Here is a 144,179-nt window from a genome sequence, read left to right as displayed (position 1 = left end):
GCATTGTGTACGTACAGCGCCAAACCTCCGCCTCTGCTCTTACCCGAAGCTGCAGACCTGTCCGCCCGATACAGAGAGCGCCCTGCTAGCTCCACCACTGCGTCCGGGATGTTATCGTCCAGCCAGGTCTCTGTGACAACGGTCACACAGCTGTCCATCCGACGAGAGACAGTCCTTAGACCTTGTCGATTTTGTTGGCGAGAGACCTGGCGTTAGTGAGGAAGAGACTGGGGAGCGCCGGTCTGTGAGGTTTAGCTTGTAGCCTAGCACGCAAGCCAGCTCTCTTGCCCCTCTTTTGTTTACGGTGCCTCCTCCGTCTCCTAGGCAGCAGTGGGGGGATGGTGGTGGGCTCTGGAGTCCGTAGCAGCTCCGGTGGAATAAAGTCCAGTTTATGGGGTGTGTGGAGTCTGAACTGTACCCCAAAGTTCCACAGTTCGGACCTGCTGTACTGTGTGAGAGCTTCCAGAAGAGTGGTGAACGTAGAAATGAGTAAAAACAAACAAACAAAAACGTAAACACGGGAGCCACGAGCCGCTGCGTCTGCACGCGCCGCCATCTTGCTTATATAAGAGCAAGATGGCGGAGAGTCTAAGAGTCTCAGTCTCTCTTTGGTGGCAGATTGACTCAAACAAAAACTCACATGGAAAAACATGGAGGAAAGGTCTTGGAGTTCTTGCAGACTGGGGTCTGCTGGGTTCATGATGGTCAGTTTGTACTGTTGAAACTGGGTCATGGACTAACAGGGTTGAACCCAAATGCAGACCAAACGACAGTACTGGTGCAAGCAGTTAACTAAGATGACTTCTGATGGCTGCAACTGCTGCCACACAGCTTGCATGAATGTTGGTACCCCTTCTACACTCACCTTAGTTCTCAGTACATTTAATTATTCATTTAGTTGACCTCACAATTGCACATGGAGACAGCAAACACAAAGGATGACACACACCTTTTGTTTTCATACAACATACACATTTTTGGTTTGCATACATTGACAGTACAGCACTTTGTGTGCAGCTTGTGGGGTAAGTTTAGTTTTTGTTAAGTTCATTTTTGTCTTTAGTCAGTTCAGTTACATTCTGTTTAAGTTATAATAGCCTGAGTTAAGTTCTGTCTAGTTGATCTCTTTTATGGGCCCAGAAATTTTATGTATTGACTAAGTTTTGTGCAAATAAATCTCTTTTTGTGAAAATACACCTGGACTCCTCATGCCTATCTGCTCAGTCCCTCACATGACTGAACAAGCTATCAAGCAAGGTGGCAAGTGGGGATGAAAACCACAGTAAAGAGTTCATTTAGGCAAATAAATTCAAAAAAGGAGCATGAGTCCAACAAATGGGAAAATAAACCCAGTAAAAGTCCAGTTAAAAAAATAAAATAAAAAAATCCAAAGAGGCAACAAAATCCAAATAAAGGGGGTCTTGTAACAAAGTCCAAGGAAACTAAAGCAAAGTACAAAATCACTGAATCACAGTGAAAAACTCACACTGACAGGAATGCATCACACCAGAAGGAACAGTGACCAACTGAAAAAGACTGAGGGAAACATGAACTTAAATACAATGGGCAGGGGGAACTAATCAGACACAGGTGAAAACAATCATACAATTGCAGAGGCAGGAAAACACAGGAAGTAACATCAAAATGTGACACATATGGAAAACCTTCAAAATAAAACAGGAAATAAAAAAATAAACAAACCAGATCATGACAACAGTGTTTTATTTTGGTAACCTTCCCTCATGTGTCTTAGTTTTCTTTTCTTCCTGTATGTTTCCCACCTTTGTGATTGTGATTGTGATTGTGTCCACCTGAGTATGTTTAGTTCCCTGTCAATTTCAGTCTGTGTCTTTCTGGGATCATCCCCTTATGTGTGGTTTTGCTTGTTCCCTGTGATACTAACTAAGTAATTCTGGTCTGGTCCTTGTTTTCCTATTTGGTTAATGGATTGGTTTTTGCTCGACCACAAATCATAACAGAATGATCCGACCATTATTGAACCCAGCAGACCTTTTGTCCTGGCTGAAGGAGGTAAAGGATCTTGATACACTTGATACACTATTTGATTCATTGTGGTGGGGGTGGTACCCTGGACACTCAGAGAAGGCTGGTGGCTTTAACCTCGGTGGAGACCCTTATTTATGGCAAAGTCTGGTTCTGGAATCTGCCTAACATACCAGAGGTGTTGTGCTTAATAGACACCATTAGAACTGAGCTGGAGAGGCAGTGAGTTGGTGATTCAACGGTCTCAGCCATCAGACCCCCGGCCTGCTAGCCTCCCACCACACTCTAAAAAGTAATTCAGTGGCTTTGTATATATCACAGTAAGAAACAACTATACTACCTTAATAAAATCTCTGAAACACATTCAGTTGATTGTTTGAGTTGGATATACCAAATTAAATGCCTAAAAATTTAACAGGTAATTTTATCTTAACTTTACATTCATTATTTTAAGTTTATTTCATTGAAATAAATTAGCATTTGGTTAACAAACTATATTGGAAATATCCTTAATTTGTTGGGTAAATTTCATTCAGATTATTTGGAAAGGACTAATTATACTGATCAGTTTCAGTAACTGCAGTTATTACTCATTCAAAATCAATTTCCTTAATCTTCTTAAGCAGTGGCGCCGCCAGGATTCAATTTCACAGTACACACAGACACAAACAATTAAAAAAAACCCTTTAAAATATTTTTTTTTTCACACCTTCAAAAAAAATTGTATGCACAGTGCGTACAGGATTCAGCGCCACTGTTCTTAAGTGACTTATTACTTTAAGTAAGTTTCACTTGAATATGAACACTTCAGTCGTGCGCAAAGAGCGTGGCCTCACAGGATACCTGACTTTGTATCTGCCCACTTTTTCAACAGGAGACCTGCTGGAAAGTTCGCTTCTGTGATGCTAAGAGCAACTGGAAGACCTGCTCTCAAAGCACGGTAAGTAGCAAGCTAGCAAGCCTTATTACTGGTATCAAGTTATTAATAATTACTCTGTCTTTTTGCATACATAACTTATAGGGTGTAATTTCTGAATGCTGTTGCAGCCTGCTGGCATAAGTTAGCTAGTTAGCTTAACTTCTTCTGCACAATTGACATGACTGTATGTAGTCTATTTATTCAGACCACCGAACTGTTCTGGGTAATGCTTGGTTTATACGACGATGTAAAATCATGTGCAAAATGTTATGCTTATTATTTTAGAACATGATGCGCAACAACCTTTCCCTCCCAAACGGATTTAGGTGGGAGGGGGTAGAGCTGGAGCTTAGTGAGGGTCTGTGTCGGTGTTCGCCCGGTGTTCTTTGTTATCTTTGTTATGTACCCTGATTTTATCAGAAGTCCTGTTAATTCTAGTAGTGCTTAAATTAAATTAAGTACAAGTAAGTAAATGATGTGTCTGTGCTGTATTTACTTCTGTACTGTCCTGTGTGAATTTAGCGCTCACACTCTCACTTGTACAGATAACAGAGACAAATCAAATTCAGGTTTAATACAAAACAAATTGAAAAGCAGCTGGCAAAAAGTTTAATGTTAATAGATGTTATTTTGCGTGGACTCAGGCTACATCCACACGAAGCCAAAACGCTTATAGTTCCAAAAACGTTCTTTATAAAGCCGGAGCTGTTTCAGTAAATGTGTCCGTCCACACGAATTCACTTGATGCGCCTGAAAACAATGTAAAACACTTGCCAGGCCTGTTGGTGGCACTATGACGCTGTAACTGCGAAAACTGGCGGCAGGACTTTAAGCATATGCAGAAATCTATACGATGTAAACATAGAACATGGCTGCGGCAAGTAAACTAAATAAACTAATAAACTAATGGCGATAATAGGGTGGCTAGCTTCAGCAGGACGCACCAACACTGTACGGCACCATTGTTGTTGTCATTTTTTGAGGTTGGCGCATTTATTAAGAGGTGGAGCCATGACGCAAAAGTATCAGAAAAAGAAGCGGACAGGGCGTAACAATGGTGCCACGGAAACAGCATTTTCAGATCTTTGCACTCTGGGGCCTAGGTTAAGAAATGATCGTTTTCAGACCCCCAAAATGCCGGCTTAGTGTGGATGATACACAGGTTTGATGAACTATTTGTGCATTTAGGCCTGGGCTCATGTTCCTGTGGATGGGGCTTAAGTTGTCATTTCTGAGACTGTAACTGTTTTGTTGTGTGGACTAAGTCATCAATCAATCAATCAATATCCTTTATTTAACCAGGTAAAAGACTCATTGAGATTAAAATCTCTTTTTCAAGAGCGACCTGGCCAAGAGGGCAGCGAAGACAAAGTTACAACAATACATACAACAACAACAGCAATCACACACTATAGTTAGAAGCAGAAAGTACGTACAACATTGACACAAGAGCACGCGACAGGTCAAAATAATTTAAGATGTTTCAGCAGTAAAACAATTTAGAAACAAGTACATTGCCCAATAGAACTGGCTTCTCTGTCCTTTAAAATGGACTGAAGTTCCCCCAAAGTGATCAGTTCAGGTAACCTCAGATCCTTCTGTAAGTCATTCCATGACCAGGGGGCAGCATATCTGAAGGCTTTTTACCAAGATCTGTGTTGGCTCTAGGAACCAACATGCGGAGGATGTCCTGTGAGCGAAGGCTGTACCGACTAAAATCTCTACACATATAAGAACACAAATAGGTGGGAACCAGCCCGAGTAGAGATTTATATATAAAAACCATCTATCGAGAGAATCTGCGGACAGACAAAGATGGACAGTTTGCCGTTGCATACAAAGTGCAGTGGTGGACAAGATTGCCACAACCAGTCATAAAACGTAAAGCGCAGTGATATACAGTATCCAGTTTTTTCATGTAAGTGTCAGGTGCATTCACAAAAAGTAAGTCTCCATAATCTAGAAAAGCAATGAAAGTTGTCAGGATCAAGCGTTTTCTAACTTGTAGGGAAAAACAGGACTTGTTTCTAAAGAAAAAACCCAATTTGATTTTAAGTTTAGACACAAGTTTTTCTATGTGTGATTTAAAAGACAAGTTCTTATAGTTCTGCAATTAAAAAAAATATTAATTTACCTATTTCAAATAAAAAAAAAAATAGATATAAATAGTGGTTGTTGCTGCGGCCATTGTATGGGAAACAATGTTATACAACATTCAGCCAAAACCTTAAACATGGTACCTGGTTTTAATGTTGTGATGTATATTCAATCTAGATATTAAGTTAAACAGCTTGGCACAATATGGTGATACAAATGTCTGTAACTAACTACCTTTTCTTACGAAACTAATGATTTATTATTATTGTTCTAATAAGGAGTTATATATTTTATTTTTGAGTGTTCTACTTGCTAAAGGTCTTACCATATTTTGGGGTGAATACTTTGATGATGGCTAGAACATGTAATGTTGCACATTCACCTAACAATTTTTTCAAAATGAAAGTCTCTGCTGTCTTATCGTCTTTACATGTGTATGTGTGCCACTTCTAGTCCATTGATGTGATAGTGATGGTGAAGAGTGCTGCATCCATTTGAGGCCAGTGTAAATATCTACCAAGTGCAGAAGGTGAAAGCATTTAAGGTCACTCTGACTGGTTGATTGTGGTCTGATTTGATGCTGCGTTCAGTGATGGGAATTTGATTTGCATGTGGTCTTAAGTTAAGATAGTGACTGTCCAGTATTGTGTTAATTTCAGTAAACATAATTTTTTTGATGATATGATCATTCTGCAACTTTCTGTTGTCCAAATGAATGATACCTCTATCAATATAATTATGACATCAGTCATTTTCAGAAAGTCCCATTGTTGAAGTGTTTGGGGCAAAGTTGTCTTGTAAAGCATGTTAAATATTTTTTACTCTATTTACAGCACCAACACTGCTAAGGGAGAGAATAAAGACAACAAAGAGAGAAATGTCACACATTTATTATTGTGTCCCAGGACCATTAAATGTGTAAACATTGAAACAAGGATCCCAATGTATTGCATAGTTTAGTTTATACAAGTTCAGGAAAGCAACAAGTAAGCAAATGAGTTGCACCTTTTGATTTCGACCATGTTTGACTGCATTGGTCAGGGAGTATTAATTGGAAACACAAACTGTAAAGATAAAATGTCTAGGATATAGTAGTATTAATTGTTACCAACTATATCCACCATTGGGTCATTGATACGATATTATGCATTTACAGTACCTCTGTCGGGCTGCAGATAACAACTGTTTTGATAGTTGATTAATCTAACAATTGATGAAACAATTAATCAGCTAATCGGATTATACAAACATCGCAAAATTACTAAATGGCACTAACTCAGTCTTTCAATTTAGCTTGAGGCTGTTTTAGGGACGTTTTGGTGCGTCATTTGATTTGTTTGTTTGGTGAGATTTAGGTATGGCTCAGCAGGGTTGCACATATTTCTTCTCTCAGTTGAAGGTCTATATATCCACTGCAATTGTAGTTGGCTAACCAGAACTGACTGCGGTCCTGAGAGTGTGGTCCAGACCAGCAGCTACCACTACTCATTTGTATTGTTATGTCTTTGTGTCTGCCGCAGCCATTTTGAAATGTTTTTTTTTTTTTTTAACCGTCAGTTCCTGGTTGCTCTTACATATGCGCTACTGTCAGACATAATAAGGAGGTGAGATGGTTAACTCCTTAGTTACTTCCATCGTCACCTCTGGGAAAACTGTTTAGTTCAGACAAACTAACACAAATATGTGCATAGGTTAGTTAGTTGTAACCAACTAATAATTGACAATTAAATATTTAGGCAGCTAATTTTGTCACTGATTATTGTCAACTATGTTTATTAGTTGTTGCACCCCTAAACCTCTGCATTGTCTATTGCCATTGCAAATCTGGGCGATGAATGCAACAACTCTGTGGGTGCTAGAGAAAGAAGCCTATTGATGTTGTTGGCCACATGATTTCTTCTGGTGCAATCATCATGCCAGTTTGCGAATACAGCAACTTTTTACTGTTGGATTAAGCATGTTTCCCTAGTGTTTTTTTCACACATTTGCGTGATTAATCATATTAGTCCCAAAAAATACATAGATTAATAGAAGTAGCAATGAAATTACTCTGTTTGCTTCCTATGGTAACACTATTTATCATTACTTTTTCAGGTGTCAACTTATGGATGGCAGTGTAAGCTCTGCACATTTGTGGCTTCATCCAAAGGGGCACTTTTGAAGCATTATCGAGTGAGTCATGGTACTTTTGGCCGTGGATATTCAGTACCCTGTCTTCATTTAAACTGTCCTTGCTCCTTCAAGACATGGGGTGGCTTGCGCACACATTTATATAGATCTCACAGTTTGCACGAAACTGAAGAATGTGAAGTTGTCAAATTTGTGACTCATCCCATCCTAATACAAAAGACTATTTCCAACATATTAATTTTCACTTGAAAAAACATGAAACAGTAGAATGTGCTTTTGAGGGGTGTGATTTCAAGACAAACATATGGGACTTACGCAACACACAGAAGTCGAAAACACAAATGCCATTCATGTAAAGATTACAAGGCTAATGTGATAGCAAAACATCCAGTTGTTACTGAAAATGAAAATAACTTTCCTTTGTTGGAAGTAGATGCTCATGTGGATATAGATAATGCCTCAGAGTTGGGTTAGGTTTGGGTTTGGGTCGGTTGGTTGCATTAGCTTCCTCCTGTTCTTCTGCATGACACACCAATTTTTTTCTACACCTTGTTTTTATTCTTATCTACTTGTCTCCCCAAATACCAGCATTCTGTAAGGCTGATGATAAGGCTGATGTTTCATTTGTCTAATGTCAATTCCTTTGAAGTTGGTAGAATAAAGCAAAATTAAACTTGAACGCGTGGAATAATGTTAGATGTATAAAGACTTTCTGTTTTGCAGGCTGGAATCCCCATTCAGCAAACAGGAGAGGTCATCATCCGATGTCTCATTGATCATCTGGGAGAAGATGCAAGTGCCTTGATAAAGGATTTTGGGGTAAGTACATTAAATACAGTAGCAACAAAATGTATGAATCCCTTGCAATTACATGGTTTTCTAGATTAATTAGTTTTGAAATACGAAACTTTATCAAATAAAAAGTATAGACAAGTTAGTAACACAAATAATCATAATCTTTTGTGTCTTTATTGAACACATCCATTAAATATTCACAATACTGGTGGAAAAAGCAAGTTACACTGAGGAAATTAACTGACCTACACCTTAAATGTTTCAGTGTTTTACTTTTCAGTATGGACATGAACAATGCAATGCTTTGTGTGGTAATAAAGTAGATTGTGTTTGTTCATTATGGAACTTAGATGAAGATCTGGACATATGTTAAAGCAATCCTGAGGTTTTGTTTAATAAGTGAGCAATGAGGGATCACTTTTGTGTCCCATGAAGACTTAAAATGAGTTGTAACCAGTTATCTTTATGTCTGCAGGATGCTGCTTTTACACCTGTCAGTGTACAAGAGGAGATGAAGTGATGAAGATTTATGTGCTGTGCAACCAAGATGGGTCAGTTGATGAACCTGCTGATGTAGGGATTGTAATTGAGGGTGTCACTGTCCTCAGAAGCCTTGGCGATCTTAGCAGAGCTTGCTGTTATCTACTGGGACTAACCTATATCTTGGATCTGAGCTACCCCAAGAAGCTCAGATGTAGTTTTGAGGTATTTCAAAAAGTACTGATGGGGCTTGATCCAGGAAATCTGTCGACTAAAGTTCAGAGATTGAAAAATTACCTGTGTACCTAGATTACTGTACTCTGACTACTGTTCAACAATATGCCCTGATATCATGTGACTTTTTCATTTGCAAGGTAAGCCAATAAAAAGATTTCATTCTGGACTGTTGCTATATTGCTTGCAGTTCAACCGTATGCAGAGTTCAGTTGGCAAGAAAAAACTGGTTGAAAGTTGATATATAAAAGGCTGGACAGTTTTACAATTGTATAATCAAAACTTTTCTTGATACTTTGTGTTGACTTTTATCTGAGTGCAATTTTTTGCTATTGTTCCCATTGTTCTTATGCATTTAACAAATGTGTTAATGACAAAAATTTCACTGTGGACGGTTATTGTTCGATGATGTGTGACTTAAAGACCAATATGTATCTCTGACTTGTAGCATTTAAAATGAGTACTGCAATCCAAATTCAGACAGTGGAGAGAGCTGTCTCTGCTTGCCTCCTGGTCCCCAGACCTGAAGCTCATGCAGGTCAGGAACACTGAAGCTTCAGGAGCAAGGCTAAAACTATAAAACTACTAAATGTCAAGTCCTGCACATTGAGTTGATAAGCTACTGTATAGGATATGTTTTCTTTTTTGGTCGGGTAGAAGCAGTTATATCTCAACCAGTTCACTGGCCGCTTACATAACTCCAACACCTTTCACATCAGGCTGTGGAAATGCACCACATAGTGCCTTAACAATGCATATCTGCTCCTTACCTGCTCTGGTCAAAATAAAAATGGTACATTATGGATCAGAATGGAAATTTAGAAGGAGGACATACTGGCTATTGCATGTCAGAGAAGTCTGGATCTCAACATAGCATGTTTCCTTAATCTCTGATGATATATTAAGATCATTTTATGATTTAGTACAGTAGAAATTACATATTGGTCCTATAACTTTTAAGTGTAACTTTTCAGTCTGCAGAGCAATTCTGCCTGTTGGTCTCACATTGTCATTGGCAAGAAAAAAACTTTTGGCTTTTCTTGATAGTTTGTGGTGACTATGTTTGATTGAAGTGCCCATTGTTCTTGATGCATTTATACAGAGTTAGTTTTTGTAGCATTGGCATTGTAAACCAGGTTAAATTTTGGTTTAATAAATGCTTTCTTAAAATGTTACTATGTGTAAATTTTTTTTAAAATTAGCAATTGATTCCATTAAAGCATTCCTGGAGCAAAACGTACAATACAATTTTAAAATTAAGTAAGTACAACCTTATTATTTCGATAATTAATCATCACAACATTTAGTAAAATTAGCACGTGTTTGGTTAAATAGCAGTCTAATTTTCAGTTACATCTGCTTTGCATTTGTAATTTTATGTACTTATTTTTTTTTGTGGTTTTTGACTTATGAGGCACAATTGCATCGATTCAGGATTTTTATTATATCTACTCAATTGTTTCACGTCATGGTACTAAATGTAGTTCGTTAGATATACTTAATATTTTTACCTAGATTTACCAAGATCATAAAGTATATTTATAAAATTTCGCCACTTTTTAATTTACTCAATATTTGTAAGTGTAAAAATGTTTCACCAAAGAAACTGAGTAGAGCACAGTAAAAGTTTTTAGAGTGCAGAGTGCAGCTCCAGTTCCTGAGTCGGCTGATCCCAGTCCAGCTAGCCTCCCACCAGCTCCAGTTCCTGAGTCGGCTGGCCCCATTCCAGCTAGCCTCCCACCAGCTCCAGTCCCTGAGTCGGCTGGCCCTAGTCCAGCTAGCCTCCCACCAGCTCCAGTCCCTGAGTCGACTGGCCCCAGTCCAGCTAGCCGCCGGTCTGCTAGCTCCCAGCCTGTTCCTGTCCGAGAGTCAGCTAGTCACTGGCCTGCTAGCTCCCTGTCAGCCCCAGTCCTCGAGTCGGCTAACCACAAGCCTGTTAGCAGCCTGACAGTTCCAGTCCATGAGTCAGTTAGCCAGCGGCCCACTAGCTCCCTGCCAGCGCAAGTCCATAAGTCAGCCAGCCCCAGGCCTATTAGCGGCCTACTGACTACAGCCAGGAAGTTAGCTAGCCAACAGCTTTCCCCCCTCCACCCATGTTCTGTTCTGGAGTTGGCAAGCTTCCTGCCTGAGGACGAGAGGTCTGCATTCTGGGGGACACAGCTGGCCATCAAGATGACCCCCACAGCAAGGAAAGGGGTCTGTAGACATCAGGCCACGAACCAGCCCAAGCTTCAGTCTCAGCCTCAGCCTCAGCTCCGGGTTCCCAGCTACCAGCCCAAGCCCTAGCCCAACCCCAAACTTCAGCCCCAGGTTCCCAGCTACCAGCCCAAGCCCAAGCCTGAGCCCCAGGTTCCCAGCTACCAGCCCAAGCCCAAGCCTGAGCCCCAGGTTCCCAGCTACCAGCCCAAGCCTCAGCTTGAGGTTCCCAGCTACCAGCCCAAGCCTCAGCCTCAGCCCCAGGTTGCCAGCTGCCAGCCCAAGCCTCAGCCTCAGCCCCAGGTTGCCAGGTGCCAGCCCAAGCTTCAGCTTCAGTCCCAGGCTCCCAGCTACCAGCCCAAGCCCAAGCCTCAGCCCCAGGTTCCCAGCTACCAGCCCAAGCCTCAGCCTCAGCCCCAGGTTCCCAGCTACCAGCCCAAGCCACAGCCTCAGCCCCAGGTTCCCAGCTACCAGCCCAAGCCCAAGCCTGAGCCCCAGGTTCCCAGCTACCAGCCCAAGCCCAAGCCTCAGCTTGAGGTTCCCAGCTACCAGCCCAAGCCTCAGCCTCAGCCCCAGGTTGCCAGCTGCCAGCCCAAGCCTCAGCCTCAGCCCCAGGTTGCCAGGTGCCAGCCCAAGCTTCAGCTTCAGCCCCAGGCTCCCAGCTACCAGCCCAAGCCCAAGCCTCAGCCCCAGGTTCCCAGCTACCAGCCCAACTCAGAGCCACAGCCCAAGCTTGAGCCAGAGCCACAGCCAGAGCCACAACCCACGTTTGTCTTTTGAGTAGTTATTTGGATATAGAAGTACTGTATCTTGTTAGATTTTAGGTCACAAACACAAATCTTTTGTGTTTTCATTACACCTTAACAGTAGTAATGTAAAAATTGCAACTATTTGATATATAAAGCAGGAAATTTATATTTGCAATATTATACAGTTGTATGAACAAGTTTGGGCACCCCTGACAATTTCCATTATTTTCATTTATAAATCACTGGATGTTTGTATCAGCAACTTCATTTTTATCTATCAAATATGGACACAGTCATATTTCAGCAGTGAAATGAGGTTTATTGGATTAACAGAAAATGTGCAATATGCATCAAAACCAAATTAGACAAGTGCATACATTTGGGTAGAGCCTCCTTTTGCAAAAATAACGGCCACTAGATGCTTCCTATAGCCTCTAATGAGTGTCTGGATTCTGGATGAAGGCATTTTGGACCATTCTTCCTTACAAAACATCTCCAGTTCAGTGAGGTTTGATGGTTTTCAAGCATGGACAGCCCGCTTCAAATCATCTCACAGATTTTCAATGATGTTCAAGTCTGGGGACTGGGATGGCCATTCCAGAACATTGTACCTGTTCCTCTGCATGAATACCTGAGTACATTTTGAGCAGTGTTTTGGGTCGTTGTCTTGTTGAAATATCCAGCCCCGGCATAACTTCAACTTTGTGACAGATTCTTGAACATTATTCTCAAGAATTTGCTGATACTGAGTGGAATCCATGCGACCTTCAACTTCAAAAGATTCCCAGTACCGGCACTGGCCACAGCATGATGGAACCTCCACCAAATTTTACTGTGGATAGCAAGTGTTTTTCTTGGAATGCTGTGTTATGCCCAAATAACTCAATCTTTGTTTCATCAGCCACAGCATCTTATTCCAAAATGAAGTTGGCTTGTCCAGATGTGCTTTTGCATACCTCAACCGACTCTGTTTGTGGGGTGTGCTCAGAAAAGGCTTATTCCGCATCACTCTCCCGTACAGCTTTTCCTTGTGCAAAGTGCGCTGAATTGTTGAAGGATGCACACTGACACCATCTGCTGCAAGATGATCTTGTAGGTCTTTGGGGGTGGTCTGTGGGTTGTTTTTGACCATTCTGAATCAGTCAGAATCAGAAAAAGCTTTATTGTCAAGTATGGTTTTACACATACGAAGAATTTGTTGTGGTGAAGTTGGTGTATGACACATCTACTAAAAATAAGAGTAGGACAAAATATAACAATATAAATATATATACACAAGTCTGTTTTTTGTTTGTTTGTTTTTTCCGGAAACACAGTATATTTTTTCAGAAGGAAGTCAGAGCTGAGCGTTAATGTAACGCATAGAGTTGTATCTATGTCAATGTAACAAGATTGAGAGTGTGAAGAGTGTCGGGGGGGGGGGGGGGGGGGGGGGTTCCGGGCCTTGTTGATAAGGCTGACAGCAGATTGGAAAAAACTGTTCGTGTGGCGTGAGGTTTTTTGGACCGCAGCCTCCTGCCAGAGGGGAGTGACTCAAAGAGTTTGTGTCCGGGGTGAGAGGGATCAGCCACAATCTTTTCTGCACGCCTCAGGGTCCTGGAGGTGTACAGGTCCTGGAGAGATGGGAGATTGCAGCCAATCACCTTCTCTGCAGACCGAATGACACGCTGCAGTCTGTCCTTGTCTCACCATCCCTCACCTTTACCTCTCCGATATTTTTCTTGGCCTTAACAAGAACTGTGCCTTCCATTTCCTCACTATGTTCCTCACAGTGGAAACTACAGCTGAAATCTCTGAGATTGCTTTTTGTAGCCTTCCCCTAAACCATAATGCTCAACAATCTTTGTGTTCAGGTCATTTGAGAGTTGTTTTGAGGCCTCCATGTCGCCACTCTTCAGAGGAGAGTCAAAGAGAAGAACAACTAGAAATTGGCCACCTTAAATACCTTTTCTCATGATTGGATGCACCTGTCTATGAAGTTCAATGCTTAATGGGCTCATCAAACCAAATTTATGTCCAATTAATCAGTGTTAAGTAGTTAGAGCTATTCAAATCAACAAATGACAAGGGTGCTCAAATTTTTGCACAGCCTATTTTTAACATCTGATTTAATTTCATACAACTTAATATTGCTACACTAAAAGTCTTTGTCTGGAAAACACCCCAGTACTCAGCTTTTATTAGAAATTGAATGACATGTCACTGTGATCATTTTCTGTGAAGACAGAGTAAATTATGATGCAGCCTCAGAAAGGTGCCCAAACTTTTTCATACGACTGTATCATGAAAGTAGGGCATTTAAGTAGAAGCATGCAACGGTGATTTCCTCATCTCAAACAATTTATTGAAACAAAAGCCAACAACAGTGGTGGGTATACCACAACAAAAAATGTCAGTGTCTCAACTTGTCATGTGCACTTGAGCATCAATAACAGCTTGGCAACAACATCTCATGCTGTTCACAAGTCGCCTTATTGTCTGCTGAGGCATGGCATCCCACTCTTCTTGAAGGGCGGCCCTCAGGTCATTGAGGTTCTGTGGTGCAGAGTTATGAGCCTCTACACAGTGACTCAGATGATCCCATAGGTTTTCTAAGAGATTCAGGTCTGGAGAAAGTGCAGGCCACTCCATTTGAGGTACCCCAGTCTCCAGCAGCCATTCCCTAATGATGCGACCTCGATGAGCTGGAGCATTGTCGTCCATGAAGACAATGACTGGATTAATAATGTTATTCAGGTAGTATGTGCTTGTCACTGAACCATTCACAAAGTGTAGGGCAGTTCTGTATTGACTAGACACACCTGCCCACACTGTAACACCACCACTACTAAAGGCTCGTCTGGTAACAACAGTGGCTGATGCATAGCACTCTCCTTGACGTCTCCAACATCGTTGGCGGCATTCATTTCTGCTCAATGTGAATCGACTTTCATCAGAGAACAGCACTGAGACCCACTGGTTCCTCATCCAGCGTAAATGCTCCCTGGCCCATGCAAGACGATGATGCCTACACCTGGTGGTGTGGTCAGGTACCATTTTAAATGGTCTGATGTGACACTTTGGTGCCTCTCACCTCCCTTAAATGTGCCTGGAGTTGAATGGCATTCATCATCTGCTTCCGCAGGACACTGTTCACAATGAAGCGGTCATCAGTGTGGGGTGTGGCCAAAGCATGTCCACTTCTATGCCTTTCTGTGACTCTTCCAGTCTCTCTGTATCTGTGTTGCAACCTGCTGACAACACTCTAAGCACAGTGGCCACTTCCCTCTGAGAACATCCTGTTTGAAGCCTCGCAGTGGCAAGGTACTGTTGATCAATTGTTAGTGTCATCCTGGTCTCATGATGTCAAAATGTTTAAATACCAATTCTAATTGAAACAGGAATGTATTCATTGATTCATGGATGAAACACCTGTTGTGAATTTTGCCATTCAGCTCCTTGTTAGAGAACAGGAAGTTGTGCAAAAAGTACTGAAACATTGAACAGTTGGACATGTGAATTCATAAGTTTAGAGAGGGTCAAATTAAGTTCACCTGTAAAGGATATAGTGCATGATAGGTTAATCCTGAAATTTTACCCGAAAGCTGAATATTCCTAACTTTTTGTGAGTCGTGTATGTTTATGCTTGAAACAAGAGAAGTTCTATAAAAGAAGTAATGTACTGTAATGATACAACGATTTGGTCTTTTCAAGTGATTTTATGTGTTCTCATCCTGTGATCTTTCATTGCATTTGTGTAATCCAAGAATGTCCTTGTACCATCCAGAGTTGTAAGATAACATGACTGGTGAGAGGCTGTTTTGATAACAGAGGGCTAGATGACACTTTTCTCTTCTCTTGTCTGTTCGTGATGTCTGTTGCATTTAGATACAGGCCTAAACAACACACACACACCCACCCACACACACACACACACACACACACACACAGATTGTTTATTACATGTCAAGGATAAGGCACGAACAAAGCATGGTAAGTCCACTTCATGGGAACTGGCCAATTACATTTTGTAACGTGTGTCTGTTTATTGTACGGGGTTTGGTCAAACCCAACAAGATAAATGTAAACTTTTGTCTGAAATCTGTGCTCATTGCTTTATATGTGACCTCAATAAATACATAGACATAATACATAAAAATAAATAGAACTTTCCTTGAACTGAAGATTGCTTCGGACCGTTCTTGGGTTTCCAACAAAAGAACCTTAGCTCCACCCCTACTGTGTGCTTTCTTTTCTACCACATCGGGATAATGCAAACGATATGTTCGATTCAACTTTGGATATTCCCACAGCACTAAACTCACAATTTGTATGGTATCAATGCTTCTATCAAACTATGATCCTAATTCTCTTACACATTTTTGCTTTTTTGTTTCTACCATGGAACCATATTGCCATCTAGAGACTAGTAGGGGTTAGGTTTCAGATACGTCTTCAGATGATGAGACTGATCTACCATTAATTCATTAATTATTATTAAAACAGCATTAAAAGAAAAGAATAAATAAACTCCTTCTGAGCTGAGGAAGGTTGGTTCCCCTTTTTATACGAGTGCAAACATTAAACCCAAAGGTTTAATGACCTGATTCCCCTACAATGTAAAGCACTTTATAACCTGTGTTTAAAAAGGTGCTACAAAGCTTTATTTACTATATAAATGTTGGTTGTACATAAAATGATTAAGTTATGAAACATAATTTATTAACATGGTAATTCTATATTATATAAGTGTTATGGGAGAAGACAACAAGTTGTAAAACCGGTTACATCACAACGTAAAGAAAAGGAAAAGAAAAGCAAACACAGAGCTGGCTGGTAAACAGAGGTACTCTACTAGTCCCAGTTTTCCACATCAGTAATATTGTCGAAGTACGTCAGAAAAGGCATCCAAACCTTGTTAATTTGTCCTTATTACCTCTCAGAGTGAATTTGATCTTCTCCATCTTAAGATGAAACATAATGTCTCTGAGTAAGTAGGACAAGTAAGGTAGTGAAGGCCACAACATTGTACATATTTAATGACCAGACACAGTCCCCAGGTCTAACACTAAATAAAGCTATCAAAGGATGTGAATCAATAGCCATACTAGAAAAGTCACTCAAGGAGTTAAATATTGCAACCCAGTGGGACATGTCCAAAACATATGCAATAAGGTTGCTGGTGCATGTTTGCACCGGTCACATGTAGGATCGGTCCTGGGGTAAATCTTAGCCAGTTTGGCCTTGGTTATGTGAACACGGTGAACAATTTTAAATTGTATAAGGCCATGTCTACTACATGAGGAAGACGAGTGTACTTGCTCTAAAACTGACTTCCACAGATCATCTGAGAGAGGTGTGCTGAGATCTTCCTCCCAGAGAGTCCTGAAATTGGCAGTGGGCTGAGGATTTATGTTGGTTAATGTGTCATAGATCCTTGTGATGGCACTCTTATGATTAGCCTTTGTGGCTAGAAGAGTATCTAGGGGTGTCTCTAGGGTGGTAGCCCTTTTGGACAAAGCCCCTAATCTGAAAATAACGGAAGTGATGTGACTGGGATAGGCCATATTTTCCTGCCAGTTGAGCGAATGATGCAAATACCCCCTCAATATACAGATCTTTAACAACTCGTAGTCTGTTCCCGTGCCATGCACGAAAAGACAGATCTAGCTGGGCTGATGTAAAGAGGTGGTTTGACATGATGGGTGCCATTACGGAGGCTTTTAGCAGGCTGAATTGCTTCCTAAACTGTGACCAAGTTTTAAGTGTGTGAGTAATGACCGGATTGATGTATGGTGTACGAATTGCCAGAGGTAATGGGGAAGTAACTAAAGAGTGAAAAGGAAGGCCTTGTGCTTCTGTCTTTACCCATTCAGGTGCATGCTCAAGAGGATTGCTTTGGACATGTGTGATAACTTTCTGAATGTTGCTAGCCCAGTAATAATAGAGAAGGTTGGGCATGGACATCCCAACCGATGTTTTGGGTCTTTATAAAAAGGCCTTACTAATCCGAGGCTGCCTGCCATCCCAGATGAAATTAGAGAACATCCTATCAAGAGAACTAAACTTCTTTTTGGAAATGAATACAGGAGGGAAATTCTGGAAAAGATATAAAAATTTAGGAATTATATTCATTTTGAGCAAGTTAATACACCCGGCCAATGGTAATGGTAGCATGAGCCAACGTTCCAAGTCTCGTTTGCATCTGTCAATTAGAGGAGTGAAATTAAGTTTGTATAATAGCTGAAAAGAGCAAGGGACAGTAATCCCCAGGTATTTAAAGTAGGATGTCACTCTCTTGAAGGGGAACATAGGGGCAGGGATATTAAGAGCAGTGGGGTTCAAAGGGAAAACTTCAGATTTTTGCATATTGACCTTGTAGCCGGAGAGCTTCCCAAACTCTTCTAGCCTAGATAGAATGGATGGAAGGGACATTGCAGGGTTAGTAATATATAGGAGAAGGTCGTCCGCATACAGTAACACCTTGTGCACCCTGTCACCACAGATTATCCACTCAAAGGAGCAATAGTGTCTTAAGGAAACTGCAAGTGGCTCAATCACTAAGTCAAAAAGCAGCAGAGATAAGGGACATCCCTGTCTTGTTCCCCGGTACACGGGGATGTAGCTTGACTGTACCTCATTTGTTCGAACCGAGGCTAAGGGGCTGCTGTAAAGTAATTTGACCCAGGAAGTAAAAGTGGGTCCAAAGCCGAATCTTGAAAGGGTGTCGAAAAGGAAGCCCCACTCCACCCGATCAAAAGCCTTTTCTGCGTCTAAGGCAACAATAATTTCAGGTGAACAAGACTCTGACTGGGTGTATATTATGTCAAGGAGCCTCTGGGTATTTGAGAAAGAGTGTCATCCCTGAATAAATCCTTTTGATCAGGTGAAATGAGGGCTGGAAGAACCCTTTCAAGGTGCTTGGCTAGGCACTTCGCTAAAATCTTGCAATCCACATTCAGTAGACTAATTGGGCGGTAGGGTTAGGGTTGGGCGGACTCACAGCAAAGGGGGTCTTTGTCTTTTTTGGGAATTCGACATATTGAGGCTTGCCTCAATATTTGTGGCAGCTGGCCATGCAAAAGGGCTTCATTGTACATATTCAAAAGTAATGGGGAAAGCTCGCTAGAGAACCTCTTAAAAAATTCCACTGTGAACCCATCGGGCACAGGTGTTTTCCTAGACTGCATGCAGTTAATGGCTTCCCGAACTTCCTCAGCTGTTAATGAGTTATCCAGAGTAGACCGCCAAGTATCGTCCAATCTAGGTAGATTCAGTTCCTGATAGAAAGAGTCTGCTTCCCCAGAGCCGGTGTTGCACTCAGATGTATATAATTTAAGATAGTACTCAACAAATGTGTTACTGATTTGTTTGTGCTCAGTAACCATGGAACTTGAAGTGGTCTGTATTTGAGTTATTTGACGCGACATGAATGACTGTCGTGCTTGATGAGCCAACAGTCTGCCTTTGTCCCTAAACTCATACACAGTATGTCTGGCCCTTAGAAGCAGGTGCTCAGTCTTAGCAGTTGAGGCTAAATCAAACTCAGTCAGAAGATGGATCCTCTTCTGATAAAGTTCAGGAGTGGGTGAAGTTGCAAACTGTGCATCTAACTGGACTATATTATCACTGAGTTCCTTTAATTTAGAGATATTTTCTTTTTTATTGTGTGAGGTGAAACTAAAGATTTGGCCACGCAGGAAGGCTTTCAAAGTCTCCCAGAGAATGCCATGAGAGATATCTGGTGTAGAGTTTGTTTCAATAAAGAACTTTATCTGGGTACTCACAAATTTAATAAACGTATAGTCTGAGAGTAAAAGAGAGTTCAAGCGCCATGCTCTGTGTGCAGCAGGTTGCTCGGGGAAAGACAATTTAAAAGAGAGTGGGGCGTGATTGGAGATGACAATACTATGATATGTGATGTGATCAGTAATGGGAATAAGCCAGGTATCAAGCAGAAAATAATCAATTCAAGAGTAGATACTATGAACTGGCGTAAAAAAAAAAAAAAAGAAAAAAAAAAGAGAAAATGCTCTTCCGGTTGGGAAATTAAACCTCCAGGGTTCGAACAGCCCATATTGTTCTATGTAATTATGAATGACTTTGGCTGTCTTGGATAGCTGTCCAGGTCTGGCAGTGGAACCGTCTAGCTCAGGACTGAGGGTGCAATTAAAGTCCCCACCAATGATTTAATTATGAACATTGGGTAGGGCTGAAAAAAATGATTTATCATCATCCCAGTTCGGCCCGTATATGTTTGATAAAATTACAGGTTTATTTAGGAGTTTACCAATGACTATCACATATCTACCGCTTGAGTTGGCCACAATTTTCTCAGTTACAAATGAAATATCTTTGTGAATATGTATAGCAGTACCCCTGGCCTTAGAATTGAATCTTGAGTGAAAAACCTCCCCAACCCAACATAGGATTCTATTAACATCAGCATTGCGAAAGTGTTTCCTGTAGAAACGCTATGCCCACGTGCAGCTGAGAGAGGTGAGCCAGTACTCTATTCCTTTTTACTGGGTGGTTTAAACCCTTTACATTCCAAGAGATCAAAATGAGCTTTCGACTCCTGTCCCCAGTCATTGGCCATCGGTATAAGTTAAATGCAGGAAAGGACAGGTATTTTGATCAACAGGAAAACAATACAGGTGTAGCTGGTGTTATAATGGTGAAAAATTTAGAAGGTGCAAAGCAAGAGAACATGAAAAAAAAGGAAAAAAAAACAAATGAGAGGATGTGGCCCCCACCCCTCCTCCCCCACAGCACTTACCCAAACCAAGTGCGACACATGCATCTCAGCACTCCAAACTCCAAAGTTGGAAGTGACAACTTATATCATCTTGAAGTCAACAACCCCATATCAGCTGTTTGCTAAGCAGTGACATACATAAATAAATAAATGAAGAAAGAAAGAAAGAAAGAAATAACATCATTGTTACTGCTAGCATCATCGCCACACACATTGGGTCCGGGATATGAACAGACAGAGTAGGGAGGCTATAATGAAGCTAATGTAATTAGCGACCTTATTGGCCAAACAGCTAGTTAACAACTCATAAATAGAAGTGTTGGGGTTTCAGGTGGGGTTAACGGCTTGTTGGCCTGGAATAAGGAACACAGCACATACTCAAAGTGGTAGCCTTAGGTTGTTGTTTTTTCAACACACAAAAACGAGTGTTTTTGTTTTTTAGACTGGTCACTGTCTAAAACTTAATTATAATATCACAGCAGTTAGACACAGACAGTGAACACAGCAGCACTTACAGACTGTGATCAGAGGGGATATTCTCCAGTAGCGCACACTGTGCTCTGCAGCCAAATGAGGAAACCAGCCAGTTAGTCCTACAATACGGGCAAATTGTCACTCCCTGTGACCACCGGTGCTTCGCGTGTCTTCTCAATATTTGCTTTGACAAAGGCAGATGCATTCTGTGGTGACTTGAACTCATGTTTGGACCCATTATGTGTGAACCGGAGTGATGCAGGATAGATGAGCGAGCATTTCACACCAGCCACCTGAAGTTGTTTCTTTACTGGGTTGAAAGCAGCTCTCCTTCGAACCAGGTCAATGCTGAGGTCCGGGTAAAAGCTCATATTCTGCCCCTGGTATATCAGCTGCCCAGCCTGCTCCCAAGATAATTGTAGAATCAATTCTTTTGTCTGGTAATGATGCAGATGTGCAATCATGGTTCGCGGGGGCCCGTTTTGCTGTGGCAGTCTGAGCACGCGGTGAGTGTGGTCAACTGCGGGTTTACGAGGGAAGCTGTCCTCCCCGAAGACCTCCACCAGGAAAGTTTCCATGAAGGTGGTAGGATTGCCGCCTTCAGTTTTTTCTGGGAGACCGACAACTCTGATGTTCTGCCTTTGTGATCTGTTTTCCTGGTCATCCACATAAGCATGTAGTTTTTCACTCTCAGCCTTCGGATCAGCATGTGAGCGCTCCAGTGAGGTGACCCTGCCATCCACATTGTTTAAACCTCCTTCCCCCTCCTGGATTTTTACGACATGAGATGAGACTGTGGACTGCAGTGTGGCAACCGTGCAACGAAGCTCCGATAGGATTTCATCTTTCATATTGTCGAGCATCTCCTTCAAATCTTCACAGGTGAGTTGCAGGTTAGGGCTGGTGTTAGCTTTAGCTTCTGTAGCTTTGCTGGAATGGCTATTGCTGGCTGTGTTCTTGTTTGAATTGGCTGCTCTCATGACGGGCTTTCCGCTCATTATGAGGTCCTGCTGTTTGCCAAGTTTTGCAGCAAAATCTTACACACAAGAAAATGTGTATCGTTCAGATAACTTGATGATTTAAGTGAGTACATTTCAAAATAAGTGAGGATGACTTCAGGCTGTAGATATTCTAAATGCTGGCTAAGATTGACTAGCATTCCTGAGTTGGGTAAGCAAGCAGATACCAGTTATGGGGGTTCGGGACCATCCGGCCCCCCATCAGGCTCGCTAATCTTTGCAGTTGCTACAAGACACACAGGGCTTTCATCATCTCGCTCGCTGTAAGGTTTGAGCAGATTTATGTGACACAACCTTATTTTCTGTCTATGCTCTGGGGTGCTGACAACATAGTTGGACTCAACCAACTTAGACGGATTCTTGGGCAACAATACCAGAACTTGATCACCTTCTGCAAATGTGTGCTGTATTGCGTTCTTGTCATATTGTTGTTTCATTTTTCTCTGTGCTACCTGCAGATTCTGCCTAGCCACTGCACAAGCTGACTGTAGTCTGCTCTTAAATGTCGCTACATACTGTAATGTGTCATTCTGAGATGTTGAAAGGAGTAACCTTTCCTTCATCATCTTGAGTGGGCCATGGACCTCATGTCCATACACTAACTCAAATGGACTGAAACCTGTTGACTCATTTGTGGCATCCCTAATGGCAAATAACAAAAAAGGCATAGCCATATCCCAGTCCTCAGGGCACTCCATGGAATAGGTTTTTTATCAATGTCTTGAGCGTCTGATGACACCGCTCTATTGCGCCTTGGGACTGTGGGCGATAGGCAGACAACATCACCTGTTTAATGCCCAACTGACACACAACATCCTGAAACAGGTTTGATGTGAAATTTGTGCCTCGATCATGCGGGTGGTCTCAGTAGAGGCAAGCCACCTGCCGGACACGAGCTCCTGTCTTTTAGCTAATTCAAGGAAAGATTAGTCAATTTTCGTTTTCAGGTAAATGAACTGCTGGAGGTATGCTTCTGGAACTAGCTCGTATGCTGCTCATCCATTTTTCTTTACCACATCATAATCTTTACTTTGAGTGGCATCTAAAGCAGCATACGCTTCCTGAGCTTTTCCTTCCAAACTCCCCTGAATCAACAAGGTCCACTTCTCCCGTGGCCGTTTCATCTCCTCTGCAATCCTTTCAAAGGCTTCAAAGAAAACACCAACTTCAGTTACATTAAACTTTGGTATTAATCATAGGCAGCTATTTGGGTCAAAGAGGTTTTCTGAGGCTGGCTGCAAAGTAGGGTTCTGAGACAGAACTTTGTCTCTTTCTAATGCCAAGCGGGCTTGCTTGGTCTTTTGCTCCTCCTCTTTTAATTTTTTTACTTTTACTTTTTACTTTATTTATTTATATGGCACTTTTCATACTTAAAAAGCAACACAAAGTGCCTCACAGAGGCCAAAAACAACAGAGAAGAAAACCCAGCCCTCCCGCCCCCATAACTACATACAGAAACACACACACAGACACACACGCACACGCACCCATACGGATAAGATAAGTAGTAAGCCACCTTTGGGGGCCATCCACACTGAGAGGGCCCCCGGCTCATGACCGGGGGGCGCCGCCCGAGACCACCCCGACCCAGGCAGACAGAAGGCCCCACACCAAGGTGCGGAGGCCTCCAGCCATCCAGGCCAGAGCCGTCCCCTCAGCAGCGCCCCCATCAGTAGGCCAGAAGCAGTTCCCAGTGAGGGGGGCCCCCATGAGGAAACGCTTGACCTAAAAACCAAGGACCCCCATGAGGAAGCACTGGAGCTAAAAACCAAGGGACTAAGACATAAACATAAAATTAAATAAAATGAGTAAATGAAATAAATAGCAATTAAACATGTCGTCAAAACATGCAACTAAAATAACAAAGATAAACATGCTAAGAAGCATGATTAAAGGAATAAGATAAATCAAACAAATCAATTGAAAGCCTGATTAAAAAGGTGGGTCTTGAGCCTCTTTTTAAAAACATCAACAGTCTCTGCGGCACTGAGGCTCTCCGGCAGGCTGTTCCACAATCGGGGTCCATAATAACTAAAGGCCGCCTCCCCGTGTGTTTTAGTTCTTACTTTTGGTATGGTTAAGAGGCCAGTACCGGAGGACCTCAGGGTCCGCGAGGGTTGGTAGGGTAAAAGTAGGTCAGATAAATAAGAAGGTGCAAGACCATTAAGACATTTAAAAACTAATAAAAGAACCTTAAAATCTATCCTGAAATGCACGGGGAGCCAATGCAGCGATATTAAAACTGGCGTAATGTGCTCCCGCCCTCTGGTCCTCGTCAGCACTTGTGCGGCTGAATTCTGTAGCAATTGAAGGTTGGAGATACTCTTTTTGGGAAGACCAGAGAGCAGGGCATTACAGTAATCTAAGCGACAGGAGATAAAAGCATGCATCAGCACCTCCATGCTGGCCTGAGAGAGAAACGGGCGGACTCTGGCTATATTCTTGAGATGGTAAAAACCTATCTTTGTTATGTTTTTGAGGTGTGGAATAAAAGTAAGCTCAGAGTCAAAAATCACACCCAGATTTTTTACAGAATGTGTTGGTTTAAGATCTTGTAGTTTTGGTAAAAGTTTCTCTCTCTGGCCTTCAGGACCAATGACTAAGACCTCTGTTTTGTCCTGGTTGAGCTGTAGGAAATTCCCTGCCATCCATGACTTTATGTCTAAAATGCAGTTAAAAAGGGCATCAATTGGCCCTGTGTCATCAGGAGACACGGCAATGTACAGTTGCGTATCATCAGCATACCTATGGAAACTGATGCCGTGCCTCCTGATGACGTCCCCGAGGTGTAGCATGTACAGATTAAAAAGAGTTGGACCTAAAATTGACCCCTGGGGAACCCCACACTTGATCTCATGGGTTCCTGAGGAACATGTATCCCAACTTACAAAGAAGTGTCGGTCAGTGAGGTATGAGACGAACCAGTTAAAAGCAGTACCTGAGAAGCCGACCAGGTGCCTCAGCCTGTCTAATAAAATGCGATGGCGCCTGTATCGAAGGCGGCGGTTAGATCCAGTAGTACCAAGACTGTGAGCTTGTGGTTATCCAAGTTGGACCTGATATCGTTTAAAATCTTTAAAAGGGCTGTCTCGGTACTGTGGTTCATCCTAAAACCAGACTGATGCCTTTCTAAAATGTTATTTTTGTTTAAAAAGTCATTTACTTGGTTAAAAACAAGTTTTTCTGAAATTTTACTTAAAAAAGGTAAGTTGGATACAGGTCGGTAGTTATTTAAAATGTTGGGGTCTAAATTGCTCTTCTTCAGATGGGGCTTCACCACCGCTGTTTTAAAGGAGGTGGGGAAGACACCTGTCTGAAGAGAGCAATTCACCATGTATAACAGCTGTTCCTCAAAGAATCCATAGAGTGTTTTAAAAAACGGTGTGGGAATTGGATCTAAAAGGCAGGTTGTAGGGTTTACCTGGGAGAAAACTCGACCAAGTGTCCTTGCATCAACCAGGGCAAAACTCTCCAGTGTTTCCTCAGGTAAAACCTGTGATCCAGACGTGTTGGTGGTTAAAACCTGTTGAGATAAAAGACTGGATCTGATGTTATCAATTTTGTACCTAAAGTGGTCTGCAAAGTCTTCGCACAGGGTATTTGTTATTGTCATATGAGATCTGTTACAATTACTGTTTGTTAAAAGATCTATGGTGGAGAAGAGAAATTTGGGATTATTTTTGTGGTCGGAGATTAGTTTTGCGAAGTGAGAGATTCTTGCCTGTTTAATAGTGCTATTGTAAGTTTTGAGGTGTTGACGTAAAACTTCATAGTGGACTGTCAGTTTTGATTTTCTCCATTTCCTTTCAGCACTCCTGCAGTTTCTTTTCAGTTGCTTAATTTCCTCATTTCTCCACGGAGGTATAGGTTTTTTCTTAATTGTTTTTGTTAAAAGAGGAGCCACTGAGTCCAGCGTTGACTTCAAATTACTGTTAAAATTGTCAACGATAAAATCACAGGGTGCTGGTAAAATCTCTGCAGGAGTGCTCTGTAAAATCTGGATAAAATTTGCAGCCACTTCAGGAGTTAGGTAGCATTTCCTCACTGTTCTCACTGGAGCCTCCCGCTGATTAAAACTGGTGATGTTAAAAAACACACAATAGTGGTCAGACACAGCCAGATCGACAACAGAGGACACACCCACAGACAGGCCATAAGTTATGACCAGGTCCAGGGTGTGGCCCCTGTCATGGGTTGGCTGCGTAACGTGCTGTTTAAAATCCAGACAGTTTAAGAGGTTTAAAAATTCTCTGGATACTGGGTCCGAGCTGTTGTCTATGTGTAGATTAAAATCACCAGTTATTAAAATCCTGTTGTAGGTGGTGTGAATGATTGATAAGAATTCGGAGAAATCGCTGATAAAAGAGGATGAATACTTGGGTGGCCTGTAGACCATTATGCAGAGAATAGGAGGCATGGTGCTCAAATGATGTAAAACTGTCAAAAGAGACTGCATTTGCAGACATTGTAATTCTTGTGATGGATGCAGTTCCGCCTCCTTTTTCGACCCCCCTAGTAGAGAATAAAAAGTTAAAATTTGGTGGGGAAGCCTCAGTGAGAACAACAGGTGCATCGGTGCCAAGCCATGTCTCTGTAAGGAGAATACCATCTAGCTTTTTGTCTAAAATTAAATCATTTATGATAAAAGATTTGTTTAAAAGAGAGCGCACATTCAGCACAGCTAATTTAATATCTGTGCTGAATGTGCGCTTATCATGGTGTTTTAAAGGACTATTAAAAACAGTGCTGGATCTAAAAACATTCCCGGGTTTTAACTGTCTGTGAGAAGTGATGGTCCTAATGGAGTGAATGTCCTGAGTTTTTGGTGGTTGAGAGGTGGTTACTGATGTAAAGGTGTGTATGGTGTGGGTGAAACATGTGGTGGGCGAGGGCCCGTGTGCGTGAGTCGTACCATTTAGTCAGGAGTTGGCTCCAGGGTGGCAGAAGGTCCGGCCGCCGAGCACTGCCACGTGCCTGACCATGGAGGTCCCCACCACCAGCACCGGGGGGGGGGGTGTGCTGCATCACTGGCTCCCTGGAGGTGCGGCGGGGGCGAGATGGAGCCTGCTGGTGTCGTGACGTGGTTGCTCCTGGCCGAGCTGGAGGGGAGGGACCATGCTGGACTGGCGGATCCCACTTCCTGGACTGGTGAGAGCCATGGACAGCTGGGTGGACAGGTCCTGGCGGCGAGCTGGATCGGGCACCAACGGGAGGGAAATCCTGCAGGCTCAAGATGTCGAACCTGTTGTCCAGTGGCAGCTCCGGAGGTGGTGGAGGAGGAGATGGCTGAGCTCCAGCGCCCCCGGTGCACCACCGAGAATTCAGTCTCCGTAAAATTTCTTTTTCTTTTCTCTGCCATGATCGAACGTAAAATGCCATTGATCAGCAGGCATATTTATATGCAAAGAAATTCATGAGGTACTTTGCATTGACCATTCATGGTCAAATGTGGGTGTGTCTGGGGCGGGATGTGAGGTGAATCCACCTGCGCAATCTTCCAGGTGGAGTGTGATTTATAAAGGGAAAATTGCGTGCAGGTGTGAGTACGCACGGTTTTATAAATCCGAATATTTTTTGGCGTACGCCATTTTCAGCTTTTGGGCGTACGCACACTTTTAGTATGGATTCTACGCAATGTTTTATAAATGAGGCCCCTGAACCGTATCTCCACGGATCACCTGCCTGTCTTAAGCAGCCTGGCAGCACGAGCATGCTGCCAGATTGTCTGCGCTTGCATGCCACGACTTTCCAGCCATTTCTCATGCTCTTGTCTTGTGTGATAGTTTCTGTATTCTGCTAGTCTTGATTCCTTGTTTCGGGTAGTTACGTGCATTGTTAGTTTGTTTAGTCTACTTCTTGTTCTAATCTCTCCTACCCGCTCGCCACGGAGTAGTGATTTTTTTTTCTGCTGGGCTGATCTTGTGTTTTAGTTATTCCGAGGTTATTTTGGTTGTGACAGCTGTAGTTTGTTGTTTCCTCGTATTTTGTTTTGTATCTTAGTCAAGTGTTATTTCCTACTCGCTCGCCACGGAGTAGTGATAGTTTTGTTCTCGGCTGATTTTGTGTTGTTGTATTTCTTGTGCCCTCGGTAATAAAACGTTGTTGTTTCACGGCTCCTAGTCTCCAGCTGATGGTCCGCATCTTTGGTCCAGTAAAAGCTCTGATTCCTCGGAATCGTAACAGCAAGGGAAGCAAAATAAAGCACCTGCCTCACTGCATCCAGTTAGCCAAGACGTCTTCTCATACCAGCTCCGTGAAAAAGAGTGAGTAAATCTCCTCCCTCTGTCTTCGGACTGCTGTCTAATTAAGACGTCTGGCTGGTCAGGTCCGAGCTCCTTCACTCTTAGTTTCTCCTCTCGAACGGCGTTGTTTTCAGTGACTTCACTGAATTTTCTCTCTTCAGTTTCTCCTTTTTCGACTAGCTAATAATCTTGTTTGCTAATTACTCCGACACTCTGCGCTCAATGTCACTCACTTGGCAGTTTTAATTACAGGCTCGCTCTCTGCTGCCACCCCATGGCCGGTGGTGTGTATAGCGATCAGAGGGAGGTAGTGGGGCGCAGTCAGGCTGCGCCCCGGTGTCTCCTATCTCTTGTATTGAAGAGAAACGAACTGCGCATGTCAAAGATATAACGGGAGTCAATGGGGAAAGATGTGTGCGCCCGTGGCTGGATATATGTCAGCTGTTAGTAACTGTAGACAACGTAGGACATTTCTAATCTGACTATTTAGTGCAGATTTTACATTTTAGTAACTCACTTCAGACTATATTATTCATTTTACCTTTTTAAAACATAGAATATACTTGTAAAAGTCATTTTAAAAAAAACGTTTTATTAAAGGAAGGGCTGTGTGATTCTACATGATGTGAGACAGAGGGGGTGGCGCCCTAGCGCCCTCTATCGGCCAGCCACCCCTGGTGGTAACTGTAGCACAGACACTCGGCATGCAGTCATTTCTTGTACTAAACTATTGTTTTCCCACTTACATGCATTTTTTATGCACCCTCGTCAAATAACTAATCTACTGGAACTCTTCAGGCAATAAAAAGAATGCATAGTTACTAATGTTTTTTCTGTGTTTTACAAAAAGATGAATATGATCATTTTAAGTTATTGTGATATTAAGCAACAACACGCAAAGTTTAAGTAAAATGATCACATGACAGCAGTCTCTTCATTCACATAGTAGACATTTGTGCTGCATGACCAGGTTATACTTACTTTGGGTTACATTCACTCCTATCATATAGCATTCTAAATGAGTGAAAAAATAAACTGCAGTCAGCAGTTTCAACTAATGACATCCACACTGAAAGAAAGTGTCAGTGAGTGAGTTAATTCCTGAGTTTAGTTCCTGGGAGTATTTGATCAAAACTGATTATCATTTACTTTCAAAGACAAAGTTGCAAAAAAAACCATAATGGATGGTGTATATCAGGACAGTTTGTTAAAGGATAATTCAAGTCATTCACATAGTAGACATAGCAATAAAAACTTACCTTATTTTCTGGTGAAATGTCCATCCTGGCATTAAAATATGATTATGTGATGCATTGTGTTGCAGCCATGTTTCTGTTTTAAAAATTTCCTGTAGAAATGTGAGACATCCACCACACCTGTAGGTCTGCAGGTCTGACCAAGTTTCATTCTCACAAGGAGCTTGGACTCCATTAATACCTTCTTGGAGGTCTAGTTTGATGTGTTGTTTGTCTTTCCAGAAGACATCTGTCCGACAATTTGACAATAACAAAGAGTAACACAAATTAATCTAAAATATTTGTAAATGGAATGGAAATTCTCCAAGTGTCATATAAAAATTCTTAGGATGTTGTAGAAGAAATGTAAACTGGAAAAAACATGAACATATTGGACTTGTATACAAGAGATCCATTTAATATTGTGGGAAAATACAAGTGATGCTGTAGATATTTTTTGTTACAGAAGAGGGGGTAATGCTTAAGCCAATGCTAATCACACCTCTTTGATATCTGTGGGAAATAAGGGGAGAAAATCTATAACATTTCCTACAAGAAAAACATGATTGAACTGTCTCTATTCATTTAATCCAATAAACAGTGTCCAACAGAATAAACTCACTCCTATAACTCAAACTGTCAAACTGTCATATCAATGTAAGGTCAAAACAGGCTAAATGTCTGGGAAAGACAGAGAGATGAAGCAGAGTAGGAAAGAGAGGGTGGCTTTCTTAACACCCCAAATAAAGAAACACACACACACACACACACACACACACACACACACAGATGATGATCTGAGAATAAATCCATGTTGGGACATGTTTTTAAGTTAAGCAGGATCCTGCCATTTTGTGGAAAAGAAATACTTCTTTTTTTTTTTTTTTTTTTTTAACTCTGTAGTGACATCCTGAGATCAAACTTTTTAAGCTCCACTGCCCCACTGCTGTGTTTTTTCCATTCAAAATTTGAATCTTGCAGCCCATACTGAAGGGTTTGTTGTTGTTTTTTTTGTCTTCCTTTTGAGTTTCTAATAATTTATAAACCCTCAACACTAACTTAATGAGCCATGAATGCATCTCATTAATGGTAACTCCTGTTTGTGATTTTTAGATTATCTGGAATTTCAGTGTAAAAGGTACATCAGCTTTTGCTAATTACCACTTCTTTATTTGAGAACATTATCTACATGCTGAACAATTTTATCCTGAATAAGACAAACAGAAAAAATTGAACCATAATCTAAAATGAAAACAATATACAGACACAGAACAAGATAAAATACAATCTTTACATTTGTGTTTATTTGTGGTGCTCTTTTATTACATGTCTTTCTGTGATGGAAAAGTGAGGGTTCACAATTGAGAAAGAACTTAAAAATGTCGGCTTGCTTTTTGCAAGGGGAAAGGGGAGTGCCATGAAGAAGATGATGAAACAGTGAAATAACTACAAGTTGGGAGGACTGTACAGAATATTGGGTACTAAAAAAGAATCATTTTTGAAAATGGACAAAATATAAATGACAGATGCAATACTGAATATGTATCTGATTTGAATGTGTAGTGTGCACTAAGGAGGAATTTCAACTTTGTTCAACTTTGGCCTCCTAGACTTATATATTGTTATAATATTAACAATATAATGTTTGAGTGTTTGCATGCACTATGCCAATTTTCAGGTTAAGGTGATAGTTTGAATGATGGTATGCCTGCTTCATACATTAACAAATTAGAATGGTAATTGCCTGGATAGTCTTCAACACTGTGCTGTACTTGTTATTGATCTATTGAACGCATTTTACTCTGCTAAATAATTACTTACAGCAGAAAATATATTTCAGATTTAAATAAATATTATCTTAAGATAATATTGGTGACCCACATGGGTTTATCCTGGGTCTTCTTCTGTTCACTATTTGTAAAAATTATATAATGTCCTCGACCCCACATATTAATGTACATTTCTATACTAATGATTATGTTGTATATGTCGCATGCTTATCTCTTAACTAGTTTTCAATATTTGCTTAAAGTTAAAGAGTCTTATTACATTTGTGGACAAAAGTATCTTCATGAGAACTTAATGTGACTGTTTAATTGATGGGTTAACTAACGAACCACTAAAACAATAACCTTGCTACCTCAATTTATAGAATTTGGATAAAACGTACTGGCACCACAAAAATGAAAAGCAAAATGGAGGGTATTTCTGTTTCTGCATTGACAAAATCTTTTAGCTGTAACCTTGAAAATCTTTCCATTATCACTAACTATGCTGCGGTTTATGCAGCCATTATTTTGACTGTATAAACTTTGCGCTGCATGACCAGGTTATACTTACTTTGGGTTACATTCACTCCTATCATATAGCATTCTAAATGAGTGAAAAAATAAACTGCAGTCAGCAGTTTCAACTAATGACATCCACACTGAAAGAAAGTGTCAGTGAGTGAGTTAATTCCTGAGTTTAGTTCCTGGGAGTATTTGATCAAAACTGATTATCATTTACTTTCAAAGACAAAGTTGCAAAAAAAACCCATTATGGATGGTGTATATCAGGACATTTTGTTAAAGGATAATTCAAGTTTATTACAACTTGGGTCATCGTGTTGGCCATTCCTAAACACTCAGCAGGATTGGGTTTCACAAACTATTCAGATATGCATCTCTAAGTTTGTGTACACCTACTAGATAGTTTTGAATGATTTACTTAATCAGATTGCACCATTAAAACTTCAGGAATATCATAGCTGTTAAAGACTGTAGAATTTTTAAATAGTTTGTCAGGAACCATCAGTCCTATCCAGTCAAAAACTATGTAAATAGAAAGTCACTGTAGCGTCATAAGTTTGAACACAACTTCTACATATAAATGTTTTACAGGGCTAAAAACTACTTTAAACTCAACTGAAAGTACATGCTTCAGCACTCCAAGTAATTATGTATTTTAGAGTTTGCAGAAAATATCTGATTACATCACCTTACCAATGATAATTGATCCTTACATCAAACGGTATTGGCATCATGTTTGTCAATTTATTGTATCATGCATTATTTTGTGAAATGCAATATAAAAGTAAAGCAGCAAGCAGTGATGAATGGGCCTTCGCATCCCATACGCCAGCCACAGACACATTTTTGGACACTGACTGGTTCACATGGATCTGAATTTTAATGTGTTTTGGACACTGAACAAAGGAGTTCAGTGTCACCTCCTGTGCCCGCTATGTAGCAATAGAGAACAGCCACTAATTTTGTTGTTACGTTCTCGTATATCAAGTGTACACGGCATGATAAAAATTTTCATTTAAATTGAATGATGTCCTCAGTCTAGGACTTAAATCAATTTTGTGAAATTTGGGCCTAATTGGTACAAGTACACTCAAGACATGTGGTCACTATGCAAGGAGTACATCAAAGAATAAAAATGTCATTTCATGTGGCCGATAAGTGCCACAGGGAGCATAAATCGGTGTTGGCATGGAGAGATCATCAGGCTAGGACTCTCATCAAACAAGTTTGGTAAAGCTTTGACCATATGCAGTAGAATTACAATCCATTTCCTGATTCATCGTGATATAGGTCAATTCTACACCTTGCCATGGATACGCCGTTTGACATAAACTCAAAAGCTCCCTAACCCTGACCAAGTTTGAGATGGACTGGATTACATTCTTAGAGGCTTTTGAAGTATGACCAATGGCAAAAGCTGTGTAAAATTTGTACAGTAAACTCAAAATTGCTGACTTCCTGTTGGGTTGAAGGTATGGCTCCAAGAGCCTTTTTCTGTAAGTTTGGACACCATACGTGTGCCTACTGAATTTGACACATCAAGGTGAGTATTTTGTTGAAATTTTGAGGGGCGCTATCGAACCATTTTGGCACGTATATGTGAAAATAATAAATAATTCAAAATGCAATTCACTTTGGCATTGAATAATACATGCCAAAACTTGCAGCGGTCAGTGCTCAGGCCCTAATAATAATAATAATAAGAAATAATTGCATTACAATAGGGCCTTCACTCCAGTCAGTGTTTAGACCCTAATAAGACCCAAGTTAAACTGGAATTATCCTTAATATTCTGTGAAGACATGTAATTTCTCTTGCTTGCTGTATGTTAGGAACTGGTGTAATTATTGAGTGTAATTAAAAACTTTAACCAGAAAGACTTTTAAATGCGTTGACGTCCAAATAATTGGAATATTGCTTTAAATCAGATTCTAATAAAATTACAAACATAAATGTTAAGACTGATATAGCAAGATCCATGTAAATCAAAGCATTTGCAGTTTAATGAGGCATCATCCTGTGCTCATCTCTTCACTTTTGAACTGCTTCAACAACAATCAAGCAGATGGTACACTTTGATTCCAGTTAACCTCGGCCATGTTTGACTTCAGTGTCATTTGAATTTCCATTTCTGGATGACTACACAGTCTACATTTGGTAGAAAAGTATAAACGTGAAACACATGCAGAAATACTGGATGTTGATGTAGAAATTAGTAAAATTGTATCTGATGATTGGAATGCTCTCAATACAAAATTAGGAAGAGACATACAAGTGCACTGAGTAGATGTAAAAGGCAAAACACACAAAAAGAAGATGGGGTAATAAATAAAGGAAAGGTAATTTCAGTACACTGCTGCCTCCTTGGTCCTGATAAAAACTCCATTCCAGTGACACAAGCACTACAAAAACAAGGAAAATTAAAACAACCAAAAATGTGAATATCATTCAACAAATAATTAAATCATAACTGTAAATAAGATGAAAGGAGTAATTGCCCCTATGGTTTGATAAAATCAATCTTTTTTATACATATATTGAAAAAATATTTTTTCACATTGAGGGGTAAATAAAATATTTACTGTACAAAAAATGACACCAAACTCATGCTCAGATTTGAGAGGCATCCTCATTTCCCGATGTGTACAATCCCACAAAAAAAAAATCACCCAAAATCCCTTTGTTAATGCTGTTTGGAACAAACTGTTAAAAAACACTTGATCTCCAAGTTATTGATAACCAATTCTGATGGTAAGAAAAGCTGTAGAAAAATAAAGTACCAGTAATCTCAACATTAAAAGACCAAATGCCCTTGAAATTTTTTAAAAATCTCCAGACAAATAGGAGATCAGTAAATCCACAAATGCTATACTTCATTTTCTTCTTTTCTCTTTAAAAAAGATATTTTTGATCAGTCCAGTGATTGATATATTGGCAGAAAGTAGAACAAGGGGGGACTGCAGGGAATACTGGGAGGGTTCTTCGGAATTTTCTGGTGACTCCGTCTCCTTCGGGGTAAACTCCAGGTTCATGGAGGTTAAAGTTCTTAGTTCAACGTTGAACTTGTTCCTTCTGATGTGGTCTGGTGGTTCAGTGTCTCATGTGCAGTTAGGTGTGATGGCTGCGGTAAAATGGTGTGATGGAGACACAAGTAAGAGGGAAGAGTGGGAGCAGCTGACAGATCTAAGATATGGTTTGAGGACTGGTAGATTGAAAGAGAGATGAATAGATGGCCAGAGAAAAAACAGAAAGATATCTTTAGTGAATTTTAACAGCCAAATTTCAGTACTTAAGATGTCAACACATGAATACCCCTGCAATATCAGATTTGTGAGCACAGAAGGAAAAACAACAGTGATACCCAGAGTGAAACTAAGCATGTTTACCCTACATATAAGGTTGCATATAATGTTACATATAAGGAGAAAGTTGATCAAGGAAATTTGATATTTGAATAATAATAGTGTAAATTACTATAATGATGGTTGGAGTAAATTCTTGAATAAAATCAGGTATTTACTTAATGGTAAGTCTTAAATAGAAGGCAGCGATATGGACAGCTCAATGACCAAGCAAAAAACTTAAGCCACAGTGGAATCGCTTGTGCTATAAATGTTCACATGGTAATTTCAGTATAATGGACATTTCCACACCACTAATTCAAACAGCACAATGAAATAATCATGTCACAATTACCACTAGGAATATTGTTTAATTCACAAAATATCTCCAATTGCTTCCACTTTTTTTATTTCAACCACTGTTAAGATAGTCTTAATGAAACTCAGCTCTTGCATATTACACTGAACAAAAATATAAACCCAACACTTTGGTTTTTGCTCCCATTTTTCATGAGCTGAACTCAGAGATCTAGAACATTTTCTATATACCCCAAAAAAACAAATTCTCTCAAATATTGTTCACAAATCTGTCTAAATGTTAGTGAGCACTTCTCCTTTGCTGAGACAACCCATCCCACCTTACAGGTCTGGTTAGACAGCATGAATATTGCACAGGTGTGCCTTAGGCTGGCCACAATAAAAGGCCACAAAGGAAATTAGTCCCATCTTTAATATAAGACTGCTCTGAATACAGGGCTGGTTCTCTCTACACTTGAGGTCTGCCACTAACTGAGAAGTTACGGCATCTGGAAATGAACAGTTCAAAAATGTAAGGTCAAATTGAAATTGATTCACTCAATAGTTCTGTGATATAATGAGCGCATATCACGGCCTGTCGTGATGTATTGCTTAAGCGACACAAAGGATGAAGAGTTCAATGGATTCAGTGATGTGGAATGAGATCGGTGAACTTGCCTGTTGGACTCGCTGGCCTGTTATGTTAATTTAGCCTGTTCAGCCTCCCAGGTATGTTCTTTATGCTATTGTGTAGCTGAATAACTGTTGAAATGTTACGTTAACATACCGGACACCTATTCAGCCTGTTGTTTTGTGTGCTACTGTGTAGTTGAATAACTGTTAATGTGTTACGTTAACATACCGGACACCTATTCAGCCTGTTGTTCTGAGTGCTATTGTCTAGTTGAATAACTTGCCTTTTCCAGATTAAATGTCTGTTCTTGGTCTTGGATTTTGTAAAATAAATTTCTAAATAAATGCGACTTATAGTTCAGTGCATTTTATATATGTTTTTTTCCTCTTCATGACGCAGTTTTTGACTGATGCGACTTATACTCTAGAGCTACTTACAGTCCAGAAAATACGGTAATAAACATGTCTGTCCCAGAGCAGTGGAGTATAGATGACTTCAATTCTGATTAAAAAAACAAACAAAAAAAAACTGAGCCACATTCCTTGTATGTGTACACATCCGTGGCCAAAAATTCTGATTCTGAGAAAAGATGTGATGGTTATAGCAGGGAGATGAGGCTGTTCTCAGGATTCAGCCCGATGTAAACACACTGAAGTTGACTGAATATTCCAATTACATAGAAAGGTACATGGGATTGTTGAAGCCCTCAGTGGTGTCTCACAGTCTAAATAGACTCCTCCCAGACAGGATAGAGTGCTTTGCTAAGCTAATACTCTTAACAAAGTTCTTCTCAGAAGAATAATGTAGAGAAGTTGGCAGTACACCTGAGGAAGTCTACTTTAATTATAACCCAAATGTTTCTCAAAACAAACATACAAAAGCTGGATGATTGAACATCAACAAAGAGTTATGCTCTGGACATGCTGAGTAATTACACTGTCTGTGTTCAAATTGTATTCAAATCAAATCAAACTTTATTTATATAGCACTTTTCATACATAGTGCAAAACAAAGTGCTTTACAAGAGTTAAAAACAATATAAATAAAAACAGAATAACACGAAAAACCCAACCCTCCCACCCCCCCTAAGTACTAACACACACCCTCAACCACATGCATACACACACACAGAAACACACACACACACACACACACAATCTCACCACAGCCAGTAGCAGGAGTAATGAGACATGCAAGGCACTGAGGATTGAGGAGAATGCCACCTTTGGGGCCGTCCACACCGAGAGGAGTCATCACGGGCTATGAGCACAGGGGGCACCGGCACCTGGGCCCCACCGGCCCTGACGTACCGGCGAGTCCCCACACCAAGGTAGGGAGCCCCCCCACCAGCCGGGCCGATGGGGCCCGAGGACAGCACCCCCGGAGCAGACCAGACACAACTCTCAGTGTGGAGGACCCCCCAGAGGAAACACTGGAATTAAAGTAAAAAATAAAAAATAAATTAAACAGTTAAAAGAAGAGAATTTCATAAGATAATAAATAAAGTAGATAAAATAGGGTAAAATAATGCAAAATATAGGACATCAGAATAAAAGACATCAACATAAGATAATTGATAAAAACATAAGAAGAATTTGAAGTCAGTTAAAAGCCTGATTAAAAAGGTGTGTCTTTAACCTTTTTTTAAAAATGTCAACAGTCTCTGCAGTCCTGAGGCCCTCCGGCAGGCTGTTCCACAGGCGTGGGGCATAGTGGCTAAATGCCGCCTCACCATGTGTTTTTGTTCTGGCTTTTGGTATGGATAAAAGGCCGGTGTCGGAGGACCTCAGGGTCCGCGAGGGTTGATATGGTAAAAGCAGGTCAGATAAGTAAGAGGGCGCAAGCCCGTTAAGACATTTAAAAACTAGTAAAAGAACCTTAAAATCGATCCTGAAGCGGACAGGGAGCCAATGCAGCGACTGTAAAACTGGTGTAATGTGGGCCTGCCCTCTGGTCTTTGTCAGCACGCGTGCGGCTGAGTTTTGCAGCAATTGGAGGTATGAAATACTCTTTTTAGGAAGACCAGAGAGCAGGGCATTACAGTAATCTAAACGACAGGAAATAAAAGCATGCATTAGCACCTCTGTGCTGGCCTGAGAGAGAAACGGGCGGACTCTGGCTATGTTCTTAAGATGATAAAAGCCTATCTTTGTTATATTTTTGATATGTGGGATAAAAGTCAGCTCAGAGTCAAAATTCACGCCCAGGTTTTTTACAGATTGGGTTGGTTTAAAATCTTGTAGTTTTGGTAAAAGTTTCTCAGTCTGGCCTTCAGGACCTATAACTAAAACCTCTGTTCTGTCCTGGTTGAGCTGTAGGAAATTCCCTGCCATCCATGACTTGATATCTAAAATGCAGTTAAAAAGGGCATCAATTGGCCCTGTATCATCAGGAGACACGGCAATGTACAGCTGTGTGTCATCAGCATAGCTATGGAAACTGATGCCGTGTCTCCTAATGACGTCTCCGAGAGGAAGCATATAAAGATTAAAAAGAATTGGACCTAAAATTGAGCCTTGGGGAACCCCACACCTAATTTCATGGGTTCCTGAGGAACAACTATCCATACTTACATAAAAACATCGGTCTGTGAGATAAGAGTGGAACCAGTTAAAAACAGTGCCAGAGAGGCCGACCAGGTGTCTGAGTCTATTTAATAAAATGTGATGGTCTACTGTATCAAAGGCGGCGCTTAGATCCAGTAGAACCAAGACTGTGAGTTTCTTGTTATCTAAGTTCCACCTGATGTCATTTAAAATTTTTAAAAGTGCTGTCTCGGTACTGTGGTTTATCCTAAAACCAGACTGATGTCTCTCTAAGATGTTGTTTCTGTTTAAAAAGTCAGTGACTTGGTTAAAAACCAGTTTTTCTAAAATTTTACTTAAAAAGGGTAAGTTGGATACAGGACGGTAGTTATTAAAAACGTTGGGATCTAAAGTGCTCTTCTTCAGAAGGGGCTTCACCACAGCTGTTTTAAAAGCGGTGGGGAAGACACCCGTCTGAAGGGAGCAATTCATAATGTTTAAAAACTGTTCCTCGAAGAATCCATAAAATGCTTTTAAAAGTGAAGTGGGAATTGGATCTAAAAGGCAGGTTGTTGGGTTTACTTGGGAGAAAACTCGACCAAGTGTCCTCGCATCAACCAGGGCGAAAGTCTCCAGTGTTTCCTCGGTCAAAGACAGCAAGTTAGGTGTGTTAACAGATAAAACTTGTTGGGATAAAAGGCTGCATCTGATGTCCTTGATTTTAGTTCTGAAGTGGTCTGCAAAGTTCTCACAGAGAGCGTCTGATGGCATGTTAAGAACTTTATTAAAATTTGTGTTTGTTAAAATATCAAAGGTGGAGAAGAGGAACCGGGGGTTGTTTTTGTGGTCTATGATAAGTTGTGAGAAATGAGAAATTCTTGCCTGTTTAACTGCGTTATTGTAGCTTTTGAGTTGTTGCCGTAGAGTCTCGAGGTGGACTGATATTTTAGTTTTCCTCCATCTCCTCTCGGTACTCCTGCATTGTCTTTTCAGTTTTTTTATTTCATTGTTGTTTCTCCACGAGGGTATTGGTTTTCTTGTGATTGTTTTAGTTAAAAGTGGAGCTACTGAGTCGAGAGTTGATGTCAGCTTGCTGTTAAAACTATCAACAATAAAATCACATGGTGCAGGTAAAATTTCAGCAGGAGTGCTCTGTAAAATCTTGATAAAATTTGCAGCCACTTCAGAAGTTAGGTAGCGCCTCCTCACTGTTCTCACCGGGGCATTCCGCTGGTTAAAACTGGTGATATTAAAAAACACACAGTAGTGGTCAGACACAGCCAGGTCGACAACAGAGGGCACACCAATGGACAGGCCATGGGTTATGACCAGGTCCAGGGTGTGTCCTCTGTTGTGAGTTGGCTGCGTGACGTGCTGCTTAAAATCTAGACAGTTTAAAAGATTTAAAAATTCTCTGGATATTGGATCCGAGGTGTCATCAACATGTAGGTTAAAATCACCAGTTATTAAAATTCTGTTGTAAGAAGTGTGAATGATTGATAAAAGATCTGAAAATTCACTGATAAAAGAGCTAGAGTGATGGAGTGGTCTATATACAGTAATGCAGAGAATTGGAGGGCTGCTAAAAACAAAGGTGTGGTGCTCAAATGATGAGAAACTGTTAAAAGACACTGCAGTAGAAGTCAGTGTGTTATTTACTACTGATGCAGTTCCACCTCCTTTTCTACCCCCTCTAGTAGAAAATAAAAAGTTAAAATTTGGTGGGGAAGCCTCAGTGAGAGCAACAGGTGCGTCAGTGCCAAGCCATGTCTCGGTTAAAAGAAGGCAGTCTAACTTATGATCTAAAATCACATCATTCATTAAAAAGGTCTTGTTTAAAAGAGAGCGCACGTTCAGCACTGCCACGTTAATATTCGTGCTGAACGTGCGCTCATCGTAGTGAAATGGTTGGATGATGGTCAGTGTGCGTGGTCTGAAAACATTCCTCGGTTTGTGTGTTCTGTGTGAGATGATAGTTGTAATGGTGTGGACGGTGCTGTCCGGTAGTTCTGTGGGCAGACTGGGGGTGTGGGGTGTGTGTGTGTGACGTGCAGGCAGTCAATCACATGGGTTTGATTGTATCGCGGACAGATCAGCTGGTACTGGTGTGGGGAGATTGGCATGCTGCACACCATATGCCAGGTTAGTGGACAGCATGCGGGCACCTGCTACGTTCAGGTGGAGACCGTCTCGACCAAAGAGATGCCGTCTCTCCCAAAAGACATCAAAATTGTCGATGAAGCCGACACGGTGAGAATTACAGGCAGAGGAGAGCCAGGTGTTGAGGCTGAGCAGCCTGCTGAAGCTGCCTATCCCTCTGTCACAGGTGGGGGTAGGGCCGGAGATAAAAACGCTCACCTGGGACTGTGCCACGGTGTTAAAAAGGTGGGTGAAGTCCCGCTTTAAAAGTTCGGACTGCTGCCTGGCGATGTCGTTCGCTCCTGCGTGGATGATAATCCTTTTCGCCTGCGGATGCGAGGTCAGGATATCCGCAATTTTCCCCGTTATATCCATAACGGTGGCGCCGGGGAAGGACAGGGTGGACGCCCCCCTCATGCGGACGTGCCGCACGATGGAGTCCCCGATGACGAGGGTTGTGGGAGCGTCCGCTCGATCTTCAGGGGGGCAAGCCAGCTCAGCCACCCTGCCACCCACACCAGGGCCCCGGGTGTGATCCCTCGCCAGGTGGGGGGAACGTGAGGAGTGCCAGCGCACCGCGTCCTTGACCAGCCGCCTGCGCTGAGAAGAGGATGAGGAGCGGGATGGTGGAGGTGAGCAGCCCCTTGTTGGACACCCACCTGATGCAGGACACCCCTCTGCTGGAGGGCAGCTAGCCGTGAGTGGAGGAAAGGCTACGGTGTCCGTCAACGGGGGCATGATGGTAGGGGCCACAGAGACAGGTGCAGTCTTCTGGTGCTGGTCACGGCCCACCGGCTTCTCGCTCACCGACAAGGCCGCATATTTATTGGAGAGCGGCAGGTTCGGGGGAGAAAGAGCCCTGTCATGGGTCCCGCTCGGAGCCCTTTTCCGCCTTCGGACGACCACGTCAGTCCAGGGGGTCGTATTGCTTGGAGTGGAGCAGACGGGTCGATGACAGGAGGAGGACGGTTCCCAGAGAATTGTGTGGCCGAGAGCAGAGGTTCCGTTTTTTGACTCTAGCCAGCTGGTCACCGCCGGGAGACGAGACCTGAGGGTGGACAGCATGGAATCCTTCCTCATCAGCTCGTCCAATATTCGGTTCTTGTCCTCAGTAAGGTCAGCGATCTTTTTGTTTGCTATTTTTAGCAGTTCTTCCAGCTCTCCAGGTGACACAGCAGCGCCCGGTGAAGGCATGGCGGCTCGCGTGCCCGAAAAAGTTCTCTTGATTGGCCCAACGCTAAAAGCAGTTAAAATGCCGGAGACTTAAAAACTGAAGAGCTAAGAAAGGCTAAAACTCCAACTCATAGAACTAAGTTAAAAGGCTAAAAGACCAAGTGTTAAGACACAGACTGAGAGCAGAAACACGGAAACGGAACCGGAACCGGAAGTTCATGAGATTATGCTCAGTCAGTCATACCCATTCTGGTGCAAAATTATTTTAATAAATTTCACCAGCCTGTGCTTACTTTACAGAAGCTCTGGCTTACTAACCGCAACTGCAATAAGTAATGTTACCGAGTTTGTTCTGCAAAATAAAAGGGAATCACAATACAGAGTATGTGCAGTTGGAAGTCTCATTTCTGGGATTTTGGAATTGGCATGCTGAACTTCAGACGAAGATTACTAGTTAACATAAGATTAGGTAAAATAAGATAAGCCATTATCAATCCTGTTGCAGGGCAATTTGCAGTGTTACAGCAGCAAAGGGGATAGTGTATTAGTAAGAAGCAGTATGAGCAGCGTTGATTATAAAGTCTTACAGCAGCGTGGAGGCCAGACCTACAATATCTCTCCTTCACACAGAGCAGGTAACGCAGCCTGTTACTGAAGGTACTGCACAGTAATGTCAGAGTGCCCTGCATGAGGTGGGGCATGTTCTCCATCAGGGATGATAGCTTAGCCATTATTCCTGTTAGCAGTGGAGATACCACGGCCCTGCAGACCGCTCCATTGAAGATGACTGGTGCCATCACAGAGCCAAAAAAGGACCCCGAGAGTGCACCCTACACTACAATACAGCAGATGCAGTACTTGAACTCTAAAGGGTTAACTGCCAAAAAAAAAAAAAAAAAAAAAAACAGTTGTAGAAGAAGAATTATAACGGTAGTTTGGCTCATGTCCTTCCAACATCACTGCTGGTTGTTGAGAAAGGATTGCAGGGATACTTATTTTAAAACACAATTCAGTTCCCAAAACATTCTGGAAAAAATGTGCAGAGCAAGAATCCTTCTGTTATTGGACTGTTCTTGGATAAATGTGGACGTAACTGACACATGACATTACACAAGTCCACAAGAACAGACAGAAGAAAGAAAAACTGACACAGCTGCCTACCATGCCAAGTCAAGCCAGTCTACTCAGTGACACTGATGCAAGATCCTACCAACAGACGGAGCTAATCACCTGCTTACAGTTACTGGAAAAGGACAAAGCCATTGACTGACCACTGTATTACCATCTTTTCCCCCGGGACAGCCACTCCTTGCATTTATGGATGCCCCAAGATACACAAGGAAGGTGCCCCACTCAGACCCATCATCAGCAACATCAACTCATTTTCCTACGTCATTGCCAAATATCTAGCAAACATCCTCACTTCGTTGGTCAGCAACACTCCACACCACATCAAAAACTCCCAGGATTTTGCCGACAATGTGAGACATCTAAAACTTTACTCAGATGAAACCATGGTATCTTATGATGTCACCCCACTCTTCACATGCATTCCCACTGTGGAAGCAGTGAAGACTGTAAGGAAACGACTGCTACAGGACAGCACAGAACCAACCGCACCCCAGATCACATTTGGGCCCTGCTAGAGCTCTGCCAACCTACCTATTTCCAGTACAACCAGGGTTTCTACAGACAGAGGCATGGCTGTGCCATGGGGTCACTGGTCTCCCCTATGGTGGTTAATCTCTATTTGGAAGAAGGAGAGAGCAGAGCCCTGATCTCCTTCATGAGAACTCCCACAGCCATTGGTTTAAATAAGTGGATGACACCTGGCTCAAAATTAGAACACAGGAAGTGGAAGTGTTAGGCAGTGCTCAGTCTCCTCCTTTCCCCTTTTGCTTTCCCTGTGTTTCCTTGTCCCCTTGTGGTCTTGTCTGTCTTTCCCTGTCTGTTCAGGTCCGTGCTGTGGGCTGCACCTGCCTGCCCAGCTCCTGCAGCCCTGCCTTGTTTCACACCTGCAAGTCATCACCTCATCTACAACCTAATCAACAGTTGTATTTAATCCCGGCTCAGTCCACCAGTATTCGTCGGATCGTCTGCTTGTCTCTGTGGTACACCTGTTCGTTCCTCTTCCTGTTTTCCGCTCTCCTGTGTTTTGTGCCCGTGCTGACTCAGTCTCTTATTTTTTCAGGAGCTTCCACCTGTCGGTAAGCCCTCAGCCCAGCCCAGCCTTGCCTGTGAGAGGAGTTTGTTTGCAACCAGCCTAGAGCGTTTCTATGCTCTCGCCTTTTGTTTCAAGTTTTTGTGGACACTCTCTGTTAAATCATATTTTGTTTGCAACCAGCCTAGAGTGTTTTTTGCTCTCGCCTTTTGTTTCCTTGTTTTTGTGGACACCTTTGGTTAATAAACCTTTTGCTTTTTTCGACCTGCCTGTTCTCCTGTGTTCTCTCTGAAGTCCATCACTGTGAGTTGCCCTCCTCGGGTCTGAGTGTGTTTGCACACATAACAGGAAGCTTTCATTGATTACATCAATGCAGTGGACAGAAACATCAAGTGCCCTCAGGATGATGTCAAAGGAGACAATCTGCCCTTTTTGGATTGGGCAGTGCGCAGTGGTGACCACAAACTAACAACAAACTTTTTGATCAATCACTGTTCAATGACCATGATCATTTTTGGAGAAATTTTGAGATTATAATGGGTGTGTATTGCATGGAATGTTCGCGTTAGAGTGGGTGACGTCATCAGTCAGAGTGGGAGAGAGCTGAAAAAAAATTCAGATTTTTTCTCTTTCCACACTCTTCCCAGCCACAATTTACACTCTACACACATGATTTTTTTCCAAATTTGTAGACAAATTTGTTTTGTCTCTCGCAATGTGCTCAAAAATAGACTTACAGAATTTGAATTAGCAGCCTCTAAGTGCGGCCACATCTGTCTCTGCTCCTCATTGACTCCAATACAAAGATTTTCTGAGAGAAGCAGACTCCTGTTTTAAACTCGCAAGTGTCTACAAAATATTGTCTGTAGAAACACCAAACTCACACCAAATCGTTCAGGAAGCCCTTAGAGTGATGATGGTCTGTGTTTTTTTCTCGTAGGAGCTACTGTTTTGTCAGCATAAGCCCAAATGTGAGACCAGCGCAGAGGCAGAAAATCGCCCTGTTTCTCCGTCTGAATGCGTGTGTGTCTGTTGCACCGAGAGCGTGCGCGTGCGTGTGCACCTGTGCCAGTGTGTGTGTGTGTGTGTGTGTGGTCGTTCATTGAATGATAGTTCATGAACTCCTTCATATTTTGGCCGAATGTGAACTGAACGTACTGTATTACTGCCTGATGAACGTTACTATGAACTCGTTCATTCTGGTGTCTGAACGTGAACGGCACGCTCTCTCAGTTTGACTTTGTTCAATAGGGTGCCAGATTTCTATAGAGCCTTCCAGGCGACAACCTGGCAAAAACACACCGTAAACAAGCCTTAATGTGTAGTGAACTCCCTATCTGGCAACACCAGCTACCAGCGTCGCAGCACCGCATGCATCATCAAAACAAAAACCAGCATAGAGCCGACAGCAGCATGTAGCCGACAAAGCAGCAAGGAGGCGTCGTATGATCATTTAAACGAGTTTTATGACAAGGTCGGTGAGTATGGGAAAAATCTTACATTTCTGTGCAAACTTTGCCCACCGGCTTTCAAAAAGAAAATCCGCCCTAGGGTGAAAAGCTGCAGCTGTTACTAGTGTGGACTGAATGGACAGCAACACAGCATTACAGCAGCAATGGGGAAATGCTGTCCCCTCAGTGCTAATGTAAACCATGGTTGGATAAGAATTCAAAATTGGATATGAAGATGAAATCTGACGCACAGTTACAGTGTTAAAAGTGATGAAATAATTGCTGTCTGTGGTTCTACATGGGCTGTGTCAGTAATTTTGAAAAATAATGGCCCGCAGCAACATATGGAAAAAAAGAACTATGAACTAGTTCATTTTTAGAATGGTGAACTTAGTTCAAAATTTTGAATTACGAACTATGAACTGAAGTAGTTCATTTTAAAATTTGTGAACTGAACTTTGAACTAGTTCATGTAGAAAGTGAACTTTCCCAACACTGGCTCCTTGTATCATAATGTTACTAGTATTAATTGTTTGAAATGTCTGAAGAATCTCATCATAATGTACACACTCCGGCAGTAGCCCCTGTGGCCCTTTCAAAATTTCCCCAGAGGAAATTTTCTAGTTGAATCTTTAATACTAATTTGTTATTGGCCAAAACACATAAAATGATGTTGCAATGGAGGATGTTCTCCCGATCCAATCGACTTTCAGAATATAATTGCGTTGGTCCAATGATCATTTCCAAATTTTATCTTCAATTCTCTATCACTGTATTGTCCTGAGTGTGACAAACTGGAGTTAAAGCTGTGATTCACACAGAAGCATGTTTGAAAAGATATGATATTACGCAAATTGCAAACTACTTGTAAACATGTCACTAAAAAAACAAACAAACAAACAAACAAAACCCAGAACAGAACCCAACTTTACTTTTTTCAGTGAAGTAAGCTGTATTTACATAACACTTCTCTAGTCTGACGAACACTCAAAGTCTGCATTCACCCACTCACATTAATACAATGGTGGCTACGCAACCTGCTCGTTATGAGCTTAAACTATTCACACGCCAATGGCACAGCATCAGGAGCATATTAGGGTTCAGTGTCTTGCTCAAGGATACTTCGACATGTAGACTGCTGAGGCCAGGGATTAAACCAATGGACGACCACTCTACCTTCTCTTCTTTTCTTCTACTTCTCTCTTGCTTTTGGAAGACTGGACAACAACAGATATCACAGCAGCTATGAAGATAATCTGCTTCATGTTAAGTGAATGGAACATTCCACTGAACTGACTTTTTTTTTTTTTTAAGTAATCACAGATTTCCATGTTGCTTTTCCTTTTAATCAGAGGGTGTCGTGTAAAATTTACACTCTAATGTTCTGGGTGCTGCGTCGCACATTGTTGGGCTGACAAGCTTCTAGTGACACACCATGCAAACACAGTTCATCCAGAGTTTACAGTGATTGGATGTGTCTTTCCCTCTCATTCAACTTCTTTTTTATATTAATCATTTTTGTTGTATTGTCAATAACAACATGATATTTTGTCTTTATGAAAGATGGGGATGAACTTTGGCTGGACTACCTTCCCTTGTTGTATGCAGAGTTCGCATGCTAGTTGGATTATTGCTAAAAAATACTCATCATTAATCAGGGGTTGCATGAATTTTATCAAGATGGTGAGTGCTGGTCCTGAAGATTTCCCCACGCATACCAGTCTTTATCAGGAAACTCTGCTGGATCAGTTGTTGTAATTTTTCCTTCGGGGCAATATATGAGGGAACCAGTTCTTAAATTTCCTGAAGATTGCCCATTATATTCAACATTAGTGAACATGTAACATTAATCAAATTTGTTTGTGGCCTAAAGTCAAAGTGCAAGAGTTTCAATTATCTGCCCAATCACCGATCTCCACCATCCATTAATGACAATTCTAATAACTTTAGTATTTTAGCACTAGTGTTAGCTAGTATCTGATGACTGGCAGTGCGTATGTATTGATAACCCGGACCTCGCTCTTTCCATTCAGCCGACTCTTCAGGACCTGCCTTATTTGTTGTAGGTATTTGGCTGTGGCTGACTTCCTCCACTTTCTCCACAGCCCCATTGAGTTCTTGAGGAAGGCTCTAGTGTCCTGTTGATGTTGATGAATCACAAGCATTCCAGGATCCATGTGTGTGGCATTGAGTCATAGGCTTTCTTGTCATCAATCCAGGTAGTGCACTTGCAGTCTTGCAGTCTTGAGTGACTGCTCTATCAATCAGTAGCTGGTGCTTGGCTCCCCTGGTATTGATACCAATCCTTTTCTGGACCCCGCTCCTAGCAAGCTGTTTGTTTGTGCCTCTTTATCAGATCCAGCTTTCTGGACATGGTATGACCAGGGCCTTCGAACAATAGGAATTTTTACAGCAATGATTTTCCTGGTCTGGTTGAAATGATTTAGTCTTCTCTTAACAGTTGCATGTTCTCCAACTCTTTTGAATTAGATATTTCATCCAAAATTACAAATGCCACCAAGTTCTGCCATTGACTCCTCGCTCTTATTAAACCTAAATCAAAAATAGTAGGGTGGAGTAGGGAGGTTAGAGGATACATATTCCTTTTGTGAGACAATGCTGGCTTAAGATTCACTTTTTGTAGTTCCAATTTTCTGAATGGTGCTATTTTCTCCTTATTCTGGACTTTAGGCCTTGGTATATTATCCTTTTACGGTAAGGGATCTTCATATTAACTGCATCAGCAGTTAATACCAATACTCCAACATTCCAGTTCCAGTCAGACCAGAGAATGGTTAGGGGTGGTTGACAGTGCATTCAGGTTGGACACTCACCTCCCAAAGGATCAGTCTGTCTTATTCTGGAGTGATCTCTGTTTCCTGGTGCACAACCACTTTGGTAACAGACATGTCTGGGTGCTGCTCTTTTGCCTCTTTAATGGCCTGAGCCAAAGCCTGAAGAGTGAATGAAGGACAACAATCCAGGCTTGTTAAGTAGACCATAATCAATGACCTTCATGCTGAACAAATTTCAACACAATTGATATATGAGGCAAATTAAGAATACAAATAACTCCAGCTTCACCTATCAGGTACATAATGCATTTCAGGCAGGAATCTGTGGGAACACTATTAAACCATGTGCTTACTGCAGAGCTTTGAGAATAACAACGCTATCACAAAATAAAAAAAAATAAAATTTTGTGCATCAGAAACTCTTCTTCCGCCATTTTCTCACCTTATCATGATCAATTTCAGTGTCTCCAGTGATGACAATTCTCTTCTCAATGCGAGTCTCAGAGATCCCTCCTTTCACCGTCTATGACAGAAACATGAAACAAGCTAATATACAAGCTAGGGAAAACATGCATAACCAAATTCATCACCCTGTAAGACAAGTTTGGTGTCACTTCCTTGGAGTATGATGCAATAGAACATGGAGGTATGCAAGACATGCATAAACTGCATTGCATCTTATTTCAGAATTTGCAAGCGTACATGCATTTAAATAAAAACAACTAGGTAGACTGGCAGCATGTCATGTGATGATTCCACTGACAAGATTAGTACACAGGTACATGGGTTGTAATTATGCCTTATATATCATCCAATTTGGTATGTTTTGGCATATTCATAAGTAGAACAACAATAGTGCATAATAGCTCTGTTTATTTTTATCCATCTTTGTTCAGCTTTGTTGTCCCTGTTTTTAGCTCTATGCCTATGTCTATCTTCCTGCAATTGTTCTTGGAACTGCGAGAGCTATGAAAACAGGAGTCAAATCCCTTGTATGGTTTCACATATGTGAATATATAATGAATGACAACCCCCATCCCTAAACTATTAGTTAGTTTCTGCCTGTCTATTGATGTAAATGAACTGAAATACCAAGATCTGTGTACAGTTGTTAACATGTGAAGAGCAGTAGCAGATAATCAGATCAGATTGTGCAATTGAGACCAGTGGAACAAAGACTAGCCAGGTAGAGTGGGCACAACTTTGGCATTCGGTTGATGTCAGAGAGAGACAAAAGATTGTTTTTTGCCGTTTACAGTCTCCTTAGTCACTCTTCAGCAGGCACTTAAATAGTATGTTGTGAAAGATAAATAAAAGTGGCACAAGTGACTGAAAGTAGGCATCCATGACAGTATGGTAATTAACTTTTGTATTGATTTGTATTCATTGACTCTGGGGATGTTGGTAAAGTGAGCAGACCTTTGTGATCTGGGTGGTGGTGGTGGTGCTGATGGTCTCGGAAGTGATGGTCTGGGCACTCAGCAGCACTCCTGAGTCCCTCTCTGCTAGGCTGTCCACCGGCTGTAGGAGAGACACCTTTAAAATGTTACACAAGAACCTCAAATGAATCCATTTAAACATACTCAATTATCTCTTATAATTTAAATTTTCTGATTAAATTCAAAAGTTTGCAACTATAGGCCATTTTATGCAGATTAATTTCTTGTGTTTACACTTCTAGAATATTAGAAGAAATTTGGCTTTTGCAGAAAAACATGTTTATATTTCTCAAAGTAATGTATCAAAAAAAGTACTTTTTGGGTAATGGCACTCAGGTACTGTATTGGTATTAGTATTGAAAAGTTAATGGGGAATTAGATTGAAATAGCAACTGGGCAAATAGGGCAAGTGAGCTAGTCTCCTGAACTTCAGGACACCCAAAGGCTCTAGGCTTACTGTAAATGGTAAAATGGTAAATGGCTTCATTTATATACCACATTTATCCAAAGCATTTTACAATTTGCCCCTCATTCACCCATTCACACTCACACACCAATGGCAGTGAGCTACAATTTGAGGTGCAATTTGTGGTTCAGTGTCTTGACGAAATACACTTTGACATGAATAGGAGGAGTGGGGGCCAAACCCAACACTTAGTGGATCACCTACTCTACCCTCTGAGCAACAGCCACCAACAGTGTTCTAACTACAGCCTCAGGGCCCTCGAATGGGTTAATCTTTGGACATGCTATATGACCATTTATACCAATTTGAAATGTGGCATGGATGAAAAAAGTGCAATGTCCTTGCCTTGTGAGCTTAGCCTGATTTCAACAAATTGAGAGAGGTCAGACAAGGGCTAAAATATCAAGTTGGACCAGTCCTCTATGGTGAAAATACCTTGTATGTCAACATACACTACTCACAAAAAGTTAGGGATATTGGGAATTCAGATAAAATTTATGGAAAATGTAAAAAGCTCATGCTACAGTGATATTATATCATGAAAGAACGCATTTAAGTAGAAGCATGCAATGGTGATTTCCTCATCTCAAACATTTTATTGAAACAAAAGCCAACAACAGTGGTGGGTACACCACAACAAAAAATGTCAATGTCTCAATAACTTGTCATGTGCACTTGAGCATCAATTACAGCTTGGCACAACGTCTCATGTTGTTCACAAGTTGACTTATTGTCTGCTGAGGCATGGCATCCCACACTTCTTGAAGGGTGGCCCTAAGGTCATTGAGGTTCTGGGGTACAGCCTCTAAACAGCGACTCAGCTGATCCCATAGGTTTTCTATGGGATTCAGGTCTGGAGAAATTGCAGGTCACTCCATTTGAGGTACCCCAGTCTAGAGCAGTCATTCCGTAATGATGCGCCCTCGATGAGCTGGAGCATTGTCATCCATGAAGATGAAATTAGGCTTGTGTTGTTCATACAGGGGCACAATGACTGGATTAATGATGTTATTCAGGTAGCATGGGCTTGTCACTGTACCATTCACAAAGTGTAGAGCAGTTCTGTCTTGACTAGACACACCCGCCCACACTGTAACACCACCACCACCAAAGGCTCGTCTGATGACAACAGTGGCTGATGCATAGCGCTCTCCTTGACGTCTCCAACATCATTGGTGGCCATAATTTCTGCTCAACGTGAATTGACTTTCATCAGAGAAGAGCACTGAGGCCCACTGGTTCCTCATCCAGCGTAAATGCTCCCTGGCCCATGCAAGATGATAATGTACCTCAAGTTGAGTGGCATTCATCATCCAGTTCCGCAGGGTACTGTTCACAATGAAGCAGTCATCAGTGTGGGATGTGGCCAAAGCTGTCCACTTCTATGCCTTTCTGTGACTCTTCCAGTCTCTCTGTATCTCTGTTGCAACCTGCTGATGACACTCTGTGATACTCTTAAGCTCAGTGGCCACTTCCCTCTGAGAACATCCTGTTTGAAGCCTTGCAATGGCGAGGTACTGTTGATCAATTGTTCGGTGTCGTCTTGGTCTCATGATGTCAAAATGTGAACAGCATGATGAAGAGGACTGTATAACTACCAATTCTAATTGAACCAGGAAATTTATTGGTTGATTCATGGATGCAACACCCGTTGAATTTTGCCATTCAGCTCCTTGTTAGAGAACAGCAAGTTGTGCAAAAACTACTGGACGTGCATTCAACAGTTGGACATGTGCATTCAAAAGTTTAGAGAAGGTCATATTAAGTTCACCTGTAAAGGTTATAGTGCATTTTAAGTTCATCCTGAAATTTCACCCAAAAGCTGAATATCCCTAACTTTTTGTGAGTAGTGTATGTACTAGTCTAGCTTTAAAAATATCCCATTGCATACAAGGTGAGACAATTAAGACCCATAATTGTATTTTATCAAGACCTACAGATACTTCATGAAATGTTCTTTTTTGTGTGCAGTTCCCAGAATTTCCCTCACCTGTGCTGACTCGTATGTGATGGTCTTGGTCTCAGTGTGAACTAAAGGTATGTCCTTGTAGGTCACACTTCCTCTCAGGGAGTTTGTGACATCGGAGATGGTGATTGTCTGGGTCTTTAGCACGGGAGACTGGAGGGATCAGATCAACAGTCAGCAACAAACTCTTTGAAGACTCTATCAATGCAAAACAACTGTCATGTATTAACTATCAAACCACTCAACAGCAAGAAATTGAAACACATTGATCCATTGCAACCATTAAGGAGTAAGGTTGGCTTGAGGTCCTGCAGTTGACATTGTAGCATCTAATTGTCACCATACTTCTAGACTGAAAACATACTACTCCGTGACCTGCAAGAATGTAAATGTATTCATACTGACTGCTACTGTACTTTGCTTTTCTTAAAAAGGGCATAATGTTTGTCGGGGGAACATAGAATACTCATGAAATAACCTCCATAGCTTTAGTTCTTTGATGGACTACATAGAATGAGTTACAGTTTATGTCACGCACAGATCCTTTTCAAGTGTGTTTATACTGAACAGTCAGTTTGATTATTATGATCATCATCATGTTATGTTCATATGAAGCCATTAGCATGAAGAGGTGTTTGCTGTAATCTTCATTGTGTCAGCTAAATAAGAAACAGAGAGGGCTTGTTGCATGGGATTAATCATGATCTGGTATTGATAGAGGGAGGTGCGCATATCAGTAGCCACTCATTATATTCATGACGTACCATTACCAGGGCATAGGGTAAAGTCAGGGGTAGGTTGCTAGGGCTGTAACAAGCTGTCCTCAGTTCAGCTGAGGTTTTACTGAGGAGCATCAGTATAAGCATCACATACACGTAATTTTCTTATTTTTTTCTATCTGTAGCTCTTCGGTGTTCAGGTGAGACAGGTGGTCAGAGGCTGAAAACCAGTCCCATTTTATAACTCCTGCATAAAACAAACAACACTAGAGGGCAACATTACCTCATTTCCTGAAACTACCAACTCAGCCTGAAACTGTCCTACTGGACAGCTTTTGACACGAGGGCTGTTTTCAAATTCATCTGCTGGAGAAGGTTGAAGGAAATTTACCTTAAATCTGAGCTCAAGGCATGTATGTATGATGTATTTTTGAGATATCACAACTGGTGTGGAAGCCAGTCTTGGTACAGTGTGCAACTTACAAAAGTGTGATGTGGAACATACACTGAGAACATACTTTTCAGTGAAGTAGGAGGCATCTTGTGTCTAGCAGTTAAACTTTTGAAAAAACAATATTTGTATGCTCATAGAATCTGTGTTGTTCAGTGATGGAGAGAAGAGGTTTTAATAGATTTTTCAAATAATTTGACATTTTATTGAAAAAAAACTCAAACAGATAAGATATTTTTATGACTTACAGCACGTCTGAAAGGGAACTTTAACAATTTCAGTTAAATGATAGTAAAGCCTTTTCCATTCAAGATGAAGTTGACAAGTTATGGTTGTGCCTAGATCACAGCGTGGCAAGATGCTGACAGCATCTTCATGCAGGGAAAGTATTCTACACTGAATCTGCACATCTGCATGGTATATTTATATTTATATAGTGGCTGGATAGCTCAGTGGCAAAAATTGAAACTGCACATCTGCATGGTCCCTACTAGGACAATTACAGAAACCAATCAGCTGATGTATACTATAAGTTTGCATGTGTAAGATGTAAGATGAACAGCATGAACAGCCACGAGGAGAAGGAGGCTAGAGGCCAAGATCAAGGCAACATTGACAGAAATTAGTCAACACTCTGGGAAAGAAAGGGAAGTACCACCAACTCTCCTCACCAAAGCTGAGACTAAACTAGGTACTGGAAGAACATATGGGAAAAAGAGACATCACATAACACTGATGGGCAGTAGACAGTGGATCTAAGAGCAGACCACAGCAATCTCCCAGAATGAGAACCAGTAACCATCACAATGGCAGACAGAGTGTCAGGTATGAAGAGCTGGACAGCACCGGGCCTGGACATGATTGACACCAACTGGCTAAAGAAGCAAAATGCATTCCATGAGTGCCTGGCAGCACAGGTGAATCAACCACTGATGGATGGACCCGCCCAAAATGGTTGACCCAAGGGCGGACAGTCCTGATCTTGAAGGACCATTAAACTTCCCCGGTACAACATGGAAGCTCCTCTCAGGCATCATAGCAGTCAAGATGAATAGGCACATGGCCCAATACATGAGCGGGGTGCAGAAAGGAATTGGTATCAATACCAGGGGAGCCAAGCACCAGCTACTGATTGATAGAGCAGTCACCCAAGACTGCAAGTGCACTGCCTGGATTGACGACAAGAAAGCCAATGACTCAATGCCACACACATGGATCCTGGAATGCTTGTGATTCACCAACATCAACAGGACACTAGAGCCTTCATCAAGAACTCAATGGGGCTGTGGAGAGAGTGGAGGAAGTCAGCCACAGCCAGATACCTACAACAAATAAGGCAGGTCCTGAAGAGTCGGCTGAATGGAAAGAGCAAGGTCCGGGTTATCAATACATACACACTGCCAGTCATCAGATACGCTGGTATGATCAGCTGGCCAGAGAAGGAGATAGAAAACCACTGATATCAAGACAAGGAAGCTTCTCACAATGCATGGAGGGTTTCATCCCAAGTCCAGCACCCTGAAACTGTAAACTAAGTGGACCAAGCCGCAGCTATTGCTAGCTGCTGCCAGCTGCAAGCTGCTACTATAGCACCATCCATCCATTCATCCATTTTCTGTATCGACTATCCCTGAACCGGTCACCAGTCGATTGCAGGGCAACACTATAGCACCAATATTTAAAAATTTTTAGTGCCACCTACAGGTGAAATTTAATCATATTCTACAGACCTTTTTCGGGATCCCCATCTGTAGTACCTTGTTGAATTTTGTTACCATGAAATATACATGAAAGCGATACAGAAGCCAATAAGTAGCAAGTTGCTGTTTTCGTAATGGCCACATGCTTCAATATATCAGGTACCTCCTCATGAAGAACTTGTTTACCAAGTTTCATTCAGTTATTCCTCCAGTGGACTTTGCATTATAAATTTTACTACTGTTAAAAATGATATAAAATTATGGAAACATGTTAGCGTAAAGCAAAGGAACAGCATACATCTCTTGAAGAAGATATATGTTTTGTCATTGAATAGAAGCTTCTACAACAAACAGGAGAGAAGTGAAGAGACCAAAAAGAGGCAGAATAGTAATAATAAAAATATCTGTAGAAGAGCATAATACTAATACTATTACTAATAATAATGACTAATGAGCAATGAAAACAGTATGATATTCCTGTGTCATTGTTTTCAGCCTGTGGTCCTGCCTTGTGGTCATTCTGCCAGAAAGTCAGATGATATAGTATAAAGAGCAACACAGTCCACATGGGGAGAAGGTTGTGGTGGATGAATTGGTCAAATGCAGGACTTTCACCTAAGAGACCAGGATTTGTGTTCTGTGTGAAACCAAGTCAGTGTTGACCTATTATAATTAGACTTAGTTAGGGTTAGGGTTAGACTTAATATTGTTTGTTTAGTTCAGGATGTTTTAAGCTGCTGAGTGCACATGCACACATGTACACAAACTTTAACAGAATAGCTAAATTGGGCCATTCATGGCTGCTTGTATTCACAATCTCATTCTTTTGATACTTTCACAAAAATCATGATCATGGGTGAACTTTGTGGAACATAGATCAAGCAGTAAACCAGTTAAATCTCCTTCAGGAATTGCTGCCTTGCTTACCATAACTACTTTACTGCTGCACCAATGGGCCTGTCAATGTCATGTTCCATCTTACCTCACTTGTGAACAATATCCCAGAACAGTCGAACTCCTAATCCCAGAAACCACAAGGAAGATGATGCAAGGGCCAATTTTTACTATTTTTACCAATGTTGCTATCTGAGTTCCATTGATTCTAAACTTGTACCCCAGCAGTGATACAGTTTCAGAAACAATTTTCAGAGAACATCAGCTTTGAAGTTTGATAATCCAATCTGCACTTTGGTAAAGTTGGAAAAATATTCATGTAGTAGTGTGATGTTGTTGCACTGGCTTTTAAGCAGAAACTATTATCTTGATCTGCACTACTAGGCATGCAAAGGTCTCTTATTTTGAAGGAGTGGAGTGGACAAACCAGCCGGTTTATTTGTGTGGGTAACTTTCTGTTGTTTGTACTAATTTCTTACAAGGCATTGTGTTATTTAAGGGCCAAAAATACATTTTGGAAGTCATTACAAAGGAAATAGAATTTGTTGATTATATTTCAAAAGTGATATTTAGTGTTAGGAATAATTCATGGTAATGGACTCTTCCGTTGTGAGCGGAAGTTCTGCAACGCTAGTTTGCGCTCCTTCTGTTTCTGGACTTGAGAGAGAAGGTATGCATTTCAGTGTTCTATTATTTTTTTGGCTAACTACTATGTAAACAGTATTCTTCACTTACCATTGATGGTACTGGTGATAACTGTAATTAGTTTATGTTTTGCGCTGCAATTCTCATGTATTTTGTTCATTTTTGTGCATCAAACTTTAACAAAAACATGAAAAGAACTTGCTGCACTTGTTGTTGCCCAGGCATTCTATACAATGAGAGGGTGTTCTGTTTTTTACCTCGAGATTTTCCCAATTGTCATGTATTGAGAGTGGTATTGTTGGTGATTAACAGATGCTGTAGAGCATATTCATGAGAGAAACCTATATATTTATAATTGTTCTACTGCTATTCCAATACAGCTATGTTGGGTTTGTATGATTTAAAATTTATTTTAAAGGAGAATTGCACCCTATTATTTTGAGTGGATTTTGTATAGATTTATTCTAGTGAAAAAAGCACCTGTAATATGAATATGTTGTTGTCACACTCACTGTGTGAGTGTACACAAACCAATTCTACTTCTGGACTTGAGAAGGTGCTGTACAGCATATTTATTAGAGAGACCTGCATATTCATCATTTTTCTACTACCATTGCAAAACAGACGCAGGCTGGTGTCAATAAATATGCTGACGTCTATCCAGTCATCGTAGTGTCTTCATACAAATCACACCACGCAGAGTGAACCACACTACATTCACATATTCAAACTTTTCAAATCAGTAGCTGTGACATTCTCACCCAGAATGCACAGTGGTTGTTTGGTCGTCCTGTTCCTTCTGAAATCAATCACCATTTCCTTGGTCTTGGCCACGTTAAGCAGCAGGTGATTTCTACCACACCATTCCACAAAATCGTCCACCACTGCTCTGTATTTCTCTTCTCGTCCATCCTTTATACACCCCACCACCTTTGAGTCGTCTGAGAGCTTCTGTAGGAGGCACAATGAGGAGTTGTACTGGAAGTCTGAGGTGTACAAGGTGAAGAGAAAAGGAGACAAAACAGTCCCAGTCACAGTTACAGCTACGCCTCCTGCCATGGCCCTGCCTGACATCCACTGCAACTGCTACTACTATAATTACATCCACTGTCATTGTTACTTTGATTGTATTTCTGTCTGTCTCTCTCTGTCTGTTTCTTTCTCTCTCTCTTGCTCTCTCTCTCTCCCTCTCTGATTGCATTTCTGCCTCGGTCAAGGCAGATGGTCGCCCACCCAGAGCCTGGTTCTGCCTAAGGTTTCTGCCTGTTAAAAGGAAGTTTTTTCTTGCCACTGTCACCATGTGCTTGCTCATGAGGGAATTGTTGGGTCTCTGTAGGTAAAAGAGCTTGGCCTGTACCAAGTCTATATGGAAAGTGTCCTGAGACAACTTCTGTTGTGATTTGGCGCTATACAAATAAAACTGATTTGTGTAGCAGAACTGACCTGTAACTGACCTTCTCAAAATTAAGAGATTAAGATTAAGATCTTTGCTTTATTAATCACCACACAACATGCACATGCTTTTTGGTGAACACAACAGCAACACACAACATGCATATGCCATGCTTTTTGGCGAAATTGCTCCTCTGCATTTGACCCATCCTGGTAAGTCCCTCCTTCGCGGCAGACCAGGAGCGGTGGGCTGCCAGCCGACAGCGGCACCCGGGGACCAGTTCCTCTTTGTCACCATTCGGTCAGGTGGTGATCTTCTTGCATGTTTTTAGTGGGGATTTGTTTGTGGACGATACCCCAGGTGAACAAGGGGAGAACATGCAAACTCCACACAGAAAGGCCCCTTTTTTCCTAAAGGGCAGCAGGCACAGAGGGCATGGTGGAGGACACGCCCCCCAGCGCCAGGAATCAACCCGGGACTGTGCCACTATTCTTGCATTCCTTCAGGAGAAATGGAGTCATAAAACATCCCAACTTTTAAGAGTTATTAACCATTTGGACTGTTTACATGGAGGTGTGATTCCGCAGAGAGACAGGATGTCTGACTTAGAAACACCTCTTCCACATTCTTTCAGGGGAGCAGAAGATACAACCAGTTCAACTTCAAAGGTTACCTTTCACCCAGGATGTTTCTCATGGAAATGCTAATTCTTTCTTGATAGCCCCATGCAAGACAAGGACAATAAAACGGTCTGGATGAACAAGGGCCAGGTCTCAGAGGAACCTACAAAATCAGATAATGCTGATGGGTTGTAAATTAGACATTCCTGAAGAGAACTGTTTTGTATGTCTGTGTGCCTCTTTTCCCATCACACCAGGATAATGAAATCTATATGTTTCATTTAAATTTGGATTTTCTTACAGTACTAAACCCATCATCTGTATGATATCAAGGTTTTTCCGGTGTTTCTAGCTTAAAAAATGACAAAACTGTGATTTTAATTCTCCTAAAAAGTTTGTCTGATTTCTACCATGGAACGATACTGCCATCTAGAGGTTCGTAGCGGTTAGATTGTATATGCTTGACGTGAGACAGTTTTTAATAAGCAACTATAATAGTGATAGTCATTTTGGGCAAATATAGTCTCCCTATCTTTGTGATGTTGAGTTAGTTATACCCTGAGTCATCATGTATATTAGGATGAGTATTAGAAATTGTTATCATGATTATTGTTGAATGTCGTCATTTACTCATAAGAACTGTCTAACGCATGTTGTGAACGATGTTGAAATGCCATTGAAAAATTGATAATTTAAAATATATCTGATTGACCATAGTGAGAAGCAGATGAGCCCCTCGTATGAATCATTAATTAATTCTCGCTCTACAAGGTGAAACCACATTGCGCGCCCGCGAACCATTCCACACGCGTGACGACCTATCGATTAGACACGCCGTGGACTGATGATATTGTCTACAGCACGCAGCAGACGCGCAGTTTGAATTGTTCTTTTGCCTCTTACAGTTGTTTTCCTCTGAGTTTCCTTCTAGTTTTCTCTTTTGTCTTTAGTCTTGTTCAGCTGTTTTTCCGTTCCGTCGTTTTCTCAGTCTTTTGTTGCTGCTCATAATCACGCCGAGTAGCTTGATTTTGTTCTTCAGAAGACATAATTTTCTAGTTGTTCTCTTTGTGAAACACCACAGGTCTTCCAGCTCCTAAACATCCCTGTCCCACATTGGCTCGTAGTTTGCTTGATTCGTCCGGCAGACCACAGCGCAGATCGGAGCCACGGATGAAAGTTTGGAGTCCTTCGTGTCAGTTCGGAGCAGACTTTGACAGAAGCGTCGCTGGCAAAGTAGGCATGCTTGAGCGGGTTTGAATAAGAGTTGGTTTTTGAGGTTATGATATTTGTTTTTCCAGTTTGCTTAAATTTTCTCCACCATTCATTCAAGAAATCCATGTTACATTTGTGTCCCCATTTTTCCCTTAAAACTACTTCTCACTATCGCCAAACTCATTCTGCCATTGTTTTGCCATAAGTTTCTCTCTGCAGTTGTTTGTGTTACTTCGTATCATCCATATGATCTGTTGTATTATCCATTATTCATATTCATTCCCATTATTGTGTTTAATAAATAATACTTTACATACAAGTTGTGGTCAGATGGTGTCCTTTTGAGCTTGATATAAGCAATCCCTCTGTCGAGAATTTACGCTTCAGATTATCAGACTGATCTGCTGTTGGTTCTGTGTGGTGGAACAGTGGAACAGTAGTAACACTGTCACCTCTCAGCTCGAAGGTCCCGGGTTCGATTCCTACCTGGGGCGCTGGGGGCGTGACGTCCACCATGCCTTCGGTGCCTGCTGGCCTTGAAGGGGCCTTTGTGTATGGAGTTTGCATGTTCTCCACCTGTTCACCTGGGGTATCCTCCATAAAAACCCCCACAAAAAACATGCAAGAAGATCACCACCTGGCCAACAGTGACAAAAGGAGCTGGGTCCCCAGGCGCCACTGTCGGCTGGCAGCCCACCGCTGCTGGTCTGCCATGGAGGAAGGGCTTGCCAGAATGGGATAAAAGCAGAGAAATAATTTCACCTAAGCATGGTGTGTGCAGTTTCGGACTCTGTAACTCTGCATGTTGTGTCTGCATGTTGTGTGTAGTGATTAATAAAGTAGTGATTCTTCTTCTTCTTTATTCGTTGTCACTACATCAGCATTATAAGACATGACAAATAAAATCCTTCTTAGCTGAGGAAGGTTGGTGCCCCGTATTTTATTAACGAATGCAACTTTAACTTAGAGGTTTAATAAACTGATTCCCCTGCAATTGAATTGAATTGAATTGAATTGAATGTAGAGTACATGATAAATACTGCACATTATTAAATGATAAATAGCCTACATCCATTTTTCACCTTCTGCGTTCATATTATGGTAAATGGGCTTCTGCCTTACTAACAAATAAAAGTGTGTGATTATATGTAGGAATACATGTGATGTAGGCCTACTGTGCAAGCCATTAAAAGTTACAGAAATAAATAACAGTTAAAAATCAGCAATGGCTGATGCATTGGCCTTTTAACTAAATGAAAAGTTTGATCTTGGACAGTGATGGATGGATTATCAATAAACTGAACATCAATCCACAGAACTACTCAAAAAAACCACTAATGACCAAACAAGATCCACGCTGCGTTCTGTTTATCAGTTTGCATGTGTGAAAGAGATAGAGACACACATACACACACAGAGAGAGAGAGAGAGAGAGAAAGGAGAGAGAAAGAGAGAGATGAGTTAATGTGTCACAGTGAAGTGTGAAGGTAGCAATATGTAAGTTGCTGCAATTTCACTACTGTTTAGAAAAATGTTTTGTATCCAGTTCTGGCTGAAGTGTTTCCTATTTCAAGTTGTTTTTTTAAAACCTTGAACCAGGAAATAAAGATAATAAAATGTATGTAAAGAAACAACATGGAAGCAATTTACAGCAATTGGTAACATTTTTTTGAGCTGATGACAAGAAAACATACATAACCGACACATATGAAGCTACAAATTAACAATTTTGAGTTCCCTGTACTTTTAAACTACAATCCAAACAACAGTACTTAGCTATATGATGAGATTAGAGTCGGTGGACAGGGCAACCTTTAGCATATGGTAGAGGTTGGATCAGACTCACACCACGTGGGGAGTGACAGTGGTGACTTCCTCATGTACATAACCTGTACACACTATGAACCATTAAATAATCAACAGTTATTCTTCCAAGAAGAACACAATTATATTACATATTCATATTTACACATTAGATTTGATGCATTTCTTATTTTTATAGTAGCTATAATACACCTTAATGTAGCTTTAAATTAAATGAATTTCAAATTAATTAAGTCACAATATACCAATAAAGAAATGGCGAGTCGATTGGCTGAATAAAAGAAAGTCCATCAGGCTTACAGATTCTGAATTATCCAAAAATTCAATGACACTGAATCATTAGCAGGTCCTACAAATGCACACACACACCAGTAGGTTGGGGAATCAAGTCAGTGGTTAGAGAGTTCCGACAGTTTCAAACTGACCCACACAACAGCCCTTCTGTCTCTTTATGCCTGACACTGTTCATTCACAGGTTCTGCAGTGGGCTCACACTTTCCATTTCATGTGTCACCCTGGAATGAACTACACTCTAAGGCTGCTGAAGCTGCTGTGTCCCTTGCCCACCCCCAGTCATTGGTTGTCTCATATTGCACACAAATTAATCAAAGGCATTCCTCCTTACACAGTTATACTGACCATAGTGGACCGTTTCTCCAAGGTAGTTCATTTTATAGCACTCCCCTCGGTCACAGAGACTGCTGATGCTCTAGTAACACATGTATTCAGATTCCATGATATTCCCTTAAATATTGTCTCAGACAGATTTCCAAAATTCATTTCCCTTTTGTGGAGAGAGTTTAGCCCTGGGGGCTACTGTCTGTCATCTGGTTCCCACCTTCAGAAGAATGACCAGGCAGAAAGAATGAACAAAGACCTACAAACCAATACAGTTTACGACCTTGACTGAGTATGTCCTGTCTGTCCAGATGCACCTCCACCGCTGTTGTAAACTCTAGAGAGGGATTCCAGCTACTCCACAAGTTGAACTCCTAAGTTGATTGTAGATGGTGCTGCAAGAGTGGCAGTAAGTTACAGCAGCTCTTCTACTTTTCTTTGCCTTAGCGTCTTTTTATGCTTTTTTTGTGTTTCTTCCATCACTAGTCTTGGTCAATCATGCACACGTATGAATGTACAACTGGTGAGACTAGTGATATGCTTTGTACTCTGTTTTGGACTTCTTAAAACTACATCAGGAGATTCATTCAGCCATGGCTCAATCGCTTACACATGGGAGCAGCTGTTAGCACAGTGCAACACAAAAGTACTCCCAGTGGAAAGAAAGACCCCAGATCCCCACAGAAATAAGGACAAAGAAGAGGGGATGCAGAGTTGGAGTGAAGTGCTGTGGCAAGAAAAGATGGTATAAAGCATCCATACTGTCTCTTATTATGGGGAACGTGAGATCTCTCCCTAATAACATGGAGGAGCTAATGGCATGATGTGTTTCATGGACACGTGGACGAATGAACTCAGACTTGCATATTAGTTTGGATGGATTTCAACTACTGAGATTAGAGGACAGCAATGGCGAATGGTAAGAGGAAGGGTAGAGATATAGCGATGTTAGTGAACAACAGATGATGTAACCCAGGGCACATGAGTGGAAAGGAGCAATGCTGCATAAGAGACATAGACCTGCTAGCTGTTAGCTTTCGGCCATATTATCTCCCGAAGGAGCTCTTGCATGTCATTGTGATAACGGTGTACATCCCCCCATCAGCTGATGCTGCGGCAGTCTGCATGCTCCTACACACTGTAGTTTCAGAACTGCAGAAATTGCACCCCCAGGCCCTCCTCCTGATCTCTGGAGACTTCAGTCATGCTTCCCTGTCTTCCACTCTCCCCACCTTCACCCATAGTGTTAAATGCCACACCAGAGACAAAAGAACATTGGACTTGAATAAACAACCACCAACCATAAGGTATGCAAGGGGATGGTCTGAGGAGACCAGTATAGCAATGAGGAACTGCTTTCACACCACTGACTGGGAAGTGTTGTGCAGTCCACACAGGGACCTGCATCATGGACTACATTAATTTCTGTGTGGAATACACTGTACTACCAGGAAAGTACTGTTTATTCCAAACAACAAACCCTGGGTGTCCCGAGACCTAAAAGCCTTACTGAATGAGTAGAAGAGGGTTTTTAGATCTGGGTGCAAAAATGAGCTGAGGAGGGTGCAGAGGGAGCTGAAAAGGGAGATAAGGAGAGGCAAAGAAGCAGGAGGGGCGCCTTCAGGGGAAAAATGCCAGAGAGTTCTGGGGAGGCCTGAAAACCATCTCTGTCAACACCAGTGACAGTGGGATGGGCTCAGAATCTGGAGACCGAGAATGGACAAATGAACTGAGTCTGTTTTTCAGCAGATTTGATTTCACTCGTCCCCTCCCCCACTCAACAGTACCAATACCTGACGACGTTACTTCTGTACACCCCCCTCCTTCTAGCAGCACACTCCTTAACTCCCTCCACTCCACATCAGAGACTATATATCACTCCCCTCAACTCAACAGGAGCCACCCCCCAACCATTTCAGGTCGGTAGCCTTAACTTCTGACCTGATGAAAACCATGGAGAGGATCATATTGAACCACCTCTGTCACCTAGTGAGCAGTGAGCCCCTACAGTTGGAGCAGGCATTGGTGTGGAAGACACAGTCACTTACTTGCTTCACATTTTTTTCACACCTAGGGAACACAGGGAGCACAGTGAGGCTCTTTTTTATTTTTTAAACTTCTCCAGTGCTTTCAAAACAATCCAGCTATCACTGCTCAGGGGGATCTGGAAAGATCTGGAGTAAACTGACGCCTGGCTGTGTGGACCATCAACTACCTCACCAACAGACCACAGTAGGTAAGGGTTTGCAACTGTGTGCCTGATGTGGCAGTTTGCAGCACCTGGGCTCCACATGGTACAGTGCTCTCTCCTTTTCCCTTCACCCTCTACACATTGGACTTCAGACACAACACAGACAGCTGTCATATCCAGAAGTTCTCCAGGAATTAACTGCAATACAGGGAGGTCATTACCAACTTTGTCAAATGATGTGAACCTGCACATAAACAGCAACACAAAAGATGGTGATAGACTTCTGCAGGAAGGTGTCACAGACTACACCAGTGACCATCCATGGCTTGGACACTGAAAGTGTGGGTGAGGACAAATACCTGGGTGTTCACCTTAACCACAAACTGGACTGGACTATCAATACAGATATCCTGTTCAAGAAGGACCAAAGTTGACTCCATCTGCTCAGAAGACTGAGATCCTTTTGAGTGTGCAGGAGACTGTTAAGGACATTTTGTGACACTGTGGTGGCATCTCCAGTTTCCTATGCAGTTGTCTGCTGGGGCTGTGGGAGCTCTGAGAAGGACAGAAAAAAAAATGATCAAACTGGTCAGGAGAGCTGACTCTGTCCGAACTGCTCTCTGGACACCATTGAGGAGGTGGGTTAGGTGAGGATGTTAGCCAAGCCAACATCAATCATAGACAATAGATTAAGTGGCTCCTTCAGCGAAAGGCTGCTGATCAAATATTATTAGAAATTTCATTGTTACTGTGACTGCATTTCTGTATCTCTCTCTCTCCGTCTGTCTATCTCTCTGTCTGTCTGTCTGTCTCTCTCTCTCTCTCTGTCTCTCCCTCTCTAACCCTCTAACCCAACCAGTCGAGACAGATGGCCTCCCACCCAGAGCCTGGTTCTGCCTGAGGTATCTGCCTGTTTAAAGGAAGTTTTTCCTCACCACTAAGTGCTTCCTCATGAGTGAATTGTTGGGTTGTTGTAGATTAAGAGTATGACCTGGACCTGCTCTGTGTGGAAATTGTTTTGAGAAAACTTCTGTTGTGGTTTGGCACAATATAAATAGAATTGTATTACTACTCTGAGCAGCATGAATCAAAATTAGGTGGGGTGAGAGAGCTAATATGATGGGTTCTTCCTTTTTGAACTGTGTGTTCCATCAGTGGCCAGCACTGCCAACACTATGTGCAATTATTAAAATTGAGCTCAATTTGGTCCCTCAATGCAACCCACACATAGTGGTTGATATAATGAAAATGCATCATGGCAACCGTCAACAAGTAGATGCAGAATGTCATGCCGTCCAAGAGACAAGGACAAACATTTATTTTCTTTTTTTGAAGTAAAAGGGAAGCCAGTGTGCCTACATAAGTTTGTAGGGACGCGCTCACAGTGATGAAAAAAAGATTAATGCCATATGGCATATATGCTATACCATTTAATGTGGAACTAGTTGATGTGCCTGACAATCTACAACACAAAATCATTGAGCTACATTGCAAGGACCTATTTTCAGCAGTTACTTTCAAGACTGACTTTTGCAAAGGATCAATTTAAGACTGACTGATTCAAACCTGGAAATCAAGCTGTGAGTAGCATCATCACTACAACCTGACATCAAACATCTCGCCGAAGAGAAGCAGTTTCAGCCATCACAGATGTCAGTGTTATATGTGTTCAATAATTCAGTATGGCCAGGGTCACTGCTAAGGGGGCTGGTTCATGGCCACTTGATACAATTGCTGGCCCCACAAGTAAGTACTCTCCCTATCTCTAAGTTTCCCAGCCCCAACCACTAGTGATTTCACTGCTACTACTACTAGCTAACTACCTACAGCAGCCTTAATTAAGTGGCATACCATTAGCTATGTTATTTTGTGGGATTACACCTTAACAAAAAGCCTTGTGTGAGAGCTGGTCCTGAATGCTATCTGTCTGTCTTGCTGTTTATAGGATTTAGAAAGTTATTCCTCCCCAAGGCCTTTAGAGGTGTTCAGTACATGAATGAATCAATATTTCAACAAATTTTCAAAGTGAACTGACTACACTGACTCACCATTATCAAATCCGTAGCGTTTACCAGTGGAGCTCCCCTCCCTGGTCACTGATGACAGTATGTTACTTCCTTTTAAAATCTTATTAAAAGACAGTGAAAGCCACAGCAACTATTATAATCTGATTACTCCTCCCAAAATAATCAGATGCTAAGGTATTAACCTTTTGTGGACTGGACAGAACAACTTGAACTAGCAAGCTGTTCCTGAAGATACCACTGAATCAAAGGTGGTCAGTATCAGTACTGAATGATGAGGCAGTATAAACAGTGATGCATTTACCTGCTTTTGAAGTTTGAATGGTTATGCGTTCACTGCTTTACATACTGAAGCGCATTACAACAGTGATGCCACCTATGGGGAAGCTTAGGAAAGGAGTGAATGAACTACATAGTTGGCAACTTCGAATTTGTAAACAGAACTGAATGAAGATATTCAAATAAGCAAAGTGTTTTGTGATTTCCATGTCTATATCCTTTTCGAGGGCACCTTGCAGGATTAATAGGATCTTCCCATTTATTTGTCTTTTAAATAAAGCCAAAGCATGGTCAAGGCCATCAGTAGCAGCCCTGACAGAAAGATAGACATCTTGGAGAGCTTGAGCCTGGCTGGGTTTATCTCACATGAGCTAACCAAGCTCCTCCCCACATCTAGCACACTGATGGTGTGTGAACATGAACTTGTTCTTCTTTCTCCTCCTTGTCATCATCATCCTCATCAATCCAATCAAACTCACTGTCCTCCTCATCTTCTTCCAGCAGGCAGCCTTGTCTGTGCTGCTGTGGTCCTCCTTGTGCTGGTGAAAACCTACATGCTCTTACCTTGTGTCCAAACAGAGATTCTCCCCCTCGCTGTGCTCAGCAGCAGCAGACCAAGACATGAGATTTGAGATATGGTCAACAAACAGGAGAAGGAAGAAGAGGGACAGATGGATGAGGAAATGGAGAAAGGGACTGTTCAAGGAAGGTACAGGAAAGGGAGACTCTGGAGAGTATTTAGCATGTAGGGATCATGGGTTTGCAAGAAGTCTGCAATTAAGTTTGTGATGTTGTCTGACACCATCTATTTTTGGGAAGACGTGTGTAAGCATTGTAAGTGAGGTAGAATTACACGAATAAGCTCATATTAATTATGACAAACTTGGTGGTTTACAATCATATGAAACAGGATTAATCTGGTCCTTACTAAGTGTTTCTTTTACTTTCACAGTTACAAGTGTAATGGTTGCCTAGGTCCACCTTGAGTAAAGGTATTTTGAGATGGGGGAGAATGTAAATGTTTGTATTTTTTTCTCTGATTTTTAATGGCCTAGGAGGACAACGAGCCTAACTTTTCTTGTTTTAAGGAATCTAACCGAGGTATGGATTGCCTTTTTTGTGAGATTTGTACCTCTGAATTAACGCAAGCGGGACCTGGATTCCTGGACCTGGGGGGTGGGACTGATTGAATTGTTTATAGGCGGCCGCGCTACGCTGGATCTTTGTCTAATCCGTCCCACAGTGGACGTGATTTAAATTTGTTTTCATTAATAAATTCCTGTGATCAGAAGTTTCTGAAACACTTTTTTTGATTAATCATTTCAACATTAATGTTGGTTTGTTTGCTTCATGTCTGTGCTTTAAAATAGATGAGCAAAACTCATTCAGTCTCTGGGGGTGGCCTAACTCACACACGTCCAATCCGCCTGTGACCCATAGACTAGTGCATAATAGCTTATCCCCTTGGGTTTTTCATGAATAAGGAGAATTGTTACACATTACTACTATTACTACAATAGAAAACGATTTTCAGGAATTACCCATTGCCTCAAAATGCACCTAGAAGACTGTTTAGAAGGACAAGACTTCAAGGAAAATTCTGGTCATATGACTGTATATTATGTCAAATACATACACGAATACATTGCAAACATCTGACAAGACAAGAAACATGAGCAGTCAGATGATCAGACCAGTCAGATTATACAAACCACTTTATTTGTGAGTAAAATGGATAGGGTTAGGTTTAGGATAAGATTAGGTATGACCATCCCTATCCTAACCTTAAAAAAGGTATTAGATATAGGGTTATTTCCAGACTAAAACACTAATCCTGACCCCTAGCAGACAGATAAGATAGATAGCTTTCATAATAATAATAATAATAATAATAATAATAATAATAATAATAATAATAATAATAATAATAAACATCATGCCTTCCATAGAAAATCAATTGAACTCTAATGTTAGACTGATATTTGTCAGGAATGCTACCAGAGCTGAAGTCTAACTACCCATAACCTTAACACAAGATTCTAACAATGAGAAATGTGCTTTTATCAGTACAAAAGACACTTGTGAAGGGGTGCCAATATTTTTGACCATGCAGTTTTCATTTCCTGCAGCATTTTGGTGGTGTTTTGTGTTGAATTTGGGGAAACCAATTGTTGTTTTAGTTGTGTTAAGTTACTGAAATGATCCTAGTTTGGTCATTTATCAAAAAAACTCCAAAAGTGTGTGACTTTTGCTAGAAAACCAACACTTCCAGAGTGGTGCCAATACTTTCACCCATGACTGTATGTCTCCTGTCTCTCTCTCCCCTGTCTGTCTTGTGGGTGTGTCTATCTGCAGGGAGTGGCTGGCAGGTCTGATCTGGCCTCCTCTGCTCCTGAGCACACCTGACAAAAATCATTCAATCAAGACTCACTTGCTGCCCCAATATATAAGCACAGGCCTTCTACTTGTCATATTGTGTGTTTAACCTAGTGGAAACAACCAGGACTTCAGAGATCCTCTAAGTACTTTTTCCCACATTATTTTTTGCCTTGTCATACATGCAGAGGATGGAAGGCTTGACAGACATAGGAACAGCAAGGGGAGTGGGGCTTAGAGGGGTGAATTACTTCTGCAATTTGTAACAATTTGGCTTTAGTTTGTTTCTGCTGTAAATAAGCAAAAATAATTCAGCCATACAATTTATTATTATTCATTATTATTATTATTGGCAAAAATGGCCTAAATCACAGGATATCAAATGTTCATTAAACATTAAAATCCAATCATTAATCATTAATGGTCACTAGCTGAGTTGTCATGTCATCTGTACTGCTTTATAATCTACCAACAGTCTGTTAGTTATCTTGGCATCTCAGATGACAATAACACTGCAGGAACTTGCCATGAAACACTTTTTAAGGTAATTTTGCACAGCACATGGATGTAATGGAGATGTTGTATTGCAGACAAGGCAAGATATGTGTTTAGCTTGCAATAATCTAACAGGTCAGGGAAAACTGTTGGATGGTGATTTAATGGGACCTATTTCTATTTTTTCATCCTATGTGTCATCATAATTCCTAGAAATAATGTAAAATTAATAAAATTGTGGCTTGGGCTCTGAGCAAAAAGTGCTGTTGTGACTGGATTTTGAGTATTAAAAAAGGAAGATGCAATTATTTTGTGGTACCTCATGTCTGGGATAGAAACTGGGTCTTCAAGTTGTGGCTACAGGACAGCTGGGAGGGAAATGTTGGGAGGACTGAGATCCTCTGTGCCCTACAGTATCACTGTCTGAATGTGCAGGAAAGGATGGTGGAGGTTGTGGAAATTTGACTGAGGACAGAAGCCCAGACTTCAAAGGGGAATGGAAGGAGATGAGGACTGAGGTTGTGCAAGATAGAGAAAAACAGATAAAGACTAGAGGGAAGATACAGGGAAGAGGATTGAAGAGTTGGACAGATGGAGAGGAGGTAGGGCTGGGTCAGTCCTCTGGCTACTAATCAATGGTCCTTAGCTTGTTTTCTTGTGTTCTTTTGCTCTTCATTCTTTCATTGATCTCCCTTCAGGAGTCATGCTAATGTATTCTCAGAATTAACTCACCCATGCAACTGACTGGCAAATTAAGCAGGATTGCAAAGCTTGCAGCAGCCATTCATAGAGTGAGGGCAGTGGTAAGGGGGTGGGTATGAGTTTAAGGAGATGGCTCCACTATGAGGCACTTCTAAAGGATGCCAATATGCTTTAAACTAAGTGGTTGACAGATTGTTAAACAGCACTGACACCTCCTCTTCGCACACCGCTCAGATGTGGCTTCTAGAAGGGCCATGTCTAACAACTTCTGTAATTCCAAACCTGACATCATGCCCACTTCCCAACGTGATTGGAAAGACATGTGGAGGTGAGCAAGCATTCAGGTTTTAAATCTCTCACAAGCTCTTCTTTTTCATTTTTATGACATAACTACTTGCGTCATCTTTCATGTGAGCAGCTGAGTACAACACCATGAAGGCTTGCGAGAAGTGTCTGTCTCAAATTGTGCGCTTTTGTCCCCATTTGTATAATTTACCACACCTTGTTCCTCACTATGGCTGCAAGCTTTACACCTTCCAGAGCCAAGTGAACTATTGGTATTCAGAACAAGTACAAACACCTTTGTCTTCACACTACACTTCATATGAACTAGTTGGTTTGAAGCATACTAAACCCTTTAGGTTGCAGCTGAGCATAATCTGGTGAATTTGGAGAGCTGCTTGTCAGCAGTTGGCCATGGCCATAACTTCCAAGTGTCTTCTTTATTTTGCTAAAAATATGGGGGACAGTGTTGAACTACTGTAGTCAGTGCCAGAAAGCACCAGACTAGAGTACCTTTACTTCAGACATGCCATCAACTACTCTGTATGCTGGTATAACTGTGGACGTCCTCCCCTGCACACACATGCACACTTGTGCTATCTGACCTTCAGGGGTCCTGAAGGCTTAAAGTTGTCTTTCTAGTGATTACTCTGTGGTAATTTGATACATTTTATTTCTTTGGTAATATACACTACTAAAACCCAATAAAGGTGAAAGGCTCTCATATTTTTACCAAAGCTTAAGGCTATGTCTTATAGTTTTTACATTTAATTTGATATGGTTGCAGAGTGCCTGTTCTTAAACAGATGTTTGTTTAAATGTGCTGCACACACACACACACACACACACACACACACACACACACACACACACACACACACACTTTTTCAAATACCCCCAACTGATTAGACCTCTAGTCAGATATGTGGGTGGAGCTTTGGTGTGTGCAGATGGGCCTTTTTCACAGCTGACATTTTGGTGGCAGTCAAATAGTCTGTTTTGTTTTGGAAGGTTCCTAACTGAGAGAAATGAGTCAGAAGTATCTAAGCGACAGCCTTGATAAGAGCTGTTTGAATTCTCTAAATGTGAATGAAAGGTGTTTGGATGCTTACTTTCTTATCTCCTTTAGCATAGGATACACTGGACAATCCTTTTGCTAAATGAAAGGAGATACTGTTATCCCACAATTCCTCATGACAGCAACATTTAGAATGATGAACCAGCCATTGATCAACATAAACCATCAACATGTCACATTACACATCGTCAGTCTGGATCAGCCATAACAACTACAAAGCACTATCAAGTCTATACTTCATGGCGTTTGCCAAGTTGTGCTGTAGTTCTTCAGCTATTATATGCATATGAAATCAGATCATAACCAGCATATTAACGATAACACAGAAGTCTGTCTTTCATGAAAAAGCGATATGAGACATTTTTAGCCACATGATGTTTTTAATTCAACATAAATGAAACCTAAGAATAATGATATGTACAGTATTAAATTTGTTACTACGTTATACACATTTAAATGTAACAATTATTTTCATACAATCATACTAATTTGAGCATGTTTTACACTATAGCAGACAGCAAACTTGCACACCAACAGACTGTACGTCAAAGCCGTCACAGCAACTACACAGTCATCAACACGGAACTAATGCAAGAGAACTGCAAGAAGAAGGATAGACAGCACCTGGACGCAAGCTAGAGATGTGATCCACAACCATTTCATCATAGTTCATAGTAATGCAGCGCAGTGAGGACTCAAATATTTCATAAAGGAGGTGAGCAAAACCTACACACAGATCTGTCTGTTAGTCACTGTTAACAGAGACTCCAGTCTGCAGTGTGGTTCATGCACTTGACTGATACACCACAGAATTGTAGAGTAAGATTAGGCTTCATGATCAAAGAAAGTTTTTATACCACGTTGAAACTTTTGTCCATATACTGATGTTGCCTCATCCACATGAGTTTTCTCTCTCTCTCTCTCTCTCTCTGCATGAAAGTACATGTTAAGAATGCAGAGGGCAAAGTTTCTAAGGTGTGCTTATAGTAGTTCATCTCGTTCACACGGAGTGGTTTTTCATTTCTGTCCCATTCCACTCCCATGAGAGAGTAAAGAAAAAATTCTGTCCCCCCATCCCGCCACAATCCTGGAGGAATTACTCCCCTCCCAGTGTTTTTTTTTTTTAAGGGGGCTAGTCTTTAGGCAATACAATGATTTCAATTTGATGTCCTCGCTATCCTTTTCAAATGACTTTTAGACAAAGACGAAGAAAGTTAGGCTGCTAGAATATTTTACTCACGTTAAAGTCATGGCCCGTAAAAAAAAGGCGTCAGTTAAAATATAAATGTTACTGTGTTACATTTTTGAAATTGTGTGTGTGTCTGTGTTGTTGGATTGCATTCAATGTCAACCCAGTAACACTACTGGAACAAAATCACATCGCAACACTGTGCCACAATGGCCAAACCAACAATAACTTCCATTTGTATATAAATTTTGCATCCCGTGCAGACAACTGATTATTAATTATAAATATACAAGTGCCTTTTTCTGTATAGTTACACTAGCGGTTACTAGAAAAGAGGACAAATAAAATAAAAAGAGCTATGATACCAAGAATGAAAACACCACTAAAGCATCTAAAGCACCACTAAAGAATATAAACTCCACAGTGGCTGCAGCCACAAACACATGTATTAGCCCTCCTGTCGTCTTATTTTCTGTTAACTATTTTTGTCTCTCTCTCTCTCTCTCTCTCTCTCTCTCTCTCTCTCTCTCTCTCTCTCTGACGGTGGATTCATTCTTGGATCTGTAGACACCGGACAGAATCAAGATACCCACGTAGGCTCGAATTTCCATTTGGTCTACCGCCTCCCAGGCGTCTTTGTACACCCATCTCTCCTCCAAGTTGGTCTTGTTCATGACTATTGTTTGGATTTCCTCTGTCAGTAACAGTTTGAAGCAGGACTTTATGTCATCCACCCAGGATATGGCATACCTTGAGCCTGGAGTCTTCTTGATGACATTTTCTGCTGACAGCTGACCTCTCTTCTCAGGTGAGGAAGAACACCAGGACAAAGTCCCTTTCTTTGACTGGAATGCAACCACAGCAGGAGCATCCTCTTCATCACTGGATTGTTCCCCATCAGTGATCTCTTTGTCTGGATCATATTCTATGTCATCCTCATCTTCTGTCACCTCTTCTTCAAAAGCATCTTCAATGTTGTTTTCCTCCCTTCTCATCAGTGTTACGGTCATAGAAATAATCTGAAGCCTCAGCCATTGTGCTGCCACAGAAATTAATTTACACACACACACACACCCCTCTGTTTTATACACTAATTGTAATCTTACCCATTCATTTTTAATGACCTGTCAGTTCTGACCGGGAACGTAAGTCATTTTGTGTCTTCAGATGCCATGTGAGAACAAAGTCGAGGAATCTTATGATAAACAGATGAAATTAACTATATAATTTAGAGAGAAAAATTGTCAATTGTCAGATTTCACCGCAAAGACAGCAGGATGGTTAAATCAAAGACAGGTGCACAGTTTTTACACACCACATACAAAAAAAATACGCAGACAAAATGCTATGTTGATATGCAGCAGTGGTTGTTGATGTCTCTGTAGTTGTACTCACATGCCTGAATGTCATTCTGTGAGCCCTGTGCATCTGCACAAGTCCTCAACAATATGCTCTTGGTTCAACTTCTGTTCTTGACCAGTTCATAATAAAGCCAGTACACTCAGCCACTCTGTTCCATGATAATCAGTCCTCTCAGCCTCTCTGTCACACAATAACCAGTCCTCTAAGCTTCTCTGTTCCACTATAACCAGTCTGCTTAGCCTCTCTGTCCTTTTCAAGCATTTGACCTGAAAGAGGCTCTGTAACCCTGAAGCCTGGTTTAGGCTTCTGCGTCGCGTCAACGCCGTACCTACGACGCAGACCCCTACGCGGACCCTACGCCGTAGCCTGACGTGCACCTCCAAAAAATCCTGTCCGTCGCGTCGACGCGTAGTGACGTGAATGTCGAGGACTGTGATTGGTCCGTTCAGAACGTAATTTTCGGTTCAGTCGCAGCCCTATGGTCGCAGCACAACAACACCGCCATTTTCAAAGTTTCTGTGGTGAGAGCTAAAAGAAAAACTGGACCAAGCCGAAGAAAGAATTATCGAGGAGGTATGCAAGTACGACCACCTCTACAACTCCTCTTCGCGGCAGCAAGAGCCCCCCGAAACCATACAAAGACACAGCCGCACCCCCCTAGCGGCTTGGCGGTGAATTGCGGAGCAACGCGTTCCCTCGACGCAGAACTACGAATGCCCAGTGACGGCGTAGGGTGTTCGCCGTAGGTATGGCGTCGCCGCGACACCGAAGCCTAAACCAAGCTTGAGTGTGACATAATAGTCAAAAACAGAACAAAGGCCTTACACACCTCATTGCAGAACACCCGCAGTGAGGTGTTCTGCAGTGAGGTGTGTAAGAAGGATCATCCTGAAATGCTTAGAAAGAAATTCGATGCTACCAAGCCAACCAATGACACATTTCTAGGGAGGTACACATCAGGCTATGGTGTAGGCTACGGCATAGGGTATGTGGCTACACGATTCCAAGCCCATAGATTTAACACAGAAGTATAAATCAGACTACAGTCTGTGTCTACTGCTCCTGTATATGAAGGTTTGCACTGTACTGGGCACTGTATTTAAATTGGTATTTCTAAGATGTACATGCTATGGTCTATGGAAATATAAAATAATGGAAAAACGTTAGATTCATTTCTTAAATTATCAATCATCAGGCATTTATCTTTTTGAAAAGCAGATGCTATGGCCACCGGGGTTAAAAAAAAGTGTGTGTGCGTGTGTGTGTGTGTGTGTGTGTGGGTGTGTGGGTGTGTGGGTGGGTGGGTGGGGGGTCTCTGAGCAAAGGTAGCTGAATTTTACTGTGAGGAAGATGAGTGAGCAACAATGCAAAAGGACTTAATTGACCTCACAGTTTAAGCAGAGGATAGACATAAAAGTCAGGAATTATAATTATGAACTAAAAGCATAGACTACTAAGACTACTAATGGGTGTCAAATGTATGTATTTTTTTCAACCATATGACCCTTGGAAGAATCCTTACAAACATGATTATAATTGCCTACATAAGACACAAATTGGCACTGGCTCATACTATGGGCTTGATCTAAATTAATCACTACCCTACTCCAAGTGTTTCTATATCCTGAAAATACAGCTGAGGCTACCAATAGGAGTGAATAGCCTGCCAATTAGTTAGCTAACATACAAAGTTTAACAGAGAGTTTGTTCAGGTTTACTGAGCTACCTGTTACTCAAGGTACAACTCAGACAGTTATGCAGTAAAGATACGTTTTAGAAAGATCCTTTTATTTGACACATTACCAAGAGTCAAATGAGAAGAATGCCATCAGTTTCATCTCTGTGTGGCCAGCAGAGAAATTAAACTGGGATGCGTTTAGCCTAGTTTAGCACAAGACTGGAAGCAGAGGAAGCTGCTACAACAGTGACATCACATGAAAAAAAAAAAAAAAAAACCCAAAAACACAAATTGTAACAACTTGCAAGCTTTATACTGAAAAAGTCTGTATGGATGATATGACACTGCGGATGAAATTATGTCTCCTCAAGAATAATCTACGCTACTGCTGCAGTGTGTCTCCTGCCCAGATTGCTGGACTCACCGCTGGCTGCAGCTGGCCGTTAATGCTTGCTGTGCGGAATGGTGAGTTGGTGGAAAGACGCTTGTCCCACTCACTGGGCCGAGGCTCCGGTACAGACTCCATGAAACTCCTCTTCAGCTCACTGATGCTAGTGTGGTGACGCATGATCTCAGTTTGAGTCTTGTCCATATCCTTCAAGAAATAAATGTAAACGTAAATGTCAGATTAGTAGATAGATGGAAGGGAAACAATGAACACTGATAGAAGTGAAAAGAACATACAACCATATGTAAAATAAATGTTTAGATGAGTGGAGAGAGGAGACAAATGGACAAAAATAATGAATCACTCAGATTGGAAAAAAAAAAGTTATAAATTATTCTTTAATTCAGTTTGGCTTTTTCAAAAAAAGGTACTTGGATTGAGCCTGCCTTTTCCCAATAAAATGCTGAGGTTCAGTGATTCGTGATCCATATTTCAGCCCAGCAGCAGTCACTAAGACATAGGGCTCCATTTTTCGTCCCCGTTGCTGGCGGGGCGCAGTGTGCGCACCCCGCACAGTGGTGTTTTCTTGCAGCGCAGGCGGGCGCGCAGCGCACTTGGTATTTTGGTAAGCCGAGGCGCACAGAGGTACACCAGGATGGGCGTTGCGGCGCAGTATGGGGAGGTGTCGGCAGGAAAAGTGCGCTGAAAGCTCGCCACCCCAGACCTGGTCAACTCTGTGCACCAGCGGCGCGCCACTGGGCAAGTGAGTTTTCGTAAACCGGCAGAGTCGTGCGCCCACGTCACTAATACCTCACAGGCAGGTTTCCGCAGTGTCTGGCATTTCACTGCGATCAATAATTAGCAACAGCCACAATTCAATGCAACTATCTGAGTCAGAACATACAGTCAGACCTAAATTTATATAATTCGATCAGTATCTCATCTGACCACATCGCAAGCGCGTTCGGCACGCATAATGGTCACTCAACCTGATCAAATGTGAAGCAGGGATGTAAACTAATCAATTAACGTTGCTGTGCCAACCAGAAACAGCCGTGGCATCCTATAGAGCATATATACTGCATCTATCTCAGAGCACTCGAGAGACAGAGAGACCCACGTCATTTCATTCCAAATACAAATGTTATCATTGTAATGCTTAACGTTATCTACAAAGATGGAGTACATCATTGCTTTGAGGAGGATGAGGAGGTCAAGGATTTACCATCTAAGGACCTCATATTTAGACATGAGTGAGCAGGAGTGCAGGTGGGCCACGAGAATAATGCCTTCAACACTGTAGGCTATGCAATTTTCTTTAATCATCTACTCTTTGCATGTCACAGGAACAAATTACATCTGCCAAGGGAGGTCGTCAAATTGGTAGCGCGCATCATGGTCTCCGATGCGCACCCTGGCTGTGCTCTCCTGGTCGCGGTAAGGGTGACAGCGGCTCTGACCTTCTTCGCCACCGGGCCTTTTCAACATACCGTGGCCTCGGTGGTGGGGATCAGTCAGTCTGCTGTCTGCTCGGCTATACATGCAGTTTTCTCCAGTCTAGTCCGACATGCAAATGAGCACATCATTTTCCCTGCAACACCTGTGAGCCAGCTGGAAACTAAGCGAGGGTTCTTGTTGAAATTTGGATTCCCTGGGGTCCTGGGAGCAATCAACTGCACTCGTGCACAGTTGTGCGTCCCAGAGACCCAAGCCCACATTTATGTGAACCGAAGGGGGGTCCATTCCATCAATATCCAGGTGATCTGTGACTCAAATTGCCTGGTGACAAACGTGTATGCCAATTTCCCCTTGTTGGCATGTGACTCATTCATCCTGGCAAACTCTAGCATTCCTACACTCTCTCAGGGAGACACCCCTCTGGATGGGTGATAGGTGATAATGGCTATTCACTGAAAACGTGGTTGATGACGCCATATATCACACCTTCAACAAGACGGCAGCGTGTCTGCGCCGCCACGCCCCATTGGCGAAGCGGACCTGACTTTGCACCGTGCCTCCACCGGGCTGCTGGCGGAAACGAAAATAGAGGCCATTGAGTTTACAGCCATTTCTAGACTCCCTCATGTGGGTCACAATAACAAAAATAAAGCAGCAGATGTGCAGAGAATGACTCATGATGAATGGTTTGCAGACTATGGCTTGTATAACAACAAATAACATAGGAGGTGTTATGTTTGTGGCATATGGAGAGCAGGTCTGATAGAAGCTAAGCAAGATGAATGATGTGCACATCCAATCTCAGTTGTGTACAACTGCAGGACAAAGGCAGCATACAAAAGAAAAGGGGAGGTACTCCATACACTGAATATTGCATTGAATATTGAAAATTACGAAAGGGAAAAGAAATTTAGTGGCTTAGACTATTAATGTATTACAACACTGTACAAATTTTCTACAAACTGTTTTTTTCTAGGGTCATGAATTACAGTATACACTGTTAAGACAACTGCCTTGTTCAAGACAATTATGCTTTATGTACATACTAATTGCTTTTGGGTTATCAGGGTTATGCTGTATCATCTCTGCTTTTTATTCACATGGGTGTTAACTTGAAGAATACATTGAAGGAGGAATGTTGCATCATTAAATTTTAGACATTTGCAGTATTCAGTGTGCAGACTTCCTCTTTTTCCTCATAGAATCATAACCATGAATGTATTTTCATGCATTCCTTCAAGATCAAATAGCTGAACAAATATTAGATGCTCCGCTTGCAGTCTTTAAGCTGGAAGCATGACTAGTGTAGAGCTGGCAGCTAAACTAGGCTAGCACAGCCTGGATCTCCTGGAGATAGAGTAGCTCTGTACTGGAAACTTTTCTGCTCTTCAGGGTTTGATGGTTAACAAGCCATTTCTCAAAATGTCCAATTGCTTCTTTAATCATGTACAGCCATGTGAAATGGCAGTATGATAGTGACTACCAAGTAGTCCATAGATTTACTGCATATTTAAATGAAGGCATGCTGAATAGATGGCAGGCTGAATCAGAGATACAAACACAAGTGAAGACACATGAAGACAGGTGTGACATGTCACACTAGTAGCAGGCTGAGGTTGTACCTAGAACCCAGGTTTGGTAAGGCTGTACAAAACAAAACTATGAGCTTGAAGAGGCCAAAAAAATAGTAGATCTGCAGATATTACTAATAATTATCTGTCAGTTTGTCACTACGAGTGAGACCTTCTATACTACATGTAATCTCTTTTGATTTGATGACAACTTAAAATATATTAATGAAATGTTAATGTGATAACATGTTAACATTACTTAGATGTTAATGGGATGTTAAATTAGTGGAATAATAATATTATGGAATATATTATATATTAATTAATGGAAATTCACCAACATTAGTGTTTCCACATTACAGTAATGTAACATGTCACCCCTCTCTGATCACTGTAATCAAGTGCAACAGAAGTTCACAGACCATAAAGTGCATTGCCATGGACTTAGGTCCATAGCATGTACAGTAGTTCATTAATAAAATGAAAACAGACTGGAAGTCTTCAGTAACCATCAGAACAAGTGAGACACAGCAGTGTCCAGAATCTGTTAGTGACATCACTGAGACATACTGTATATGACTGGGAAAAAAACAAAAAAAGTATTTGCTTCTTTTTTTTCTCATATCTGTTTATCTTGGAGATCCACGTCTTTAACAGACATACATCTTTGACTTCAACAAGTGTACAGTGAGTCGATACAATGATATATTGTGTCTCACATAATTTCATTTATGTGTTGTTTGTTTCAGCAACAAATGTCAAGTTGCAGTACTAGTTTAAATTAAAGACCTTCCCAATCATATTTCATAGAAATGAAAATGTGAAATGACAAAGGCAATGTCAAAGTGAAGTGAAGCTACTTGCATGAGAGTCAGAGAGGAAAATAGTACATGCCAAGCCTTTTGGGTTAAGCTGAAAACAAGGCAAAAAAAATAAAAAATTAAGAGAAACAGAGGTGCCAAAGCAAAAAAAGAAAATCAACATGTCCATGCAGACAGAGAAATGTGACAGCAATCAGCCAAGACAGATATCTGAAGACTGAAGATACAAACCTCCAACATTAAATTGCTATGTCTGATATAAATAGTTTCACCCTCAAGTTTCCTAGCTCTTTTCTGTGGAAAATAAGGAAAAAGGAAGACCGAGTTGGAAATAATGCAGAATTCATTCAAACATTTCAATATTTGATTTGCAATGGAATTCAATGAGCAGCACTGACCATGGTGATGACATGAATAAAAAAAATAAAAGTGCTATGGGGTTGCAGAAACACAGAGTATGTGTTGCAGTTCCCATTGAGTCCAGCCCAGTGGAGAACAGGTGAGGAATTCAGTTACATACACATCAGTTGTCTGTATGAGACGCCACTCACTCACTGCTGGGAGTAGAAGTCACATGCTGTGCACACAAAGGCTGCTGCACTACAGTGCATTGTGCAGGAGGAGGATGTTCAATGCATCCCTCACTCTGGCTGGCTGGCTGGCTGGCTGGCTGGCAGTTTAAAATTGTCACATTTTTTTTTTTTTGCCCACTTGGGGGCAGCATATTCCAGTTTTGAACAGAACACTGGGGAATGATAATCTTTTAAGTTGATATGCCAAACTTAGCAAACTCAAGCCTCTTATTTACACATCCAGCAGTTAGAAAGCAACATCAGCATTCATTTGGAGATGTGTTTCTGGCCACCTGGTGAATGTAAATCTAGTATTTGCAAAAATCTTGGATTATGAGAATAAAGTTGTAATAATTTCAGAAAAAAAACCAAAATGTTCTGAGAATTAAGTTGTGATTTTATAACAAAAGGACCTGAAAGTATAAGAATTATATACAGTAAATTCTTGTTATATTTAGAGAAGTGTGTATGTTATACTTTGATTAGATAGATTCGGTTAGATGACTGGCTACAGATTATTGTTGTTATTTTTTTCTTGCAAAAGACTTGTATTTGGGCTGCAGTGTCTAATGTCTGCCATGTCAACCTATCTGGTGTCTCCAGGCTATAACAACTACATGTCCTCTTCACTTGGTGATTCTGCTTAAAGTGACTGTCAAATTGAAATAATTATCAAGAAAGCAACAGAGCATTAATGGCCACTCAATGCACAGATATTTTGACTGCCTTTCAAATCATGTCCAGAAAGTCTTGAAGACTGCTGACTTGCAATCTTTTCTTGTGCAAAAACATGAGTTTGTGTACAACGTTCAGTTACAGGTGTAACCTTTGTTCTCTGAGTGAAGAGATTATCTCTCCAGCCATTACATATTCCATATATAGGGCAATCGACCCACCGGATCGTGTAACGTGGATACTCTTTAAGACACACCGGTTGTACCGGCCACGCCCTTGATTAGTGTTGTAAAAAACACCTGTGTTGGCATGGGACTAGTGCTTCATATTGATCAACATTGATTGTTCTCTGTCGTATCGAGACCAACCCATTACATATTCCATATGTATGGGGAACCTGTAAGACACCTTGTGAGGAGACGGTGTGGACCAATAGATAGCTAGTTAGATAGATAGATAAATGAACTATTTACACTATTTACAAACCCCCAGGCCTGATGGCACTGCCAGACACAAGTGCTCCTGCCTTGAGCACAGTGGCAAGTTGCCAACCTGGGCCCACCAACCCTGCAAGATGCAAGGGTGTAGCGGAGGGGTGAAAGAAACTCAGATCTACCTGCCAGATGCAAGGCTGCATGAGTTGAACAAAAGATTAACTGAGAGCCCCTTGGGCTTCAGTGTTTGCAAGGCAAAGGAAAACAACCTTCGGCTCAGTCGCCAGTTGCTAACCTGGGCCTGCCAACCCCGCAAGACGCAAGGGTGTAGCGGGGGGTTGAGGGAGACTCAGGCCTAACAGATGCAAGGCTGGTTGAGTTGAAGCAAGGGACTGAAAGCCCCTTGGGCCTCAGTGTTGGGAACAAGAGTAACAAAAAAAGTAAGGCTCCAGGTGGTGTGGCTAGCACCCGCTCTCCAAAGGATGTGCTAGCTGCTATGTTGGGAGAGCAGTATTTTGCGAAGGCTGAGAGCATTGACCAAGTGGCTGCTTTGCAGATGTCCCTTAAGGAAGCACCTCGCCCATAGCACCCATGAGGTTGCCATAGCCCCTTTAGCTCGACTGTCTCGATTGGTTCGAATGGAGCATGCTGGAGTGCCCCCAGCACTCTTTCTAAGTCCCATCCACACTGTTTGTCACTGGGCACCCTTCAGAAATTCTGACATGAGGGCACAGCAGCGTCCCAACAGGCTATGGTTCCCTACTCCTGAAGCGTTAATCGCCACTACCATGCCTGTGAGGGTGGCGGCAGATTTTTCCTGTTCCTGCTGCTCTTGCAGGAACTGCAGATATGCTGATATGTCATGATGTGGAAACGAGGGGATCCACTTGATGGACTTCACACCAAGAGGTGAACTTGCTCCAACGGAAGGCATATGCCGCATGGGTCGAAGGTGCCCTTGCCGGCTCCAATGTTTGGATGACTGGATCTGGCAGGCCTAGGGCCCTGACCTCTGTCCTTTCAGGGGCCATGCCCACAGTTTCATGCCCTGTGGGAAGGGGTGAAACAAGGCGCCTCGTGCCTGCAACAACAGGTCTCTCTGAACATGGAGCTCCCAGGGAGGTCTACTCAGGAGTGATGCAATCTCTGAGAACCATGGCATGTGGGGCCAATTTGGGGCCACCAGGGTCACCGTCACATTCTCCAGCCGGATCCTCCATAAGAGGGGGTGGAGAAGGCTGAAAGGGGGAAAGGCATACAGCAGGCCTTGAGGCCACTGGTGAACCAGAGCGTCCATCCCCAGTGGTGGTCTGACAATGAGCCATCTCCTTGGAGGCAAACAGATCGGCTACTACCGTCCCAAAGTGGTGCCAGATGTGCGCAACAACCTCTGGATGGAGCCTCCACTCTCCAGGCTGAGGGTCTCCCCTGGACAACAAGTCTGCTGTGGTGTTCAGAGGGCCCGGCAGGTAGGTAGCTCTCAGTGAGAGGAACCGTGGGTATGCCCATGTCCATAATTCATGGGCCAGCTGACGTAAGTGGGGAGAGCCCAGCCTCCCCACCTGTTGACACAGACTGCTGCCACTGTGCTGTTGGTCCTGACTAGTACATGGCAGCCCTGCAGGCGTGGGAGGAATTGTAGAAGTGCAAGATGAATTGCCCGGAGCTCAAGAGCATTGATATGTAGATTCAACTGTTTGCTGGTCCAGTGGCTGCCATGGGGCCCATCACACGGTGGAGGCCGTTGGCCCTGACACCTACTTGCCCCTCTCCTGCTGCTCTGTTGTTGGAATGCATGTTTACGTCGGCGGCACACCACTGGAGCACAGAGTTAAACCAGGTCTGGGGTGGCGAGCATTCAGCGCACGTTTATGCCACCGGCGAGGACTGAAATGGACCAAAAATCCAAATTTGCCGGCTGATCCTGCCGACACCTCCTCCTACTGTGCCGCAACGCCCATCCTGGTGTACCTCTGTGCACCTCGGTTTACCAAAACACCAAGTGCGCTGCGTGCCCGTGTGCACTGCACGAAAATACCACTGCACGGGGTGCACAACCTGTGCTTCGCCAGCGACGGGGACGAAAATAGAGACCTATGTCTTCGCTCTTTTCTCATGCACGTCCGTGTAGAGATCAAAAAAGCACTAGTCCACACCAAGACATGTGTTTTATACAACACTAATCAAGGGCCTGGCTGGTACAACCGGTGTGTCTTAAAGAGTATCCACGTTACACGATCCAGTAGATCGATTCCCCATACATATGAAATACATAATGTGTGGAGAGATAGTCTCGATACGATAGAGAACAGACACTGCTCTGGAACACGTCTAGTTGTGGACTTACAAATGATGTCTGTGGTTTTATTCAATTTCAGTTTTCTAAAATCTGTGCAGTGAAATCTATCAGGTCATCACATCCCCAGTATGACACATAAGCTGACACATCATTCTCGCCTATTTACAATGAGACAAAATTAACACAAAATCTTAACATTTTGTCACAGTTATTCCAAAAATAATTGTATTCTTATGACATTACAACATCTTTTCAAAATATGTTGATGACAGTGTCTGCTAGAGAGCACTAATTAATTTATTTTTCAACAGTAAAATATCCTGCCCAAGACATATTTTAATTTAAATAACTAAATAAAGCCAAATAATAAAATTTAAGGGTTCCTTGTCATATTTAATGCAATGTGAGTGTTTAATGTGTGGTGGATGGATCATTCTTAACAAGAAGAAGCAGAAGGATGGAGATGGATAAGCAGCACTTTACTGTTCTCCACACTTCATCAGCTTCACAGCATGTCCTTGTTCTGACTCACACTGACTGAGTTAACCAATCAGAAGCTAGAAGAACGTAGATGCAGATGTAAAGATTTAAACATGTTAATATGTAAATAATAACTGTGCAAACATAAATATGCAAAAAGTTAACTGTATAAACTTGGAGCTGAAGCAGCCAATCAGAATGTACCCACCCGCCCCCGAGTTTTCTGATTGGTTGATAATTGTGGCACATTTGTAACACCCGTGTACAACTCGAGCGAGCGCATAGGGGAAGTTGAGCGCACAGTGAGGGCAGGTCGAGAGGGAGAGAGAGAGAGAGACACATCTTGAGCGAGTACGCTGTGGACTGCTCGCGCACTAAGAACAAGTTTGTGAGAGGGCACACATTTAATTTGTCCTCAAAAGTTGATTTGTGTCCTTGCACAAAATATTTTTCTGTGCTCACAAAATATTTTTCTGTGCTCACAACACATTTTTCTGTGCTAAAATATTTTTCTGTGCTCACAACACATTATTTTGTGCTCACAAAATATTTTTCTGTGCTCAAAATATTTTTCTGTGTTCACAAAATATTTTTCTGTGCTCAAAATCCACAATTGCTCGCTCAGGATTGTGGCACAAATATAACTCCATACCCAGACCGCCGCTGCCAACAACAGCATATACAGCTAAGACGACAAACAACCATAAAGCTAATATGGTGACTGTTACAATGACACTCCACAGCGCGTACAGTATTTTAGCAACTGTGATGTAGCGGCTGGGCAGAGTTAGCTTATTTCTGATGCTAAGGCTAACGTTACTGATTGCCATGGCAGCCACACAGACGCTGCAGGGAGGAGGGGCTTGCAGCTTTAAACAGAGCCACTATAAAATTTGTGAAATGCTGGATGGAGTGAGTCAATCAATCAATCAATCAATCGTGTTTTTACTAAATAGAAATGAACATTTGAGTATGTGTAACAACCAAAGGTGTCCTCTAACAAACATTATTTTATAAACCACTATGCCCGCATGTTTATTTCTGGATGAGGAGAAACTAAGTTTTATACAAGAAAAACACTTTTTGTCAAACAGCTGCACACTAAATAATAACTTGCACAATGGATTGATTGCTTCTTGTTCCAACAACAAGTTCTTGTACAGTTGAGAGGACATGTACAAGCCCTCAAAGAAAGACAATCAATTAGAAATCATAAAACAATCAAGAGATTAAAGCACTCTGTGTCTCTGTAATGACAAAAAATAGCACTGTCAGACGACAGAAAAGCAAATTAATGTTAAACTGATGTAAGGATGAGAATGGTGAGTGGGCAGGAACAAACTCAGAAGCATGCTAACCTTCCTCACTCGCACTATCTCCGTCTTTGTTTTGGCCTGAGGAGAGTGCTGCTCCCCCATCAGAGAAAAGACATAGTTATGATATGTTAAAGTCCTGTTTCAGTCTTACTCAACAACAAACCATTTCTAATACAGTACAAAACACATGCCTGAAAAACTCTGAAGTGACTTCTTATGACAGTGAAACTGTGAATAAGTGACTGAATTTCACCATGTAAACGTAATCATCAAAAACTGACGATAATACAAAAACTTGTCTATTTCATACTGAAAATTCTCACATAAGAGGCAGTATTGGAATTATGACCAAGTAGCCAGCATGAACAAATAAAGGCAGCGAGTTCCTACAAAATAATGAGCAATCAAGTTGGTACAGGAGCAACAAAAGACTGGGAAAGATGTGGAATGCTCCAAAAATACCTGTTTGGAACATTCCATAGGTAAACAGGTTTTATTGGTAACAGGTGATAGCACCATGATTGAGTATGAAAGGAGCATCTTCAAAAGGCTCAGTCATTCACGAGCAAGGATGGGGCGAAGTTCACCACCTTGTGAAACATGATTACAAACATGATATTACGTCGCAACTTTTTCAGAATCAGGGTTGTATGTACTGTAACACCTTTCTCTTTACTGGCTTAAAATACTGGTTCAAGTCACAAATTAATTCTGGTAACTTCTACTATTTCATTCTTTTGATTGGTGTGAAGATACTGTCAATGAAACTCGCTTCCTGCAGATGTTTCACATTAAAAATTTTCTGCTACCATTAGATACTATACATTTGTCTGTTTTCTACAATTACATAACGATAATCGATAATCAGGACAGATTTTTGGCAATACAAGATATTTGTATTCGGCTTTTTTATATAACTGCAAGTTTGCACTTTCATTCTTCAGGTATGAAATTTGCTGGATTAGCCAGCAGCACAACAGTAATAGAGGATTATATTAATATTGCTGACTTCTACCATGCAGGGACAAATTATGTCCTTTGAGCCACCGGAAGGCTTTTAATGTGAAAAAATTAAAATAAAAAAATTGATGGTATCTTAACAGCTATTTAAAATCCAGGAAAATAAAAGCAACTGGAAATGATCTAAGTATGACAGGTTCTGTTATTGTACTTTTCTTTTGGAATTGCTGCTGTGAAGACGTACATTAGACTGAACTTATTAACACAACAGGTAAACATGGAAGAAGTGTTGATATTGCATTAACAGCAAATTAAAACAGAGCATAACAGAGACTTCTTACTAAACTGTAATAAAATATATAAGCGAACAATATATCTTATATTTTCTAAACAGGAAATGGCCTATTTCTTATATTTCCCACAGCTTTTTTTAAGGCCTGTTTCTCTCTGCCTTGATTAAATAACGGCCAGTATCAAAATTTATGATACATATACATAGTTTTTTCTTAAGATAAGATCAGACTGTATTGACCCCACACTGGGGAAATTAAGTTGTTACAGCCAGCAAAACAGCAAAAACAGTTGCACAGAAGGGTCAAGATAAAAAGGCTATATAATAAAAAATCAACTATGTATATGCACATTATGTACAGATTAGAAAAATACTAAATGGCATTAAAATACTACTGCCCATAAAAATACTATTGCCAATATTCTTATGAGAAAAACTACTAATGTCATATGAATAACCTTAATTAGTTTTTCTATTTTCTTCTTGTCTATCATCAGAGATGAACAGTGCTTGCTGTTTTGTATCCACATTATGCCAAATGTCCTTGCTCACTACATTCTACCTATATTTTTCTCCATATTACTCAATTTTTTTAAATATTGCACAAAGTGCATATATTGACATATAGATTTTATATTTCCTTATTTACATAGTGGTTCAACTGGTTCCAACACAGGTTCAGTCTGATCATGCATCAAGCAAACAAACCTGGCTCTTTTTGTCTCTTTCCCCATTGGTGGTGGTCACAGAGGGAGAATGCCTCCGTTCTCTCCTGGCCATTGTCTGGTAGCACAGACAAAGCTCATGCGTCAGGATCATTTCCAAGCACAGCCAGGGCTAAAAACCTTCTTCTTCCATAAACAGCTAAAACAAAAACTTAAAAGTGGCTTAAATAGTGGCTTACTTTACATAGGCAAAACCACATAATTTCCCTCTAATGGCATTTATGACTTTTTGCTGTTGTCATACTACCCCTTACTGTGAAGTTTATTTAACTTAGTGTATGTAGTACATTTCATCTCACAATTCATATTCATACTTCAGAGTCAGTAGCTCTGAGGACTGATCAGTGACTATTGATGTATTGAGCCTTGACATTCTTATAATTCAAGGTCTTACTAAGTCAGTCACTTTAGTAGTGCCATTTATACTTCTTCAAAATTGCTGTGAATGTATGTTACTCATACAATGGGCATACAAAGGATTATTGTACATATATCATCACCTGCTAATGTGACCAGTGGGACTGTCTACAAAAAAATCACAATATTTCTTTACTAGTAACCTCTTCTCTATGGCTTCCTCCTCCTTGACCTTTGATAGTAGGTGCCCTAAAACCTCCCTTTTTTGTTCAATAATGAACAGAGTGACTGCTGGATGGTACCTAAAACAAATATGGCGATGTAAAGGACAGTGTCCACTACCTTGATTTCCGAAGTGGACTCTGGTCTGGGGCTGTGGCTCTTTGTGTACTCAGCTGGCTTACTCTCCACCTTTACCTCCGTCTTCCTGTCAAAACAGCAGTGGCCTTTGGGTGCGGAGTCGTCATGGTGATCAGAGTGAGGCAGGGTGGGTAGCAGCAGTGACGGGGTTGCCTCCCCAGGAGATAATGGCAACATAATGGGGGCACTGACCGGACGAGTGGATTTATTGTCAGGTGTGGATGCCGTGGCTGTGGTAACAGAGAGGAGACAATGACGTCACTTTAAAAACAATATGAAACAAACGAAAACGTGTGTGTTAATGTGGTTTTCACAATGTTTTAGAAATATTGGAGACTTTTTCAAAAGAACTTTACCCAAAGGTTAAACTCAATAAGTTAACTCTGACCATTATGTATGTTCTGTATATTCCAGCATGCCCTCTCTAAACACTATCAACTGATCATGACATTGATATATTTTCATTCATCCATTAAGTTTCTGCTGCTTATCTGTTTCTGGGCCACTGTACACAAGGTAGCCCAGATGTCCCTCTCATCAGCCATGTCCTCCAGGGACCTTTTCACAAAATTGATTTATAAGCTTTGCCTGCATGCAGATCGCAAATGGCAGTGCCATGTTTCACAGACACTCTAGCAAAAGTTCAGTACGGATGAAATTTTTTTGCATGCACAGGCCTGTATTATTTCCCATACCGTCATTCACTCCTCTCACACATAATCACTCATAATTTCCTTGCTGTCATTGTCTGGGGCTGTCTCTTGAGATATCAGCTGTGTTCATCAGCTGGTCACATCAATCAATAGCATTTTGAAATGTGATTCTCTCTCTCTGCCTTTGTACATTTGTGCTGGGGTTCAGGGCAAATGGCCCTCGATTAGAAAGTATCCCTGCGGAATCCAAGTGCCAAAGACTAATTATCACACCTCATCTGTTATAATAAACATTTGTCTTCACTTCCTTTACTGATTCAAATGATTTTCAATCACAAATTGCAGCTAGATTTATGAGTCCAACAGGGCTCTTGCATGGTCATGCATGAGTTGAAAATACGGCTTCTCGTGGTGAAATATTTTCAAATGAATGAGAGGGAATAATTTCGTCAGAATTTATAATTTGCATTTGGTGAAAAAAGCCCATGATCCTCCGGTGGCGCCCCAAAGGTTCCCAGGGCAAATAGACTACATAATTCCATCAAGCATGTTTTGGGTCCGCCCAAGGTCTCCTTCCAGTTTGATGTGATCATCCTGATCAGTTTCCTGAGCCACCTCAACTGATTCCTTCCAATATGAAGGAGCAGCAGTTCTCTAAGCCCAAACAGCTTTCAAAGGTAACTTGTTCCAGCCACTTTTTGCTGTCAGGTTCTTTCAGCCCAAACCCAAATCAGACTCACTGACTGCTGCCAGAACAATTTGCCAGAAGTGTCATAAATGCTAAACAATATTTAATTCTATCTCATCCTCACTTGTGAACAAGACCCTGCGAGTACCATGACTTAAGAGGTGATGCAAGTTTGCAGGTATAGGAATTAGATGACTAACTAACCCCAGGAATCAGTTTATGAATTGCACAAGTTTTTGTGGCCCTTTCTTCCTAACGTGAAGGAGAGGACAGAAGGACATTCAATGAGGGAAACAAGATGAGGGGAGCAATTTAGTGTGCAATTCATTGTGCCTGAGGAATTTATACTATGGTATAACCCCTAGGGGAAAGGGTGAGTGCAATCCTCAAATGGTCATTGTTTTGGGGGAATGATTTACCAACACCAGGTATATGTGATAACCAGTTATCCTGTTGTTGCCAGACAGTATAAAAGTCAAGACATTGTGGACATCTGCAGAGAACACTCTGCATGAGTCTTCCCTCATGTTACATGTATTAAAGAGACATGATTCTGTAATTTTTCAGAGAATTAGCAACTCTCAACGATCAGCAAGGAGATTTTCCCTTACATAATTTGGCGATGAGGATGGATGCTTTGCTGATCGACACCTGAGCCTGGACTGAAGGTCAACTGCCGGCTGGAGTCTCATACGACTCAGGGCAAGTTCTGCTCAAACAAACGGAGGACAGGATCCCATCTGTGGTCAGGCACGGGTGGCGGACAGCAGAAGCTCCATCTATTTTAATAAGTAAGTACGGCGTTATGAATCAATCTCTGTCATTCAGTTTCTCATAAATCAAAGTGCCATTGTGGAATGCCCTGATTCACCATGTAACACCCCCATCTTGCCTGTAAAGAAACCAAATGGGGGTTGGAGACCAGTCCAAGACCTCAGGGCAGTAAATGAAGCTGTTCAACATACAGCCCCAACTGTAGCTAACGTTGCAACCCTGAGCCTCAGGCTGAAGATTACAATTGGAATTACAATTACTCATTTGGCTGATGCTTTTATCCAAAGTGATGTATGTCCAAAGCATTCACAGCATCAGGGGCAGTTTTAGGGTTCAGTATCTTGCCCAAGGATACTTCAGCATGTGGACTGCCGAGGCCGGGGATCGAATCACCAACCTACTGATCACTCCACCTCCTGAGCCACAGCTGCCCCAGATGTGCAGAATGATGCCACAGAGCTCATCAGCAAGTCCCTGAGCAGTCTGGAGCTGATGTCATCAGGGTCTACCTCATACTGAGAGGCTGAGATATACAGAGCGAACAGAGATGGAAACAGGACAGTCCCCTTAGGAGCTTCTGTGTCCCTTACCACGACATCACACAAGGAGCTCCCCCGCACAAACTGACGCCTAACCGACAGAGAGTCAGCAATCCAGTGAGCTTCTCACTCGGTTGAAGTGGTTGGATGATATTAAAGGCACTGGAGAATTTAAAAAGATTGCTTCCAAGATTCTTACAATGCCATTACTTCCATCCAGGTGAGAGTGAGCATGGTGCAGCAGGTGCTTCCTGGTATTTCCCAGGGTTTCCCTGGATTAGTTTGCCTGATTGGACTGGAGACTATTCCTTTCGATTTGCCCTTTCACTGCTTCCCCATTCCCACAAGCCTTTCATCATTGACCCTGTTTTTGTCCTGCATTTGGTTCCAACCACTTGCATCCTTGTTTCCCCAGTGTGACAGTATGAACTGGCCAGATATGCACCCAGCAGATATTTTGAATGATGAACGGCATGATTTAATTTCTGAGCTCAGGCTTTAGCACAGAGAAAATTGTCCTCTAAGCCTTGGCAACAGGACTCCCAACCAGTGTGGGTTACTGACTTCCTTAACATCCCAGGTTCCCAGTCTGACAGCTTTCAGCCAGCTAGCCTTCAGCCTGCTTCCCCAAGCCCAAGGATTTCCTCCTGTGTCATCTTTTGCTTTACTTTCTGTATTTTCCTGCCTTGGTAATTGTTGATTTGTTTCAACTGCCCATCATTAGTCTTTCCTCCATACTGTATTTAAGTTTGTTTTCTCAGTCTGTGCCAGTTCATCATTGTACTGTAACCCACTAGTGCTCGGGGAAACCTCTCCAAACACCAACGGACTCTGTGTTGTGTTTTATTTTGTGATGGGGTGTTGTGCGGGGAGGGAACAAGCATGGGACACAGGTGTTCTGGATCATGGCAGAGAACTGATGCTCTTTATTGGCTCACAGTCATCACAGGCTGCTGGCCTCATCACCCTTGCAGTAGCAAAAGTAAGATATTACAGTAAGATGGCAGCCCCCATAGAGCATGCCTGAGCAAACTATGGTGTCCTGAAAGGAACAAAACTGCTATTACAGCTGATTAATTAAGGTAGATGCAACCTTTTTTCCATCCACAATGATATGAATGATTTGAAGAAACATAATGGCTGATACACAAACATATCAATCATAGAGTTTTTTTTCTGTGAATAATAACAAGCATCTTCATGCAGAAGAAAAATATGTTTTAAGTGTTAAATTGGAGGCAATTTTATGGGAATGATTTTGATACTGTGCAGTGGAAATGTGAAACAGACAAGAGGTGACAAACCAATCTAGTGAGGGGAAACTCCTGCAGCCAGAATCAATGCAACCTTAAACCAAAGGTTGAGATGGTTTGTTGGATAGTTTACATAATGTGAAGTAATGTGAAGTCCGAGACCTTCCCTAGGCGCCGCAATTAACATTTTCAAGACAAAAGACACCCGAAAGGTGTTAGTGCACATCTCTTTTTTGGTAACATTTTACAATACAATACAGAAAAATGTGAGTAGAAAGGAATGAGTAAGGAATGAATCAGCAACAATCTGATAATTAATCTTTATTCTTTGAGAATTCCTGAAAAACTGTGATTTGAGGACTATGTAGTAGATAATGATGAGTTACTTGACAGCAGAGAGGTATCAATGAATTATTTTGTAATGCTTAGTTCATAAATATCTGTGAATTGACAAACTGACTACTTTCTTCATGAGTCACTCCTGCTTAAGTATGAACAAGCCACTGAGTGGCACGAACTGGTGACAACTCATAAATTACTAATTGCTTGTTGATTGTGTGCCCTCAGAGTGATACATTACACTGAGTAGTGAACCATACTCTTTTGTCTGACAGCGTATTTGTGCTTGTCATAATCATGAAGTCATGAAGGAGTACCAATACCATTCGGTATGATATGGCACTTTATTTGAGGGGGCACAAAAAGACTAACTAATTAACTGATAAAAATATAGATTGTGAGCTCAGATAACCACTGAACTCTGGAAACACTGAGCTCTTATGACACACACATACACTGACAGTTTTGCCAATTTTGGTGACTTTTCAGAGATTTGACAGTGAGTTTCCTTCTAAAAAGTGGCTACCTACATATATATCGAGTTATTCAGACCATCAGGCCAAAAGTGAGAAATATATACAAATCAATTATAACCCCATTTCCAAAAAAGTTGGGATGCTGTGTCAAAACATAAATAGAAATAGAATGTGATGATTTGCAAAACATTGAAACCCCATATTTAACTGAAAATAACACAAAGACAACACATCAAAAGAGTTGAAACTGAGCCTCCCAGAGAGGCTGAGTCTTTCTGAAGAGAAGATGGGGAGGAGTTTACCAATCTGTGACTGTGCTGCTGACTGTGCTGTCAACAATTAAAGAATAATGTTTCTCAATGTGAAATTGCAAAGAATTTGGGGATTTCATTGTCTACAGTAGATAATGTCATTAAAATATTCAGAGAAACTGAAGAAATCTCTGTACGCAAGGGACAAGGCTGAAAACCAACATTCAATGGCTGTAAGCTTTGTGGCCTTCAGATGGCATTGCATTGAAGACTGATACAATTCTGCAGTGGACATCACAGCATGGGCTAATGAACACTTCAAAAAAAACATTGAACACAGTTCATCACAGCAGCCTCAAATACAAGTTGAAACTCTACCATGAAAAGAGGAAACCGTATATAAACGAGATCTAGAAACGTTGCCGCCTTCTTTGGTCCCAAGCTCATTTAAGATGGACTGAGGTGAAGTGGAAAACTGTCCTGTGGTCTAATGAGACAGAATTTGAAATTCTTTTTGGAAATCATGGACCCCCTATTCTCTGGGCTTAAGAGGGAAGGGCCCATCCAGCTTGTTATCAGTGCACAGTTCAAAAGCCAGCATCCATGATGGTATGGGGATGTATTTGCACATTTAAGAAGGTTCCATTAATGCTGACTGATATATCCAGGTTTTGGAACAACACATGCTGCCAAGGAGACAATGAGCCAAGTCTTCTTCAGGGAAAGCCTTGCTTATTACAGCAAGACAACGCCAAATCACATTCTGCACATATTTCAACAGCATGGCTCCATAATAAAAGAGTCCAGGTGCTCAACTGAAGTGACCTGCAGTCCCGACTTGTCACCCATTGAAAATGTCTGGTGTATTATGAAACGTAAAATACAACAAATGAGACCCCGAACTGCTGAGCAGCTGAAATCATACATCAAGCAAGAATGGGAAAACATTCCATTTTCAAAATGACAGTAAATGATCCCCTCAGTTCCCAGACACTTACAAAATGATACCCCTGATCACAAAAAAGAAGAGGTGATGCAACAGAGTAGTAAACATGACCCTGTCCCAACTTTTTTGAAATGTGTTGTTGGCATCAAATTCTAAACGAGGATATAATTTCCAAAAACAATGAAATTTCTCAGTTTCAACATTTGATATGTTGTCTTTGTGCTATTTCCAATTAAATATGGGGTTTCAGTGTTTTGAAAAAAAAATTTACACAGTGTCCCAGCTTCTTTGGAAATGAGGTTGCACAATGTTATTTATGACCATGCTTAAAGTAATCTCAATCAGTGGCTCTTCTGGCAGCACAGTGTATCTGTCACAGGGTGAGTTACTATGGTAACAGGGACACTCTGTGTCTCTGTTGCTCGGAAAGATTCTCGTGACAATAAAGGAGAACAGGGAGGTAGACAACACAAAAGGAGAACAAGCAGAAAGCAGAGAAGGTAAACTAGGTAGGGTGGTAGAGAACATAGTTGCAGCAGACTTGGAGACAAAGAAGGTGACCCTAGCTTTTTGCTGGCAATTTTGGAGGGTCTCAAATAGATAAAATCCATTTCTGTTAGCTTATTACATCCATGTTTAAACTTGGAAAAGAACTATAGATACTTTTAAAGAACACAAAAATTAAACACACACACAAAAAGTGGCATTTAATCAAACCCAGCACAGTTTTACAATCAAACAAGATTTCTTTATGTGTAGTACTACATCTGCTTTTTGCATTCGTGGATTTCTTATGAAAAGCTACGTTTTAGGCCAATACAGTGGGTTTGATTTCATCCAGGTGAGAGACTTCATGATACCATTGACTAATTAATTCCAAAAAAATGTGCATGCGGATCACCTCCTCTTCTGTTCTCTTCTCCTCTGACTATTTAACTCCAGCATCATGTCATGTAGCACTGTGTTGATGCTGTCTTTCTCAATTCTACATCATAAACCCACTTTTGTTTTTGACTACTGTTATCAATGATAATATATGCTCACATTTATCCATTTCACCTGGTGCAATTTCTAACTTGTGTATTTCTCTCAACTGTGCAATAACACTATTTACTATCCATATTAGCAACTGTATTTTTTATAAACTCTATATATTGTGCATATACATAGACCTAGTATTTCTCAAGTACAATAGTATTTCTCGAGTGCAATACAATACATGTCATGTCAGTAGTTAGTTTTCTCATAAGACTACTAGCAACAGTACCTTTTTATGGCAGTAGGATTCTTTGGCATTTACTATTTTTTTTATAATCTGTGCAAATGTACTTATACATAGTTGTTTTTTCTATTCTGTACCTTGTATACTTTTATATTTTTATTTTGACCTCATTATGCCACTGTGCTTGCTCTAATACTTGCTGGCTGTAACGACTAAATTTCCCTGGTGTGGGATCAGTAAAGTCCTATCTTATCTTATCTATTATCTTTTTAGGGCTCATCTGCACATGTTTCAAATGGCTCTACATAGCCTAGATACAAGTGTCTGTGTAGAGAAGAAACTGAACGCACACAGGCAGTTTCTCCATGAATAAACAATATCAGATATTTCCATGGTTTTTCTATCAGATTTCAGCACATCACCTTTCAGAATACAGACAGCACAGTCAGATACACAGATATAGTAGCACATGCAACCACAGCAACAGGCCAACACTAAATAATCAATGTTTGCCTTTTTCACAAACCTTGGACATTTTAATGGCTTGTCTTTTTATTTCTTGTAGAGAGAAGCTGACAGATGTAGTTAGCCAGTCACATCATGATCCCACCATGAGCTGCTTCTGATGCTCTATGATGTGTTAATTGGTGCAGTTCTTTTGAATATGCAGGACAGTTCAGTACCAGTGACCAGTCCACACTGGATTCTGATATATATAACTAAGCCAATATAACTAAGCACTAAGGCTTACAGTGTGAATGTAGCCCAAAGATACAAAGATACCTCTGACCAAGAATAAAAGGAATCACTAGGTAAAAATAGGAACAGGTTCTTGTTTTTCAAGTTTTTCAAGAACATAATAATACCCTTAACAAACTGGAATTAACGGACATATTGCTTTAGCAAAGCTATTCTTAAGACTTCAAAATAATAGAACCGTTGGCTAGGGTAAGCACTACTGGAAATGGATAATGAATGGATCATAGCATTTCACCTGAACATACTATGGACTGACAAATGACAGTGTAAAACTATTCAGTCTAACACTGAGTAGACAGCAGAGGGCGTAAAGAAAAACAGGTTCCCAAAATATTTGGCGCCCAATTGCAAGCATTACAGTAGTTAATGCTTTTCTGAACTGTAAAAGAAACTTAAAATTGTGCTGCAGCACTAATCTTCCCTGTCATGCAACACTGGGGACATCAACTAAGTTTTAATCATCATGAATTATTCTTCTTTTGGGACCATTTCAAGACCTATACCTAGTGATACATCAACCATACCACAGATTCAAGTGTACAGCACAAAATGCTTTAAAGTTGTTCATTAACTCTCTTAAGTTAAAAGGCTCATGGCCAAGACATTATGCTTTTTTCTCTATGTGTCCTGAGAAATGAGAGGTTTGGACACCTGAGTACTAAATTCTTCCATTATTTTCCAAGAGCGGTAAGTGTAAAGGAGGGGGGCTTGCCGTGCTAGTCAACAACTGATGGTGTAATCCTGGTCACATTACCATCAAGAAATGTATCTGTTGATCTGTTGCCCGGACATTGAACTGTTGGGCTCAGGCCATATTATTTGCCCAGGGAGTTTTCACATGCCATTATCGTAGCTGTTTACCCCCCCCCCCCCTCCATTCATCCAGCTCTACTGGGTGACAAGCTGACAGCAATGCAGGTGGACTCCCCCCTAGTGTCCTGGATTGTGGACTACCTGACTGGCAGACCACAGTATGTGCACCTGCAACACTGTATGTCAGACAGAGTGGTCAGCAACACTGGGGCCCCGCAGGGGACTGTCCTCTCTCCCTTCCTCTTCACCCTCTACACCATTTTCTATTTTCTGAGGCGACTGAGGTCCTTCAACATCTGCCGGACTATGCTCAGGATTTTCTATGAGTCTGTGGTGGCCATTGCTATTCTCTATGTTGTTGCATGCTGGGGCAGCAGGCTGAGGATGGTGGACACCAACAGACTCAACAAACTGATCCGCAAGGCCAGTGACGTTGTGGGAATGGAGTGTGACTCTCTGACAGTGGTGTCAGGGAGGAGGATGCTGACTAAGCTATGGACTATCTCGGACAACGTCTCACACCCACTTCTTGATGTGCTGGTCAGGCACAAGAGTACTTTCAGTGAGAGACTCATCCCACCAAAATGCACGACTGAACGCCACAGGAAATCATTCCTGCCTGGAATGATTGCCTGACAACTCCGCCCTCTGAATGGCCCTTGGACTTTTTCACTCCATGTCAGATCATTCATATTTATACTGCAGCTCACTGCTGACTTCATACAATAATCATGTGCAATAACCAAGAGTGTAATTACTCCGAGCAATAATTATTCTAATCTATTACAGTATGTATGTATAATAACAAGCCTGTACAATATCAGTATACTTTGTTACTTGTTCAAAACAAAGCACATACCTTTACTGTATATACTCTTTTTGTTATCTATTTTTGCCATTTTGTCTCTGTGTATATTTGATTGTTTTCAGTATATATATTTTGTTTTTTCTATTTTGTTTTCTAATTGCACTACATAAAAATAAATCTCTTCTATCTCTTCTATTCTTGTAAGGAGCACCTGTAACAACGTTGGATATTGGTAATGCTCATGGTAAATTAGGGAAATAAAGCCAATGACAGTCCTCACATAATTACATTTTACTTCAGATCCTCATTATCAGTTCTACATATAATGCATGTTTACCTTAATAAATATCCAGGGCAATGGAGTTTACAAATTAAGTATTTTCCAAAAAACTCCATCCTCCTGTTTCCACAGTGTTTCCTTGTATCTGCATGAGGGTTTGTTGCCAAAATTTAACACCCACTATAAACCTACATGTCATTTGATTGCAGACATGTAGCATCAATTTCTGAGGACATGCATGGCCACCACTAAAAGAACGCAAGATACAAAGGGTAGCCATGATGTGCATTACAGTTGAAAGCATGAATACCAGCACTCTTACCTTCAGACTTCAGTAACCAGCATTGTACTGGGTGACACTGTGTGTGGGTATGACAAATGTGCACGTGCACGCGCACGCACACACACACACACGCACGCATGCACACACAAACACACACACCTACAGTACAAAGCACAGTGTACCTCCATCCAGACTGCGTGAGTTCCTCTTGCTAGAGGAGCGCTGGAACAGAGGAGCTGGTCTGTCAATCAGAGAGCTTGCCTGTCTGGTCTGAGCCTGAGTCCGACCACTGTAGCGAAACTTAGAGCCCAACGCCAAGAACTTCCTAGGAGTGGTGGCCATCTCAGTGGAGGTCAGCCTAACCATGAAAAACATTGATACTGACATTCTGAACTGACTCTGGGTCTGGTAGCTAGCAAGCATATTTAGTAAAATGTCCACCGCACAGCCATGTAGGCAAACTGCCTCAAAGAACATGATACCCTACCTGAAAAAGGTGTGATGTTCTACACACACTTTCCACAGTTTCTTAGCCGCCTTGTAGTTGGGTAATTTGAAGCCAATTGCACTCTCATACTGTTCCACCTGTTTAAACAAGATATACAAATCTGCTAAGAACAAGACTAATGTAATAAAGTTAGCATTATGGTTTCATTCATGGTTAGAGTTCAGTGATAAACAAGGAACAACAGATTTTACAGGTGAAGGATGAATATGTGTTTATATGAAAATACTCAACCTCAGATGGTCTTATTTTGATGAAGAAGCTGCTACGTTTGTATGAGACCTTGAGGACTTTGGGCCAGGGGAAACGATTGATCCTCAGTTTGTCTTTGTAAACCATCAGACCACTGGAGCAAACCCCCAGCATAATGTCAACACCATCCAGATCCTGACAGAGACATCCAGAGAGACAGAAAGATTTCCATTAACTGTCAACAGAATATGCACAGTTCAGAGAGCTACGGAACCTGGAGTGAACAGCAAAGATAAGATAGTAAATGAGTGACAGATGATAGGAAGTTTACTACCATGTGTTAACAAGCCAAAGCAACTTCAGTCAGTCTTCAGTGTCTAGAAGTCCATTGGAGCGATAACCAGCATTGCTCCAAATAATGTTTTGATCATGGTGGCAGATCGTTTGTGCATGTCATCACAGGTTGACAGCAGAAAAATAACACTTTTTCACATCCGCTTCCTCGATTGGCACATCCTGGCTCAGACCTGCCAACTTTCCCATTTTCCAGGGATTCTCCCGCTGGCCTCTCGTTTAAATGTTTTTCCACAAATAAAAAGATAAGCTGTAACATTGTTGGGAGGCATAATCACCTATTTGATGTATTTGCCACATTCAAATATTAGGCAGTATGTAGAACATTTGCTGTAACATCTAATGATGAGAAGTCATTCACTAAAAAGGCACCTGCCAATAAAATGGAACAAGAACAAAAAGAACAGAAAGGATGAACATGTGAGGGATGGAGAACCTGCCAAAAAGGCTAAAAGCTTGTGCAAGTATCTCACCCACTGGGAGGAGGCTTACCCACACTTAATGAAGAACATTGATGACAGTCATGCTTTCTGTAAAATATGCCACACTAAGATTTTAGTGATTGAGAAAATCAATGTGATCCAGCATGTCAAATCTGCCGAGCATAAGTGTACGCAGAAATGTGGTCCACGGATGACTATATTTACACTGTCTCTCCTGTCCATTTTCAAAATCAACCTCTCCTACCAATTGTCTCACTTGTCAGTAGCCACTCTCTAAATCACAACGGCAGCATAATGTGTAAGCAATGTGTATACATCCTTCAAGTAATACACAAGTGCTGAATTTATATGCCCTTTGTGTTTGTGTTTTCAATGCAGGGATGTTCATAGCATTTCAGTATCGAACAGGTATCAGATTCTGACCACCACATTGTAGCAACTTACTTAAAGTAGGAAGTATTTAACCCAATCTTTGTTACTCTCACATTTTAAAGTAACTGTTTGCCTAGTGGTGATTTTAGGTTTCACTGTGTGTACCCTTGTCTAAATGTAAGGAATGTGGACAGTTGTAAGGGTGATGGGACTGCCCAGAGTGGGCCGCTGAAAAATTTCTCATTTATTACTATTTTTAAATCCCAATGTTGATAAGTATGACGTCGCCACTGTACCTTTAAAGCTTCTTCCACCTTAATGATGCACTTAAAGTGTGTTTGTGGGAATTAACTGATTTACAACTTTAGTTCAGTTTTGTCACTTGCAAATGGTGTCAGATTTGTTATAGGTTTTAAAGGGGTTTTGATTCCTTTGAAATCAAAATCAATTTCTATATCCAGTAACTGATTTGATACTGGATATAGATTCTATAAAATGCTATAAAATCCCTTCCCTAGGAGTGTACGATGCAAATGTATTTTAGACAAAATTTTAATACTTTTCCAGTTGTGATTACAGTACATATTAAAACTGCTGTTTATTCTATATTTATTCATTCTACATTTGAGCAGTTTATTGCTTATCCTATAAGACGTTCTCAGAGTTTTATTAATCATGACTATTAGCATACACATTCGTTTGAAATGTTTACTATTGTATGTAGTCCTACCAATGATGATCCATGTAAGTAGAAAAATTGTTTTCTACTGTATTTGCAGTAGCACTGCTCACCATCATCCACAGGGGGGCAGTACAGTGTTCTAAAAGTCCATCTCTCCATATTAGGTGAAATCCCTGCTCAGATGCAAACAGATTTAACTGATTTCTGGTGTAAAACCTGACATGTTACATGTTCTCTCTGCGGTTCAGGCTTGGCATATGCATGCTTCTGTGATGCATAATATTAAAAACACTAACAGACAAAGCTGCAAACACAATGTGTCTTTTTTTCTTTTTATATCTGTTCTGTTTGTTTTCATAAAGCACTGGAGGGCTAAATCACATTGAGACAAAGGTTGCAAGTGCGTTGCAGGTTTTATTTGCTGTATGAAGGATACTTGGCTCAAAAGTCACCATGGAAAACAAGGATGACTCCTCCCGTGCTCACCTTGGCCTGGTGGAGGTCCACTCCATACATCGAGAGTTTCTTGGCATTCTCCAGGAACATTAGGTCTGCTTGGGCTGGACTCATTGACCTGCCACAACACCACAGCAGTAATTGAACAAAATATTTAGTTACTATTTGTTTAGTTCATGTATGCACAACCTCTGGGTCTGCAAAGTGAAGCTAACAAGGCTGAAGTACCAAATCTGCAGTTCCTTGAATGGCTGCTTCAAGCTGCTTCCAAAAGCAAGTCACCACACCACAGACCCCCACAATAAAATGCACTAGTAAACTAATAAAAAAAACTAGGGGAAAAAACAATGCTAAAATATGTTAAATATTAGTATACTGAGCATACTAAAGTGTACTAGCATCCAGACTATTAAACAGTGTACTTAAAGTGGGCTAAATTGGAACAACTAATTTTGTACTCACTACACTTAGATAGTATTAAGTTATAAAAAAAAGTACAACTGAAGTTGCATCAAGTATGTTTAACTGTGCTAAAATGGGACGATTTTAAGTATATTTAATATGCTGCAAATATACAAATTATTTGATATTTTCTCATACTATTCTTTTTTTTTTAAAGATTACTTCTTGTGCTTTTTGCCTTTATTGTGACAAAGACAGCTGAAGACATGGCAAGAAAGAGGGGACAACACACAGCAAATGAGCTGCAGGTGGGAATTGAACCTATGGCCACTGCAGTGGGCTGGCAGCCTCAGTACATGGGGCACACACCTTACCAACTAAGCTTTAAGGCTACCCCTTCTCATGCTATTCTGTAAAGTAATGAAAGTTCTACTTCATTACACATTGGTAGATCTAAAGCTGGACATTAAATCTACCGTTAATAGATATGTCTACATTGGGATAGTAGTGTATTTTTACAAACTTCTTGAGCATTTTCAATACACGTTATGCATAGTTAAAACTAAGGATGAACTGAATATAATGGACAATTATATCGTCAGATATATTATGCATTCAATGTAAATTAATGTCTGGCTGTCCTTGAAATATTTTGAAACTTTTTATTGTATGATCCTTGGAAAATATTGGTCACTTTTTTTTTTTTTTATTGTGCAATATGACATTACAGTGACAATACAGGACAGACAAACCAGTTGTGAACAACAAACAACAAACAACAACAACAACAACATTTGTGGTTTTGTGTGTGCGTGCGTGCATTTGTGTGACATGAGAGTGAAAAAAATTAGATTTTATATATATATATAATATTAATAATAATGATAAGAAATATTATAATTGTCAGACAGGCAAACAGAATAATAATAATAGAAATGACTAAACAGAAGGAAACAAAAATAAAAAAAATAAATAAGAAAATTAAAGAAAGTAGAAGCAAAAGAACAAAACAGAAATACCACAATATAAACTTATAGTTGTTGCAATAATAATAGTAAGAATAATATTGCTAATAATAATATTCAATATTAATAAAGATGATGAGTAACAATAATAATAATATGGAGGGAGGGTGGAGGAGGAGGGGAGGTCTTTAAATTTATGGAAAACCTCAGGTCCCAGCCCACCCGTACGGGACCAGCCTGCAGCCCCCAAAATCCCCGGACCTCCCCCTCCACTCCCGCGTGCCCCAGACTGTATGTGGCACAACACCTTACCCTATGTCTAGATGTATATATAGTCTTTATTATTATTATTATGTTTTTTTAATTTCTATATATATATATATATATATGTGTGTGTGTGTGTGTGTGTGTGTGTATATATATATGTGTGTGTGTGTGTGTGTGTGTGTGTATATATATATATATATATATAAGTATAAAGTAAGTATAAATAATAATAGAAAATAACAACGACAATAATGTTAATCATAATAGTTATAGTAATAATGATGGTTGTTGTTAATGTTGTTAACAATGATGTTAATGAATGTAGACTGGAGGGTGGGAGGTCTAAGTTTATACTCTTGTTTTTCATTGTTGATTGGATGGATGATGAAACCTGTAGATATTGTAAAAATTGATGGCTCCTGATGCCAAACTTCTGGACCAGGAGGGAAAATGGAACCAGGATGTTATTGTTGAAGATATGTTTGAGGTGAGTAATCCCTTTATCTACCCAAGTGCTGAAGTATAGTGATTGTTTATTGCTGATGAAGTCTGGGTTGTGCCAGATTGGGGTGAAAAGTGAAGGTGTCAGAGTGGAGTTATTAATGTTGTAGAATTTCCACCAGGCTGTCAGGACCGATGATATTGTGGGGTTTTGGAAACAAGGGTGTTTTTTGATAGTTTGACAAAGGAATGGTAAATCTGAAATATGGATGTCTTTGCTAACTGTTTGTTCTATGTCTAACCAAGTGCTATCTGACTGAGTGGGGTGGGTCCATTTGTAGATGTATTGAAGTTGATTTGCTAGTGAGTAATAATGAAAATGTGGAGCATTGAGTCCGCCTAATCTTTTGGATTTTTGAAGAGTGGCCAGTTTGATTAGTGGGGGTTTATTTTTCCAGTAAAATTTGTTGATGGATGAATCGAGGGAATGAAACCAGGTGAGAGGTGGATGAGTAGGAATCATTGAGAAGAGATAATTGATTTTGGGGAGGATTGTCATTTTAACTGTTGCTATTCTGCCTAGAATGGATAGTGGGAGGTTCATCCATCTTTGGAGATCATCATGAATTGTTTTCTGTAGTGGAATGAAATTCAGGTTGATCAACTCTGACAGCCTGGGGGAAATGTGGATGCCTAAATAAGTGATGTGACTTGTGCAGAAGGGGATGGGTTTTGTAAGGGCTGCAACATCCAGACTGTTGGTGTTTAATGGGAGTATGGAGGATTTGTTCCAGTTCTCAATAAAAAGTAATATATCATCTGCATAGAGGCTGATTTTATGGTGCATGTTGGGGGTTTGGATTCCTGTAATGAGGGGGTTCTGACAGATGGCTGCTGCTAGGGGTTCAATGAAAATGGTGAACAGAGAGGGAGAGAGTGGGCAACCTTGCCTGGTCCCCCTGTGAAGAGTGAAGCTTTGTGAGGTTTGTCCGTTAGTAATAACTGTGCCTGTAGGTGAGGTGTAAAGTGTTCTAATCCAGTTAATAAATGATTCCCCAAAGCCAAAACTGTGTAGGGTGTGGATGAGGAATGACCAGTTAAGTCTGTCGAAGGCTTTTTCTGCATCTAAGGTGGCTATGATTGAATTATGGTTATGTGTGGCTGCGTGGTGTATTATATTGAATAGTCTGCGTGTGTTATTGGATGAGTTTCTTTCTTTGATAAATCCTCTTTGGTCCGGGTAAATAATGGAAGGAATTATTTTTTCTAATCTGTGGGAAAGTGCTTTGGTGATAATTTTAATGTCGACGTTGAGGAGTGAAATGGGATGGTAACTTGAAGGCAGGGTGGGGTCTTTGTTTCGTTTGAGAAGGAGTGAGATGGATGCTGTATTCATGTTGGGTGGAAGTCTGGAGTTTTGTTGTATTTAGGTTAGCATTCTGTGGAAAAGTGGAGCTAAGATGGACCAGAAGTGTTTGTAGAACTCAGCAGGGAAGCCATCAGGACCGGGGGCTTTATTGTTAGGCATTCTATTGAGGGCAGATTGGATTTCTTCAGTTGATAGGGGTGTGTCTAATGTGTTTTTTGTTCAGGAGAGAGTTGGGGTAAATTGAGGCTGGTGAGAAATGGTCTAATGTCTTCTTCCTTAGGGTTATTATCTGAGGAGTACAGGTTGGCATAAAATTCTTATAGGCTGAATATGAAATGATAATTCCTCTGATGACGGCTTTACCTGTTTCCCATAGAAGTGTGGGGGATGGCTTTGGGAAATCATTTATTTCCACAAAGGATGCCCACTCTCCTTTGATGAGGTCATTAAATTCAGGATCTTTCAGGAGGGATGTGTTAAAGCGCCATCTGGTGACTGGTTTGCGTGGTCTTGGTGGGTTCCATTTGAATGATACTGGGGCATGGTCACTGATGATGATGGGGTGGATTTGATAATCAAAGATATCTGAGATGATTGAATTACTGGTAAGGAAGAAATCAATGTGTGAATATGAATGATGAACTGATGAAAAAAATGAGAATTCTCTTACAGTTGGGTGTAATCACTCATGAACTGGATTATTCTTTGTGAGGATTGCCATGTGCGTGTATTGCTCGATGTGTTAGATCTGTCTATTGATGGGTTTATTACTGTATTAAAGTCGCCGCCGATTATTATTGGGGAGTCAGAGAAGTTGGATATGGATGAAAAGAAGCTATGAATTATTTTTACTGTCATTGACAGCATAATACAGAATTCTGGATGTTTGGTCTTAAGATGATAATAAAACAAGTTTTAAAAATGTGACACTTATGGAGATAGATTTCTATAAAAAAAATAAACAAACACAAAAAGTATAATCCACAAATATTTTTACTATCCACATGCAAAGACCTCTTAATTTGTGTTTTGTAAATCATTATGTGAATAGATGCAAAAAGAATATTAACAAATTCACAAAAACTCCTTCTTCTTCGGCGCTACCTAATGCCATGTGTGCATTTGGCTCAACAGCGCCAATTTTCAAACTATTGGCCAAAATTGCACATACATGCTGATACTGCATAGTTTCTGCTGATACACTCACAAGTATGCCACGAAGACATCAAGGAAAGAGAGGAGTCACAATGGTAAATGGTTCACAATTGTCAACCCTGAACAGCAGTGAATTGTGGTATTGCAGCCATACTGTTGTGGCTGTGTTTTTGTATCTGCTCTAATTCTGCCTCTGTGTTACTTCAGGGCTGGAGCGTGGCAGGGGTGGGGCCAATCACCTCTGAGGTGAGCGGTGGCCAGACACACCTGTCATTAATCCCTGCTCATCAGGACTCTCCTTCTTAAGCGGGTTTTTCTCACACTCTGGTGCCAGATGATCCTTGCTCGTGTCTATTGTGTCTCGCCACAGAAAGATCTCCTGGTCCCTGCCATGTGCCTCTAGCCGCCTTTTCCTTGTGCTGTGTTTCCTCTATACTCCTGTGAGTTTGTTTTGCCTGTCTGAGTGTGCTTCCCTTAACGGTGATTTTTTTGTTCTCTCTCTAGTGGCTGTTGAGTTCCCTCCAGTACCAGTTTGTTTTTGTCTGCCTGTGTGCGTTCCCCTTAACGGAGATTTTTGTTCCCTTACTAGTGGCTGTTGAGTTTCCCTCCAGCAGAGACTTCATTTTCTTCTGCCTGAGCAGCATCATTTCCTTCAACGAGAATTTTCTGTTGTTACTTTGAGTAATGAACTTTCCCTCTGCATTTGGGTCCTTGCTTTCCTAGCGCACACACTACATATACAATATAAAGCTTTACAACATACTGTACATATACTGGCTGTATTTGCCACCTTGAATCCTGAGACCCACCAAAATGAAGTTCTGAACATAGGCAACACGCCAGCCCTGGTGTAAAGCAACATGAACAGATTAATTGGAGTTTGAATTAACTGGTGATATTCCCTGTCTTGTTTGATGCAAATGTAAAAAAAAATCCCCCTCAAAACATCTATAGAAGTTACTGTATGTACTGTACTGTTTATTTATGTATATTTTTTGGAATCTAGTTTGTGCATAATTTTAGGATTATAGGGAATGACAGTGTTGTTGAAAATGCTTCAAACGTCAATAAATCGTCCAAATGTTTATGTTGTTGATCTTGTGTCGTGATCATTTTTAATATGTTTGTACTCACATGCAGGCTCTAAGTGAAATATACAGTTTGAGGTAAGTGTTTACACCCAGTTCAAGTGCAAGGAGGAGACCGCTGGCACCTGTGGCAAAGTGCATGCCGAGATTAATTAGATTAGATTTGATTAATAAATGCTTCCAAAGGCAACTGGACTTGTTTGTGGTTCTAGAAGAAATTTCGCCTCTTAGCAGTCCTAGCAGTCCACCTACATCTCAAGGACAAGGGACATTCCTTTGAGCATCATAACGTACATATTTTGGGCAGGGAAGACAAATGGTTTGAAAGAGGGGTGAAAGAAGCCATCCATGTCAAACTGGAAAGACCATCACTGAACAGAGGATAGGCTAAGACACTTATCACTTATCATCCATCTGCAATGCAGTCTTGAGATCTCTTCCCAGGCACCACAACAACCACTCCCACCAGGACTCACATGACCCTATTGTGTCATGTGATGGGTGGGCGGGTCAATGACCTAACCATTATCACCCATCAACACCTATTGTGTCAGCCACACCCTGACTCATGTGACTCTAACGACTCGCATGATGTTGGGTGGAGGTGTGATCCTGCAAGAGGATAAATACCTGAGACTCCTAACCAGTCCGTTAGAACTGAAGAAGCCTTTTGGATAAAAGGCAAAACGTCTTAGAACCACAAACAAGTCCAGTTCCCTTTGGAAGCACTTAGAATTACCATGACCTGAATGAATGAGAAACTTCACAGACGTATGCCCAGATTTGTGACACAACATCTGTATCTACCATCTATCACTTTTATAAAGTCTATCTAATATCTAAACTCTCACCACAATATTCTACAGTATTCAGCACACTCTTTCAAACAAATTAGACATGACCGTCAGTTCATTGTGAAAATGGGGGCTGTAGAAAATCTTCACTCATTTCTTGGTTAACCTGCCCACGCCATCGCGCTGCTTTCTCATTCCCTGCCCCAAACGCACTCACGCAACCAGGCCACCACTCGCACAGCGTAGTAGGTTGGACAGCAAGTCACCACACTCAGCTTCAAAATGGCTCTTCAGAAACCTATGAGTGATGTCATGGAGACTACATCCATGCTTTATACAGTCTATGGTTTCATTATGAGAAAATTACTGTTTCTGTAAATGGAGTCTGGACGCTTTGGCAAGACAGATATAGCAGCTGCTTCTGGTTAAACAAAAAGGATCTACATTTTAACAAAAAAGGTCTGTCTCTTTAGGGATTTCCATGATGTTGTCAGACACTAGGAATAACAATCTGAGCCAGTGGCACAACCAAGCAATTTCAGTAGATGTACGGTGCGCAAATGCCCAGAGGGATTACATTGCAGCCAGTTTTGCAGCTGCCAAATCCAGTGCTCTTGCTTAATACTGGACCAGTTTTAAAATTGTATCCCAATTAGTCACTTGGACAAAAAACATGGGAAAATCGTGTCCATAAACACAGATAACTTATGACTGGAATTTCTCCCATTCATCCGGGACACTCAACCAGCACCAATTGTTTCTCACAGAAACCCTGACTGGGTGGAGTCCAGTGTGCTCCTCAGCTCAAATTTAACCACTTACTGGTTAATGGGTGCTGGACTATTGAAAGAAGAATTAACTGAAACTGATATCCCCAATTGACAATTTCATTTATGTAATGAATGTGAACACTTCTTCCACCACTAGTTGATTGAGGCAGTGTTCTGACCTGTATGTATGGTGCAGCTCCATCATTTTGTCCTCCAGCTCCTTGGTCTGACCCTGGGCCATTTTCATGTCCTTAGCGTATTCATTGCCGTGCACCTCGGGGTCGTACTCACCCAGCTCTGACTGCAGGGCGTAGGAGCCCAGCAGGGCCAGGGTGACGAAGGAACAGGGAAGTCGGCCCTGCAGGATGTCCTTCCGCAGCTGGAGACACAGGTAGTACCTGCAAGGCCCAAACGGAGATCACAATATGTTTGATTTATAAGGCTTAATTTTGATTTTATATTTAATGTTTTAACTTTCTTTAACCTGGAGGAGCCTGTCCACAAAAAATAACTGCTCTTGTAGATACAATGTATTTCAGTTCAAGCTCACCAGACTAAAGCTTGTAGAGGTTTAACACCAAGATGGGAACTTGTTCCTTCTGGGCTCTGGTGCCAGGAATTGGAATAAGTTACCTTTACATCACAAAATAATATGTAATCACTATAAATCATATTTTAAAAAGATGGTCAAATTATGGCAACAGGCACGAAAGTATAAACTTACCATCCATACGAGCTTATGTGTTGCATGAATTGCGCACATTTATTGTTTCAATGTTTGACTTTACTCATGATAATTTTGGCAGTTATGGTATTGTTGGTAATATAATTGGACATCTTCATCATCTGTATCTTAATTCTTTACAGGTCAAGGATCTTGGACTTTGTCTTTTTCTTGACATTTTAAAGTTGTGTTTGATTTAATGTTTTTCTCATAATGTTAAATAAACTTAAGTACACAAGACCTCTGCGATCAACCTTAAAACAAAGATCTATACCTGGACAAGAAATATGGTAATTGAAATACCAGTGTGATGATGAACAACAGGTATTTTAATCCTTAAGGATTCTTTTAAATTAATCTTGGGGTACAAGGAAATAAAATCACACATGGATTCATAAAATCAATTACTACAATGATATATGCGAAAATTACCCCTATCGCATCTGGAGATAAAAAATCTCCACATTTAGCTTTTGATGCAATGAAATTAGGGTTGTAGGAAGCAGTTAACAAATCCCTGGAACCCACACAGTACCTTGTTATGTCTTCAGACAGCTGGGCTGGGTCCGGTGGATAGAATTTCACATTGAAGGTGAAATTAAAGTTGGCACCTTAAGGATGAAAATGAGGGTAAGATGAAATAACTGTGAGCATGTATCAGAAACATGTTAGAAAAGAAAATGATAGCAGAAGGTGTTCTGCTCACCTTGTACCTGCCTGCGGATCTCCTTGGTTAGGTCCATCCAAGTCTGATAAAGAAAATGAGGGATGTATCATGAGGTTTGATATCATTTAATCCTTAAGCACTGAGGGTAACATGTTAATCTAACCATGATTACATTTACATCGTTTTTCTTGTTTTATGGAATATTGAGGCTGGGATTGTTGGATTGATACTAACTAGTTGCAGTCAGTGACTCACCTTCATGGTGGGCGTCTCCCAGATGGCCAGGGCATAGTAGTCCTTCTCCAGAAGGTTGAGGTGGTCACACACCTTCATGAACAGCTCCTGACCTTGAGCATGTTTCTGATACACACACACATACACATACACAAAGGGAACAAGACACAACTAAACATTCACCTTCTAATGTAACAGACCTGACATCAAATTCAAGACAGTGTATTCAGTAATGTGCTGAACACGACTCAGCAGATAGTGAGAATAGTGCAGAGGCTCAGTCGCTTCTGCCACAGGACTGTTAACCAGCTGTCAGGTTCAAACTGAAGCAGGGACTCAACAGAGGAGGGGGTTGTCTGAAATGAGATTGGAGCCACAGTAAGCCTTCCTTTTGAACTATACAGCTAAACCACCTTTGTTTGTAACCTCATGCACCAGATGGTTTGTAACACAGAACCATCTGAGAAGTCATCCTTGGAAACTGTTAGGAAAATGGCACTTTCAAAAAATACTTGGCAGGTGATTAGATGAACTACCTGTCTATCACAGTCAGTCACAGGATAACTTCAACTAATCAATTCAATTCCAGTAGTATCACACTTCCCTTGCAGTGCTAGCAGTGCTATTGTCTGATTCTGTATAGAAGGCTGCACAAAATCAAATGACTGTTTTGTAAAATAATAATAGTAATAATAAAGCACAGAGGAATGTAATGTATTGATTTTTCAAATTTCTGACTGAAGATAACACTTTATTAATCCCCCAACCAAACACGTTATTTTGCTGTCTCTTTTTTAAATGAACTTGTGAAATTTGCTCTCATTTGTTTGGTGGAGGATGTTTAGAAACTGTTAAGTAATTTTGTATGTTAAAATAATCATTGTCTATGTTTGCAGTAACTGGCTGGATTGAACTCAGGGTGAACAAATCCCTGATGTCTTTCTTACTCTGACTCTGCGGGACACTTCAAATGATGTGGGAGGAAGTGAGGATGGAGAGGCAGTCCCTTTTTTTTCAAAACATTCACAAGAATTCAACCATTGGTGATAAAATTCTAATATATATATGTAGGCGGGGTACACCCTGAACCGGTCGCCAATTAACCTAATGAGCATGTTTTTTGGTCTGTGGGAGGAAGCTGGAGTGCCCAGAGAGAACCCACGCATGCACGGAGAGGACATGCAAACTTCACACAGAAAGGCCCTGTCCGATCCAGGGTTCGAACCGACGACGTTCTTGCTGTGAGGCACACGCACTACCTGCTGCGCTACCATGCCGCCATGTCCTTTCACTCCCATATAAAACAAATTTCAAGTACTGCCTTTTTTCACCTACATAACATTGCAAAAATCAGGCACATCCTGTCCCAAAATGATGCAGAAAAACTAGTCCACGCATTCAGAACTTCCAGTTTGAATTATTGCAATTTCTTACTATCAGACTGCCCAAATTTGTTGCTGAATATTCTCCAGTTGCTCCAGAACGCTGCAGCCCGTGTTCTGACAAAAACGAGGAAGAGAGATCATATTTGCCCGATATCAACCACTCTGCACTGGCTCCCTGTAAATTTTAGAAAAGAATTTCAAACCTCCTCCTTACTTACAAAGTCATAAATGGTTAGGCATGATCTTATCTTAAAGAGCTCATAGTACCTTATTACCCCACTAGAAAACTGCGTTCCCAGAATGCAGGCTTACTTATGGTTCCCAAAGTGTCCAAAAGCAGAACAGGAGCCAGAGCATTTAGCTATCAAGCTCCTTTCCTGTGGAACCATCTTCCAGTCTTTGTCCGGGAGACAGACACTGTCTCTACATTTAAGAGTAGGTTTAAAACTTTCCTTTCTGATAAAGCTTAGAGTTAGGGCTGGCTCAGGTTTGCCCTGGACCAGCCCCTAGTTATGCTGCTATAGCACTAGACTGTCGGGGGACCTCCTAAGACTGACACTGAGTTACTCTGTCCTTCTCTCCCTCTTCATCTGCATGCTTTCATGTCTTACCACGGCGTGTTACTAACTTAGCTTCCTCGGAGTCTTTGTGCTTTGTTGTCTCACAGGTTCCCATGGATAGTGACAGAATCTGGATTGTAGATTACAACTACGTCTCCTGCCATGGCCCTGCCTGACATCCACTGCAGCTGCTACTATTATTATTACATCTACTGTCACTGTTACTGTGATTGCATTTCTGTCTGTCTCTCTCTGTCTGTCTCACTCTCTCTCTCTTGCTCTCTCTCTCCCTCTCTGATTGCATTTCTGTCTCGGTCGAGGTAGATTGCCGCCCACCCAGAGCCTGGTTCTGCCTGAGGTTTCTGCCTGTTAAAAGAAAGTTTTTCCTCGCCACTGTCGCCAAGTTCTTGCTCATGAGGGAACTGTTGGGTCTCTGTAGATAAAAGAACTTGGCCTGTACAAAGTCTATATGGAAAGTGTCTAGAGACAACTTCTGTTGTGATTTGGCGCTATACAAATTAAATTGAATTGAATTAAATAAATAATGAAAATAATCAAAACCTGCAGCTCCAATAAAAATGAAACGTACCTGAAAATAAATCTGATATAACAATAATTGCTTTATAGTCCGTATATAACAGTATTTATGACATGTTAATGCTTTTAAATGGGTATGCTCTGATACTTTCAACAGAAGCCTGTGGCTGCCTGTATTAAAATTAAATAATTTAACCCACTGAAATGTAATTTTCCTTTTGAGTGTGCATGATGGATGAAGAAATTAAAATGAAAAAGGTTCTTACATCCAGCTCACACTCATATAGAGTGTTGTCCAGCAAGCTGACTTTGATCTGCATGGTCTTGGGTCGGCGTGGAGCTCTAGGAGCTTTTGCCTCCTCCTCGGTCATTTTCTCCACCTTCTCTCCCTTACTGCCTTCTTCAAGACCAGACTCCTTCAGCTCCTCCTTCTCCTCTTTTTCCAGGGCAGCCTGCTCCCCTTTCTTCTTCTTGTTCTCTTCGTTTTCACCCCCCTCCTCCTCCTCAGCTTCTTTCTTCTGTACCTGGACAGCCTGACAAAGACAATTACAATGTAATCTACACTCTCTTTATATGTCCTTGCAGCAAATTTAGTCTTAACTAAAGACATCTATCTATTTACAATCAAGTTAAATAGTCCCAGTGGCATAGGTAAAGGCATAGATATGTATGCCATTTTAACAAAGGATGTTAGGGTTAAGGATATGCAAATATGGTCAGCAGAAATCAAATGGAAACAATGTTGTGAATGTTGCATACATATCTTGATGCAACAGGTGCTGCATCAACTATCCTAAAAACATCAAATGCCTCAACCTCTGCGGTGTTTCCCTTATACCTTGTGACATGACGTCACGCGTCTGCCATGGTGACCCCATTCAACACATCAACAGATGCTGCTGCATATATAGTTTGGACCACACAATACACATTTAATGTACAGTTGACGACAAAATTATTAGCCCCCCTACAGAAATGTCATTGTTTTAAAGTATTTCCCCAGTGCTTTTAAACAGAGCAACACATTTTTAACACAGCTTTTTTGCACACAGAAATTAAAATATTCCACAAAAAACAAGAAATACCAGGGTTAAAATTATTAGACCCCCGGATCCTAATAATCAATAGTGTATCCTTTTTGCTGGATAACAGCTTGCAGTCGTTGTAGTTTTGTAGTTGTAGTAGTTTTTTTGTATTGTAGTTTTCAATAAGTCTCTGATACTTCTTCTGAGGAATCCCAGCCCATTCTTCTTTGGCAAATCTCTCAAGCTCCTCCAGATTTGATGGCCCTCTGGCATGGACGTTCTTCTTTAGGTCACCCCACATATTTTCAATGGGATTTAAGTCAGGGCTTTGTGCAGGCTACTCAATTGCATTCACTTTGGTCTTCTGGAGATAGTTCTTCACCAAGAGAGACATATGTTTTGGACCGTTGTTATGTTGGAAGATGAAGCAGCGACCCAGACCCAGTTTTACTGCTGACTGCTTAAGGTTTTATTTCAAAATCTCCACATATCTTTCTTTGTTCATGATTCCTTTCACTTTGACAAGATTTGCAATTCCAGATGCACTGAACCATCCCCACAGCATAATACTCCCACCACCGTGTTTCACTGTGGGGACGGTGTTTTTTGGGTTATATGCCTCTCCTTTATTTCTCCAAACATAAGCATTGTCTCAATGGCCAAAGAGCTCTAGTTTAGTCTCATCAGACCTTAGGATGCTTCCAGTATGCATAATCTTTCTCCAGGTTGTCCTGAGCATACTTAAGTCTTCTTCAAAATGTGGAGTTTTTCTTGGTCTGCAACCTCGCAGTCCATTCCTGTGCAGAGTGCTAGTGATTGTCTTCTTACAGACTACGATTCCTGATGTGGCCAAGTCATCTTTAGACACATCTCTGACTAGTTTTCTTTCCAGGGTCTTTAAAATCTTTCACTTTCTAACTTTGCCAGGCTTGTTTTGTACTGTGTGGCTGTCTTTGAATTTCTGGATTATACTTCTCACTTTGATTTTTGACACTTGGAAATGTTTGGATAGCTTTGCATATCCTTCTCCTGCTTTGTGTGCATCAATAATTCTTTTTTTAAAGTCCAAACTGATTTCTTTAGTTTTCGGCATGGTGCTTTCTCAACTGACAGCTCAATGACCCATACTGAGGCTTTTATACCATGTTTCAACTTAATTGTTGAGTGAAATGACCTGATTCACCTGATATCACCTTTAAGCACATCACCTCTGAAGTTAAAGCACATCATGCACAAAAGCAATTTGTGCAATGACTGAATAAATGGTCATTTCTTAAAGGGGGCTAATAATAATGTCTCCGGTCATTTTAGTTTTTTTTTTTTTTTTTTTTTTTAATAATTCTGTTTTGGTGTGCAAATATAAATTATTTGTGCCTTCTAAAGAAAACTGGTATGTTCAGAAATGCTATGTTGAAAATTCCTTGCTCTATTAAAAAAGTGCTTGGGAAAATCTTGAAGAAACTTCAAATTTCATAGAGGGGCTAATAATTTTGTCCTCAACTGTAGATCAAATAATGTTTGTCACATATGGCTGTTTCCTGTTATCAGCAGGTGGCACTATGACTATGACTCAATACCGACATGTATAAGGCCTGGACTACAAAATATGTCAAGTTTGGATATTGACAATGTACAGTGAATCTACAATAGCATCTTGTTTCCTTGCAAAACATCAACAACATTCCAGGAAAACTCAAAAGCTTCGAAAGTAAGCATAACGATGAGAGTAATGTGCGTACCAAATTTGGTGAATATCAAAGCAACTTTATTCTAATGATGGCCTGCCACAGCTTAGGGGCGTTATGGAGCCTGCTAAAAATTCACAAACCCAACTGCTGTATGTTCTTACAAACATTCTCATTCTTATTTACAGTTTCAAATATGTGTGCCAAGTTTCATGAGGTTGAGAGCGTTTGAAGATTGAAAGCCATTAGGGGATGCTATAGTGCAGTGGCATGCCCAAGCCCAATTACGCTATCAAACTGAAACCTTTACTTTACCTTTACTTACTTAGAATATCGGTGCAAAGTTTTGTCAGTTTTTGAGTAACCTAAAGGCCTCAAACCTGTTTAGAAAAAATAATGCACAAAATCAAAAGGTAATATCTCAGGCAAACTCATGAAAATTTTTAATATCTTCATAATGATGAGAGCAATTATTCCACCAAATCCCATCAAAGTAACTTTATCCCAACCCTGGCATGCAACTGGGGGCACTGTAGAGCCCGCTGGCCATGCTTAAGCCCAATCACTGCAGAACTTTGTAATTTTCACCAGTTCTGATGTGTGTGCCAAGTTTCATGCATTTTCAAGCATCTCAACTAACTACAAAATATATTTCCACAGCAGAAACATAATAATAATCTCTACAAAAACAATAGGCTCCTTGGACCTTATGTGCCGGGCACTGGCCTTGGAGTCTTGACTGCTCAGTGCCCTACGAGAGTCCCATCCTAACATCCTGTCATTCAATAGTTTGTGCTCTAATAACTTCAAACGGTGAAATTGGTGGGAGTCATGTGAGGCGAACGGTTGAGAATCTTGCCGTCCGGGCCCTACTGTTTTTGGCCTTTTTATCAGACATAGGACAGCACAGGGGAACAGGAATCAGGGGCCAGAATCATACAGAAGAAGGATAATGCCAAGCACTCAAAGAAAGATCACCCTCACAGTGAAGTCTGCTATGGCTGGAGAAGTTAATTCCCTCCAAAACAGTCAAGCCAGCATGACAGACAAGATGCCTCCACTTCTGAGTTATGTGGAGGATGACGGTTAGGTCGAAAGAATAACTAACTAACTGAAGTACTCAGAGGTGTTGAAGCCTCCTTCAACAAAAAGACTGACAGAGTTTTTAAGAAATTAGAGGTTCCCTCTTCTAAAATCACTGCACTTGACACAGATTACAGATTTAAGTAAAGAGATTCACACTCTCAGATTCCAAGGACACGTTGGGAGAAAAGAGGAGAAGAGCAGAGAGAAGACTTGTGTGTATCATTAACTCATAGTGAACTGTTCAAATTACTCCCTAAGAACAAAACACCAAGCCCTGATGGTTTCAATGTAGAATTTTAAGAAGTTTGATACCATTCTGGTCAAAGTCATTATTTAAAATTGCAAGAAGGATGCTCTTTATTTGAGGGTGGTAGCCTTCTTACAATGTGAGACTACTCACTGCCATTCAGCATTCCTAAATCTACAGTTTCAAAGCCTTGGTGGTTTCTCTTGATGCAGAGAAAGCTTTTTATCAGCTGGAATGCCCGTACCTTTATTCAGTGCTTCATAAATTTGGACTGGGGGTGTCTCTTTACTGTAATTAATAATGGGCTCAGGTCAAGTAATTTTAGTATTGAACAGGGTACTAGGCCCACTGTTGTTTGCCTTGGCTCTGGAACCCCTAGCTGTAACCATGAGGCAAGTTGTCAACATAAAAAGAATGATTTATCATTACTCCCCAAGACAAACAATTACCAAATTGATAAAGCTACTGAGTGACTATGCAGAGGACAGACAAGGATACAATTTATTTTCTAAGAGTGAAGCCATGCAGCTTTGTAGCTCACAAATGTTAGGAGGGAGTTTCGGCTTTCCAGATGTAAGGATAGCTGTCTGCTATGGGTTCCCTGGACTTAAGGAACATTAACAGAAAAGTCTGAATGACAAGTGGTCATTACTTCAACAACTTCAGCAATGTATTTTATCCCATGTCTGAAAAGTGTGTTAGATGTACTATAGACACAGCAATGCAGCATGCAGGCTGACCTGTGCCTCAGTACTGCTCACTGAGTGTTGATCCGGGGCGACCTCTCCCTCTGTCCTCAGTTCAGGCTCAGGGTCAGCGATGGGGGCTTTAGCTTCATCTTCTTCCTTGTCCTCCTTGTCCCCCGCCTCACTCTCACACTGTGAGCGCCTCTTTAGGAAGGAGAAGAGACGGGAGAGGCCACGGCCAGCAGAATTTCGGTTGCGAGGCTGGAGCTGCTCCTCCTCCGGTGAGGGTGTCCTGGCGTCCTGATCGGCTTCCTCCTGTTGTTTCGGCTTTGTCTGGTGACTCTCTGCCTCGTCTGTTGTCATGGCAACAGCTGTGGAGATAGAGGACAGAATCAAGATTAAAAAGACAAAATTGGCTGGTATATATGCCAATCCGCATTAGTTAAAGAAACAGATCACATTAATAACAGATGAAAATTGGGTCTTTGACTGCTATATTGTTTATTATTGGTTTCATTATTGGTTTTATTATTGGTTTATTGTAATTGGTCTGTCTGCCCAGGCTTGGAGTCTGGAAAGATATTAACAAAACACAGTCTAGTCAAGTGAGCAATAGGGATGGTAATTGGTAAGATTTTTATGATTTCGATTCCATTATTGATTCTGCTTAACGATTTTTTTTTTTTTTTTTTTAGCGATTCTCTTGCTCCACCACCATAGGGTGGCGTTATCCTTGCAGGGGATGGGGGGCAGGCTTCTGTAAAGCTGGATCTCCTGATCCACTCGGAAGCTAGAGGTATACGTGAACTGGAGTGAGTACTGCCAGCCTCTTAGCCAGCCAGACTCTGTCTCCCGTCATGGTCATCTAAATGTAATGCATGAGAAGGCATTCATTTAATGTTAACAGTTAGTAATAGCAGGTTTTACGAGGCAAATGGCACTAACATAATAGGCAGTGTTAGTTACTTAGTTACCTGCAGTTACTCTGCTTAACAGCAGAGGACGTGCTAACGTTGCCGCTGCTGCTGGGTTGAGATTCACTCCGGAGCAGATCGAAAACGCGACATTCATTCAAAGTTTTCGCATGCTGTGTGTGCAAATGTTTCTGCATATTGGTAGTATTTCCTCCCTTTGATGAAATATCCACTTTGCAAGTATTGCAAGTTGCCCTATTGTCATTCTTTCTCGTGAAATGTAACCAAACTTTCAAGCGTTTGTTTTCGAGCGATGCACGTTGCATAGCTTGCGTAAGCTACATAAGCTACATAACGTGCAATGCGCAACCTCATTCGCGCCCACTTGAATTAATACGGGAATCGTTTGAAAAATTGGCAAATGATCCCGAGGAATTGAAACACTGGGAGCCGGTTCTCAACAAGAACCAGTTTTCGATTCCCATCCCTAGTGAGCAACAATGTTGAATCACAGAAAACTGAATATGAAACCGAATTTTCAACTGAACTGTCTCTGTGAGCAAGGTGTGACATTTTAATTTTATGCTTTCAATTTTGTTTTAAAGGTGTACTCCAGTACATTAATATTATATTTTCATGAAATTGGAGGATTCATGCAAGACAGATTAAAAAGAGAATTGTCAAAGTTGAAGCAGCAGTTAAGCTAAGTCCATGACCCCAGTTTGTAACACATTCTACTCATTAAAAATCTGAATTCTCCAAGCCAAAGCAGAAATAGCCCTGATGACATGACTTCAGTTATTTTCTCAGGCCCCCTACAAGCTCCATCCAGAGAAACTGTATATGTATGGGGTTTTTTTTTTACAACTTTAGTGCTGCTCATGACAAGGAAACTGCCTCTTTAACTTTTAAGGATGCACTAATCAGTACAGTTAGGGTACTGACAACAGCTATTTTACTTGATCAATGACACAAGCATATTACAATACAGTCAGCAGATGCTTTTGTTCTAAGTTTCACAAATATTTGGGAATTACTTTCAGTTTCTTGTTTAAGACTGCTGGGGTTCAGCATCTTGCTTAAGGAAAGGGATCAAATCTCCAATCCTGCAATTAATGGCAGGCAAGAGCTCCCACCAAAGCTATAGCTGCCCACAAGGGGCCCTAAGTTCACAGCAGTTAATACTGTTCACAAGGCCCACAAGAGGCCCCTAAAGGAGGTCCTAAGTTCACAGCAGTTCATACCGTTCAGCACATCAAACAGAAATAACTGGCTTTTACCTCAGGACAAAAAATTTAATCTCTTTTAATGCTGCCTGCTGTAGGTAATATTGAAAATATTGTAATGTCATAAAGGTCATAAAGGATGAATAGGGCGGGACAGTGCAATATAACCGATAAAACAGGCAAAAATAGAAGGTTCAAAAGTTTTCAGTAAGCAAGTTATTAACAAGTAACTTGGACACTTTCTTTAATTTAACCCAAAGTCCAATATTGAACTTAAAACATTCAGGAGGAGAAAAAAAGTCTTTAAAAACTCAGCAGAATTCCAAAACGTTCTCAACATAAAATGTCAGTTCAAGTGTCTTCTTCCACTTGAACACTTCTTAGACATTAAGGTACTTTCCTAAATGTACACCGTCTCTTTAAAGTTCCTTTGCCCAGCTCCTTCCAGCAGCGTGATTTCCTGTCTCTCTGCTCCCTTTCTTCTGCCTTCCCGAAGTCCTGCTTCAGTTTCCCTTATGATGATGATCACAGCAGAACAGGACATCTGTGTTACCATTGCTACAGTTCCGGGTTGTGAATGATAGAAAAGCTAAAAGGCTAAAGGCTTAATCATCAGGCATCAATCAACATCAATTTTTACCATGCTGTAAGTCTCTACTTTTAGCCATCCATTGTCATTCATCCAACAGAGGATGATCTGCCACTACAATGCACATTCTTCTAAGCATTTAGTATCTGAGTGTTTCCAGGGGCCATTTCATGGCTAGGCACTCCTTCTCTGCAGTGGCACAGTTCCTCTCTTTTGGCAGCAACTTTTGACTCAAATAAAGAACTGACTGTTCCTCACTCTCATTGATCTCGGATAGCACAGCACCCGTCATCTGCCTGGAACGCATACTCCTTACTGAAGCTGTTGGCAATAAGGACTGGTTTTAAACACTAGGTGCTCTTCAGGTTGTCAAATGTGTCTTCTACAGCCAGGGTCCTTTTTCTTCACTTAGAATTTGATGCCAGCGACACATTTAAAAAAAGTTGGCCACCCCTATGCCCACCTGGATGAGCTAGCAAGCACTGTAAGGGTCAAGTTTTTGTACTTCTCCAGTAATTTCAGCACCATCTACTGGGTGAAAAGCGATAGATAGATGATTCCCTTCTGTCCTGGACACTACCTGACTGGCAGACCGCAATACGTGCATCTGCAACACCATGTGTTGAAGGCTGTGGTGGGGAACATTGTCTCATTATGTGAGCAGAACCACCTGCAGCGCTACAAAGATTAAGTAGCTGGTTGTGGACCTGACAAGGACAAAGGCATTTTATGCCCTGTTTCCATCCAGGTTGTCAGTGTGGAAATTGTAGAGGACTAAAACTACCCGGAAGCATACATAGATAGTGAACTGGCCTGGGCAAAGAACACTGAACCCCTTTACCAAGAAAGGCCAGAGTTCTCTCTCCCTACTGAGAAGGCTGAGGTCCTTCAGCATCTGCCGGACAATGCTGAGGATTTTGTAAGATTTTATGAGCCTGTGGTGGCCAGTGCTTTCCTGTTTGCTGTTGTGTCCTGGGGCAGCAGGTTGAGGGTTGCACATGCCAACAGACTTTTAACTTTTAACTCCTCCGTCAGTTACTCTCAGTCAGTAGACTGGCCCCCAGAATTTCTGGACTTATTTAACTTATTTAATCTTTGTCAGTAGCTGCATTACTGTACCTCATAAGTATAATAATCAACATGTGTAATTTTAATGGTGCAATACTATAGTGTATACGTATATTATGTATACTGCATATTTATACTGCAGTATTCTACTACTATTATTTCATGATCTATTCGTGAGGTTTATTGTAAAACAATAAAAATTAAAAAGAGATGACTGATATGTTCAAGTTGAAAATCTTTACTGATGTACATTTTCTAATTTGTTGAGAACAAAATTATGTAACAAGGGTCAATGGAAACTAAAATATCAAGTAAGTAAAAAATTAAGATCACAGGCTGTATGAATTTTATCACGGTAACTCATAATGTGACTCAGTAGTGTGCATGGCCCCTGCGTGCCTGTACACACTCCCGACAATGTTTGGGCATGCTCCTGATGAGTCTACGGTTGTGTCATGGGAGATCCCCTCCCAGACCTGGATCAGGGAATCAGTGAGCTACTGGACAGTCTGTGGCGGTACTTGGCGACATTGAAAGCACCGATAACATCCAATAGGTGCTCAATTGGATTTTTTGTCAGGGGACCATGAAGGCTAGTCAATGGCATCAATGCCTTCATCATCCAAAAACTGCCTACACACTCTGGCCACATGAGGGCGGGCATTGTCCTGCACCAGGAGGAACCCAGGGCCCACTGCACCAGCGTAAGGTCTGACAATCGCTCTGAGGATTTAATGCTGGTACCTAACAGCAGTCAGAGTAGAATTAGGAAGGAAGAATAAGGAGAGAGCAATTGTCTGTGGCCACCACATGCAAAACCATTCCCTTTTTGGGGGTTGTGTTGCTTTTCTCTCTCCATTGCACCTGCTGTCACTTTGCTGTCGCTTTTTTACCAAAGCAGGTGTAACAGAGTCACAATCACTGCTTCCTAAATGGACAGATTGATATCCCTGAAGTTAAACTTACTTGGTGTTATACTGTGATAATTAAGTGTGAATGACATGCCTGTCTTGGCATAAAAAAATCAGCATTTTATTGTCTTTGGTGTAACATTTAACATATTGAGTGAATGGGGGCAGAGTGAAGGATTGAAAGGCATGACTTAAGTCACCAGAAATAAGAAGGATGGCAAGCAGGTGTTGTTTCTGCAGCCTGCTTGTATCCGAGTGGATGATCACAAGACAAGTCACTGTTTGCATAGGAGGGAATATAACATATTTATAACAACAAAACATGGATAACACGAAAGAATTCAGTTGGTAAATAGTGAGGCCTTATGCTGACCTTACTAGAAAGTTGTTCGTCCACCATCTACCACTAACAAATGTTGCCAGCCCTGCTCCTCTCCCTTCATATTACCACTGTCATTTTTCCAGTCAACAAAGTTTGAATATATAATCAAACTGTACTAAAAAAACAAAACAAAACAGATACTCAACTGTAAAAATTAGTATTCAATCATAAAAAAAAAAACAGGCAGTACTGCCGTGGTGACTGTTAATGTGCGGGGCAATGCCACTGCACTGTGGACAAGTGTCACACAATGAGGGTTTCCGTAATCCGCTAATGACTGAATTTTTATCAGGAAAATCTGTTGAAGTCTGTTGAAGTCAATTTATTGAAATCTTTGTGATCAAAAAAATAATTGTGAAAATAATCTAACTTTACACGTTGTCGCTGCTTCTCTGATGTCCTACCTCTCTCTCACTCCTCTCCTGATTCAGTGAATCAACTTATTTCAAGGAAACCAGACTTGGTGGTGATTATTGAAACAGTGAAAGACAAAGCAAGAAGGTTTTGGTGAACTTTATTTTGTTTCTGTTAAGTCTCAATGAAGTGTGTTTTACAAGTGTGTTTCTGCAAATGGAGTCTGGTGGCTTTGGTGAGAGCAGTACAGCAGCTGTTTTTGGTTAAATAAAAAAGTATATCTCTGTAGGGATCATCTCCACAACGTTGTCAGAGCCAATCTGAGCCTGTCAGTGGCAAAAAACAAGCACTTTTAGTGGAAGTACATTGAACGTGTGTTATGATCCTGCAGACTTGTCTGTTCCTTGTGTTTCCTGTTTCCATTTCCCCAGTGTGGATGCTGTCTGTCTGTTTTCCCTGTCTGTCTAGCTGGGTGTGTCTCTACACCTGGCCAGCTCCGCCTTCTCAGGAGCGCACCTGATGCGCATGACGCTGAATTAGGCACAGGTTAAAAGGGGAGAGCTCTCTCCTACCTGTTGCCAGATTGTTCCTGACTCCCGTCTCCTTTCTCCTAAGTCCTGATTCCTGGTGCGATCATGTCTTTCATTATTGTGAGTAACAAATTCTCTGTCTCCTCTGCTGGTGAGTGTGCTAATGTTCCTCTTACCACTCAAGGTGTGTTTTTCTGTTTCAGTTGTCTGCCTGCTGCGCCAGCGTGTGCCTTGCCTCAGACCAGAGATGGGGACTCGAGTTTGCGACTCAGACTCGAGTCGCACACAGAGAGACTTCAGACTCGAGTTAGTACCTCAGATGACACTACGGCGACCGACACACCGGCAGCTGCTGCTGTACCCTTTGTAATTTCATTTGTTTATAAAAACTTCAAACAAGACGACACCAACAAAAGAAGCTCTGACTGCAAAGTCTGCCGTACCAAGATTAAGGACGCTAGATCAACCACATCAAATTTTATCAGGCACCTGAAAACTCACTCGGATAAGTCACATTAACGCATATGGACGGTTAGCAAACATGTTTAGCTCAGCATCAGCTATGTTTAACTTAGCTTGCTGCCGGCTTTGTAACTGAATATCTGAATAGATGAGTGAATGTTAGTTTGCTTGTCACACTTATTTGCATGGAGCAGCGTTAACATGACGTTTATTGGGTAACGTTATTTATCTACATTCCTACAATGCCTACAATGCCTTTGACAGGGTGAGGTGTAACATTTTCTACATTTTTATTCTTATTATGGTCCGACTGAGCCTGCACAATAGGGGGCAAGATATATTGTAACTGTATGTTCACATTGGAAGAATACAGTTTCCTTTCAAGGAAATCATTCATTGGGTGTTTTCTTCATATTACATTGCAGTACCCTGTTTAAAGTGATCATATAACAAACAACTAATCAGCACTGATACTTTATTCTAATAGATAAAGGAGGGATAATAATACAGTAGATGCTTTGAATTTCTTAGATATAGCTGTGTAGCATTCTTAGTAGACCGAATAGCAGCAGATGATAGAAGGCTCATTAAAACAAGAAGAAAAGTGAGAGATTTATTTTTTAGAGACTTCAGACTTGACTTGGACTTGCAAAAAAAGACTTGTGAACATCTTTGCCTCAGACCCGTCGCAACGGAGCTCCCTTAGTTTTTTCTCCACTCCTTTTGAGTGCGCCTTTTGATCTACGTTATTTATTGTTAATAAATTGTGTTCTTTTTCTAACCTTCTGTCTGGTCTGCATCTTTGAGTCCAACCAAAAACATATGGTGAAAACCGTAACGTGTGCAGACACACGTTGCAATTTGTTGCATGGCTGCTGGCTGCAGCATTCTCATTCAACATGGGACCAATCTCAAAAAGTGTTGTTTACATTGGACACCAAAACACAAAAAACAAACAATATTTGAGTGGAGTTCCTTTAGTCCATGACATTGAAATCTTCCAGGACATGTGGACCGGCACCAATTGGAAACTCTGTACACGTCACTTTCATTGATTAAAAAGGAAATCTAGCTGATACAAATGAATAGCTCAACAACACAGTAGAGGACATTTTATTTGTTTATGTTGTATGTGTAGTTACATAGATCTTTTAAAAAACATGTTTATGTTGAAAAAAGCATTTCAACCCGTTCACATGCTCACACACCACACCTTGTATTTCTCAAGCAGAGAAACTACCAGGATAACGCCCACCAAGTTGCGCCGCTACTTTTTATACCAGAGGAACAGGTAGAGGATTTAGTGATGTCAGTTGCGAACGAAACGCCTCTTAGAGCTGGCTCTTCGAAGTGAACGATTGGAGTTGGCTCCTGCCTGGGAGCCACAGTGGCAGCCGCTTTGTTTTTTATTTTTTCTTTCTCGACTTTTTTTCTGTTCATGCCGCACGTGATTGGTCAACTATATGATGTGTGGTGGCTTCTGTGTGTACGCACAGAGCAGGAGGGGTGGGGGTTACAGATACAGCGCATGCACGCGCACACACACACTCCTGCAATAAGAAATGCTGAATTAAATAAATATTTTTATTTGTACGAATTTATGTGTCGTTTATCAGATCAGACCCCCGTCCCCACCCCAGCCCCCACCCCCGCCGCTGCTGCAAAAATCTCACTGTGAACTCAGTTCAAAACTTGAGAGCCCTGCTACATATGTTGTCTTATTGCTATTTTCAATTAAACATGGGATTTCAATGAGTTGCAAAACATCACATTCTGTTTTTACCCATCTACCAGAGCACATGACCTTCACACACCAAAGACCAAACAGTGAACATACTATTAATATTCAGTCAGACAATTTTCTGACGTTCAAGTGATGGAAAATATCTTTCAACACTGAGCACCAAGACATCCAAAACCTTGACTTGATTTCTGGGGTTTTAAGTTCAAATAGATTTTTAGATTTGGACACAGAATGGTATGGTTCAAAGGTTAAACTGAAAAGTATTTGTGAAAAGTAACAGTAAAAACACACTTAAACATATCTGTTTTTCTGACTGCCTGGTAGTTTGTGTCATAGTGCTGAAAGTGAGCTTAAGGACTGAAAGCAGCTTTAAAATTAATCGGGCCTGTGTGGGATTAAAACCAGGGCCGGTCAGCTGGCACAAGCTCTGGAAACAATCCAGCCTGAGCCAGTCTGCCTGGCCTAGATTAAATCAGAGGCAGGGAATATTTGTTGAAAGATGTAAGTGAAGAAACAAACCCTTAAACACAGCTGAGCCCTAACAGAGCATCTGTGTGGGGAGCAGCCAGTAAAGGGTCGCAATGCTAACTAGCTGACAGATACTGATGCTGGAGTCAGTGAGGCATTGGTGATAGTGATGGAGGCAAACAACGTCAAGACACTACACAGCAGACAGCGTGTGTTTGAGATATATCAAATTAAAGAAAAAAGACAATTACAGTTTAGGCTTACATTTTGAAATGGGGGCAAAAAAAACACTACAACAATCGTATTTGCCACAGTTAACTACAAAGCACTTTTTAGAGGCTGTACTATCCTCGGAATGTGTTCTTTTCATCATGAAAAGTATTCCGATTTTTAATTTGTATCTAAATCTGCATCAAAGTATTGCAATGACAAACATCCACACTGAGTGGCTGATTGCACCCATGTCATAAAGAGAATACCAAAATTTGTATTTGCCAAGTCTTATTCCTAATTTCATCACATTTCCAAAGATGTTCAGAGTTGATATGTACACCTGCTGTGTGCTCTTGTTGCAAATCTACAATGTGTTGAAGAGTTATGGTACTTTACTCCATGAGCTACTCTTAAAAAATAATAATTATAGGAAAACATATGCCATATCAAACATGATTTAGCATCTACAGCCTTCTTAGCAACTCTTTGAGTTTGTATGTAGGCATAGCTTTTTCAGTACAGCTGAGACTGATGGGAATGTCACTAGTTTTGCAGGTACTGGTCATAAAACAAAGTATTGGACAAACTGAAATGCTGACCTAATGGTGGCCCTAGACCTAGAAAAGTCATGGCATCACAAGTTATTTCAATTCATCCTGAGAGGAAAATGAATGTCCATAACATACGAAAATTGGCTTGTACGATCTAGGGTCATGACTCAGTCCATGCATAAAGTTTGGTAATAAGACTAAAGTGGGTGTGGGTCTAAATTTCTAGATATTTCACATTCCAAATTTACACCCCACAGAGCTGAAACTTTTTCAGCACATCCACTGAATTTTGACACAAGTTTGCCTGACTGCAATCAATGATCGATTCAGAAGTCTGTCACTGTATTTTTCCAAAGTCTATCAACATCTATATCTCAACAAGTCTTCATTCATATCACCATATCATTCAAAATTGAGACACTCTTAATCAGCGGTTCTCAAACTTCTTACTCAAAAGTCTGCCTCTGGTTTTGATTCAAGGTCAGAGGTCCAATACAATTGGTGATAACCAAATAATATTTAATAAACTAATTAGCATCATGTCTTGCGATTGGGCCAAGACAAAACCAAGGCAGACAAGGCTTCTGCAGTCCATATTTATTTCTGACTTTCTGACATATTCTTACAGCTACATTAACACAAATTATTGTATACTAGAGGAAATTAGACACATTCTGTTTCTGTGATTTAGGAGCTGATGGCAAATTCTCCAGTGTAATGCTAATGTGTGAACAACACATAACAGCAACAACAACACATAACACTCTGTCCAGCAGTTAACGTCACCATGACAAGGTTGTGAACAAGATGGAAATAAGCTAATAATAAGACCACATTGATCTGGGGACAGGATCACTGGGAATGATCTCCAGCTACACTTTATATTTAACGTCACTAGCAATTTATTGATGAATAGAAAATCTATTTCAAACTAGAAAATGTTACACTTCATAAGATATTGTAGCCTTTTCATAATGCGAGGTATGGCAGAGGTCCTCAACTACATTTGTCGAAGGGCGAGAGTTTTTCTATGGGGGCCAGACTTTTTTTTTTTTTTTTTTGTTAAATAGTGCTAATTAGCCTATTACTGTTTAATAATTCCAATTTCTTTTAAAGTGAATGCTATGCCAAGGAGGCACTCATTGCTCAGTACAAAACCGACATTTCAACTACAAATGAATCCTTATCTCAACAAAAAACAATCCAACAGAGGAGGCCTCTTGCATCTAATAGACATGCTTTGTGATTCTCTGTGAGTATCCATTTCTGTAGACCGGGAACTATTAATTGGGTACATTTCTCAATACATAAACCCACATTTCAATTACCACTGAATGACTCCTTATCTCAACAACAACTCCTCTTCAGCACCCCAGGACACAACCAAAATACTTTGAGACTCAATGCAACAGAACAACAGAAAAGAAACCCAAGTAATGTCTCGCGCCTTATAGACAAGCTCTGTGATTCTCTGTGACTATCCCTAAAGTGGCACATAGAGTAACAAGTAATGCGCATTTTCCGAATTCATTAATATTCTGTCACCCACTGGCCGCCAGCTGATGATAAAGGCTGGGTCCGGATTGACTTGCTGTTCATTCCAGATGCCAACTGAGGTCCAGATTTTGAGAAGGCCTGCTTCGATATCTTGCAGTAATTTGTACTGTATGCACAACATTTTGTACTTCATCTAACTTTATACAAATTTTACAAATAACTGACAATGCATTCAAGAAAAGCAGGTTGATAGATCTTTTTTTCAGAATTGTATCCTCAACAGTTAAATTGTTGTGATATTTTTACATTTTTAGACATCCTTCTCTCTGCCGTCTGCTTATGAGGTTGGTATAGCTTCCTGTCTTAGGAGCCACTGGGCAGTGTTGGAGAGAGGATCAGGAAACTACTTGCACCTCGGGCCTGTTGAAACAAGTTCAATATTCTCTTGTCATTATCTGGCTTCACTAAACCTAACAAAATCTATCACAACAAGTGGTCAAATGACGGTGGTTATCAATTTGGTAAGTAATGCCAGGTTTTCCCAATATAGCCCAAAAAAGAGCATGGCCAGGTGTACGGCGGCAGAGCAGCATATTTTACAAATGAAGAGCAAACTACAATAGACAAATACGAATAAATGCTGCTTGCTGCTACCAACTGCAGGAAGGACAGCTGGAAAAAAGCCGCCAACTGTGTGAATGTGTAATTTAATAGGCTTATAATAACACTATCCATTGTTTAGGGCACAAGTACATCTGACCATGATCACTATTGTGTTCCATTAAATACACTCCAAAATACGCATGTTGGTAAAAGTAAGATTAAAAAAAAAATAGTCTGACTTAATTTGCCTGTTATTTCTCACATTCCTTTCTCACATTCCCAAACATATTAGCAGTTTTTGTTTGCACTTAATGGGCGTTGTGTCATCCTGACAGGTTCCCCTCCTCCACAACTCCCTAACAGGTATAAACACAAACCCACTTCAGAAAAATTGTGTTTTGTGAATGGAGAATCCAAACCCATTTCACTGTCATTGTTGATATAGTAGTACTGAAACCAACAACAACTACAACAAATTAATGTGATGATAAATGAATACTGGTAGTTGGGAATATATTGATAATAATACGGCTGCATTTTGGGGATGCGTGTCTAAAATGATATCCTGAACTTCACAGTCATTAAGGTGAAGATATGAGGGCAAATTTCAGGGTTTATGCTGTTAAATATATATAAATAATAACTATTGACGACTAGGCAGGTAGAAAACTGTACTAAAGTTCCAGCACCTGCTGCAAGTTTGGGAGACATACTGTCCAAACCATGGCTGAAATGAAGAAATGTAATTCTACACTGTACTGTAAGCCTCACATGTATGTGTGAATGTGTTTTTGTGATGAAAGTGCCATGTCATGGTGACACCCTGCAACTGAATGAATTTTACAGTGTTTACAGTGGAATCTAGATTTTTTTGTAGGAGGAGGAGAGTGGACTCTGGAAAATGGCTGGGAACTGGATCCCAGCCAACTGACAGCCAAAGAGCCTCCAGCTGGGGGCAGCAATTCTGAGTGACTTGTAGTTCACAAAAGCTATATCTGTAATAAAAAATCAGCAGGGAAAACCAAAGGGCAATTCCAGTTTCTGAACATGCTTGCCCTCCTGAGAGACCCTCTCACAATCCACACACCACAAGTTCTGCTGGATATTCTATAAATGGTGATATAATTTTCCAAGAGAACTGATTGGTCAATAAGTGTGCTTTTATACACTATGATCTGTTATCTCAAACATAACCTGCTCAGGAGCAGGTTCTGTGTGCAGCATAAGTTACCATGGCGATGTACCCCAGTAAGTGGTGAACAACCGTTGTTACTCTGAAAACACAGGGTTAAAGCTGAAAATACCTCTCTAACTCAAAATCCTGCTTGACAGTACAGGCCTCTGGTTAGTTTAGACCTGAGCCTATTTGGGTGGCTTGCTTGTTAGCCTGTTTCTCATCTTTTCCTCCCAGGTCTCCACCAGCTAGATGGGTTAGGGTTTTGTGTTTTGTTTGCACGCATTGCACACACAATTCAATCCACACACTACATTCATTACTGACCTAGATGACTAACATGATTATTATTAGATTTTAACTTAAGTATACAGTTAATGTCATTTGAGAAACCTGATAACAAGCAAAGGCTGGTAAACACAATTATGATTATTGTATTCCATTTCTACAAAAAGATCCCCTTAAATAAACTGGACCTTTATGTACTGTGAAACTGAGTTAAATAAAATGTCCAAACAGGGATGAGTTTTTATACATTATTTAAAATATATCTTTGTGTTAATATATGTTGGGCTGTGTTTTGAAAGTTAACTGTGTGCTCTAATTGATGAGAATAATAATAATAGTCATTATTATTATTATTATTATTATTATTTACTCTTACTCACATAACATCTTATCTGCTTTGCAATAGGCCTTTTTATAGATCAAAGCATGACTGCATGCTTCAGATTTCTGGGCAAAGACCCAGATCTCCTCTGACCCTAGAACTGCCCCTGCCTGTTGTACAAAATTAAGATTCTCATTGCTAGTGCCATAGCCTTCTGGAATAAACAGATGAAACCGACTCACGACTGCTCCTACTGTATCATTGCTGCATAACATGGAGATTGATTATAGCCGCTACGGGCATTGTAAAAAGGCGGTGATGATTTGGACGACCAATAGACCAAATCATTTACAAAAGTCGTTACATGTTATCTTTTCAATACGTTAATTCTGTAACAAAAATACGTAACTTATCGTTGTTTACATCGCATGTGCTCTCGTTCACATTGCAGCGCCCCTTTATCGTCAGCAATACATTTAAGCATGGAAGATTAATTCAAACACTCTTCACAAAATTCCCGGTTTTCCTGCAACGCCGTTTCCTAACGAAACCAGTGCGTTTGAAAGTGGGAACAATAAGGGGGGCGCTAGGTATACCTGTCTGCAAATGGCGCTGAATGTGAAAAAATGTTAACAAATTCTTTCTCATCAACGCACAGTGAAATGACATGAAAATCACTCACCTCGCTCTGTTCAGACAATCCAGCAGAATAAAAGATTCTGTGTGAAAGCTGATGCTCACCGGTTACTTTTCCTCACAAGTATCAGATAAACAAAGTGGTAATTCATGAGCGTTATCAACCGACTGTTAACAATGTATTTAGGTACCAGTGGCAAATGGCGACTGGGTCTTGTGTTCCCTCAGTGTTGTCTGAGAGACAAGCAGAAGAGGCGACACATGTATGATGCCTCCTTAGGCGTTTGTGTATGCAGTTTTCCTCTTCAGATGGAAAAAGACTATGAGCGGTTAAAAGCACTGGAAAAAAAAAACCTTAACTTCAAACCTTAACTTATTCTTATTCATATTCTTCTTATGATTATTATTAATATTTGTTTATTTTGCTATACCAATTCCAAGGCCAAGAATTAGCTTTCATGCGTGCCTTTTGTTAAATAGAAAACACAAATGGATTGTAATTGGAAAGTGTGGTTGAAATGGATGCATTACATTTACATTTGACATTGAGCACTAATAAATGTTAAATAAAGAAATAAGAATTAAATTTGTCATTCAATAATCTCATTCCCCTATACTGTATATTTCAAATTAAAATGGAATCTTAAATTTAATTTGAATAAGAAAAAAATATTTTGGTTTTGTTATTACTAATACGTTTGATTAAGTTTCCTCTTAAAATGGGTTCCATTACATTATCACATTAACTTTAAGATAGCTGTCCTCAATTTGGAGACCTGTAAGCAGCGTGTCACTTAAAAATTAAATCAAATCTTGGCTTTTAATATTTTAAATTATTAAAATTAAAGTATTCACTGAACCTGTTTGGATCCTCAAAATATCAGCTTTGTGTTGCCAGCAATCTCACATATGTTATCTGCTGAAGGAAGTTTCAGATTTACGTTACTTTAAGTCCATCGACTCTCCCCTGGTTCCTCTGCTGTAAACTGCTAACGAAGGGATAGAAAAGCCCCGTCACCGTCTGAGATTGAAGAAATGCTTCCAGATACACCAGACAGACTGAAACTTGAGTTAATCACTCCTGAAGTGATATCAAGGAAGATACTATTGTCTGGGAGACAGCTTAATGATGGTGTGTTACTGTAAGCTTCATTGTTAGCAATACAGTATTGTTTTGAAATTAACTGACCACCGAGTCCTGTTGTTGCTGTTTGAGATACCTCAATCATTGTGCTTGCTGCTTGTGTCTGTCTATGTGCTGAGCATGTTACACTAGTTGTGTGCCCCATGTCGTCAGACTTTGCTTTATATGGTGATAGTTTTCTGCCACTGCAGTAAAGCCAGTAACCCGCACTTTATCAGCTAAAAGACCAGTGCCATGGCTGGCAAACTGAGCAAACTGAGATTCCACATAGGGTTTCTGTGTGATGAAGAGACAGTTACTGTATCTTTCCGTGGCAATTAGGATTCACTCTGCTTGGCTTTGTGTGGTTTTCCCTCTCTCTCTTTTACTAATCCACACATGCACACATTCACGTGCCTTTACAGTCATTCACACACATCCTTAAAGGTGTAGATAGCGGTAGTATAACTCAGATGGGCTTACCACCATCTTGTTGTTAGAGGTGCATCAACATGTCCACCATTGGATTTCTCATATCTTTTTGTCAAGCTTCATGGTCTTGAACCTTGTGCGATGTGGCCACTGATGTGGTGTGCAACATGCTTGCTTGTTGCCTTTACGCTTCTTAATGTAGGTGTATTATGGCTATCCATGTTATAGTTCTAGATGGACAATGGATGCTTACTGACTGAAGGACTGTTATTTGTATTGCTGGAGTTAAATAAACACTATTTTACATTTAAAAAGCAGTTGTCTGTGATTATTTGTGTATATGTGTTGTGGTAACAGCTAGTTGTGAGGGTCTGTGTTCAGATTCAATCCTTTACCATTCACCTGATAAAATTGTATTTTAAATATTGACGTTTAAATTAAGCAGCGCTTTTGTGAGACTGTATCCACTGGTCTCTCACTCTCCACTGATGCCCCATTATTAGTAATTCGGAATTATAATATAGTAATTGATATTGATGAAGCTATTGGTATCAATAACTATGCTTAATACCTGCTAATAAAGAAATCCACTCCTACAAGGTCCCAACACATACACATATATATATGTATGTAGATCAATGTATAGATTATATAGATTATTTACATCAGGAACTATCAAACATATGATACTTCATTGTTCACCCAAATTTTTTGCACTGACCCTTCAAATGACCTCTTACTGGTTAGCATTATTGTGATGTACAACACATATATTATGGTAAGATTATTAGGTTAGTATTTTACCATTATGGGCTACTAATATACTTTTAGAATCAAATAAGTTTTCGCTTAAACTGTAAACTTTAGTGTATAGCTTTGCATGGATATATTAAACAATGGATGATACATCAAAACATGATCCATTTATCATTAAAAAGAGCTATTCTACCATTATGCATACACTGAAAATGTTTCCCCTGTTCCCCAGTTCGATGCCCACAAAGCTTGGGCATTAGTTTCTGTGTCTGGCACCACCTCATTGACAGTCTGCACACATATTTTTACATGTTTATGTATACCAAAATATAAAACAGCTCTAAAGGAAACAAAATAGCCAGGTTGAACAGACTCATTGAAACATCTATCCTGTAAGACAGAACATAGGGCTTACACCTAACTAACACCCTTTGGCTCCTCCTCCTTTGCACAGGAGGGTGGACTTTTGTATGTAATGAGGCAAGTGTATTTGTGGAAGTAGCCAATGGCAGTAATGCTGGGATCAGCCTGCTCCTATCATAGCTCTCAGAGCTGCTGTTCATTGCTGAGCTCTGTCATCAGTAACCAAGGTTTCAAGTGCCATAAAAATCAATGAATTCATTTTCACTAAGCAATGGACTTAATGTATCGGTGAAAGAGGAGAACATTTTGGCTGAGGGTATTTGAATTAATTAATAAAAATGTGCATTCAGACAACACTTTATTTTATAACAGCCACTACAGAGTGCTGAGAGGATTGTAGATACAATCCCACACGTGTCTGGACACTATTTGTTACATAATACACTGTAGTAGGCCTACATTCTGGGTGCATTTGAAACAAGGTACTGTGATCAGATCTGGCATTACTCCTCTATATACTAAATAACAATAAAGTGATCTTCATAATTGTAAAGAGCCGGAGAGGCTGTTGCTTACAGTTACAGCACAATACACAACTGCAGAAGTGGAATTTATTCAAATCCTTAAATGAATGGTTTTGATTTTGATTTTCATTTTGTGAAAGGTGTATTCGCTTTCTTTCTGAGAGTAAGATGAGAAGATGGATATTTGTTTCATGTATGTGTGTTTGTACTGGCCTGGAATTAGTGCATTGTTGGCCTAGCTTAGAGCAAAGACTGGAAGCCTGGCTCTGTCCAAAGTTAAAATATACACCCACCAACACCTCTAAAGCTCATTATTCACATGTATTTCATGTGTTTATTGCATACCCAAAAAGAACAGAAGACAATAGTTTGTGGCTTAAGGGGCAGTTATGTTCTGGAACTATTTTTTGTTGGACAACAGTTAGGTATAGAGACTGTGCACAGCTTCCTGAAAACTTGTCATCATTGTGAGTTTGTTAATGTTTGATACTACCTGTAGGAAACCAAAACCTTTGGCCACCGACAGCAATTACTGGAGAGGTGCACAAAAGTAATGGCCAATGTAACTTTTGCTGAACAGTGGCCAATGGGGAATTTTAAGTTTGCTAAATTTAGCCACCATCAGCTTATGTTAACGTTATACCAGACAAAGTAAGGCTGTAGCTGTGACACCCTAAAGTGTATTAAATTCTGCAAGGGGGTGTTTTAGTCCTTATAAATCAACTTTTCATTTCCAGTTGAAAGAATGTGTTTTGAGAAGACTGTTTTTTTTTTTTAATTGCAAAAGTTCTTGAAAAGTCTTGTTATAAGACAAAAAAAATCTTATGTAAGTAAATTATTATCAATTTATATACACGCACAAAATGGATAAGAGTCTTCCTTTTCATCTTTGCCAAAAACTACCAGCCAAGTAGCAAATCAAGACACAGATATATAAAGTGGGTATCTACGGTTACAGCAGCATGGCTATAATTGGCATATCTAAGCCACTTTGTGTACTTTTGTCTGGGAAGCAGTCTGTTCAGTACAACACTCCCTGCATCAACAGTCTGTACAGTCAGATCTCCTCACATATTCATACAGACATTCTTTCCCCCATCACCACACAAAAGGCTACCCTTTGCCCTTGCATCCCCCCTAACACTAGCAGCCTCCCCCTCCCCCAAGTCTGCAGAGCAGGTGCTGAGCCAGACTGTCTGTTGAGGTGAAGTGACAGCATGGAGCACAGTAGCTCCCCAGAGGGGAGCAGAGAGAACACTACAATCCAACACCAACACCCTACCATATGTCTCCCTCCCCTCGCTACAGTGTACCTCCAGTTTGTAGACCAGTTTGTGTTTGCATAGATGATTAATCTGGTGTTGAAGGGAGCAAGAAAAAGCTTTCAGTAACTGGACTGAAGCAACGTGCTTGGTTAAACAACATGATAACTCATGCTGTGCTGCCAAGCATAGTAAAATTTCACAGAATTTTGTCTGAAGATGTAGTGTAGATCCAAAATGACAAAATATGTCAGGCAGCTTTATGGGAAAATATGTAAATGTCTAACATTATTTACCTGACATATAAAAATAACAGTTCATGTAAATATAAGTAATATTTTATCACTGTCATGATTTGCTCATGAGTTGTGTTTGACTGTCAAATTGTTAGAAGTACTGAGTAACATTGTCTTAGATGCCTTTGGCCAGGTACAACTGCTACATAGTTGTCAGCCCAAGCAAAACATGGGACTATGAGACAGAGCAAGAATAGAAAGACTTCATAAATATTTTCAACCAACAATGAACACACATACATTCAGAAAAAGACATCAGCTTGTCCCCAGAGGAAAACACTTAAAAATGCTACCTGGATTTAGTTAGGAACCAAAAAGCGACTTCTTCATCCTATGTGTTGTTAACAGTGAAAGGATTCTTGACATATCAGCCCTGCTCTTGGTCTTTCAAACACTCAAGTGTGTTTGTATCATGGCCGTCAGCACAACACTAGGGACGACCGTGTTTTTGGCATAGTGGGCGCAATTAGTATTGCAGGTTCACAAGATGCACCAGAGCCCAAAAAGACATTTTACTGTACACAATCACAATTTTAAAAGACTCTGAGTGCAGAGCATCACAAACACTTGCAAATGAGTAATTGTATAATCAGAATATCATTTATTTGGTCCAGTAAAATTTGAAAACTCTTTGAGAGATGTATCAGCTCAATCCCTTTAATGTTTTGCAGAGTCAGCAGGAAGGACTTTAATGTTAATGTTTTATTGGCCCAAAAAACACAGATGTCAGACGTGCTGTTTGAACAGTTTTCTTGGAAAGAATGGGGTACCATCTCAGAGCACTGAAACATAGATATCTTAACATGTTGATGGTATGTTGCCAGTCACCCTCAAGTGCCCCTATACATAGTATACAATGAACACAGCAGGCTACATTAGATTTTACCTATTCCCAGATGCTAACTAATCCAGTGCTCTTATGCCGAACTGTTAACTGGCTCCAGTTTTTCAGTGTCTCAAAATAATTTTTGTAACTTTATTAAACACCAATGTATACAGCAATGCGTACCTTAATACACTTTCCATGGGTGAAAGTAATGAATTACATCCACTATCATTACTGTAACAAAGTCATGGTTTGTGTTTGAGTATGTGTACTTATATTTTTCTAGTTTTTTTTTAAATATTGGTAATTTACTCTTACTTTTAAGTAGCTTTTATCACAAGATGACTTCAACAACCCTGTGTTTGTTGCCCGAAATCGCTGTAGAGTTTATACATATCTGTGTTGTCTGCCCTGGTTGCATTTTATCTTGATGTGGCAGACTATGTGGTTTTATAATACTTGTTACGCCTGTCCTTGTGTCTGTAGACTTTTTAGTAATTGTCTGAGTTTTGTCCTCTTCTCTGGTTATGTCTATTAAGATTATACAGAGGAAGGTTGTATAATTGATTATTAGTTAGACTTTTAGACTTAGACTTTAGACTGCTTCTTTATTGATCCCAATCAGTTGTACGCACAGGCTGCAATGAGTCATCTACAGAAATGGATTTTATTGTTTGTTTGGACATAACGTTTCAGTGGTGTGATGTTGTTCTAGTAATATATTCATTGACACTGAATATAATTTATTTTGTACCCTAATGATATTCTTTAAATTAACAGTAGTATCATATATCATCATATCTTTTTATTCAATGAAAACTGTTCGAATGTTTGTCTTTCGGTAGTCATCAGATTATATTAATAATTTCAGTCAAACTAGTCTAGCCAAAATCTTTATTTTTTGTAATATTAGTCAAAATAACTTCACCTAATATTGCATCTAACTACATGTTGAATAATAAAGAATGCAGCTTTAAATAAAGTGTCTGGCTTGTGGTCTAATGGCATCAATTTAACTAATACATCCAGATTCGTTTTGATTCCAGATCAAATATATTTTGATGGTAATGTGAAGAACAAATAAACACAGCATTTGATTGTTGTTGGACGTTGGCGAATACGGCTGCGCTCCAAAGGGTGAGCAGCCGGTGATAAAACAAGTTTGTGGTATTAAACGGTCTTGGTGGGGACGACGGTCTTGCATACTTTACAGACCACATTGGTCTCACTTCGGTCTGACTTACAAAATCCAAAAAACTGCTACACTGATGAGCTGACGTTCCCTGTTTTATCGACAATTTCTTCGCTCGCTGCAGCGCTCACTTTCTATTTCTCATTTCACTCCTTGCAAAGAATCAAACACAAGACAATGATGGCGCAACCGAACTTGATACTGTTACATGATTGGCTGTTAGCGTGTCACTCCCAGTTATCAGTGATTACTCCCTACGTTGCTAGATTACCAGAGAGCGAGTGCCTTTGTTCATGCAACCAACCTTGCTTCGCAACTTGTTTCTTCCGACGAAGAAAAAAAATTATAGAATGTTTTATCGAACGCATTTTTTATTGATATTGATTACGTGTCTATAGCGAGACATATCGTTATCGTTTTATTGCCCAGCCCTACTTCCCACTACACTGGGCCCCCATCAGTTTGCCTACCGACCAAACAGGTCGATGGAGGATGCCATCTCCACTGCACTGCACTCCACCCACCTGGACAACAACAACACCTACGCGAGGATGCTGTTCATCGACTTCAGCTCAGCATTCAACACAGTCATCCACTTCAAGCTGGTCAACAAACTTAGTGACTTCGGCATCAGCACTGCCCTCTGCAACTGGACCCTGAATTTCCTGACCAACAGACCCCAGTCTGTTAGGTTAGACAACCACACCTCCGCCACCCTCACCCTGAACAGCGGCGTCCCACAGGGCTGTGTACTGAGCCCTCTCCTCTACTCCCTCTTCACCCACAACCGTGCATTGCTTCAACTCCATCATCAAGTTTGCAGACAACACCATGGTGATAGGCGTGATCAACAACAATGATGAGTCAGCCTACAGGGATGAGATACAGCAGCTGGTGATGTGGTGCGTCGACAACAACCTGACTCTCAACACCAAGAAGACCAAGGAGCTCATTGTGGACTACAGGAAAACCAAAGGCTGCAATCACACCCCATTAACATTGACAGGGCTGAGGTTGAATGTGTCTCCAACTTCAAGTTCCTGGGCGTCCACATCGCTGAGGACCTCTCCTGGACCCTCAACTCCTCCACCTTGATAAAGACGGCTCAGCAGCGCCTCTACTTCCTGAGGAGACTGAGGAAAGTTAACCTGGCTCGTCAGATCCTGGTCAACTTCTACCGCTGCAGCATTGAGAGCACCCTGACCAACTGCATCTCAGTATGGTATGGCAGCTGCACAGTCTCCGAGCGGAAGGCCCTGCAATGGGTGGTGAAAACCACCCAGTACATCACCGGTAACCAGCTAACTGCCATCAACAACCTCCAGCACAAGCGGTGTCTAAGAAGGGTACGCAACATCAGCAGTGACAGCTCCCACCCCAACCATGGATTGTTTGCCCCCCTACCATCTGGTAGGAGGTTCAGGAGCCTCCGTTCCCGCACAAGCAGGCACAGGAACAGCTTCTTCCCCAGAGCTGTTACTCTGCAGAACTCTGTCCACCATTGTCTTGCTGGCATTTGTGTGGAGGTGATTCAGTTCACACCATTCAGCAAATATGGGATATGATCTCCCTGCCCATTCCGTTCAGTACCATACTGAACTCCTCAGACCATCTCCTCACATACCTTATGGTTGGCAGTTGTTTATTCACCATAGGCATGTAGATAGGGAGCAGATGAACCAGGTTGTAATCAGAATGGTCCAGCAGGGGCCAGGGTAATGAGCTGTAACGGTCCTTAGTGTTAGTATGTAGTAAGTCCCAGGTTCTACTGTCTCTGGTTGTGGCATTTAGCATTCTGGGTGAGGATGGGGAAAGTTGAAAGTTGAAAACAGGGAAGCATAGTTGAAGTGTCCAGGGAAGGGATGTACACAGTGTGTAGGAGCTCACAGGCTGCTGCAGCATTGGTCAAAATCTTTATTGTGATGATATGTGAGAACTCCCTGGAGAGATAAAATGGCCAAATTCAAAGCTCTATGTCTCTCATGTATTGTTGCTCCTTTACTCTGATGTGGCCTGAATTACACCATCTGTTGATTACAAACATTGCTATGCCCCCACCCTTCCTCTTACTGCTCTCTTTTGCTGTCCAAACTAATGTGCGAGTCTGGTGTGATTTCATTCAGCCACATCTCTGTGAAGCACATTGTGCTACACTCCCAGGACTCCCTCTGCAGCCTGGTTAGTACCATTAAGATAAGATAAGATAAGAAGATAAGATATAACTATATTGATCCCATGCCCAGGAAATTAGGGTGTTACAGACAGCAAGCAGTCATTGTAAGAATAAAAAGAAGACATACATGCAGACCTGTCTTTGCTCATCCATGTGGTGTGGTCCAAACATACGTATTTAAAATACATGTCCAGTATAAACAGACTTTGATTTCCTAAAACTGACCAATGAAACACTGGTTCCTTCATCTGCCCAAAGAGCTGCAGGTATGTCCCTTCAACAGCCTGCAGCATGCAGGATTCGGGGCAACAGGTTCAAAACCTGGGTGAACATTTACAAAGGCTGTACCCCCAATCTGCTCACACCCATGCATCACCTGCGTGTAATTAAAGGTACCACACAAGTACAAGTGGGTAAATTACTTAATGCAACTCATATAATTTTGAGCAAATATACTGTATATAAATCCTAAGAACTGTGATGATGCTTGACTGCCCTTTGTTGACATTGACCTACTGTATTCAATGCATGTGAACTAATAATACAATGTATTCTCAGACTTGGCAGCAGGGTGTGAACTACGGGGGAGCCAGTGGGAACTTGGCTCCACTTAAGGAGACATGAGCTCCGCTGAAAACATTCATTCATTCATTCATTTTCTATACCCGCGCATTCCATTTCGGGGTTGCGGGGGGCTGGAGCCTATCCCAGCTGGGCGAGAGGCGATGGGCGAGAGGCGGGGTACACCCTGAACCGGTCGCCAGCCGATCGCAGGGCTACATACACAAACACACAGACAGACAACTCACACACTCACACTCACACCTACGGACAATTTAGAGACCAATTAACCTAATGAGCATGTTTTTGGTCTGTGGGAGGAAGCCGGAGTGCCCGGAGAGAACCCACGCATGCACGGGAAGAACATGCAAACTTCACACAGAAAGGCCCTGCCCGACCCAGGGTTCGAACCAGCAACCTTCAAGTTCACTCTTGCAAAAAGAAAAGAGCTCCCCCGAAAGCCATGGTGTTACGGCCACCGCCGTTCCCTCCCGTGTGTGTGTAACCCTTTCGTCTTGTAGTTCCCTTTATGCTGATTGCAGTGTGTCGCCTCCGACTCGTGGTTGGCTCCCGTGGAGGGGAGGCGTGGCCGGCATCATCACCAGCTCCTGCTGACCAGCTTAAGAGCTCGCCGAGCGCACCAGACCGGGCGGCTGTCACCAAGACGCAGGGCTTGCCACATGTGCCTCTAAGTCTATATTGTGAGAGTTTTGTTTAAGACGAGGCACCTTAGTTATGTTGAGAGGAGCTCGGCCAGGAGAGGTTCAATACTGATCCCATTGTGCACGCCTGGTAGGAGAAAACTCATTGTATTAGGTTACACTAGGCGCAGGGGTGCTGACTCTCTTGTATTTATGTTTTATGCCCGTATAGATTTTGGTTTATTTCCTCTGGTTTGTTTTACCTTTATAGTGGTTGGCTCGATTTTAGGGAGTCCTCTTTTTGTTATATTTATTTCTTTGTGTTGAGCAGCACCCGTCGGCCCTGTCTCCTCCTGTAAGTTTTGTTCTCCTTTGTACTCTTGGACAATTAATTGACCTTTGGTCAATAAATAACTTTATTTCACCAAGTACATCTTTATGTTTCGTTCCATTTTCCATCACGAGCTAAGGGGCCATAACACACGGCATAGTTCGCACACTGCTTGGCAGTGCTATCAAGTTGTTTTTGGTGTGCTGTTACCTTTGCCACCTCCTTGCCTCATACATTTGCTCTAGGGCAGAGCTTAGTGCAGTGACCACGAGAGCACCTGTTGCAAATAGAAAAGAAATTTAAGTGGCAATAGCAAAGTGCAAAAATGGGGCTATTTGTTTAAAGATGTTAATTTATTCAGCCATGGTTACTGAAGCTAACTGAAGCTAACTCAGATGAGTGTATCAACATTTTTTATCAACTGCTGTCTTCTTTCATCTGGCCTTTAATGGCAAGCCAGCAAAACGAAAATGTGGAAAAAAAAAAATCAGAAAAAATTAACCTGAAATAATAAAACTGTGGGGGACAAAAATATGATTTTGAAAAGTGAGTTGAACACGTGTCCCTCATCCCCACAAATTTAGCTGAATCAAAACTGAATTAACGTTCTACTATTTCACGATGAAGAACCAGCTGTTTTTATTTTCATTTCATTTCTTAATATTGTACTCTTATTGTCTAATGTTGTAACGTGACATTTTTCCTACCATGAAAATTGTTTTGTATTATGTAATTTTTCCCAAAATTATTTTTGCTTCTTGTTAGCATTCTTGCTAGCAATTTACGATTGTATAATCATTCAATGCTTCATATATTATTTATCAAAAAATTATCAGATTTACATTGGAATGTTAGAAATCACATCTCCTACACAAAGATGAAGAAGTGTTGATATGTGAACATAAAAACTGTTCACGTACAATAGAAACATTAGCAGCTAAACGGGATCTTAGGCTGAACAGGACTTCAGTGCCTCCCATTAATACCACTGCAACCTCATGCATCCACATCAGTACAGTTGCTGTGTCACCTGTGCTTGTAACCTTGCTTGGCTCTGCTCATCTCTGCTCATCCTGCTCATCTCTGCAGCTTCTACAAATATAATTTTACTGATTGATGTTTATTTCCTCCAAACCACAACACCTGACCTTGCCTCTGATTCCAGCTCCTCTGCTGTGCTGCAGGTGGGATTTCACACCCTGAGTGTGAACAATGCAGTGTTCAAGAAGCTTCTACTCTCCCTCTCTCTTCTATTGACATCTGTGTTTTTGTGGCCTCCAACTGTCCATGTGCTCTTTAATTACCCCTTTCAATTCTACTCAATTACCTCTGTGCCAGCACAACAATAGCCACCAGCCTGGTCACAACACAACATCGCTAAGTGGCATGGTGGTGTGTTTCTGAGGACGGAAATCAAAATGACCACAGAGTGTTTATCTTTACCAAAAAGCATTAGGCATCAGTGTTTTACTTTTACATGTTGTAATAATTGATTGCACTGCATTTCCTTTCTCAATGATCTCTTACAACACTGAATGTCTTCTTTTATCAGACAAAGAGATCAAAATATTTGATATTGCCTTGTTGGTGTTGTTTCTACAACATCATAATTAATGTTGCTGCACAACCACCGTTGCAACGGAACAGTGACAACACTGCAAAGGAATGGGTTGAATGGGTTTTCACAGGACTTTACACCTGGGGTTCATGTTCCATGTGGAATATATTGTTATGTTGTTGACTTATTGTTTTTAGACTCATGTAGTCTGGTGATAGTGTGAGAACGACACCGGACACAATACTATAAACAGGGATCTTTATTCTCGACTACTCTCAGAACAAAAGAGCAGCGTTAAATGTATTTGGAGTGTTTGATTCATTTAGATATTAACAGACTCTCTTCAAACCAACGGGTTCACAACTTCTGATACAAAATAACTCCACAAGTGTGGTTCATTTTCCAAGCATTCAAAAGATTTCACCAATCTCTGTTTTGCCTATATGAAGTGTGTAAACCAATCCTAATATGACTGAGGTATGCTAACTCTAATCGTCTTCACTATGCATAAAGTTAGTACAGAAACAACTGCAGCGGCAGCTCTGTTAACAGAAAATAAAAGACAACAAAAACACAATGAATTACAAATACAGTGTGAAAAACCT

At 41.0% G+C, this 144,179-nt stretch overlaps 1 protein-coding gene and 1 long non-coding RNA gene across 11 annotated transcripts in view; one reads left to right on the top strand and one right to left on the bottom strand.

Annotated features, from left to right (window-relative positions):
* Positions 1-9,833, top strand: part of LOC143335180 (uncharacterized) — a 12,038-nt gene extending 2,205 nt beyond the window's left edge. The window contains exons 1-4 of the long non-coding RNA XR_013078407.1: positions 1-2,944; positions 7,115-7,192; positions 7,874-7,969; positions 8,421-9,833. The exon at positions 1-2,944 is cut by the window's left edge and continues 2,205 nt beyond it. This is a non-coding gene — a long non-coding RNA (uncharacterized LOC143335180). The remainder of the gene's footprint in view (positions 2,945-7,114; positions 7,193-7,873; positions 7,970-8,420) is intronic.
* A 19,609-nt stretch (positions 9,834-29,442) lies between these two features.
* epb41a (erythrocyte membrane protein band 4.1a) lies at positions 29,443-131,772 on the bottom strand. Of its 10 annotated transcripts, none has more exons than XM_076754384.1 (21): positions 131,583-131,772; positions 117,659-117,975; positions 113,142-113,408; positions 110,415-110,519; positions 110,199-110,241; positions 110,028-110,103; positions 108,948-109,166; positions 101,548-101,635; positions 99,253-99,405; positions 99,001-99,098; positions 98,696-98,871; positions 88,412-88,659; positions 87,696-87,770; positions 85,778-85,825; positions 80,191-80,253; positions 76,146-76,316; positions 52,014-52,142; positions 49,538-49,654; positions 48,561-48,641; positions 48,158-48,277; positions 29,443-34,804 (listed from the first exon to the last, which is right to left on the bottom strand). In XM_076754384.1, the coding sequence occupies exons 2-20, from the start codon at positions 117,965-117,967 to the stop codon at positions 48,179-48,181; spliced, it is 2,565 nt and encodes an 854-aa protein (XP_076610499.1). In that variant the 5' UTR covers positions 117,968-117,975; positions 131,583-131,772; the 3' UTR covers positions 29,443-34,804; positions 48,158-48,178. The 10 variants fall into 10 exon arrangements, 9 of the variants coding, with proteins under 9 accessions (XP_076610499.1, XP_076610505.1, XP_076610506.1 ...); XM_076754385.1 differs by having other exon boundaries at positions 29,444-34,804; positions 49,538-49,639; XM_076754390.1 differs by lacking the exon at positions 52,014-52,142.
* Positions 131,773-144,179: the final 12,407 nt, after the last annotated feature.

Source organism: Chaetodon auriga, chromosome 17 (assembly GCF_051107435.1).
Source record: "Chaetodon auriga isolate fChaAug3 chromosome 17, fChaAug3.hap1, whole genome shotgun sequence".
NCBI lineage: Eukaryota > Metazoa > Chordata > Actinopteri > Chaetodontiformes > Chaetodontidae > Chaetodon > Chaetodon auriga.
The sequence above is the reverse complement of the archived record's forward strand: the minus strand, read 5'-3'. Positions and strand labels throughout refer to the sequence as shown.

Bases quoted from the DNA above. Each gene is read 5' to 3' on its own strand.
- epb41a (XM_076754384.1), bottom strand. From the start codon at position 117,967: ATGACAACAGACGAGGCAGAGAGTCACCAGACAAAGCCGAAACAACAG. The intron at 109,167-110,027 runs GTACTGTGTGGG...TGGGCCTTGCAG, and splicing joins CTGTCTGAAGACATAACAAG to GTACTACCTGTGTCTCCAGC. The intron at 48,278-48,560 runs GTGAGAAAATGG...TTCACTCTTCAG, and splicing joins CTGAAATTGATCATGATAAG to GCTTTGGCTCAGGCCATTAA.